We start from the raw sequence: 138159 nt of genomic DNA, 5'->3' as shown, positions 1-138159 counted from the left end.
CCACGTCCACCCCACCCTCCCACGGGCAGGCCTGGAGAAGGGGGTCTGCAGCCGGGTGAGCGGACAGGACACGGCAAAGAGCCCCCTCTCCCGGCTCACCTGGGCCACCTGGGCAGCAGTGTCCCCTTTGGCTCCCAGGAGGACCATGGCCAGGACCGAGGAGAGGCTCACGGGAGAAAAAAACACGTTGCCTGAAGGGTCGTCTTCACACAGGGCCTTTAAGAGGCGGAGGGCGAAGGTGCCATTTGCTTCACAGAGCGCATCCATGAGACCGGGCCTGGAGTCTGAGACTGGAGAGAAAAGGCCCTCAGTAACTGCGAATCCCGTCCCCCTGACACAGGACACTGTCCTTTCAGGGTGGAACGCAAAATAGTCTACGGAGCATCCGTGTTCGGCTGCTTTGCATCCCAATAGGAAGTCCAAGGTTAAGGGCACTAACTACGTGTGGTCCCGGCAGCAGGTCAAGCGGCTGAGCGCCTCGGGGAATGAACAGCAATGGCTGACGGGGCCACGCACACACACAAGCAAACGTACACACACACTGCTGGGCTCCTGGGAGCAGTGAAGTCCAGTCCTTTCCCACTGAGAAGGGGGAGGACAGGGCCAGACAGGAGGAGGGGAGAGGCCCCACGTGAGAGCCTTGTCGGCGCTCTGCCAGGTCCCCACAAGGCCTCGTGTATTCTTGCACATACTCCTGAGGAATCCCTGGGAGATGTTCAGTTACGAACCAGCCCAGGCCTCCCCATTTTCCAGCTGATAGCTGAGAAGTGTTTGAGAAGCTGAACTGAAGCCAGAGAGGCTGGAATCCGGGAGGAACTGGGCTGTGAAGCGAGGAATTTCCACCCACAGTGGCTGCTCCGTCCGAGCCAGGCCTCAGGGTCAGCAAGTGTCCCTGAGCCCCGACCCAGCTCGGGGCGCCTGCCCTCCGCTCTCCGGCACCCAGGGACCCTCGGACACGGCGCGTCGGGCCCAGACACTGTGCTTTTATTTTGCAGTTTGTTTTCTCACCAGAACCGGGATTTGAAGGTTCCCTCCTTTCTTCCATCAACATCCTCCAGCGGAGACCGAGCCTGACACTGGAAGCCACGTTCTGAGGGACACAGGAGAGGAACGGACTAAAAACAGGGGTTCAGGAGAGGACAGTCAGGGTGACGGGGTGCAGCCTGGGCGAGCACTGAGGCCGTGGGAGAGGCAGGGGAGGTCAGAGGGCGTCTGGCAGGTGGGCGGGGTGCCCCCAGCCCACCTGAAACCAGGCATGGCACGGCCATCAGCCCCCAGCCCACCTGCTGCCATCCTTCCTTGGTAGCGAGACCCTCACTCCCACCACGGCGGGCCTCAGGCCCTGAGAGGACCCCGTGTCCTCCCGGCCCGCTCCAGCCTCCCACAGCCACCACCAAGCCTCGCCTCCTGTCTCCTTAAAGCTCTCCAGCCAGGCTGGCCCGGACCCTGCGTCTGGTCTGGCCCACATTCTCCCTGCTGCTGCTCGGAGCCTGAGAACAGGAGTGTCCCCACTCCCCACCTGTTCCCGCCACCGCAGCAGACAGAGGCAGTCCTGACCCTTCACTCGGGCCCTTGCCTGGCCCCGCCCTGGGGCTCAAACACACTTGACCAACAGGGCTCGTCCTCCTGCCAGACCGGAGAGCCCCTTCAGCCCCTCCGAGGCCCTGTGACCTCTGAAAGCTCTGCTTACCCAGCTCCCCATCCTTCAACCAGGCAGTCACCCTTCTGCCTCCAGGCGGCAGCGCAGCGGCTTCTGGGTCCCCACCTTCTAGACTCGCACTGAGCCCAAGTCCCCGCCGGCGCTCCCCTTCAGCTCTCTCTCGCGCGGGGGAGGGGCTCACCTGCCTGCCTCCTCAGCTCCAGAAGCTCACAGCTCCGACACGGAGTGGCTTTGGTCCAGAGGGCCCAGGGAACATGGCCCGAAGGGCAGGGCCGCCTCCAACCCCGCCCCCGCTACAACTTCCAGGTTCCGCCCACCGCCCTGGGAGCTCCAGTTCTGCAGAGACGCAGGCCTCCGGGATGCGGGGTTCAGTGTGGGTTGACCGAGGCCTCTGGGATGCGGGGGTCAGGGTGGGCGGGCCCAGGCCTCAGGAATAGGGAGGGGGGTCAGGGTGGGCGGACCCAGGCTTCCAGGATGCGAGACTTTTTTCAAAGTCTTTATTACAGGATCTGACTTTCAGTTCTAGTGGAGAAACAGAGTTGGCTTCTGACAAGCGCACCTCAACAACTCTGGGTAACCCGTCAGAGCACCATCTCCCACCACCACCGAGGTCTGTCCCTCTTGGCCTCCTGACTCTCAGCCCAGTGAGTCCTGTCTGAGTATTGTTAGCAAAAGACCGTGCCTGCAGCTCTGCCTGCGGGCTCTCAGATGCCTTTTCTCAGCAGCCCTCAAAGAGCAATGCTGAGCATGGCCCTGTTCTGCAAAGGTTTCAGAACTTTGAAGGCCTTTCTCCCTCTAAACTTGTTTCTTCCATGAGTGCTGCATCCTTCCATAATGAAGACTGTCAACTCAAACACCAGGGACGTCTCAGCGTCTCCCACGAGCGTGGCCCTGGGCTGGGCGCTGGGCATCTGGCTGAGACACGACCTCCGAGCTGAGGTGCCTCACAGGTGATGAGAGACCAGAAGTGCTCAGAGGTCCTTCCTAGATGTCATGAGAAAACTTCTAGATGGTGGCAGCCACACACAATTCCCCAAGAAAGTCCCCAGCATACCCTTCACTCCGGACGGCCTTTATGGAGGAGTGTCCGTGTTCTGTATGGTTCCCACTAGGTGACCAGCCTTGCTGCTGCTGCTAAGTTGCTCCAGTCGTGTCCGACTCTGCGACCCCTTAGACGGCAGCCCACCAGGCTCCGCCGGCCCTGGGATTCTCCAGGCAAGAACACTGGAGTGGATTGCCATTTCCTTCTCCACTAGGTGACTGGCCTTAGGACAGCCTCATTCTTTTCACTTGATTTTGTGTCCTTAGCATCAACTGCAGTGTCTGGACACATTTCTAAAGGGATGGTGAGGCTTCCTGGGGGATGCGATTATGCACAAATATTAATGCTCTTCAGCCAGACGCAGAGGGAAACAGCATTTTAGATGCGGCTCTTCCCGGAGATGTCAGAGGAAAGGTCCTCTGAGAATGACCGGGGTGGTTCCGGGAGGTGGTGGTGAGGGGCATGGGGATGTGTCCTGGAGGGGATTGAGGAGCAGACAGTGGAAGGAAGGAGCCTTGAAATCCAAGCCAGGCCAGATCGGGAAGGGCCTGCACCCAGCACACGGAACGCAGAGCAGGCACCCGGGGTTTCCGTGGTTCCGCACGTAAAGTGCTGGGCAGTCGGCTCCCCTGCTCCATGCACCTCCTGAGCGTGACTTCACTTCCCCGGATTTGTCCCAGCTCGGAACCTCTCACATGTAAGTGGCTTTTCCACCTGGAAAACTGCTCAGATCCTAAATCCAGAAGACTTCCTCTGACCCGCACACCTGTCTTATCACCCCCGGCCCCAGCTCCTCACCCCCACACCTCAGAGCATGTGCGTGGTGGGCTCTGCTTCAGGATGATCCACAGACTGTTTTCTTTGCATAAACACTGCAGGACCTGTCCCAGAGTCTCGGGTGTTCCTGCCCTGTGAGCTCAAGGGTAAGACAGAGAACACCCAGAGCGAGCAGAGGTTTGTGAAGAACGATGTGCCCTGAACTCATTCACTGTGTTTTTTCAGTATGCTCCTAGCCAGGTGCTGGGTTCAGGGCATTTATTTGTTCGTGTCATGCCCGGTTCTCCGAGTCAGAACCTGTTGTGTCAGAGGAGAGGCAGAGGTCACGGCTCAGCACTCTGAAGTGCAAGAGAAGGGTGTCGGGTCCCCGCAACCGCCTGAATGGGGTGCTTCTTCCCAGAGAGGCTCGCAGCTCTGGCCATCCTTGGGCCCACACACCAGCTGTCCTCCTGCCCAGGAGTTAGCGTCCAGCCCTCTGGGAGCCAGGCCTCGTTCGACGTGTCCGCAAGGAAGGACAGGAGGCAGAGGCTTCGTCCTGCCATTGGCCTCTCTCTCCACGGGGAGTCCAGGTGAGCCCTGATCCAGGGGCAGCCGCCTGAACGCAGCGCCGGCCCCAGCCTCCCCTGATGTGCGCAGCCGTCAGGGCAGACGCCCGGGGAATGCCTCTGACCCTGGAGGAGAGGCAGGCGGCCCACAGGCCCGCCGCGCGACGCCCTGCCCTCTGCCTGCTCTCAGAGACGCTGCTTCAGGGCCCAGGCATTGCAGGCCTCACTGAGGGCGCTTCCTCCGGGAGCCAGCAGGACGCTCTCCCTGCTGTGCACGGAACCAGGGCCCTTGCCCGCTCGTCCTCAGCTCTGGGCCTTCGCGCTCCTGAGAAGAGGGCTTCTCCTCTACCGCAGACGCGGGCAGCCTCTGTGTGCCGAGGCCTGAGGGGCTCCCCTCCCTCTGGCTTGTATCCCCGTAGTTGAAGATGGGTTTAACCAAGGATGAAAAAAGTGAGCTCGAAATGAGAAAAAGTGCTTTTCATTTTTTCTCCCTCTTCTCCCAACAGTAGATACATGGACTATATCCCGCCAGGCTCCTCGGTCCATGGGATTCTCCAGGCAAGGATACTGGAGTGAGTGGTCTTTCCCTTCTCCAGGGGATCTTCCCAACCCAGGGATTGAACATGGGTCTCCAGGACTGCAGGCAGATAATATACCCTCTGGGCCACCAGAGAAGTCCGAAAAAGTTACATAGGGGACATGAAGTCCTTTTAACAATCAATTAAAAATCAAGAGATTTTTATATGTTATCTTTTCCATCTTAATTTTCCCTATGTGATTATTTTTAAGAAAGTAGCATTGTATCTGAAAAATAATTCCGTATCTGGTTGAATCTGAAGGATCCTGCCCAAAACAGGAAAACAAGACCCCTAGAAGGAAGCATTTTGGACATTTTCAAATTCTGTCCAGAAAGGAGGTTTCTGTGTTTTCCAAAGTCTTTATTTCATGATCTGACTTTCAGCTCTAGAGAGGAAACAGAGTTGGTTTCTGGCAAGTGCACCCCAACAGGTCTGGGGAACCTGTCCGAACACCATCTCCCACCACCACCAAGGTCTGTCCCTCTTGGCCTCCTAACTCTCAGCCCAGTGAGTCCTGTACGGGTATTGTTAGCAAAAGACCGTGCCTGCAGCTCTGCCTGCGGGCTCTCAGATGCCTTTTCTCAACAGCCCTCAAAGAGCAATGCTGAGCATGGCCCTGTTGTGCAAAGGTTTCAGAACTTTGAAGACCTTTGCCCCTCTAAACTATTTTCTTCCATAACTCTGAAGACCTTTCTCCCTCTAAACTTGTTTTCTCCATGAGTGCTGCATCCTTGCATAATGAAGACTGTCAAATCAAACAGCAGGGACGTCTCGGCCTCTCCCACAAGGGTAGCACAGGGCTGGGCGCTGGGCGTCTGGCTGAGGACACAACCTCCGAGCTGAGGTGCCTCACAGGTGATGAGAGACCAGAAGTGCTCAGAGGTACTTCCTAGATGTTATGAGAAAACATCTAGATGGTGGCAGCCACACACACATTCCCCAAGAAAGCCCCCAGCAGACATTTCACTCCACATGGCCTTTATGTAGGAGCTTCTGTATTCTGTATGTTTCCCACTAGGTGACCGGCCTTAGGACAGCCTCATTCTCCTTGACTTGATTTTGTGTCTGTACCATCAACCGCAGTGTCTGGACCGATTTCTAAAGGGATGGTGAGGCTTCCTGGGGGATGTGATTATGCACAAATATTTTTCTAATTAATTAATTTATTTTAATTGGAGGCTAATTACTTTACAATATTGTTGTGGGTTTTGCCGTACATTGACATGAATCAGCCATGGGTGTACATGTGTCCCTCATCCTGAAGCCCCCTCCTACCTCCCTCCCCATCCCATCCCTCAAGGTCTTCCCAGTGCACCAGCCCTGCGCACCCTGTCTCACGCATCGAACCTGGACTGGCAATCTGCTTCACATATGGTAATATACATGTTTCGATGCTGTTCTCTCAGATCATCCCACCCTCGCCTTCTCCCACAGTGTCCCAAAGTCTGTTCTTTACATCTGTGTCTCTTTTGCTGTCTTGCATATAGGGTCATCGTTAACCATCTTTCTAAATTCCAAATATATGCATTAATATACTGTATTGGTGTTTTTCTTTCTGACTTACTTCACTCTGTATAATAGTCTCCAGTTTCATCCACCTCGTTAGAACTGATTTAAATGCATTCTTTTTAATAGGTAATATTCCATTGTGTAAATGTACCACAGCTTTCTTATCCATTCATCTGCAGATGGACATCTAGGTTGCTTCCATGTCCAGGCTATTGTAAACAGTGCTGTGATGAACACTGGGGGTACATGCATCTATTTCAGTTCTGGTTTCCTAGGTGTGTATGCCCAACAATGGGATTGCTGGGTCGTATGGCCACTCTATTTCCAGTTTTTTAAGGAGTCTGCACAGTGTTCTCCATAGCGGCTGTACTAACTTGCATTACCACCAACAGTGTAAGAGGGTTCCCTTTTCTCCACACCCTCTCCAGCATTTATTGTTTGTAGACTTTTGGATAGCAGCCATTCTGACCGGTGTGAGATGGTACCTCATTGTGGTTTTGATTTGCATTTTTCAGATAATGAGTGATGTTGAGTATCTTTTCATGTGTTTGTCAGCCATCTGTATGTCTTCTTAGGAGAAATGTCTGTTTACTTCTTTGGCTCCTTTTTTGATTGGGTTGTTTATTTTTCTCGTACTGAGCTGTAGGAGTTGCTTGTATATTCTTGAGATTAATTCTTTGTCAGTTGCTTCGCTTGCTATTATTTTCTCCCATTCTGAGGGCTGTCTTTCACCTTGCTTATAGTTTCCTTTGTTGTGCAAAACCTTTTCAGTTTAATTAGGTCCCAATTGTTTATTTTTGCTTTTATTTCCATTACTCTGGGAGGTGGGTCATAGAGGATCCTGCTGTGATTCATGTCAGAGAGTTTTACCTATGTTTTCCTCTAGGAGTTTTATAGTTTCTGGTCTTACATTTACATCTTTAATCCATTTTGAATTTATTTTTGTGTATGGTGTTAGAAAGTGTTCTTGTTTCATTCTTTTACACATGCTTGGCCAGATTTCCAAGCACCATGTGTTAAAGAGGTTGTCTTTTCTCCATTGTATATTCTTGCCTCCTTAGTCACAAATGTTAAGCTCTTCCTTCAGCCAGATGCAGAGGGAAACAGCATTTTAGATGGGGGTCTTCTAGGTGATGTCAGAGAACAGGTCCTCTAAGAATGACCTCACAGGTCCCGGGAGGTGGCATGGTTTCTGGGGGGATGTTTCGGAGGGGATTGAGGAGCAGACAGTGGCAGGAAGGAGCCTTGAAAGCCACGCCAGGCCAGATCGGGAAGGGTCTGCACCCAGTACACGGAACCCAGAGAAGGCGCCCGGGGGTTCCGGGGTTCCGCACGTAAAGAGCTCGGCAGTCGGCTCCCCTGCTCCGTGCACCCCTGTCCTCAAGTGTTTCAGCTTCTGGAGAGAAACAGAAGGGGGATGGGAGGAGGGGCCCCGAGCCCAGGAAGGTGTCCCAGTGCTCAGAAACGCTGAAAGACACATCAGGCTGATGGTTACAAATGAAGGTTGATGAACCAGGAGGTTCCTGCATCACCAGGCTGACCCAGCACCACCCCCAGTGAGGGCAAGGCCCCGGAATGGCACCAGGAGCGGAGATGAAGGATGTGTGAGTCCCAGAGGAGCGCTTGGCTCTGCAGCCCCGTCAGAGGGCCGGGACCCTCCTCCGGCTCACTAATCTCTCACCACCAGCCTGCGTATCACATGGCGGAAAAGTGGGACTTCAAGTGTGGCCGTAGGGAGGGTTTTTTCCAGACCAAGGAATTTTATGACACTACACAGATTGAAAGCTTCTGTTTCACAAAGAGGTTTCTCTCTAAAAACCCAGTTTGGTCCTAATGTGGATTTATGACGCAGAGGAAAGGACCAGGTGGCCCTAAAGAGACACTGAAGAAGCAAGTCAGATGATAGGGGTCAGATTCCCTGAGACTCAGAACAAAGCAATAGCAGTGTGACTCAGAAAGGGGTAAGAGGTCCTGGGTGGGGCGGTGAGGGTGGCGGTGACCTGCCCAGGAACGAGGTCTGGGAAGGGAGGACCCAGGGTGGTCCTCCCACAGCCCAGCGGGAACTGGGAGTCAGGGGGACGCACAGGCTGGGGTGCACGGGGCGGACGTGTTGGGAGTGACGCCAGGGAGGGGGCCGCAGAAACAAGAGGGAGGCAGACATAATTCAGAAGCAATGTAAAATTCAAACTCATGTTTCAGACTTGTGTCTCTAAGCCCGCGGTGAAGATGTGTGCTACCGTTGCTTGTATTTCCTTCTCAGGACTGTCTGAACCTGACTCTCTGACAGCAGTTACACCTATTTGCTCCACAGAGTTGGTGGGCAGTTTCCAGAAGACACTGCGTGTCAGGTTTGTTAATGTCAGTGAGACGTGATGAGAAGCTTGGTGAACATCTGTCTCCACCACTGTTGATGGGAAATACCACCCCTGACTTTGCACGTCACCCACTAGGCCCTCAAAGAGAAACCTCCAGACTCATCACTGTGCTGGAGATGTGGTGGGTTCTGACGTGAAAGGGGGCTGATTACGTGTCCAGCCAGCATTTCTCAAAGGCAGCACCGCTGACAAGTGGGGTCAGATGGCCATTCCTGGTGTGGCTGCCTGGGCACCTCCCACTAGAGGCCAGCTGCGCCTCCCTCAGTGATGACAAGAAAAATACCTCCAGGGCTGCTACTTGTCTTCAGGGGGGCAGTGCCCACCAGCTGAGGATGGGTGTCACAGACTCATGCAGTCCAGGAGGGCATAAACCATGATAAGCGGAGGAAGAGAGAAAAACTCTCTCTGGGGCTGAATCTAACCTGGCCTGGGGAATACAGGGAAGAGCATGTATAGAAATGGAAGTGAAAATCGTTCACCAGCAATGTCATAGAATTTTCCAGACCCAGCGGAGACTTTGTCGCCATGAGCGTTTAGATGATTCCTGTATCCCCCACCACCCCCAACCCCCACCCCAGCCAGAGATTACCTGCTCCATGAGCAGAACCAGGACCCTGGGGAACCGTTGGGTTCCCTGGCCGCATCTCAGGCGAACGTGCACACAGCCTGACACTAATTGCTGTTGTTAATTATATTACATATGAATTACATACAGGATATCGATCGTATGTTAATGTCGTGCATACGGCGAGGTTCCAGGACACAGTCACCCTGAGTTTGTGGTGATCGGGCATCGGAAACCAAGATACCTGTTTCCTCATAAGCAGCGTGTCCTCGCTCCCAGGCTCATGACTGGTGACTCTGGCCCCCAGGCCCCGGTGGGCGAGAGCCCCTTTCCCTCTGCTCTAGCTGCCAACAGTTGTCTGAGCCGGAGCCACCCACCCTCAGCTCTCAGAGCCTCAGAGCCATGCCAGGGGCAGGGCAGGTGTGACCCAGCTCTGAGCTGGGGAGGCATGGCTGAGGAATCAGGGGAGTCTGAGCCAAAATCCCAGAGAGCCCTGGACTGCTGCTGGCTGTCCTTCAGTTGCTGCCTGAACCACCATCCAGAACAGAGTTCCGCAGGTAAAGATTGCAGTTGTCTGCAAAGAAAAGCCACATTTAAATCCCCAAATCCTCAGGTGGTTTGCTAGAAGTTTCACCTTCATTTTCCATTCGAAGGATTCCTTAACAAAACAAAGCCCTTGTTCTGTTCAGCTCAGCTGCTCAGTCATGGCCAACTCTTTGTGATTCCGTGGACTGCAGCACGGCAGGGCTCCCTGTCCATCAGCAACTCCCAGATGCACAAACTCACATCCATCAAGTTGGTGGTGCCATGCAACCATCTCATCCTCTGTCATCCCCTTCTCCTCCTGCCCTCAATCTTTCCCAGCATCAGGGTCTTCTCCAATGAGTCACTTTTTTGCATCAGGTGACCAAAGTATTGGAGCTTCAGCTTCAACATCAGTCCTTCCAATATTCAGGACTGATTTCCTTTAGGATTGACTGGTTTCATCTCATTGCAGTTGAAGGGACTTTCAGGAGTCTTCTCCAACACTACAGTTCAAAAGCATCAATTCTTTGACGCTCAGTCTTTTTTAGGATCCAACTCCCCTTTCCATATATGACTACTGGAAAAACCATAGCTTTCACTAGATGAAACTTTATCAGTAAAGAAATGTCTCTGATTTTTAATGGGCTGTCTAGGTTAGACATAAGTTTTCATCCAGGGAACAAGCGTCTTTTAATTTCACAGCTGCAGTCACCATCTGCAGTGACTTTGGAGCCCAAGAGAATGAAGTCTCTCACTCCTTCCTCTGTTTTCCCATCTATTTGCCATGAAGTGATGGGACTAGATGCCATGATCTTCGCTTTTTGAACGTTGAGTTTTCAGCCAACTTTCTCCTTCTCCTCTTTCACTTTCATCAAAGGCTCTTCAGTTCCTCCTGGCTTTCTGCCATAAGGGTGGTGTCATCTGCATATCTGAGGTTATTAATATGTCTCCCGGCAATCTTGATTCCAGCTTGTTACACAGAAATAAACAGGTTTAATTCTCAATACATTCCTTAATTTCAGCGTGCAGCTATGAAAAGAGAAGACCTGGAAACAACAGAGAGAAGTACCAGCACACACATCACCCAGTTGGGTTCCCAGCCGACATCCAGACTCTAGCATCCCTGGGAAATCCCGAATGAGGTCCGTCTGGACCCCCAGCGAGGAAAGGATCCCGGGCTGTGCGTCCACCCCAAGGGTGAGACTTCACACTAGGGATATGGGAGCTCCCATTTATAATCCCAGGCTGCACACTGATATCATCATCGGCTCTGTGAAAAAAACGCAGCTCTGGTTTATTTCTTGAACTGATACAATGCTCTTTGTTTCACCTTGTGAGCTAGAAGCTTCTTTAGACTGGGGCCTAACATCAAAAGCTAAGAAATTCCAAGACCAACTCGCTTTCATGTCTCAAGTGCCCCTTGACTTGCTGGTAATGATAATCATCCCTGCAGGCAGGTATGAGGTACAGGCAGGGTCCAGGGCCTGAAGTCGGTGAGAGGCATGCTGCCCTGTTTCTGAAGCCTGAACCAGGCTACCTCCACTTTAATTTCCCAAACGTGTCAAACTCGGGAGATTGTGGAAGACAGGGAGTCCAGATGTGGGGAAGAATGTGAGAGGGATCACACAGGACTTGTCCTTTTGTGACTGGTGTATTTCACTTGGCGTCATATCCCCAAGGGTCACCCGTGTTAGAGCCTGTGTCACGCTTACCTTCCTCTTTTAAAGGCTGGATGCATCTCCTTTGTGTGTAGAGACCACACTCTGTTACCATTATCTCGGCACGGACATTGGGAGGCTTGCACTCTTGGCTGTTGTGAATAATGCTGCTCAAACACGGGGCTGCAAGTGTCTGAGACCCTGCTCTTAATTCTTCTGGGGACACAGCCAGAAGTGGAACTGTGCCTCATGCGGTACTTTTGTGTCGAGTATTTGAGGAACTGCCATATAGTTCCAGACCCATTTTCCTAAACACATGGATCGTCATGGGATCGTTCCTCCAGTTTCCCAGTGGATGGCAGAGCGCTTGGCTCTGCGGTTTGGAGACCACTCCCTGAAGCTGGGGAAGGGCAGTCTGTGCCTCTGGGGGCACCTCGGGACAGAAGCAGGGCTGGATGGGGAAGATGGGGACGGGGCCGCGACTGTGTCAGCCAGCACCTCTGCTGCTTGAGGCTTTATTTTACGTGCTTTGCTCAGTCATTAATTTGTGTCCAACTCTGCAGTCCCATGGACTGTAGCCCACCAGGCTCCTCTGTCCACGGGGTTTCCCAGGCAAGAATACTGGGGGGGTAGCCATTTCCTCCTCCAGGGGATCTTCCCGACCCTGGGTCAAACCGTCGTCTGCTGCATTGGCAGGCGGACTCTTCACCTGGGAAGCCGACACGGACACTGAGGGTGAGCCCAAGGCCAGAGGGACACTGACACGGGGACGCCAGCTCGGAAGAGGAAGATGACTCTTCTTCCCAGGAGCGGGGACAGGCCACCTGCACCTGTGACCTCAGATGGCCAAGGATTGTTGCACATAGAGGCAGAGCGAGCTGCTAGGAGCCGTCAGCATCCTCCTTCCGGGAGGCTGTGAGTGAGGAGTGGAGTTACAGGGCTGGGCAGTGCAGGCACCATTTTCAGGGGAATTTCTGAGATTTGAACACAGTGAGAGGATGGGACGGGGGAGACTGTGCCCTGCTGTAGGAGGTGAGGGAAGGGAGGATTTCTGTGCAGCCTGAGTCCACAGGCCTCCGAGGGCAAAGCACCTCTTTCTTAGGGGACCTCAGTCATTTTCAACTGACTAGATCGGGCCCACCCACATGCTGGGGGCCAGATAACTTACTCAAAGTTGACCCTTTTAATCCTCGTCTCCTGGAAAAACTACCTTCACGGTAACAACTCGATTGGTGTTAGCCCAATTAACTGGACCTCTGGCCGAGTCAAGGTGACACAAAATTACCTGTCAAGTTGGGCTACCTCATTTTCCCAGTGGTCACGTATGGATGTGAGAGTTGAACCATAAAGAAAGCTGAGCACCAAAGAACTGATGCTTTTGAAGTGTGGTGCTGGAGAAGCCTCTCGAGAGTCCCTTGGACAGCAAGGAGTTCCAACCAGTCCATCCTAAAGGAAATCAGTCCTGGGTGTTCATTGGAAGGACTGATGCTGAAGCTGAAACTCCAATACTTTGGCCACGTGATGTGAAGACCTGACTCACTGGAAAAGACCCTGATGCTGGGAGGGATTGGGGGCAGGAGGAGAAGGTGCGGCAGAGGATGCGATGCTTGGATGGCATCACCGACTCAATGGACATGAGTTTAAGTAAGCTTCATGTTTTGGTGATGGACAGGGAGGCCTGGCGTGCTACAGTCCATGGGGTTGCAAAGTGTCGGACATGACGAAGCGACTGAACTGAACTGATCTGGGCTACATGTTTCTCTCATGGAAACACATGCTGTGTGGAGTTCAAAAGCCAACTGTGCAAATATCCCAACAAAAATGTGTATATATTTTAATGTGAAAAGACTGGATTGAGAAGATCTTTCATTTCTCAGGATTTGCTTTGAGCTTACCTGGTACTCAGCACCTGAAAAAAAGACTATTTTTCTCAATAAAGAATACCGTAGTCCACGGCAGGACTGGCTCCGTAACTTGCAGGGTCTGGTGCAAAGTGAAAATGCAGGACCCTCTGCTCAAAAGCTATTAAGAATCTGAAGACAATGAAGGCAGAGCCCTGAGCCGGAGGTCCTTCTGGGGGGCCCAGGGAGGCCCACCGGCCGCACACCCTTGAGGCCAGAGCTGGTCACAGAGACGATCAACAGGGAGGATGTGAGTGACGGTGAGAGCGACTCGGGCACGTCCGACTCCCTGCCACCCTGATGGTCCGTGGGACTCTCCAGGCCAGAATCCTGGAGGGGGAGCCAGGATCTCCAGGGGACCTTCCCAACCCAGGGATCGAAGCCAGGTCTCCGGCATTGCCGGTGATTTCTCCCGGTCTGAGCCACCAGGGAAGGACTATGCTGAGGACAGGAATTCCGAGTTTATTTATAACAAACACAAGGGAGATTATACGGCAGTTCTCTTTAAAAATTTTAATAAGATCATTTTGAAAAATACAGTTGTGAGGAAAATGCCAAAGATGTTTAACGCAGCAGGTCCAGCTAAGAAAGAGATGGACAGAGGCCGAGCTGTGTGACAGGGTCTGTAACACACGGGAACCCTGCCTCCGTCATCACAGCTTCCTGCTGACGGCCTGATGGAGCCGAAGGACAGACACCTCGGACCCTGGACGGACAGACGGCTCACTTCAGGTGACAGTGGGCACAGGCTTGGGGGCGGGGGGTGCGCTGACGCCGCTGGGCCACCCGCCCGCCCGCTCACAAGGGCAGCGTCTCCACAGCCTGCCTCTCCTCAAGGCTCAGGCGCTGACGTGGGCACAGCAGAGACAGCGGACCAGAGACAGGCTGAGAAAGTGGGTCACACCATTAGGTTGGAGGGAGCCCAGCTCCTGATGCCGCCGCAGGGAGGCCAGTGGATGCCTCACCGCTCGCCACCTGAACCTCAGCATCGGCCGGGCTCGGGCCCCACGTCTCAGCAGGGAGCACGGGCGGCTACAGAAACCTTTGTGCAGCTCAGTCGCTCAGTCGTGTCCGACTATTGCAACCCCACGGACTGCAGCACGCCAGGCCTCCCTGTCCATCACCAACTCCCGGAGTTACTCAGACTCATGTCCATTGAGTCAGTGATGGCATCCAGCCATCTCATCCTCTGTCGGCCCCTTCTCCTCCTGTCTTCAATCTGTCCCAGCATCGAGGTCTTTCCAAAGGAATCAACACTTCGCATCAGGGGGCCAAAGTACAGGAGCTTCAGCCTCAGCATCGTCCTTCCAATGAACACTCAGGACTGATTTCCTTTGGGATGCACTGGTTGAAACCATAGCCGCCTCTTTTTCTCCAGTACCAGCGGCAGGATGGAAGGTCACCCGGCATGCATCCATGACGTGGTCTGAAGGCCTCCTTCTCCTGAACAGGAACTGTCTGCTCATCGCTGACCCTGGGGGCAACTGAACATGCTCAGGGAGTGTGGATGTCAAGCACTAGAACAGCCTCTGACCACAGACCCTCCAACGCAGACACAGTGACTCGGGGATTGGACTTCTCCCGGTCTGGGTCACGGGCCTCCCCTCTTCTGCTGGTTTCTTGAGGGCTCAGGTTCGGGGGTCTCTGAGGCCTGCCCCCCCTCCCTGCGGCTGCTGTAGCCCCTGCTTCGCTCTGTTCTCAGGGGGAGACCACTGTGCAGAGGAGACAGGGAAGGCCCGCTCATCCTTCCAGGCCCGGAGCAGACAGTGCTCTCCCCGAGGGCCTGGACGGGGCGGGTGGAGGGCGGGCCCAGAGAGCAGGCAGCCAGTGCTGCCTGCCGGCATGACCACCGAGCGCCCGCCTCCGATGGTGGCTGCAGCTCCGAGAAGGCGCGGGACACGAGACCACACGGGCACACAAACACACACACACAGGCGGTCTTCATCAGCCCTTTATTTGTGGACCTTCGCCAAGGTCACTGGGGTTGCAGCTCTTCCAGACATCGGGAGAGCGGTGAGGAGCACCGGGGCGCCTCCAGCACCCCGTCATGGCGAGCAAAAGCGGCCGCAGAACAGGATGGCCCCGGTCTTGCCGTGCTGGATGAAGAAGAGGAAGGGCCGGTCTGCACAGAACCGGGGCACGATCCGCAGGCAGAGCATCACGACCACGGCCCCCGTGGCGGCCGCGGCCTCCGTGCCCTCCTCGGTGACCTCCACAAAGGACTTGTGTACGACCTTGGACAGGTGCAGGCCTTGCCCGGACGACATCCCACTGAAGTCGGCGCAGGCCGCATCGAACGCGTCGGTCATGCCCAGGTCTCGGAGGACGCCCTCCATGTCATAACTCTCCTCCAGTGTGAACCGAGGCAGAAACACCTCCACCTCCTCCTCACCCAGCACGTCCGGCTTCGTCCATGCGACAAATTTCTCGTAGGTCAGGGCTTTCTCCACCTGGAAGAGAAGGTAGAAGATCTCAGGGTCTGCAGCAGCGCTGCCCCGGGCACGCCCCTGTGACCAACACTCTTCACCCTGTGGGCCCGAGGCGGCCTGCCGGCTGCACACGTTTCTCGGAGCCCAATGACCGGCAGGGATCCGGATGAGACCCCGGGCTCCGGGGCCAAGGATGCCCGGTTACCATGTTCAAGTCGGTGCTTTCACTGGGCAGCAGGATGACCATGTTCAGCTCTTGGCCGATGTAGGGAAGCACCAGAATCTGGGTGCTTATCTCTTCAATGTAGGTCATTTTAAAGGTGGACTTCTTGAACATCATTTGCACAGGTTTCTCCACGGTCTATAAAGGAAAGGGATAAACCTTAAGTGGAAATGAGACCCGTGGACACTCTGGTCGAGTCATCAGAGACGGTCTCCTGGGCACACACACTCTGTCTTGTCTTCCAGACCCAGCCCAGCTCCGCGTCGTCAGCTATCTGCACGGCTCCAGCTCCCACCCCCGGGTTGCCAGCGCTCAGGCCTCAGGCTTCTCTTCTCCTGCTGACCCAGGAGGGCTCTGCACGGACATTCCCAGCAGGACCTCACCCCGGCTCCTGCCTACCTGACATCTGCATCTGGACGCCAAGGAGCCTCCGTGTCGGCACACACACTGGCGGCTCGGTTCCCCCCACACCTGCTCCATCTATACTTTCCCATCTCTGCTCACGGCGACACCACTCCTCCCCAGTCAACCCTGCAGTGTCCTGGGCCCCTGTCCCTCCCACCCCACAGCTGACCCATGAACAAATCATGTTGGCTCTATTTTAAAGACATCAGGGCTTCCCTGGTGGCTTGGGGTAAATAATCCGCCTTCCAATGCAGGAGACACAGGCTCCACCCCTGGTCTGGGAAGACCCCACAGCCCTGGGGCTCTAAGCCCTCAGGCCACAGCTCCTGAGCCTGGGCTGAGAGCCCGGGACCGCAGCTCCTGAGGTCACAGGCCTGGATCCCGAGCTCAGCACCAAGAGAAGCGCCAGTGAAAGGAGCCCCAGCACGGAGCCCAGAGGGACTCCACCACGGCAGCTGCAGGAGAGGCTGCGGCCAGGAGAGCCTGCACGGCCGAGAATAAACACATGCAATTAATGAACATACAATACAGTCTGACTTGTGCTTCCTACCCCACCACGCTCAGCCCAGCCTGGGTCATCAGGAAAACTTCCAAGTAACCTCCCTGGTCCTGCACCCGGGCCTGAGGGGCTCGGGGAGATCAGAGCCACTGGGAGAGGCCCCGGGCTCTGCGAGAGCTCAGAGGAGGGACACAGGAACCAGAACCCGGGCTGGGGAGACCGCTAGGGAGGCTTCTGGACGGCCCTGCAGAGAAAGGCGTCTGTGCTGGTAGCTACTGACGGGATGGGGACGGACGGTAGGATCCAGGCCCACGGAGCTTCATAGCCATGGTCTCGAGTTTGACCTGGATCCTGGGAGTTCTAGTAGGCCCAGAGACCTGCGAGATGACTCAGGGGATATGTGATACAAGACAGAACACCCCCGCACAGACCCGCCGATGATACAGCATAGGAGGAGCAGGGGGAAAGGAAGCCAGGGTTTACCCGGATCCACATCTGGGCCGCCACGGCCACAAGAGGCACAGGTTTCTTGAGGTCAGCGTGCTCGCACACTCTGTAAACCAAAGGGACCCCAGGGACCATTTCCAGGAACCTCTTTCCTTACGATGAAACATTCTTGTTCACCTTGCTGACTTTGAATGGCCTTTCCATGGTGTGCTCCTTGTTAAATTGTTCAGCCCAGTTTCCTTTGAAGTAGATGGCATTCACGAGAACCAGACGAGTCATGGGGTCAACTGAATTTGCAGAGAGCAAGTCTCTAATTTTACCTGCAAAGCAGAATTAAAGAGCCAGTGAGCTAGCAGGGTTCCCTGGGGGAGGTGCTGGGCAGAGTATTTCTGGCCCGTCCCCTGGAGGAGTCAGGCACTGACCAGAGGGCTCACTTTCCCCCAGACAACCATGGACAGCGAGTTGTCTGTTCATTCACTAAGCTGTGTCCGACTCTCTGTGACCCCATGGACTGCAGCCCACCAGGCTCCTGCGTCCATAGGATTCCCCGGGCAAGACCTGGACCAGGTTGCTATTTCCTTCTCCAGGGCTCTTTCTCACCCAGGGATCCAACCCGCCTCCCCTGCATTGGCAGGTGGATTCTTTACCATCAGACCCACCAGGGAAACCCGTACAGGCAGCCTGGCCCCTAAAGCAAAATCAGCGACCAAAATCATAAAATCTCTACTCACAAAGATATATTGAGTTGCATAAAACACATACAATGAAGAAGTCATAAGGGCAGGATAATTCACAGTGACAGAAAAAGGAATCTTCGGTCTACAACGTGAGGGGACTGTCCTGAAGGGGAGAGGTCGAAGCCAGCGTGGCGAGCACGAGAACGAAGAACTGCAGGTGGACTGGGGCTTGACCGAGTGTCCTGCAGTGATGCTCAGCGACCCGCAGAGCATGAGCTCCGCTGCACAGGCAGGGGGGTGGAGCCCGCATCCAGAGTTTCCCTTCCGCCCCTTGTGAAAAAGCAGACTATATGAACATTAACCGCACCAGCAAAAAGTCAAAGTGTGTTTGCTCTGGAAGAGGTGCAGCAAATACTGATGAGGAGGGGGGAAAGCTAGAGAAATTGATTCCTGATTATATTTCAGGAGTGCATTTTGAAAGTTTACAGTTCTTTACAGAAAAAAGCCATTCCTGTTTACATTTGCTGGTCTTGGGAAGGAACTGATGGGTAATGAGACTGATTCAAATACTGTGCAAACAGAAGTACTGACATGCCCTCACCGTCTGTCTTTTCGGCTACCCAGGTGTTTATGTGCTTCACGGACTCCTCCGTAGCACTGACAAAGTCCAGCTCTTCCATCTCTGCTTGGTAGAACTTGCAGCAGGCATCTCTGAAAGACTAGGAGAGACGGAGTGACAGAATCACATGGCTACAGAAACAGACCACGCCAACAGCTCACTTCTTCATGGCGCCAAACCTCAACACTGATCATTTGAAGGTTACTTGTGGAATGTACAAATGAGTGTGAGGAATTAACCTTCAATCCGGTTTCTCAGTTTTCAGCTACACTGAATAAATGACAGTAAAATCACAGGCTTCCCAGGTGGCACAGTGGTAAAGAATCTGCCTGCCAATGTTGGAGACAAGGCTTTGATCTCTCCGTGGGGATGATCCCCTGGAGAAGGAAATGACAACCTGCTCCAGTATTCTTGCCTGGACAATCCCTTGGGCAGAGGAGCCTGGTGGGCTAAGTCCATGGGGTCGCAAAGAGTCAGACACAACTTAACGACTTAACAACAACACAACCACTGAGGAGAGGCCATGTGGCAACAGTGCTGGCAGCACAAGTTCCGGGCTTCACTCCCGTGTGACCCTGGCAAGGTTGCTATGTCTCTCTGGCTTCCTTGCCCCCTGGAAGCAAGCACGCAGCAGTAGCTACGTCTCAGAGGTGCTCTGAGGACCAGGAGAACCTGGCTCTGTCTGATGTCACGTGGCTGAGCTCTCCGCACACCGTGGACCCTCTATCTCGTGGTCCAGGTGCCTCATTTCATAGAACGCTCACATCATTCAGGCTCTGCCAGCCTACTGCTCCACTTCTTAATCGGGGCTTTGGAGAAAGATGTCAGTCTCTCAGTCTAAGGAAATAGTCAGGAAACAAAGTGGTCACCTACAAATCGATACCTCATCAGACCCTTGGTGATTTCAACAGCTTTAAAGCACATCTGAAAAGAAGTGCCTGCTTCTTAAATTACTGTTTAGTAAGTAATGACCAGTCAAAAAGCAAACTAAAGGAATATCTAATTATACATTGTGATTGGTATTGGATTGTTGGAATCCTCGATCACTATGAAATAACTGAGAAATATTTATAATCTTTTGATTTTACATACCATATCATAATAACATTTTAAATATCAATGCTTTTCTTCAAATATCCACTAGAAAAGGAAGGAAGTTAAGGAAAATTAGCCAATTTTTTGTGTTTATCGGTAATTTTGCTTTTCTGTATATCTAACTCTCATACAAAATGACAATAACAGGAGAAGGAAATGGTAACCCACTCCAGTATTCTCGCCTGGAAAAGTTCATGGACAGAGGAGCCTGGCGGGCTGTGTCCACGGGGTTACACGCCTGAGCATGAGTGCTTGAGGGTGGAGGGAGACGGGTTGGTAGCAATAAACTGGTAGAACTAAAAAAAAAAAAAGATTGACACCAAACTAGCATGTAGCTATGACTGATAAAAACAAGTAAACCCAGTTGTAAAATAAACGCACACTGTGCTGCAAAGCCTTACGGATGTTTGACCTCATGCTGACGACATGCACTTTACACCACCTGTTTTAAAACAGTTAATTTAGATCTGAAAGAAATGTGAAAATTAATGAAAAAAAATCACATAACAGAACAAGATCACTATCCTAAATGTACAAAAAACTAATTTAAGAAAAAAAAAAGACATAAAGCCCAGAAGTAAAACTACACAAAGGACATATAAACAGGCAATTTTCAGAAAAGATACAAAGGCTTGATCGACGTGAAAAGCTGCTCAGTCTCATGAACAATCAGAATGTTAAAGGCTCAGCACCCGCAGCGCTGAGCCGAGGGTGGACGCGCGCACCTGCTACCCTTCCTGAGGACGACGGGGAGGGCTGCAGCCGTCGGGGCGGGAATGAGGCGGAATCCACTGAGATCTGAGAGCCTCCCTCTGTCCCTTCCTTCCAAAGTCCGTCTGGAGTAGCAGGCACGCACAGGACAGAACCACACACACGGCGCCTGCTGGCTCGGCCCGGGCTGGCCCCACCCCCCGCCCACCCGGGGGGCTGGCGGCTGCATCTCAGCACAGCCACCCTGAGGACGCTGCCCCCACCGCGGGAAAGGGTGAGGCCCCCACGCTGTTGGTGAGGCTGACGCCCCCACGCTGTGGCCGCCTGATGCCAAGAGCCGACTCACTGGAGAAGCCCCTGATGCTGGGAAAGATGAGGGCAAAGGGGAAGGGCACGGCAGGGTGAGATGGTTGGGTGGCATCACCGACTCAACGGACATGAGTCTGAGCAAACTCCGGGACACAGCAGAGGACAGAGGAGCCTGGCCTGCTGCGGTCCACGGGGTCAGAAAGAGTCGGACACGGCCCAGCGACTGAACAGAAACAGACACACATGTTTGACATGCAAAGACTTTCTCTATGCACAGGGGACAAGCCCTTATACTGGGCGTGGGAGGCCAGGGCGTGGAAGAGAGTATGGCAGGATTCTGGCTTTGTCTGCATTTTTATACAATAAGGACACTCACAGATTACTTGAGCTGTTCATTAAAAACTTTAAAAATCATGAAAGCACTGTAATTAAATAGAACCAGAGTAAAAAAGGAAAAAGTTTAAAAAAAAATTCTGCATAGGAAAAGATAATCAAAATATTTACATGTATAAAAATGTTGAACAAGTCTCACAATGCACAAAAATCTTCTAACATGTGAAAAACAACATCAGAAAAATTCTTTTTGATCACTTCTTTGTTTGGGCCAACTCATCTGCAACTGTGGTATGATCCGTGTTAGTTCTCTGACAATCATCTCATCGAAGCTTCACGAACATGTGAACAATGCTGTCACATGTGAACAATCCCTCCTCTTACAGGCAATGACCGATCGCTTCCAGGAAGCGTGAGGTTGTGGCTTGGGTCCCACACCCCGCCCACCGTGTGGGTCTCAGGCCAAGAGGGCTGAGCTGCACCACAAGGCCCAGCTCCCGCCTCCTCACGACCTCGGTCTCTATCTGCTTCAGGAAAACAGGAGTATGACTTACCGAGAGGAAATCGTAAGTCTTCTCTCCAAAGAGCCTGTTGGCGGTTCTGAGCAAGTACTGTGTGCCGGGCCTGTTAACTTCGCTGAGAAGGTTCTGAAAACCCTGGTGGACATCGTCACCTCTGCCACTGCTCGTGCTTAGAGAGAGCGTCTGAAATCAAAAACAGATAAAAACCCACAACTGCAGTACGCCCTGACTACAGGAAATGAACACCAAACTGAAGACAGCCTAGGAACCGCACTGATCCTCCCCGCAGCTTAAAGCAAGACTCACCCAAAGAAAGGCACAAGGCCTCTGGGAGCCCCCCAGCCTGCCTCCCGCGGGGTCAAATGGCGACGGCAGGCACAGGAAGGCCCCTTGGCAAGCCCAGTGCCCTGCGCTCATGGTCTGCCTGCAGACAGGGCCGGCAGACAGGCCTCCCGTCTCTGCACAAACAGGCCACGGCTTCAGGTCTGGAATGGCCTCGGGACGGGCTCCGACCGGCGGACACAGGAGAAGTGGCTCTCCTGGGCCTGGGCCTTCGTAAAGGCCTGGCAACTCTACGTTCGCTGTCTTGCCCCCTGTTGCCAGGGTGCAGAAACGCGCAGCCATCCTGCTGGGGGCTCGTGACAAAGCGGTAGAGCGGTCACGCAGAGGAGAGCTCCTCCCGAGATCGGGGCCGCTCCTGGATCACGAGGAGCCCACTGGGCACTGTGTGGCCAGGACGCAGAGTCTGAGGGCCGGTCCCGGTCATCAGCGGCTTGATGGGAGCCACAGAGAGAAGGTCCAGACAGCTGAGCCCGGAGGGCCGGGGGGCACCCCTGCTGGAGGAGAGGAGCTTGGGCGGGAGCCTGGAGAGGCGCCCGTCCAGGGTGGGGAAGGCCAGCCCTCCCCCCAGAATCGGAACCTGCACAGGAGGTGCCCAGAGAGAGGGCAGCCCCTTCAGAGCCTGGGAAGCGGGAGGGGAGTCAGTGACGAGCACCAGAGGGGACTGCTCCCTTTTCAGGCAGAACTTAAAGGGAACACGTGCGTCTCCCGGTGGCGCAGTGGTAAAGGATCCACCTGCTGGTGCAGGAGACTCAAGACTCGCGGGTTCGATCCCTGGGCCGGGAAGATCCCCTGGAGGAGGACATGGCAACCCACGCCCCTGTTCTCTCTGGAGAATCCCATGGACAGAGGAGCCTGGAGGGCTAGAGTCCACGGGTCACAAAGCATCAGACACGACTGCGCGGGAGCTCCCCCGTATTTGCGTCCTAACACTTACTGGGTGGAGAGTGCAAATGCTTCTCACTCCCAGCCTCTCCAGCTGGCAGACGACCCTGAAAGTGATGGCCTTAGGGCAGAGGTCAAACTCAAGGTCCAGGCTCAAGGAGGGGAATCAGGACTCTGGTATACCTGGAGACCCTCTGGACCCCAGGCCCTGGGAGGGGTAAGGGCACCCCCATGAGGGAGGGCTGTGACCCCCACGGGGACAGAGGTCAGCGCCCCATCGCCACTGTGGCCCAGGAGCTGACGTCCACACCCCGTGCAGCCTGCCCGGGGCTGGCTCTGGGCGTCTCGGCAGGACAGGCCTCGGCCAGCAGGGCCTTAGGCAGCGGGTCCGAGCAGAGGCTCGATGAATGCTTGCTCATTCAAGCCTGTCCTGCTGGAATCCGGTGCTGTGCAGTCAGGAGCCCCAGGCCATCAGCCAGAGAGACACTGGACGGCAGGCCCAGGGATGGGGCAGATGGGGAACGAGGCCTGTCTGTCGAGCAAGGCCTCTGGGATTCGGATCGCAGACACCAGCTCACCAGCCAAAGAAACAGCGTCTGTCGCCACCCAGAACCGGCTTCCCGAACGTACCTGGGACATCTGGGCTGCGGTGTTGCCCCTGGCCCCCATGAGGACCATGGCCAGGGCAGAGGAGATGCTTAGGGGCGAGATAAACACATTTTTCGAGTTGTCTTTACCCAGCTTTTTCAGAAGGGTCAAGGCAAAGGTGCCGTTTGCTTCTGACAGCGCATCCATGGTGGCGAGTCTGAAAGGATGGATTTAAAACCAGTGTCACGTAAATTCAGGCCACAGGTCGACCGTGTCTCATCTGCTCTGACTGTTGTGAGCACTGACGCTCTGCTTCGATGAGCAAACAGGTACACGCACAGAACTCGGTGTCCTCGGGGTTTCCCCTGCTGACCCTGCCCAGGCCCTGTCACCCAATCGGGACAAGGGCCTTGGGAGGTGCCCACGTAAACCTGCAGGGCCCGGCCTCGGAGGTCACAGCCCCGTCACGGAGGGCGTCTGGTCCAGAAAAGGACACTGTGGCGTTGGGGGGGGGGGGGTGGATGAGCGTTCAGGGCCTTTCTGTGTGTGGTGGGAAGGGATGAGAGCTGAGAGACCCCAGCTCTTCACCAGAAAGTAGTGTCCGTGATAGACACCGTCCTGGGAAAAGAGAGCAGGTGAGCCCGAGGAAAGGGCCCCAAGCCGCAGGGCGTGCAGGCTGGCAGCCCCCTTCCAGGCCCTCCCTGCATGAGGACGGGGAGGCACCAGGTAATCTGTGCTCCTGATGAGGTGCAGGGCAGCTCACCCCACAACACACCACTGTAGCACAGTGACTGCTCTGAATTAAGGAGACTTGAGAAACAGCTGTTGCAAAACCATCTCTGCCCTTCTTCTGTTCCCCCTGAAAGCTGAAAATAAATCTCCATGTGCAAATACCCTCCCTGGACCAGGAGGTAGAGAGACATCTTTACGTCCAAAAAGGGGAACAGAAGGCTGAAAAGGCTGAACAGAAACCAGCAAACCCTGTCACTTCACGAACTTGCTACCCAAGCAAAACCCCCTTGATTTGTCAAATCTTCACACACACAAAGCCGCCTACCTTGTCCCTTCTTGAGTCTTGTATCTTTGAGGTTCCTATATGCATAAAATTCAGTGGGGTTGGTTTTCTGCCATTGATTTGTCTTAGGTCAGTTGAATTACTAGACCAGCCAGGAAGATCGTAGAGGAGAGGAAACACTCCCCCCACACACATTGTCTTCCATCTTTAAATCCAATTTGTTGGTTAATAGCTAAGTCGTGTCCAACTCTATTGTGACTCCATGAACTACAGCCTACCTGTCCCCTCAGTCCATGGATTGCAGGCGGGTTCTTTACCACTAGCGCCACTAGGGAAGCCCCCATGGTGGCTTAAAGGTGCCTTAATTCCCCATAAATCTGGTTTCCTGGAGACGTGGCTCCTCTGTTGTCCTCGCTTGGTCTGTGTGTGTGTGTGTGTGTGTGTGTATCTGTGTGTGTGTGTATGTGTGTTTGTGTATGGGTGTGTGTGTGTATGTGCGTGTACATGTGTATGTGTGTGTATGGTTGTGTGCATATGTGTGTGTGCGTATGTGTGTGTATGTGTGTCTATGTGTGTGTATCTGTGTATGTGTGTGTTTGTGTATGTGTATGGGTGTGTATGGGTGTGTGTATGGGTGTGTGTGTATGTGCGTATATGTGTGTGTGTGTTGTGTGTATGTATGTGTATATGTTTATGGGTGTGTGTGTGTGTTTATGTGTGTGTATGGGTGTGTGTGTGTGCGCGTACGTGTGTGTATGTATGTGTGTATGTGTGTGTGTATGCTTATGGGTGTGTGTGTGTGTGTGTATGTTTATGGGTGTGTGTATGTTTATGGGTGTGTGTGTGTGTGTGTGTGTGTGTGTGTGTGTGAGATCTAATGTGTCATCAGGATGGTTCCTTCTCCTCTATAGATTTACTGAGGGGATTACATCGACTGACGCCTGGCCCACAGTCGGTGTTCAATAAATGGTGAATAGCACTGCACACGGTTCTCCTTCTTCTGATGTCCAGGTCTCGTCTCAGGTCCAGAAAGCTTGGCGGTATAAGGTGTGTGGCCTTCCCGGGGGTCTGACGACAAGCCCTTTGTGTGGTGTAGCCTGCTCTTCGTGCAAACAGAAAAGAACAGTGGTTCCATTTACTGTCATTTCCTTGCTACTGGCTGGAGTTATCAGGCCAGAAGCGGAGTTGTAATACAACACTCTGGACTGGAATTGGCCTCATGTGGTTCTAAACAGTTAGTTTACATGGCCAAGTAGGACTAAAACCGTGACCTTTCTCTGGGGTGGTGTAATGCGGAGGGTGCAGTTAGTTACCAGTTGTGGGGAGTCCTAGACCTGCCACGCCCCAGAACACTGATAACCACAGCCCTTCCTGTTCACAGGGACCTCAATCCAAGGGTTACTTTGCACATGCCCTGTCCGCCGCGGTCCTACAAGCACACCAGCGGGCAAGCACACAGCGTGGCAGGTACCTTTGGTCCAGAAGCCAAGGTGCCAGCAGGACCCGGCCTCCCCCAGCAGCTCATTAGTCCTGGCAGCACGTGAAGGTTCATTTCCCATACTCTTTTTTTCTCTCCCTCAAACTAGAGCTTTATGGGGGGGGGGGGGGGTGAGGAGAGAAGGGAAGAAAGTAACTCAAGTGCCAACTTATCTAGTACCCAGGTGCGACGAAAGTTTCTCCCAGGCCCTCCGGCCCTGATGATGCCTACTCTCGGACTCTTTCGCCCGCAGCTCCTCCAATGAAAATAAAAACAGCCGTAACAAGCTCTGAAACGGTCCTCACGATTATCCCCTTAGGCCTGAGGGACCCTGAGCGCAGGCCGCGCCCTGGGCGGGAGACCGCTGGGCGCCGGCTCCGCCTGGGCACTCAGGCCGGCTCCTGTCCGGCTTCCGGCCTCCACCCGGGTCCCCCGGGTCCCCAACGCCTGGCGCTCGCCCGGGGTCACCTGGCGAGCGGGGCCCGGGGAGGCTGGGCGCCGCCCCCATGCGGGTCCTCCGGTACCCCTGTCCCGGCCGGCGGAGCCGACACATTCAGCGCATCTTCACCCCCGCGGCGGCCGCCCGATCCGAAGGGAAACCCAGCCCGACGCGCGGCCCTGCCCGCCGTCCGCCGCCCGCCTCGCGCGCAGGCCGGTCTCGCGGCCCCAACCTCCCCACACGTACCAAGGGCTCCCCGGGGGGGCTGGGCTGGGACAGCGGCGCCGGGCCCAAATCCCGCGGCGGGAGGGACGGGCGGGCCGGACCGGGCCGAACCGGAGGGCGGGCCGAGCGGGAGGGCCGGGAGCCGAGCGGGAGGGGCGGGAGCCGAGCGGGAGGGGTGAGGCGGAGCGAGAGGGGCGGGCCGAGCGGGAGGGCCGGGAGCCGAGCGGGAGGGGCGGGAGCCGAGCGGGAGGGGCGGGCCGAGCGGGAGGGGTGAGGCGGAGCGAGAGGGGCGGGCCGAGCGGGAGGGGCGGTGGCCAAGCCGGAAGGGTCGGTGTCACGCGGGAGGGGTGAGGCGGAGCGAGAGGGGCGGGGCGGGCCGGACCGGAGGGAGGGACGGAGTGGGAGGGCCGGACCGAGTAGGGAGGGGAGGGAAGGGCGGGGCCCAGCCGGAGGGGCGCCCGGGCCGGACCGAACCGGACCGGAGGGCGGGCCTAGAGGGAGGGCCGGACCGAAGGGCGGTGCCGCACGGGTGGGGCGGGGCCGAGAGGGAGGGGCGCCCGGGCCGGACCGAACCGGACCGGAGGGCGGGCCTAGAGGGAGGGCCGGACCGAAGGGCGGTGCCGCACGGGTGGGGCGGGGCCCAGCCGGAGGGGCGAGCCGGGCGCCAGGTGCGCCGCGGGTCCGGTCTGGCCCCAGTACGGGGAACGCTACCCGGGGCCGCAGGCGCGGGTGGAGCGAAGGCCCGGCCCTCCGGAGCCCTTCAGCGGTCTTCAGCTCCGGAGCCCGCGGTCTTCGCGGGGCGCACGGGCTGAGACTTGGTTCCGAGGTGCGCCGCCCGGGCACCTGGGCTTGAGTCTCTGCGCGGAGCCAGGCGCGCTCCGCCGGGTGCACAGAGGCCCGTGTGAACCAAGCACCGAGGGACCCTGGCCTGCGCCCGGCGCAGCCTTGGAGGGCGGACAGGGCGCGGGTGACCGCAGTGGGGAAAATGCCAGCCTCGTCTGAAACATGACAGGTTCCGTTTGGAAACCTCGGAGAGCTGGGGGCGTTCCTAAGGGCTCAGACTGTGAAGAATCCGCCCGCACCGTGGAAGACCCAGGTCCGATCCCTGGGTGGGGAAGAAGACCCGCTGGAGAAGGAAGAGGCAGCCCACTCCAGTATCCTTGCCTGAGAATCCCATGGACAGAGAGCCTGGGGGGCTACAGGCCATGGGGTCGCAAAGAGTCCGCGGGGACTGAGCGACTTTCACCTTTAGATAGCTTAGTGCCTTCTCTGCCCTAAAACCTAAGCCAGGGGCTGTCAGCAGCGACCCTGTGCTCACCTCTGGCCGGATAACTCATTGCTGTGGGAGGGCTGTCCTTGCCCCGCTACCCACGAGAAGCCAGCAGCCAAGCCCTGGTGTGAGTGCCTTGGTTTTATTTTTGGAGTAGTAAACATTGAGGGGGGCTCAAGTATCTCATTTCTACCCTTAATTTCTCCAGCCCTTTTCACCCCAGGTTTATTCACTTGGCTGTGTCCTTCCAGCTTATCTTTGTGCAGAAATAAGCAACGTATTGTAAAATGAGAAATAAAATGGAGTCACTGTGACAAGGGGTTTTAAACAGAGCTGAAAGTCCATCAAGGAGATGGACGTAGGCCTCAGCCTCACCAGGTGGAATCAGGAATGTTTGAACTGGGCCAAACCGCAGACACTCCAAGGACTCTGCAAGAACACCTGCAATTAGTCACAGGAAGGGACTTTCCCCTTTTGCCGGGGTCCAGCCTCGGCAGGATCCAGGGGGTACCCTCAGGATGAACGGCGTCAGCGAGAGATAGAAGACACGTGAGACTAGCCTTGATAGGGCCAAGTCTGTCTTTATTTTTTGACAACAGGTTTTATACCCTCACTCAGAGTGTATCCAGGATACAAGATGCTCCCTCATGTCTATACAGGGTTAGTTTACATCAGTTTGTCCTTAAGGAAGAACAAGATGCTTTCTGCATTTCGTTTCTATAATAAATCTTTACACATTATCTTTTGGCCTTAGGGCTTATTAACATTTTATGTTAAGTCAGTTGAATGTAAGCCTGTTTTCTGTTTCTGTGGTGACCTTAACAGAAGAGTTACAGTCTCATAGGGCAACAGGACAGCATGTCACAACATAATAAAAATATGACCCTGTTAATACGAACATCAATTCTTCTGCAAAAGTTGTCAGTTAAATTTATCTAAAAGTTTTACCCCATACAGACTCTGTGGCTCTAATAAGGCGGCCTCTGCCTAGCACTCCTGGCTAATAATTAACAACTATTTCATTGTTACAATACTAGGGCTAAGCTCTTATTTTTCTAGATCTATAACTATATTAGCAATGGTTTCCATAGCACAGCCTTAGCACACTAAAAGCAAAAACACTGCAAGCAAACGTTAACCCAATAACCACTTTTATAATAATTTTTCTTATATTTTTTAATAAAACTCCTTCATCCCTCAAAAATGCTCTATGTCTATTAGGGCTTTTATATAATCAGGTTCTTTATGCTATTTTATGATTAAAATATCATAAGCAATCATGCATATTAGTACCAAGGGCATAAATGCATTTGACTAACAAACTAACAGCAAAGGAGCTCAAATTAAAACACTTCTTTCACCCTAAATAATCTCATAAAATACCACCACCCAAAAAACTTATAGATTAAAGTTCTAAATTAATTCTTATTTGGAAAGAAATCTGGGAAGGTCTTCTGCCTATATTACAGAAATTAGGGAGTAGTTTTTTAAAGCAAGCATCAGAAGAACAGATACCATCTTTAAGGTGAGCGCCGGGGGCAGCTTTGGGACAGCTTTTCGGAATCCCTGAAAACCTGATCCGCCTTGCCCGTCAGGCTTTCTCCCCATGACCTTGTCATGGGTGGGATCTCGTGAGCTAGCCTTTCTGGAAACCTTGAAAACCTGATCCGCCTTGCCTGTCAGGTTTTCTCCCTCATGACATTGTCATGGGTAGGATCTCGTGTGCTGGCTTCCGGCACCCTTCCTTGCTTGATGGCCTTAGCCATCCCCTGGCCAGCCCCCGGCTTCTAAAGAATTGCATTGCAAAAGTTAAACCAGAGCTGTATTTTTGTGTGCAAACTGATGATATCACTTTGTGGCTTTCGATTATAAGCAGAAACCCTGAAAACTGCAACTTGAAGTCTCACCCATGGGGTGGATGCATAGCCAGGGACCTTTTCCCAGCTGGGACCCCAGAGAGCTGTCATTCGGGACTTCCCAGCGCTGTTCAGGGCTTCCCAGGAGGCACTAGTGCTAACGTGCCCACCTGCCAATGCAGGAGATGTAAGAGATGCAGGTTCAATCCCTGGGTTGGGAAGATCCCCTGAAGGGCATGGAAACCCACTCCAGTGTTCTTGCTTGAAGAATCCCATGGACAGAGGAGCCTGACACGATTGCAAAGACTCGGACAGCAGAGAAATGACTTACTACGCATACACAGGACTGTTCGAGTCTGGATGTAGGCTGTCAGCCCAGTTTGGTGATGGATACACTATTAATTCTCTCTGTTGTTTCTATTTCTCTTCTTTTAATAACTGCACATTGAAATCAAACCAGATGATCCTCTATTAAATATTGAAATTATCGTGTATAGCAAGTGGTTTCTTTTCTTAATGAGTCCTTCAAACCTGAAACGAAAGTAAAACTTGCAGCGAAACGATTGGTGTCTCCTGTTTAGAGAATTCGCTTCAAATGTAGAAATGATGTCAACAAAGTTTGTCTTTGTGACCCCACCCAGTTGGTCCCTGCTGCTAACCCTGACAGAACGTCTGATCCTCACTCAGAAACAAAAGGACATTTTCTTTGCCCGCTTGTCCCCAGACAGGGGGCTGGTTTGTTCTCTTTCCATTTCAAGGGACTCAGCACTCCGTGGAAAGTACAAGTAAACAGAGCCTGTTAGGCATGGACCAAGCATTCTGAATTTCCAGCCAGTGATTTGGAACCATCAACAAGGAGCCTGATCCTGGGTTCCAAACGCAGCTTACGTCATTTGTGAACTTGGGATTGTTACAAGTCAGTGTTTTCATACGCTGTGCTTTATTTTTGAAAATAATCCTTCTTTCAAATGTTGGAAATAATATATTGGCAAAAATACATTTAGGAAGCACGTCGCAACCCATGTCCGGGTCACTTAACAGAAGTCAGTTTTGACAGACACAGCAGCTCACCCGGGGCCAGACCGCAGAGCAGCCACTAAACGTCCCACTGGGGACGCCCCTCCGGCTCGGCCTCGCCCCTCCGGATTGGCACCTCCCCTTCAGGCGGCCCCGCCCTTCAGTCCAGCCCGGCCCGCCCCGCCCCTCCCGCTAGGCCCCGCCCTCCGGCCCGGCCCCGTCTGGCCCGATCCGGCCCGGCCCCTCCCGCTCCGCTCCTGTCGCCGCGGTGTTTGGGCCCGGCGCCTCCGTCTCCGCCCAGCCCGCTCCGACCGCGCTCGGTACGTGTGGGGAGGCTGGGGCCGCGAGACCGGCCAGCTCGCTAGGCGGGAGGCGGGCGGCGGGCGGCGGGCGGCGGGAGGCGGGCGGCGGGCGGCGGGCGGCGGGCGGCGGGCCGCGGGCCACGGGCGACGGGCGGGGACGCGCGCCGGGCTGGGTTTCCTTTCGGATCAGACGCCCGCGGCGTAAGTGAAGACGCGGTGAGTGTGGCGGCTCCGCCGGCCGGGACGGGGGACCAGAGGACCCGCATGGGGGCGGCGCCCAGCCTCCCCGGGCCCTGCGCGCCCAGGTGACCCTCGGCGACCGCCGGGCGTTGGGGACCCGGGGGACCGGGGTGGAGGCCGGACAGGAGCCGGCCTGCGCGCCCAGGCGACTCGAGAGAGAGCGCCGGGCGTTGGGGTCCCAGGGGGCCGGGGGTGAGGGGGGAGGAGGCCGGACAGGAGCCGGCCTGAGTGCCCAGGCGGAGCCGGCGCCCAGCGGTCTCCCGCCCAGGGCGCGGCCTGCGCTCAGGGTCCCTCAGGCCTAAGGGGATAATCGTGAGGACCGTTTCAGAGCTTGTTACGGCTGTTTTTATTTTCATTGGAGGAGCTGCGGGCGAAAGAGTCCGAGAGTAGGCATCATCAGGGCCGGAGGGCCTGGGAGAAACTTTCGTCGCACCTGGGTACTAGATAAGTTGGCACTTGAGTTACTTTCTTCCCTTCTCTCCTCACCCCCCCCCCCCCATAAAGCTCTAGTTTGAGGGAGAGAAAAAAAGAGTATGGGAAATGAACCTTCACGTGCTGCCAGGACTAATGAGCTGCTGGGGGAGGCCGGGTCCTGCTGGCACCTTGGCTTCTGGACCAAAGGTACCTGCCACGCTGTGTGCTTGCCCGCTGGTGTGCTTGTAGGACCGCGGCGGACAGGGCGTGTGCAAAGTAACCCTTGGATTGACGTCCCTGTGAACAGGAAGGGCTGTGGTTATCAGTGTTCTGGGGCGTGCGTGTCCAGGACTCCCCACAACTGATGACTAACTGAACCCTCCGCGTTATACCACCCCAGAGAAAGGTCACGGTGTTAGTCCTACTTGGCCATGTAAACTAAGTATTTAGAACCACATGAGGCCAATTCCAGTCCAGAGTGTTGTATTACAACTCCGCTTCTGGCCTGATAACTCCAGCCAGTAGCAAGAAGGAAATGACAGTAAATGGAACCACTGTTCTTTTCTGTTTGCACGAAGAGCAGGCTACACCACACAAAGGGCTTGTCGTCAGACCCCCGGGAAGGCCACACACCTTATACCGCCAAGCTTTCTGGACCTGAGACGAGATCTGGACATCAGAAGGAGAACCGTGTGCAGTGCTATTCACCATTTATTGAACACCGACTGTGGGCCAGGCGTCAGTCGATGTAATCCCCTCAGTAAATCTATAGAGTAGAAGGAACCATCCCGATGACACATTAGATCTCACACACACACACACACACACACACACACACCCATAAACATACACACACACATACACACACACACCCGCCCATAAACATACACACACACACACATACATGCACACATGTACGTGCACACACACACACCCATACACACACACACCCATAAACACACACACACACATACATACACACCCATAAACATACACGCACACACATACACACATACATACACACATGTACGTGCACACACATACACACACACATACACACACACCCATAAACATACACACACACATACACACAAACATATAACACTACACACACATACGCATATACACACATACACACCCATAAACATACACACACAAACATACACATACACACAAACATATACACACACACACATACACACACGCATACACACATACACATATACACATACACACATGCATATACACACATACACATATACACAAACATACACACACAGACACACACACACACACACCAAGCGGGGACAACACAGGAGCCACGGCTCCAGGAAACCAGATTTATGGGGAGTTAAGGCACCTTTAATCCACCACAGGGGCTTTCCTATTGGCGCTAGTGGTAAAGAACCCACCTGCCATGCAGCAGACATAAAAGACATGGGTTTGAACCCTGGGTCAGGCCCCTAGGAGGACATGGCAACCCACTGCAATATTTTCCCTGGAGAATCCCATGGACAGAGGAGCCTGGCAGGCTATAGCCCACGGGGTCATAAAAGAATGGGACATGACTTGGTGACTAACCAACAATTCTTAATTACACTGGAAATACCGGGGTACCGCTTCGCAGCATCATTTGCACAGTGTGAGAAGAAATTCCTATCTTACTTTGTCAGTATGGGAAATGAATGGCTCTCGAACTTTTAAAGGTTCTGTTTTAAAAAGGATGTCTTCAGTTTGCTCTCCACCCATCTCTCTGTGTGTGTCTTTTTTGGGGAGAGGGGGCGCTGCCATATGATGAAGGGTGGACTGCAGAGTCATGACCTGGTGATCAGCTCTCACTCTGCTGCGGGGAGCCTAGCACAGCTAAGCTGCTTTTTAAATCAGCTCTTCTGGAGCCCATTTCACTCCATTCTTTTCGCAGTTTTAAGACTGCTTCCTTGTTTGTGGCTGCTCTGCAGCTCACCATCTGATAGTTTGTTAATCATGCTCACTTTGTGTTGTTTCTGATAACTTTCCTTTGCATTGTTCCTGAGTTGAGTCTGCAAGTCCTGAACTATCAGAGCAATTCACACCAGCCCTGGGTGCCGGGACCCTCCCGAGGTCCTGCCTCTAGTGTTCTGTCTCAGTGCCCCGGGGAGTGCGCGAAGCATCTCTTCCTGTTTGATTTCGGGGCCTGTATCAGCGTGGGTTGTTATCTCACGATTGATGTATTTTCTGCCGTCAGAGTATCCTGAATAAACCTCTGGGCCTCACTGCTTCTTTCCTTCCTGTTCAGTTTAACGATTATACAGGGAGTGGGCATGCTCTCACCTTTAATGACCATCGGGAACTGTTGTCAGTGGAGAAAAAGAACTATTACCGGCCTCGCGTGGCCTTTGAAGACGAGTAAACGTCTGCTTTACCTGTATTAGTGTTAAGGTGTTGGATGTTAAGGCCTGCCCTGGCGGCTCAGTGGAAATAATCCTTCTGCAATGCAGGGGCCTCGGGTTCAATCCCTGGGTTGGAAAGACTACCTGGAGAAAGAATGGCAACCCACTCCAGTATTCTTGCCTGGAAAATCCATAGACAGAGGGGCCAGAAGGCTGTAGTTCATGGAATCACAAAAGAGTTGGACACGATTTAGCTACTAACCAACAAATTGGATTTAAACATGGAAGAAAATGTGTGTGGGGGGAGAGTTTCCTCTCCTCTACTTTATTCCTGGCTGGTCCAGTAATTAAATTGACCTAAGACAAATCAATAGCAAAAAACCAACCCCACTGAATTTTCTCAAAGATACAAGATTCAAGCGGTGACAAGGCTGGTGGCTTTGTGTGTGAAGATTTGACAAAACAAGGGGGTTGTGCTTGGGTAGCAAGTTCGTGAAGTGACAGGGTTTGCTGGTTTCTGTTCAGCCTTTTCAGCCTTGCTTTCCCCTCTTTGGCCGTAAAGATGTCTCTCTACCTCCTGGTACAGGGAGGGTATTTGCACATGGAGATTTATTTTCAGCTTTCAGGGGGAGCAGAAGAAGGGCAGAGATGCTTTTTGCAACAGCTGTTTCTCAAGTCTCCTTAATTCAGAGCAGTCACTGTGCTACAGTGGAGTGTTGTGGGGTGAGCTGCCCTGCACCCCATCAGGAGCACAGATTACCTGGTGCCTCCCCATTCTCATACAGGGAGGGTCTGGAGGGGGGCTGCCAGCCTGCACGCCCTGCGGCTTCGGGCCCTTTGCTCGGGCTCACCTGCTCTCTTTTTCCCAGGATGGTGTCTATCACGGACGCGACTTTCTGGTGAAGAGCTGGGGTCTCTCAGCTCTCATCCCTTCCCACCACACACAGAAAGGCCCTGAACGCTCACGCACCCCGCCCATCCCCACAGTGTCCTGTTCTGGACCAGACGCCCTCCGTGGCGGGGCTGTGACCTCCGAGGCCGGGCCCTGCAGGTTTACGTGGGCACCTCCCAAGGCCCTTGTCCCAATTGGGTGACAGGGCCTGGGCAGGGTCAGCAGGGGAAACCCCGAGGACACCGAGTTCTGTGCGTGTACCTGTTTGCTCATCGAAGCAGAGCGTCAGTGCTCACAACAGTCAGAGCAGATGAGACGCGGTCGACCTGTGGCCTGAATTTACGTGACACTGGTTTTAAATCCATCCTTTCAGACTCGCCACCATGGATGCGCTGTCAGAAGCAAACGACACCTTTGCCTTGACCCTTCTGAAAAAGCTGGGTAAAGACAACTCGAAAAATGTGTTTATCTCGCCCCTAAGCATCTCCTCTGCCCTGGCCATGGTCCTCATGGGGGCCAGGGGCAACACCGCAGCCCAGATGTCCCAGGTACGTTCGGGAAGCCGGTTCTGGGTGGCGACAGACGCTGTTTCTTTGGCTGGTGAGCCGGTGTCCACAATCCGAATCCCAGAGGCCTTGCTCGACAGACAGGCCTCGTTCCCCATCTGCCCCATCCCTGGGTCTGCCGTCCAGTGTCTCTCTGGCTGATGGCCTGGGGCTCCTGACTGCACAGCACCGGATTCCAGCAGGACAGGCTTGAATGAGCAAGCATTCATCGAGCCTCTGCTCGGACCCGCTGCCTAAGGCCCTGCTGGCCAAGGCCCATCCTGCCGAGACACCCAGAGCCAGCCCCAGCGGGCTGCATGGGGTGTGGACGTCAGCTCCTGGGCCACAGTGGCGGTGGGGCGCTGACCTCTGTCCCCGTGGGGGTCACAGCCCTCCCTCATGGGGGTGCCCTTACCCCTCCCAGGACCTGGGGTCCAGAGGGTCTCCAGGTATACCAGAGTCCTGATCCCTCCCCTTGAGCCTGGACCTTGAGTTTGACCTCTGCCCTAAGGCCATCACTTTCAGGGTCGTCTGCCAGCTGGAGAGGCTGGGAGTGAGAAGCATTTGCACTCTCCACCCAGCAAGTGTTAGGACGCAAATACGGGGGTGCTCACGCTAAGTCGTGTCTGATGCTTTGTGACCCGTGGACTCTAGCCCTCCAGGCGCTTCTGTCCATGGGATTCTCCAGAGAGAACAGGGACGTGGGTTGCCATGTCCTCCTCCAGGGGATCTACCCGGCCCAGGGATCGAACCCGCGAGTCTTAAGTCTCCTGCACCAGCAGGTGGATCCTTTATCACTGCACCACCTGGGAGACGCACGTGTTCCCTTTAAGTTCTGCCTGAAAAGGGAGCAGTCCCCTCTGGTGCTCGTCACTGACTCCCCTCCCGCTTCCCAGGCTCTGAAGGGGCTGCCCTCTCTCTGGGCACCTCCTGTGCAGGTTCCGATTCTGGGGCGAGGGCCGGCCTTCCCGCCCTGGACGGGCGCCTCTCCAGGGCTCCTGCCCAAGCTCCTCTCCTCAAGCAGTGGCGCCCCCCGGACCTATGACCTTGGCCGGGAGCTGGGTGCAAAGCACGCGCCAGGCTTAGTTTCGAGTTACGGCGGAATCGGGCGGATTGGTTGTCTGGACCTTCTCTGTGGCTCCCGTCAAACCGCCGACGACCGGGAATGACCTGGACCGGGCCTGAGACTCTGCGTCCTGGCCACACAGTTCCCGCTGGGCTCCTGTAATCCAGGAGCGGCCCCAATCCCGCGAGGAGCTCTCCTCTGTGTGACCGCTCTCCCACATTGTCACGAGGACCCAGCAAGATGGCTGGGCATCTCTGCACCCTGGCAAAGGGGCAAGACAGGGAACGTGGAGTTCCCAGGCCTTTATGAAGGCCCGGGCCTGGAAGGGCCACTTCTCCTGTGTCCCGCTGGTCAGAGCCTGTCCCGACCCAGTCCAGAGCCGAAGCCGTGGCCTGTTTGTGCAGAGACGGCAGGCCTGTCCGCCGGCCCTGTCTGCAGGCAGACCGCGAGCTCAGGGCACTGGGCTCGCCGAGGGGCACTTCTGCGCCCGCCGTCACTGTCTGACCCCCGCGGGAGGCAGGCTGGGGGGCTCCCAGAGGCCTTGTGCCTTTATTTGGGTGAGTCTTGCTTTAAGCTGCGGGGAGGATCAGTGCAGATCCTAGGCTGTTTTCAGTTTGGTGTTCATTTCCTGTAGTCAGGGCGTACTGCAGTTGTGAGTTTTTATGTGTTTTTGATCAGACCCTTTCTCTAAGCACGAGCAGTGGCGGAGGTGACGATGTCCACCAGGGTTTTCAGAACCTTCTCAGCGAAGTTAACAGGCCCGGCACACAGTACTTGCTCAGAACCGCCAACAGGCTCTTTGGAGAGAAGACTTACGATTTCCTCTCGGTAAGTCATACTCCTGTTTTCCCGAAGCAGATAGAGACCGAGGTCGTGAGGAGGCGGGAGCTGGGCCTTGTGGTGCAGCTCAGCCCTCTTGGCCTGAGACCCACACGGTGGGCGGGGTGTGGGACCCAAGCCACAACCTCACGCTTCCTGGAAGCGATCGGTCATTGCCTGTAAGAGGAGGGATTGTTCACATGTGACAGCATTGTTCACATGTTCGTGAAGCTTCGATGAGATGATTGTCAGAGAACTAACACGGATCATACCACAGTTGCAGATGAGTTGGCCCAAACAAAGAAGTGATCAAAAAGAATTTTTCTGATGTTGTTTTTCACATGTTAGAAGATTTTTGTGCATTGTGAGACTTGTTCAACATTTTTATACATGTAAATATTTTGATTATCTTTTCCTATGCAGAATTTTTTTTTAAACTTTTTTCTTTTTTACTCTGGTTCTATTTAATTACAGTGCTTTCATGATTTTTAAAGTTTTTTAATGAACAGCTCAAGTAATCTGTGAGTGTCCTTATTATATAAAAATGCAGACAAAGCCAGAATCCTGCCACACTCTCTTCCACGCCCTGGCCTCCCACGCCCAGTATAAGGGCTTGTCCCCTGTGCATAGAGAAAGTCTTTGCATCTCACGACATGTGTGTCTGTTTCTGTTCAGTCGCTGGGCTGTGTCCGACTCTTTCTGACCCCGTGGACCGCAGCAGGCCAGGCTCCTCTGTCCTCTGCTGTGTCCCGGAGTTTGCTCAGACTCATGTCCGTTGAGTCGGTGATGCCACCCAACCATCACCCTCTGCCGTGCCCTTCCCCTTTGCCCTCATCTTTCCCAGCATCAGGGGCTTCTCCAGTGAGTCGGCTCTTGGCATCAGGCGGCCACAGTGTGGGAGCTTCAGCCTCACCAACAGCGTGGGGGCCTCACCCTTTCCCGCGGTGGGGGCAGCGTCCTCAGGGTGGCTGTGCTGAGATGCAGCCGCCAGCCCCCCGGGTGGGCGGGGGGTGGGGCCAGCCCGGGCCGAGCCAGCAGGCACCGTGTGTGTGGTTCTGTCCTGTGCGTGCCTGCTACTCCAGACGGACTTTGGAAGGAAGGGACAGAGGGAGGCTCTCAGATCTCAGTGGATTCCGCCTCATTCCCGCCCCGACGGCTGCAGCCCTTCCCGTCGTCCTCAGGAAGGGTAGCAGGTGCGCGCGTCCACCCTCTGCTCAGCGCTGCGGGTGCTGAGCCTTTAACATTCTGATTGTTCATGAGACTGAGCAGCTTTTCACATCGATCAAGCGTTTGTATCTTTTCTGAAAATTGCCTGTTTATATGTCCTTTGTGTAGTTTTACTTCTGGGCTTTATGTCTTTTTTTTTACTGAGTTTTTTGTATGTTTAGGATAGAGATCTTGTTCTGTTATGTGATTTTTTTTCATTGTTTTTCACACTTGTTTCAGATCTAAATTAACTGTTTTAAAACAGGTGGTATAAAGTGCATGTCGTCAGCATGAGGTCAAACATCCGTAAGGCTTTGCAGCACGGTGTGCGTTTATTTTACAGCCAGGTTTACTTGTTTTTATCAGTCTTAGCTACATGCTAGTTTGGTGTCACTTTTTTTTTTTTTTTAAGTTCTACCACTTTATTGTTACCAACCCATCTCCCTCCACCCTCATGCACTCATGCTCAGGCGTGTAACCCCGTGGACGCAGCCTGCCAGGCTCCTCTGTCCATGGACTTTTCCAGTTGAGAATACTGGAGTGGGTTACCATTTCCTTCTCCTGTTACTGTCATCTTTGTATGAGAGTTAGATATATAGAAAGCAAAATTTCCAATAAACACAAAAAATTGGCTAATTTTCCTTAACTTCCTTCCTTTTCTGATGGATATTTGAAGAAAAGCATTGATATTTAAAACATTATTATGACATGGAATGTAAAATCAAAAGATGAGAAATATTTGTCAGTTATTTCACAGTGATCGAGGATTCCAACAATCCAATACCAATCACAATGTATAATTAGATATTCCTTTAGTTTGCTTTTTCACTGGTCACTACTTACTAAACAGTAATTTAAGAAGTAGTCACTCGTTTTCAGCTGTGTTTAAAAGCTGTTGAAATCACCAAGGGTCTGATGAGGTATCGACTTGGTGGGGACCACTTTTTCCTGACTATTTCCTTAGGCTGAGAGACTGCCATCTTTTTCCAAAGCCCCGATGAAGAAGTGGAACAGTAGGCTGGCAGAGCCTGAATGATGTGAGCGTTCTATGAAATGAGGCACCTGGACCACGAGACAGAGGGTCCACGGTGTGCGGAGAGCTCAGCCACGTGACATCGGACAAAGCCAGCTTCTCCTGGTCCTCAGAGCACCTCTGAGACGTAGCTACTGCTGCGTGCTTGCTTCCAGGGGGCAAGGAAGCCAGAGAGACGTAGCAACCTTGCCAGGGTCACACGGGAGTGAAGCCCGGAACTTGTGCTGCCGTTGCCACATGGCCTATCCTCAGTAGTTGTGTTGTTGTTTAGTGGCTAAGTTGTGTCTGACTCTTTGCAACCCCATGGGCTGTAGCCCACCAGGCTCCTCTGTCCATGGGATTCTCCAGGCAAGAATCCTGGAGTGGGTTGCCATTTCCTTCTCCAGGGGTTCTTCCTCACACATTGATCAAACCCACATCTCCAACATTGGCAGGCAGATTCTTTACCACTGTGCCACCTGGGAAGCCTGTGATTTTACTGTCATTTATTCAAGTTAGCTGAAAACTGAGAAACCGGATTGAAGGTTAATTCCTCACACTCATTTGTACATTCCACAAGTAACCTTCAAATGATCAGTGTTGAGGTTTGGCGCCATGAAGAAGTGAGCTGTTGGCGTGGTCTGTTTCTGTAGCCATGTGATTCTGTCACTCCGTCTCTCCTAGTCTTTCAAAGATGCCTGCTGCAAGTTCTACCAAGCAGAGATGGAAGAGCTGGACTTTGTCAGCGCTACAGAGGAGTCCAGGAAGCACATAAACACCTGGGTAGCCGAAAAGACAGAAGGTGAGAACATGTTAGTACTTCTGTTTGCACAGTATTTGAATCAGTCTTGTTATCCATCAGTTCCTTCCCAAGACCAGCAAATGTAAACAGGAATGGCTTTTTTCTATGAATAACTGTAACTTTCAAAATGCACTCCTGAAATGTAATCAGGAATAAATTTCTCTAGCTTTCCCCATTCTTCATCAGTATTTGCTGCACCTCTTCTAGAGCAAACACACTTTGATTTTTTGCTGGTGCAGTAATGTTCATATAGTCTGCCTTTTCACAAAGGGCTGAAGGGAAACTCTGGATGTGGGCTCCACCCCCCTGCCTCTCCAGCGGAGCTCATGCTCTGCGGGTCGCTGAGCATCACTGCAGGACACTCGGTCAAGCCCCAGTCCACCTGCGGTTCTTCGTTCTCGTGCTCGCCACGCTGGCTTCGACCTCTCCCCTTCAGGACAGTCCCCTCACGTTGTAGACCGAAGATTCCTTTTTCTGTCACTGTGAATTATCCTGCCCTTATGACTTCTTCATTGTATGTGTTTTATGCAACTCAATGTCTCTTTGTGAGTAGAGATTTTAAGGTTTTGGTCGCTGATTTTGCTTTAGGGGCCAGGCTGCCTGTACGGGTTTCCCTGGTGGGTCTGATGGTAAAGAATCCACCTGCCAATGCAAGAGAGGCGGGTTGGATCCCTGGGTGAGAAACATGCTCTGGAGGAGGAAATAGCAACCTGGTACAGTATACTTACTTCCCCAGGAAATCCGATGGCTGTCCATGGTTGTCTGGGGGATAGTGAGCCCTCTGGTCAGTGCCTGACTCCTCCAGGGGACGGGCCAGTAAATACTCTGCCCAGCACCTCCCCTAGGGAACCCTGCTAGCTCACTGGCTCTTTAATTCTGCTTTGCAGGTAAAATTAGAGACTTGCTCTCTGCAAATTCAGTTGACCCCATGACTCGTCTGGTTCTCGTGAATGCCATCTACTTCAAAGGAAACTGGGCTGAACAATTTGACAAGGAGCACACCATGGAAAGGCCATTCAAAGTCAGCAAGGTGAATAAGAATGTTTCATCGTAAGGAAGGAGGTTCCTGGAAATGGTCCCTGGGGTCCCCTTGGTTTACAGAGCGTGTGAGCAGGCTGACCTCAAGAAACCTGTGCCTCTTGTGGCCGTGGCGGCCCAGATGTGGATCCGGGCAAACCCTGGCTTCCTCTCCCCCTGCTCCTCCTCTGCTGTATCATCAGGGGCGGTCCATACCTCGGGTGTTCCGTCTTGTATCACACATCCCACGGGGCAGCTCACAGGTCTCTGGGCCTCCTAGAACTCCCAAGATCCAGGTCAAACTCGAGACCGTGGCTATGAAGCTCCGTGGGCCTGGATCCTAACGTCTGACCCCATCCCGTCAGTAGCTACCAGCACAGACGCCTTTCTCTGCAGGGCCGTCCAGAAGCCTCCCTAGCGGTCTCCCCAGCCCGGGTTCTGGTTCCTGTGTCCCTCCTCTGAGCTCTCGCAGAGCCCGGGGCCTCTCCCAGTGGCTCTGATCTCCCAGAGCCCCTCGGGCCCGGGTACAGGACCAGGGAGGTTACTTGGAAGTTTTCCTGATGACCCAGGCTGGGCTGAGCGTGGTGGGGTAGGAAGCACAAGTCAGACTGTATTGTATGTTCATTAATTGCATGTGTTTATTCTCGGCCGTGCAGGCTCTCCTGGCCGCAGCCTCTCCTGCAGCTGCCGTGGTGGAGTCCCTCTGGGCTCCGTGCTGGGGCTCCTTTCACTGGCGCTTCTCTTGGTGCCGAGCTCGGGATCCAGGCCTGTGACCTCAGGAGCTGCGGTCCCGGGCTCTCAGCCCAGGCTCAGGAGCTGTGGCCTGAGGGCTTAGAAGCCCCAGGGCTGCGGGGTCTTCCCAGACCAGGGGTGGAGCCTGTGTCTCCTGCATTGGAAGGCGGATTATTTACCCCGAGCCACCAGGGAAGACCTGTTGTCTTTAAAATAGAGCCAACTTGGTTTGTTCATGAGTCAGCTGTGGGGTGGGAGGGACAGGGCCCCAGGACACTGCAGGGTTGACTGGGGAGGAGTGGTGTCGCCGTGAGCAGAGATGGGAAAGTATAGATGGAGCAGGTGTGGGGGGAACCGAGCCGCCAGTGTGTGTGCCGACACGGAGGCTCCTTGGCGTCCAGATGCAGATGTCAGGTAGGCAGGAGCCGGGGTGAGGTCCTGCTGGGAATGTCCGTGCGGAGCCCTCCTGGGTCAGCAGGAGAAGAGAAGCCTGAGGCCTGAGCGCTGGCAACCCGGGGTGGGAGCTGGAGCCGAGCAGATAGCTGACGACGCGGAGCTGGGCTGGGTCTGGAAGACAAGACAGAGTGTGTGTGCCCAGGTGGCCGGCTCTGATGAGTCGTCCAGCGTGTCCACGTATCTCATTTCCACATATGGTTTTCATTTCCTTTATAGAACGTGGAGAAACCTGTACAAATGATGTTCACGAAGTCCACCTTTAAAATGACCTACATTGAAGAGATAAGCACCCAGATCCTGGTGCTTCCCTACGTCGGCCAAGAGATGAACATGGTCATCCTGCTGCCCAGTGAAAGCACCGACTTGAACACGGTAACCGGGCATCCTTGGCCCCAGGGCCCGGGGTCTCGTCCGGATCGCTGCCGGTCACTGGGCTCCGGGAACTCGTGTCCAGCCGGCAGGCCGCCCCAGGCCCGCAGGGCGCAGAGTGTGGGTCACAGGGGACGGTCCGTGGGGCAACGCTGTTGCAGACCCTGAGATCTTCTACCTTCTTCTTCAGGTGGAGGAGGCCCTGACCTACGAGAAATTCGTCGCATGGACGAAGCCAGATGTGATGGACGAGGAGGAGGTGGAGGTGTTTCTGCCTCGGTTCACACTGGAGGAGAGTTATGACATGGAGGGCGTCCTCCGAGACCTGGGCATGACCGACGCATTCGATGCGGCCTGCGCCGACTTCACCGGGATGTCGTCCGGGCGAGGCCTGCACCTGTCCAAGGTCGTGCACAAGTCCTTCGTGGAGGTCACTGAGGAGGGCACGGAGGCCGCGGCCGCTACGGGGGCCGTGGTCATGATGCGCTGCCTGCGGATCGTGCCCCGGTTCTGTGCAGACCGGCCCTTCCTCTTCTTCATCCAGCACGGCAAGACCGGGGCCATCCTGTTCTGCGGCCGCTTTTGCTCACCATGACGGAGTGCTGGAGGCGCCCCGGTGCTCCTCACCGCTCTCCCCGATGTCTGGAAGAGCTGCAACCCCAGTGACGTTGGCGAAGGTCCACAAATAAAGGGCTGATGGAGACCGCCTGTGTGTGTGTGTTTGTGTGCCCGTGTGGTCTCGTGTCCCGCGCCTTCTCGGAGCTGCAGCCGCCATCGGAGGCGGGCTCTCAGTGGTCACGCCAGCGGGGAGCACTGGCAGCCTGCTCTCTGGGCCCGCCCTCCACCCGCCCCGTCCAGGCCCTCGGGGAGAGCGCTGTCTGCTCCGGGCCTGGAAGGATGAGCGGGCCTTCCCTGTCTCCTCTGCACAGTGGCCTCCCCCTGAGAACAGAGCGAAGCAGGGGCTACAGCAGCCGCAGGGAGGGGGGGCAGGCCTCAGAGACCCCCGAACCTGAGCCCTCCAGAAACCAGCAGAAGAGGGGAGGCCTGTGACCCAGACCGGGAGAAGTCCAATCCCCGAGTCACTGTGTCTGCGTTGGAGGGTCTGTGGTCAGAGGCTGTTCTAGTGCTTGACATCCACACTCCCTGAGCATGTTCAGTTGCCCCCAGGGTCAGCGATGAGCAGACAGTTCCTGTTCAGGAGAAGGAGGCTTTCAGACCACGTCATGGATGCATGCCGGGTGACCTTCCATCCTGCTGCTGGTACTGGAGAAAAAGAGGCGGCTAAGGTTTCAACCAGTGCATCCCAAAGGAAATCAGTCCTGAGTGTTCATTGGAAGGACGATGCTGAGGCTGAAGCTCCAATACTTTGGCCCCCTGATGCGAAGTGTTGATTCCTTTGGAAAGACCTCGATGCTGGGACAGATTGAAGACAGGAGGAGAAGGGGCCGACAGAGGATGAGATGGCTGGATGCCATCACTGACTCAATGGACATGAGTCTGAGTAACTCTGGGAGTTGGTGATGGACAGGGAGGCCTGGCGTGCTGCAGTCCGTGGGGTTGCAATAGTCAGACACGACTGAGCGACTGAGCTGCACAAAGGTTTCTGCAGCCGCCCGTGCTCCCTGCTGAGACGTGGGGCCCGAGCCCGGCCGATACTGAGGTTCAGGTGGCGAGCGGTGAGGCATCCACTGGCCTCCCTGCGGCGGCATCCGGAGCTGGGCTCCCTCCAACCTAATGGTGTGACCCACTTTCTCAGCCTGTCTCTGGTCCGCTGTCTCTGCTGTGCCCACGTCAGCGCCTGAGCCTTGAGGAGAGGCAGGCTGTGGAGACGCTGCCCTTGTGAGCGGGCGGGCGGGTGGCCCAGCGGCGTCAGCGCACCCCCCGCCCCCAAGCCTGTGCCCACTGTCACCTGAAGTGAGCCGTCTGTCCGTCCAGGGTCCGAGGTGTCTGTCCTTCGGCTCCATCAGGCCGTCAGCAGGAAGCTGTGATGATGGAGGCAGGGTTCCTGTGTGTTACAGACCCTGTCACACAGCTCGGCCTCTGCCCATCTCTTTCTTAACTGGACCTGCTGCGTTAAACATCTTTGGCATTTTCCTCACAACTGTATTTTTCAAAATGATCTTATTAAAATTTTTAAAGAGAATTGCCGTATAATCTCCCGTGTGTTTGTTATAAATAAACTTGGAACTCCTGTCCTTGGCATAGTCCTTCCCTGGTGGCTCAGACCGGGAGAAATCACCTGCAGTGCCGGAGACCTGGCTTCGATCCCTGGGTTGGGAAGGTCCCCTGGAGATCCTGGCTCCCCCTCCAGGATTCTGGCCTGGAGAGTCCCACGGACCATCAGGGTGGCAGGGAGTCGGACGTGCCCGAGTCGCTCTCACCGTCACTCACTGTCCTCCCTGTTGATCGTCTCTGTGACCAGCTCTGGCCTCAAGGGTGTGCGGCCGGTGGGCCTCCCTGGGCCCCCCAGAAGGACCTCCGGCTCAGGGCTCTGCCTTCATTGTCTTCAGATTCTTAATAGCTTTTGAGCAGAGGGTCCTGCATTTTCACTTTGCACCAGACCCTGCAAGTTACGGAGCCAGTCCTGCCGTGGACTACGGTATTCTTTATTGAGAAAAATAGTCTTTTTTTCAGGTGCTGAGTACCAGGTAAGCTCAAAACAAATCCTGAGAAATGAAAGATCTTCTCAATCCAGTCTTTTCACATTAAAATATATACACATTTTTGTTGGGATATTTGCACAGTTGGCTTTTGAACTCCACACAACATGTGTTTCCATGAGAAATACAGGTAGTTAAGTTCAGTTCAGTCTTTCAGTCATGTCCGACACTTTGCAACCCCATGAATCGCAGCAAGCCAGGCCTCCCTGTCCGTCACCAACTCCTTGAGTTACTCAAACTCATCTTCGTTGAGTTGGTGATGCCATCCAAGCATTTCACCTCTGCCGTCCCTTCTCCTCCTAGCATCAGGGTCTTTTCCAGTGAGTCAGCTCTTTGCATCAGTTGGCCAAGTATTGGAGTTTCAGCTTCAACCTCAGTCCTTCCAATGAACATTCAGGGCTGATTTCCTTTAGGATGGACTGGTTGGATCACGTTGCTGTCGAAGGGACTCTCAAGAGTCTTCTCCAACACCACGAGTCAAAAGCATCAATTCTTTGGCTCTAAGCTTTCTTTATGGTCCAACTCTCACATCCACACATGACTACTGGGAAAACGAGATTTTTTTTCTGTCTTCCTCTGCTCATCATGATTTATGCCCTCCTGGACTGCATGAGTCTGTGACACCCATCCTCAGCTGGTAGGCACTGCCCCCCCTGAAGACAAGTATCAGCCCTGGAGGTATTTTTCTTGTCATCACTGAGGGAGGCGCAGCTGGCCTCTAGTGGGAGGTGCCCAGGCAGCCACACCAGGAATGGTCATCTGACCCCACTTGTCAGCGGTGCTGCCTTTGAGAAATGCTGGCTGGACACGTAATCAGCCCCCTTTCATGTCAGAACCCACCACATCTCCAGCACAGCGATAAGTCTGGAGGTTTCTCTTTGGGGGCCTAGTGGGTGAGGTGCAAAGTCAGGGGTGGTATTTCCTGTCAACAGTGGTGGAGACAGATGTTCACCAAGTTTCCCATCATGTCTCACTGACATTAACAAACCTGACACGCAGTGTCTTCTGGAAACTGCCCACCAACTCTGTGGAGCAAATAGGTGTAACTGCTGTCAGGAAGTCAGGTTCAGACAGTCCTGAGAAGGAAATACAAGCAATGGTAGCACACGTCTTCACCGTGGGCTTAGAGACACACGTCTGAAACATGTGTTTGAATTTTAACACTGCTTCTGAATTATGTCTGCCTCCCTCTTGTTTCTGGAGCACCCCCCTCCCTGGCATCACTCCCGACACGTCCGCCCCGTGCACCCCAGCCTGTGCGTTCCCCCAACTCCCTGTTCCCGCTGGGCTGTGGGAGGACCACCCTGGGTCCTCCCTTCCCAGACCTCGTTCCTGGGCAGGTCACCGCCACCCTCACCGCCCCACCCAGGACCTCTTACCCCTTTCTGAGTCACACTGCTATTGCTTTGTTCTGAGTCTCAGGAAATCTGACCCCTATCATCTGACTTGCTTCTTCAGTGTCTCTTTAGGGCCACCTGGTCCTTTCCTCTGCGTCATAAATCTACATTAGGACCAAACAGGGATTTTAGAGAGAAACCTTGTTAAACAGAAGCTTTCAATCTGTGTAGTGTCATAAAATTCCTTGGTTTGGAAAAAACCCTCCCTACGGCCACACTTGAAGTCCCACTTTTCTGCCATGTGACACGCAGGCTGGTGGTGAGAGATTAGTGAGCCAGAGGAGGGTCCCGGCCCTCTGACGGGGCTGCAGAGCCAAGCGCTCCTCTGGGACTCACACATCCTTCATCTCCGCTCCTGGTGCCATTCCGGGGCCTTGCCCTCACTGGGGGTGGTGCTGGGTCAGCCTGGTGATGCAGGAACCTCCTGGTTCGTCAACGTTCATTTGTAACCATCAGCCTGATGTGTCTTTCAGCGTTTCTGAGCACTGGGACACCTTCCTGGGCTCGGGGCCCCTCCACCCGGCTCCCTCCTGTTTCTCTCCAGAAGCTGAAACACTTGAGGACAGCAGTGCATGGAGCAGGGGCGCCGACTGCCCAGCTCTTTATGTGCGGAAACCCAGAACCCCCGGGCACCTTCCCTGGGTTCCGTGTGCTGGGTGCAGGCCCTTCCCGATCTGGCCTGGCGTGGATTTCAAGGCTCCTTCCTGCCACTGTCTGCTCCTCAATCCCCTGCGGGACATATCCCCTGACCCCCACTGCCACCTCCCGGGATCTCCCAGGTCATTCTCAGAGGAACTGTTCTCTGACATCACCAAGAATACCCAGATCTAAAATGCCCTTTCCCCCTGCCTCTGGCTGAAGAGCGTTAACATTTGTGCATAATCGCATCCACCAGAAAACCTCACCGTCCCTTTAGAAATCTGTCCAGACACTGTGGTTGATGGTACCCACACAAAATCAAGTCAAGGACAATGAGGCTGCTCTAAGGCCGGTCACCTAGTGGGAACCATGCAGAACACGGATGCTCCACCATAAAGTACGTCCGGAGTGAAGTGTCTGCCGTGACTTTCTTGGGGAATTTGTGTGTGGCTGCCACCATCTACATATTTTCTCATAACATCTAGGAAGGACCTCTGAGCACTTCTGGTCTCCTCATCACCTGTGAGGACCTCAGCTCGGAGGTCGTGTCTCAGCCAGATGCCCAGGGCCCAGCCCAATGCCACAATCGTGGGAGACGCCGAGACGTCCCTGTTGTTTGAGTTGATAGTCTTCATTATGCAAGGATGCAGCACTCATGGAGGAAACACGTTTAGAGGGAGAAAGGTCTTCAAAATTCAGGAAGAAAACAGTTTAGAAGGAGTAAGGTCTTCAAAGTTATAGAAGAAACAAGTTGAGAGGGAGGGAGAAAGTCCTTCAAAGTTCTGGAAACCTTTGCAGAACAGGGCCATGCTCAGCATTGCTCTTTGTAGGCTGCTGAGAAGTGGCATCTGAGAGCCCTCAGGCCGAGCTGCAGGCACGGTCTTTTGCTAACAATACCCGTACAGGACTCACTGGGCTGAGAGTCAGGAGGCCAAGAGGGACAGACCTTGGTGGTGGTGGGAGATGGTGCTCTGACAGGTTACCCAGACCTGTTGGGGTGCACTTGCCAGAAACCAACTCTGTTTCCTCTCTAGAGCTGAAAGTCAGATCATGAAATAAAGACTTTGGAAAACACAGAAACCTCCTTTCTGGACAGAATTTGAAAATGTCCAAAATGCTTCCTTCTAGGGGTCTTGTTTTCCTGTTTTGGGCAGGATCCTTCAGATTCAACCAGATACGGAATTATTTTTCAGATACAATGCTACTTTCTTAAAATAAGCAGATAAGAAAAATTCAGATGGAAAAGATAGCATTTCAAAATCTCTTGATTCGTAATTGATTGTTAAAAGGACTTCATGTCCCCTATGTAACTTTTGGGACTTCTCTGGTGGCCCAGAGGGTAAATTATCTGCCTGCAGTCCTGGAGACCCATGTTCAATCCCTGGGTTGGGAAGATCCCCTGGAGAAGGGAAAGACCACTCACTCCAGTATCCTTGCCTGGAGAATCCCATGGACCGAGGAGCCTGGCGGGATATAGTCCATGTATCTACTGTTGGGAGAAGAGGGAGAAAAAATGAAAAGCACTTTTTCTCATTTCGAGCTCACTTTTTTCATCCTTGGTTAAACCCATCTTCAACTACGGGGATACAAGCCAGAGGGAGGGGAGCCCCTCAGGCCTCGGCACACAGAGGCTGCCCGCGTCTGCGGTAGAGGAGAAGCCCTCTTCTCAGGAGCGCGAAGGCCCAGAGCTGAGGACGAGCGGGCAAGGGCCCTGGTTCCGTGCACAGCAGGGAGAGCGTCCTGCTGGCTCCCGGAGGAAGCGCCCTCAGTGAGGCCTGCAATGCCTGGGCCCTGAAGCAGCGTCTCTGAGAGCAGGCAGAGGGCAGGGCGTCGCGCGGCGGGCCTGTGGGCCGCCTGCCTCTCCTCCAGGGTCAGAGGCATTCCCCGGGCGTCTGCCCTGACGGCTGCGCACATCAGGGGAGGCTGGGGCCGGCGCTGCGTTCAGGCGGCTGCCCCTGGATCAGGGCTCACCTGGACTCCCCGTGGAGAGAGAGGCCAATGGCAGGACGAAGCCTCTGCCTCCTGTCCTTCCTTGCGGACACGTCGAACGAGGCCTGGCTCCCAGAGGGCTGGACGCTAACTCCTGGGCAGGAGGACAGCTGGTGTGTGGGCCCAAGGATGGCCAGAGCTGCGAGCCTCTCTGGGAAGAAGCACCCCATTCAGGCGGTTGCGGGGACCCGACACCCTTCTCTTGCACTTCAGAGTGCTGAACCGTGACCTCTGCCTCTCCTCTGACACAACAGGTTCTGACTCGGAGAACCGGGCATGACACGAACAAATAAATGCCCTGAACCCAGCACCTGGCTAGGAGCATACTGAAAAAACACAGTGAATGAGTTCAGGGCACATCGTTCTTCACAAACCTCTGCTCGCTCTGGGTGTTCTCTGTCTTACCCTTGAGCTCACAGGGCAGGAACACCCGAGACTCTGGGACGGGTCCTGCAGTGTTTATGCAAAGAAAACAGTCTGTGGATCGTCCTGAAGCAGAGCCCACCACGCACATGCTCTGAGGTGTGGGGGTGAGGAGCTGGGGCCGGGGGTGATAAGACAGGTGTGCGGGTCAGAGGAAGTCTTCTGGATTTAGGATCTGAGCAGTTTTCCAGGTGGAAAAGCCACTTACATGTGGGAGGTTTGAGCAGGACAAATCCGGGGAACTGAAGTCACGCTCAGGAGGTGCACAGACCCAGGCAGCCGACTGCCCAGCACCTTATGTGCGGGACCCCAGAACCCCCGGGCGCCCTGCTCTGCGTTCCGTGTGCTGGGTGCAGGCCCTTCCCGATCTGGCCTGGCGTGGATTTCAAGGCTCCTTCCTGACACTGTCTTCTCTTCAATCCCTTCTGGGACACTTCCCCCGGCCCCCACCAGCACCTCTCAGGACCTCTAGTTCATTCTCAGAGGACCTGTACTCTGACATCTGCGGGACGACCCGCATCTAAAATGCTTTCTCCCCCTGTGTCTGGCTGAAGAGCGTTAACATTTGTGCATAATCGCATCCCCCAGGAAACCTCACCAGCCCTTTAGAAATGTGTCCAGACACTGCAGTTGATGCTACGGACACAAAATCAAGTCAAGGAGAATGAGGCTGTCCTAACCTAGTGGGGAGCACAGAAGCTCCTCCATAAAGGCCATCCGGAGTGAAGCGTCTGCCTGGGACGTTCTTGGGGAATGTGTGTGTGGCTGCCACCATCTAGATGTTTTCTCATAACATCTAGGAAGGACCTCTGAGCACTTCTGGTCTCTCATCACCTGTGAGGCACCTCAACTCGAAGGTCGTGTCCTCAGCCAGGCGCCCAGCGCCCAGCCCAGGGCCACGCTCGTGGGAGACGCCGAGACGTCCCTGCTGTTTGAGTTGACAGTCTTCATTATGCAAGGATGCAACCCTCATGGAGTAAACACGTTTAAAGGGAGAATGGTCTTCAGAGTGAACGGAGAAGCAAGTTTAGAGAGATAAAGGTCTTCAAAGTGAAGGAAGAAAAACGTTTAGAGGGAGAAAGGTCTTCAAATTTATGGAAGAAAGAGGTTGAGAGGGACAAAGATCTTCAAAGTTAAGGAAAAAGCAAGTTCAGAGGGATAACGTTCTTCAAAGTTACCGAAGAAACAAGTTTAGAGGGAGAAAGGTCTTCAAAGTTAAGGAAGAAACAAGTTTAGAGAGATAAAGGTCTTCAAACTTCAGGAAGAAAAACGTTCAGAGGGAGAAGGGTTTTCAAAATTAAGGAAGAAACAAGTTGAGAGGGATAAAGGCCTTCAAATTTCAGGAAGAAAACAGCTTAGAAGGAGTAAAGTTTCATGTTACAGAAGAAGGAAGTTGAGAGAGAGAAAGGTCTTCAAAGTTCTGAAACCTTTGCAGAACAGGGCCATGCTCAGCATTGCTCTTTGTAGGCTGCTGAGAAAAGGCATCTGAGAGCCTGCAGGCAGAGCTGCAGGCACGGTCTTTTGCTAACAATACCCAGACAGGACTCACTGGGCTGAGAGTCAGGAGGCCAAGAGGGACAGACCTCGGTGGGGGTGGGAGACGGTGCTCTGAGGGGTTACCCAGACCTGTTGGGGTGCACTTGCCAGAAACCAACTCTGTTTCTTCTCTAGAGCTGAAACTCAGATCATGAAATAAAGACTTTGAAAATCACGGAAACCTCCTCCCTTCTGGACAGTGTCAGAAAACTTCTACATAGCTTCCCGAAAACCTCTTATAAGATAAGTGTTGATTGCATTGACACTAGGTTATCCACATTGCATTTCTGGGTTAGGAAGATCAATGCCTTGTTTTTCTTTTTTTGGCAGGATCCTTCAGATTTACCAGATAGGAAAAGATTTGTCAGATACAATGCTACTTTCCTAAAAGGAATCACATATGGAAAATTTAGTTGGAAAAGATAACATTTCAAAATCTTTTGAGTTTTAATTATTGTCAGAAGGATTTCAGGTCCCCTATGTGTCTTTCTGGGACTTCTCTGGTGTCCCAGATGGTAAAGAATTGGCCTGTGATGGCAGATACCCAGGTTCCATCCCTAGGTCAGGAAGATCCCCTGGAGAAGGGAAAGGCTACCCACTCCAGCATTCTGGCCTGCAGGATTCTATACATGAACCATACAGTCCATGGGGCCGCAGAGCCGGACACGACTGAGTGACTTTCACTCTCACCCCGCCGTGGCCCCAGCTTCTGTCCTCAGCTATGACTCTTTGACACACAGACGCGGCTGGGCCGCTGAATCCCGCATGCGGCTCCCAGCACCTACGCCCCACACCCTGCTCTCTTCCTGCTTGTCTCCTGGACACCTTCACCTAATGCTCCTCAGACAACATGAGTCCTCTTGGACAGGAGATGCATGCTTGATCCCCGGGTCGGGAAGTTCCGCTGGTGCAGGAACTGAAAAGCCTATGAGTGGATTTTCAGTCCACGGTGGGCACAGTCCATGGCGTCTCAAGGAGGCCGACACGACTGACTAAGCACAGCGATTCTGCACTAGACCCGACGCTCCCCTTCCCCGCAGGCTCCTCTCAGTTAACACGCCACAACGAGCACAGGGACCTGAGGCAGACGAGTAAGTGGCACCTGCATCTCCAGTCCTTCCCTGGCCCCTTGCCCCCAGTCCACCTGGTCCTCACATCCTGTGATGCCCGCCGTCTCATCAGCTCTGGGCAGCACCCCGTCACTGTGGCACGGCCCAGGCTCAGGCCCGCCTGGCTGTGCCCTGGTCCCCAGAGCCGCATCCTCAGGGCCCTGAGGGCCTGTCCCGCGGCACCCAGTCCCTCCACAGGGCCGGGGCTGGGGTCACAACGGACACGGGAGGGAGGGAGGGGAGGAAACGGATGAAAGCAGGAATCATGTCACTCGTCCAGTCTGAAGCTCACAATGGTTCCCCATGCTGTGGTTCAGCCCCCTAGTCCTATCGGACTCTTTGCGACCCCGTGGACTGCAGCGCACCAGGCTTCCCTGTCCATCATCATCTCCCAGAGCTTGCTCGAACTCATGTCCACGGAGTCAGTGACGCCATCCAACCATCACATCCTCCGTCCTCGCCTTCTCCTCCTGCCTCCAATCTCTCCCAGCATCGGGGTCTTTTCCAATGAGTCAGCTCTTCACATCAGGTGACTAAGGTATTAGAGTGTCAGCTTCAGCATCAGTCCTTCCAGTGAATATTCAGGATTTGTTGCATTTAGGACTGTCTGGTTTGATTGCCTTGCACTTCAAGGGACTCTCAAGAGCCTTTTCCAACCACAGCCCCGTGACGGACAGACTAACGGCCTCCAGCTTCTCTCCCGTCCAGCCCTGCCCAATCCTTCCAGCACTGGCTGCCGCACCTTGGCCGCTCCGGCCCACACCCTGTGCGGGGTCCTGAGTGTACCTCGCGGAGCGGGAGCCCTTTCCCACCAGTGAGTCCGCCTGGTTGGTTCCTCCTCCAGCCTCCCCCTGGACCTCACCCCTCCCTCGGCCCGGCTCCTCGGTCACCCGGGAGCCAGCCCAAGCCCCACAGCATCACCAGCTCCGTCCTTCTGGCCCCATCGCGCCGGTCATGCGCCCATCAGAGCCGCCACCCGCTGCACGGACACAACCCCTTCCCGTCCCTCTGAACAGACAGAAGAGGAGGCGCGTGTCTGATAAGTTTTATCTCTCGCCTCCTTTGTGACCTGACAGAGTCCTGGGTACAATAAGCGTCCAACACATGGAGCGTGGGGTTTTCCAGCTCTGCTACCCAGCGGGCATCTGGGGGAGGAAGATGCTGAGATGCTGTTGCTCCGTGTGCGGTCCTAACTGCGGCCCCGCCCTCGGGCATGGCCCGGCCCGGCCCGCCCCTCCCTCTCGGCCGCGCCCTGCGGCCTGGCCGCCCCGCCCCTCTGGCCGGGGTATTTGGGCCCTGCTAGCCGGGTCCCTGCGCAGCCCTCTCCTGCCTCCCTAGGTACGTGAGGGGCGGTGGGGCTGAGGCACCGGCCTGCGCCAGGCGGTAGGCGGGCGGGCCGGGCGGGGGCTGGCGCTGCGCTGGGCTTCCTTTCGGATCCGGTGGCCGCGGCGGACATCACGACGCTGGGAGTGTGGATCCTGGACCCCGCGCCCGCTCGAGGTCCTCTGAAACTGTATGCTTCTTACTGGCATGTGCATTGAATGGAGAAGAGCTGTCGCTTAATGTAAAAGTCTGACTAGATTGTTGATGGCTTTCTTTGATATCTGCAATGTCATGATAAACTGCTTAAATTTGCTCCCCCCTTTTTTTCCTTTTTTAGGATTAAGACTTGTTTAATCTTTTTATGATTGACTGGTAAGGACTTTTATGTTATTCCAAAGTCATCATGAAATTCAGCTTATGATTATGTGACGGGTTATTTTCAAATACTCACCTCAGGATAAATCAGAAGGATCTTAGTAAATGCTACCCAGTGTTTGGACATTTATTTCCCAGTTGACGGAGGAACCAGGTAATAAGTGAAGAAGTGGTTTTCAATGTGGAAGTGTTGTCTCACTCTGCTACAGAAATAGTCTGTAGGCTGGTGAGCATGTGTTCAGCTTCTGTCTCTGGTGTTGTTGTTCAGTCGCTGAGTCCTGTCCGGCTCTTTGCGACCCCATGGACTGCAGCCCGCCAGGCCTCCCTGTCCATCATCAACTCCCAGAGTTTATCCAAATTCATGTCCATTGAGTCAGTGATGCCATCCAACCAACTCATCCTCTGGCGTCCCCTTCTCACCCTGCCTTCACACATTTCCAGCATCAGGGTCTTTTCAAATGAGTCAGTTCTTCCCATCCAGTAGCCAAAGAATTGAGTTCAACTTCCAATGAATATTCAGGACTGATTTCCCTTAGGAAGGACTGCTTGGACCTCCTTACTGTCCAAGAACTCTCAAGTGTCTTCTCCAGCACCATAGCTCAAAAGCATCATTTCTTCGGCACTCAGCTTTCTTTATAGTCCAACTTTCACATCCATACATGACTACTGGGAAAACGATAGCTTTGACAAGACAGATCTTTTTGGGAAAGTAATGTCTCTGCTTTTTAATATGCTGTCTAGGTTGTTCATGGCTTTTCTTCCAAGGAGCAACCGTCTTTTAACTTCATGGCTGCCGTCATCATCCACAGTGATTTTGGAGCCCCAAAAATAAAGTCAGCCACTGTTTCTACTGTTTCCCCATCTATGTGCCATGAAGTGATGGGACTAGATGCCATGATCTTAGTATTCTGAATGTTGAGCTTTAAGCCAACTTTTTCACTCTCCTCTTTCACTTTCATCAAGAGGCTTTTTCGTTCTTCACTTTAAGCCATAAGGGTGGTGTCATCTGCATATCTGAGGTTCTTTATATTTTTCCCAGCAGTCTTAATTCCAACTTGTGCTTAATCCAACCCTATATTTCTCATGATGTACTCTGCAAGTAAGTTGAATAAGCAGGGTTACAATATACAGCCTTGACGTTCTCCTTTCCCTATTTGGAACCAGTGTGTTGTTCCATATCCAGTTCTTTCACAGCATCTTCTTTTAGGATTTGAAATAGCTCAACTGGAATTCCATCACCACCTGCTTTCTAGCTTTGTTGGTAGTGATGCTTCCTAAGGCCCACTTGACTGCACATTCCAGGAAGCCTGACTCTAGGTGAGTGATCATACCATCGTGATTATCTCGGTCATGAAGATCTCTTTTGTATAGTTCTGTATATTCTTGCCACCTCTTCTTAATGTCTCCTGCTTCTGTTAGGTCCATAGCATTTCTGATCTTTATTGTGCCCATCCTCACTTGAAATGTTCCTTTGAAAGAAGTGAAAGTGAAGTCGCTCAGTCGTGTCCTCCTCTTTCCGACCCTTTGGACTGTAGCCTACCAGGCTCCTCTGTCCATGGGAGTTTCCAGGCATGAATACTGGAGTGGGTTGCCATTTCCTTTCCCAGCGGATCTTCCTGACCTAGGGATTGAACCTGGGTCTCCCGCATTGCAGGCAGATGCTTTACTGACTGAGCTACCAGGGAAGCCACTTGGTATCTCTCACTTTCTTGAAGAGATCTCTAATCTTTCCCATTCTATTGTTTTCATGTATTTCTTTGCACTGGTGACTAAGGAAGGCTTTCTTGTCTCTCCTTGCTATTCCTTAGAACTCAAAATTCAACTGGCTGTATCTTTCCTTTTCTCCTTTGTTTTTCACTTCTCTTCTATTCACAGCTATTTGTAAGGCTTTCTCAGGCAGCCTCTTTGCTTTTTTGCATTTCTTTTTCTTGGGGATGGCTTTGATCCCCGTCTCCTGTACAATATCATGAACCTCCATCCATAGTTCTTCGGGTACTTTGTCTATCAGATCTAATACCTTGAATCTATTTATCACTTCCACTGTATAATCGTAAATGATTTGATGTAGGTCATAACTGAAGGGTTTAGTGATTTCCCTACTTTCTGCAATTTAAGTCTGAATTTGGCAATAAGGAGTTCATGACCTGAGACAAAGTCATCTCCCGGTCTTGTTTCTGCTGACTGTATAGAGCTTCTCCATTATTGGCTGCCAACAATATAATCAATCTGATTTTGGCATTGACCATCAGGTGATGTCCATGTGTAGAGTCCTCTCTTGTATTGTTGGAAGAGGGTGTTTGCCATGAGCAGTGTGTTCTCTTGGCAAAACTCTATTAGCCTTTGCCCTGCTTCATACTGAAAGGAGGGGATCACAGATCCCGTGGGACCACCCACACTCTACCCTGCCTGCCGCCAGACCAGGAGGCTCCTCCATCTGCTGGTTCTTTAGCAAAAAAAACAAAAAACAAAAAAACTGCTCTCCCCTGGATCACTCACATCCTGCCATGTAAACAATTTCCAACCTTGTTTTGTGTTTTCTCCTTAATATAACGAACATCCCAGAATTGTCAGGCATTTGTGGAAAGCCTGTGTATGAAAGAGATCCAAATATTATAAACACCAACCACAGCAACAAAAACCCCAGGAGAAGAGAGATGTTTCAAGGAGCAGAAGACAACCCAGCAGACTGTGTTGACATTCTCCAGGGAACTGGAGCAGACAGCAGGAAAGAGCGGGAGAGGACAGGGAGTCTCTAGCAATTAGGGATAAAATGGCTAAGGTTGGAGAAGAGCAGCAGAAAAATTGGAAGAGAAAGTCAACTGTGTCTTCCAGAAAATGAAGAAAATACCATGGAGATGGAAAATGCAGGAGAGGAGGGCAGATGACTGCAGAGCTCTCTGCCCGCAGCAGGCAGCCACACCTTCCCAAGTGCCCCTCAGATAACAGCTACTGCGCGTGCCGGGAGGAGGTGCGGAAAACAAGAGCCCGTCCACAGGGGTGACAAGGGCATTAAAAGTGCCCAGAGGGGAAGGGAAGTTCCTTGAGTTGTTGGAATCAGAGAATCTCAGTCGATTCTGACTCCTTAGGACCCCATGGACTGTACCTTGCCAGGCTCCTCTCTCATGGACAGAGAATTCTCCAGGCAAGAATACTTGAGGGGGTTGTCATGTCCTTCTCCAAGGCAACCAACTCCAGTATTCTTGCATGGAAAATCCATGGAGAGAGGGGCCAGAAGGGCCAGAAGGCTGTCGTTCATGGAATCACAAAAGAGTCGGACACGACTTAGCTACTAACCTGGTTGGATATTAAAGATGGAAGAGAATGTGTGGGGGGAGTGTTTCCTCTCCTCTATGTTCTTCCTGGCTGGTCTAGTAATTAAATTGACCTAAGACAAATCAATGGCAGAAAACCAACCCCACTGAATTTTATGCATATGGTAACCTCAAATATACAAGACTCAAGAAGGGACAAGGCTGGCTGTGTGTGTGTGAAGATTTGACAAAACAAGGGGGTTGTGCTTGGGTAGCAAGTTCTTGAAGTGACAGGGTTTGCTGGTTTCTTGTTCAGCCTTTTCAGCCTTGCGTTCCCCTCTTTGGCCGTAAAGATGTCTCTCTACCTCCTGGTACAGGGAGGGTATTTGCACATGGAGATTTATTTTCAGCTTTCAGGGGGAACAGAAGAAGGGCAGAGATGGTTTTGCAACAGCTGTTTCTCAAGTCTCCTTAATTCAGAGCAGTCACTGTGCTACAGTGGGGTGTTGTGGGGTGAGCTGCCCTGCACCCCATCAGGAGCACAGATTACCTGGTGCCTCCCCGTCCTCATGCAGGGAGGGCCTGGAAGGGGGCTGCCAGCCTGCACGCCCTGCGGCTTCGGGCCCTTTCCTCGGGCTCTCCTGCTCTCTTTTCCCAGGTCGGTGTCTATCACGGACACTACTTTCTGGTGAAGAGCTGGGGTCTCTCAGCTCTCATCCCTTCCCACCACACACAGAAAGGCCCTGAATGCTTGCCCACCCCGGCCCCTCCCCACAGTGTCCTGTTCTGGACCAGACGCCCTCCGTGACGGGGCTGTGACCTCCGAGGCCGGGCCCTGCAGGTTTACGTGGGCACCTACCAAGGCCCTTGTCCCGATCGGGTGACAGGGCCTGGGCAGGGTCAGCAGGGGAAACCCCGAGGACACCGAGTTCTGTGCGTGTACCTGTCTGCTCGTTGAAGCAGAGCGTCAGTGCTCACAACAGTTAAGATCAGATGAGACGCAGTCAACCTGTGGCCTGAATTTACGTGACACTGGTTATAAATCCATCCTTTCAGACTCGCCACCATGGATGCGCTGTCAGAAGCCAACGGCACCTTTGCCTTGACCCTTCTGAAAAAGCTGGGTGAAGACAACTCGAAAAATGTGTTTATCTCACCCCTAAGCATCTCCTCTGCCCTGGCCATGGTCCTCATGGGGGCCAGGGGCAACACCGCAGCCCAGATGTCCCAGGTACGTTCGGGAAGCCAGTTCTGGCTGGCAGCCTACGGTGTTTCTTTTCCCGTGAGACGGTGTCCACAATCCGAATCCCAGAGGCCTTGCTCGACAGACAGGCCTCACTCCCGCGTCCGCCCCTTCCTGGGCCTCCCTCTCTTCTCTGGCTGGTGGCCTGGGGCTCCTGACTGCGCAGCACCTGATTCAAGCAGGACAGGCTTGAATGAGCAAGCGTTCATGGAGCCTCTGCTCAGACCCGCTGCCCAAGGCCCTGCTGGCAAAGACTCCCAGAGCCAGCCCCAGCGGGCTGCACAGGGTGTGGACGTCAGCTTCTGGGCCACAGTGGCGGTGGGGCGCTGACCTCTGTCCCCGTGGGGGTCACAGCCCTCCTGTAGATGGGGTGCCCTTACCCCTCCCAGGGCCTGGGGTCCAGAGGGTCTCCAGGTATACCAGAGTCCTGATCCCCCTCCTTGAGCCTGGGCCTTGAGTTTGACCTCTGCCCTAAGGCTATCACTTTCAGGGTCCTCTGCCAGCTGGAGGGGCTGGGAGTGAGAAGCATTTGCACTCTCCACCCAGCAAGTGTTAGGACGCAAATACGGGGGAGCTCCCGAGCAGTCGTGTCCGGCGCTTTGTGACCCGTGGACTCCAGCCCTCCAGGCGCCTCTGTCCATGGGATTCTCCAGAGAGAACACTGGTGTGGGTTGCCATGTCCTCCTCCAGGGGATCTTCCTGACCCAGGGATCGAACCCGCGAGTCTTGAGTCTCCTGCACCGGCAGGTGGATCCTTTATCACTGCGCCACCGGGAGACACATATGTTCCCTCTAAGTTCTGCCTGAAAAGGGAGCAGTCCCCTCTGGTGCTCGTCACTGACTCCCCTCCCGCTTCCCAGGCTCTGAAGGGGCCGTCCTCTCTCTGAGCACCTCCTGTGCAGGTTCCGATTCTGGGCAGAGGGCCGGCCTTTCCGCCCTGGACGGGTGTCTCTCCAGGGCTCCCGCCCGAGCTCCTCTCCTCCAGCAGTGGCCCCCCCCAGACCTCCGGCCTCAGCTGTCTGGACCTTCTCTCTGTGGCTGCCGTCAAACTGCCGACGACCGGGAATGACCGGGACTGGGCCTCAGACTGCGTCCTGGCCGCACAGTGCCTGCTGGGCTCCATGTGATCCAGGAGCGGCCCCGATCCCGCAAGGAGCTGTCCTCTGTGTGACCGCTCTCCCGCATTGTCATGAGGACCCAGCAGAATGGCTGGGCATTTCTGCACCCTGGCAACAGGGGGCAAGACAATGAACATGGAGTTGCCAGGCCTTTACAAAGGCCCAGGCCCAGAAGAGCCACCTCTGTGTCCCACTGGTCAGAGCCTGTCCCGACACCAATCCAGACCTGAAGCCGTGGCCTGTTTGTGCAGAGACGGGAGGCCTGTCCGCCGGCCCTGTCTGCAGGCAGACCGCGAGCGCAAGGCACTGGGCTCGCCGAGGGGCACTTCTGTGCCCGCCGTCACTGGGGGGCTCTCAGAGGCCTTGTGCCTTGATTTGGGTGAGTCTTGCTTTAAGCTGCAGTGAGGATTAGTGCGGTTCCTAGGCTGTCTCAGTGTTCTATCCATTACTTGTAGTCAGGGCGTACTGCAGTTGTGAGCTTTTATCTGTTTTTGATTTCAGACGCTCTCTCTAAGCACGAGCAGTGGCGGAGGTGACGATGTCCACCAGGGTTTTCAGAACCTTCTCAGCGAAGTTAACAGGCCCGGCACACAGTACTTGCTCAGAACCGCCAACAGGCTCTTTGGAGAGAAGACTTACGATTTCCTCTCGGTAAGTCATACTCGCGTTTTCCCGAAGCAGATAGAGACCGAGGTCGTGAGGAGGTGGGAGCTGGGCCTTGTGATGCAGCTGAGGCCCTATGGGCTGAGACCCGCACGGTGGGCGGGGTGTGGGACTCCAGTCATGACCTCACACTTCCTGGAACCGATCGGTCATTGCCTGTAAGAGGAGGGATTGTTCACATGTGACAGCATTGTTCACATGTTCGTGAAGCTTCGATGAGATGATTGTCAGAGAACTAACACGGATCATACCACAGTTGCAGATGAGTTGGCCCAAACAAAGAAGTGATCAAATAGAATATTTCTGATGTTGTTTTTAGAAGTTTTCTGTGCATTGTGAGGATTGTTCAATATTTTTATACATGTAAATATTTTAATTATCTTTTCCTATGCAGAATTTTTTTTTAAGTTTTTGTCTTTTTTACTCTGGTTCTATTTAATTACAGTGCTTTCATGATTTTAAAAAATTTTTAATACACAGCTCACTAATCTGTGAGTGTGTTCTTAATCATATAAAAATGCAGTCAAAGCCAGAGTCCTCCCACACTCTCTTCCACGCCCTGGTCCCCATGCCCAGTATAAGGGCTTGTCCCCTGTGCATAGAGAAAGTCTCTGCATCTCCAGACATGTGTGTCTGTTGTTGTTCAGTCGCTGGGTCGTGTCCAACTCTTTGTGACCCCCTGGACTGTAGCCCACCAGGCTCCTCTGTCCATGGGATTGTCCAGGCAAGAATACTGGAGCGGGTTGTCATTTCCTTCTCCAGCGGATCTTCCCCACGCAGAGATCAAACCCTCGTCTCCAACACTGGCAGGCGGATATTTTACTACTGTGCCACCTGGGAAGCCTGTGATTTTACTGTCATTTATTCATTGTAGCTAAAAATTGAGAAACCGGATTGAAGGTTAATTTCTCACATTTGTTTGTATGTTCCACAAGTAACCGTCCAATGATCAGTGTTGAGGTTTGGCAGAGTGAAGAAGTGAGCTGTTGGCGTGGTCTGTTTCTGTAGCCATGTGATTCTGTCACTCCGTCTCTCCTAGTCTTTCAAAGATGCCTGCCGCATATTCTACCAAGCAGAGATGGAAGACCTGGACTTTGTCAGCGCTACGGAGGAGTCCAGGAAGCACATAAACACCTGGGTAGCCGAAAAGACAGAAGGTGAGAACATGTTAGTACTTCTGTTTGCACAGTATTTGAATCAGTCTTGTTATCCATCAGTTCCTTCCCAAGACCAGCAAATGTAAACAGGAATGGCTTTTTCTATGAATAACTATAACTTTCAAAATGCACTCCTGAAATGTAATCAGGAATAAATTTCTCTAGCTTTCCCCATTCTTCATCAGTATTTGCTGCACTTCTTCCAGAGCAAACACACTTTGATTTTTTGCTGGTGCAGTAATGTTCATATAGTCTGCCTTTTCACAAAGGGCGGAAGGAAACTCTGGATGCGGGCTCCACCCCCCTGCCTGTGCAGCGGAGCTCATGCTCTGCGGGTCGCTGAGCATCACTGCAGGACACTCGGTCAAGCCCCGGTCCACCTGCGGTTCTTCGTTCTCGTGCTCGCCACGCTGGCTTCGACCTCTCCCCTTCAGGACAGTCCCCTCACGTTGTAGACTGAACAATCCTTTTTCTGTCACTGTGAATTATCCTGCCCTTATGATTTCTTCATTGTATGTGTTTTATGCAACTCAATGTCTCTTTGTGAGTAGAAATTTTAAGGTTTTGGTCGCTGATTTTGCTTTAGGGGCCAGGCTGCCTGTACGGGTTTCCCTGGTGGGTCCGATGGTAAAGAATCCACCTGCCAATGCAGGGGAGGCGGGTTGGATCCCTGGGTGAGAAAGAGCCCTGGAGAAGGAAATGGCAACCTGCTCCAGTATACTTACTTCCCCGGGGAATCCGATGGACGCAGGAGCCTGGTGGGCTGCAGTCCATGGGGTCACAGAGAGTCAGACACAGCTTAGCGAGTGAACAGACAACTCACTGTCCATGGTTGTCTGGGGGAAAGTGAGCCCTCTGGTCAGTGCCTGACTCCTCCAGGGGGCGGGCCAGTAAATACTGTGCCCAGCACCTCCCCCAGGGAACCCTGCTTGCTCACTGCTTCTTTAATTCTGCTTTGCAGGTAAAATTAAAGACTTGCTCGCTGCAAATTCAGTTGATCCCATGACTCGTCTGGTTCTCGTGAATGCCATCTACTTCAAAGGAAACTGGGCTAAACAGTTTAACAAACAGCACACCGTGGAAAGGCCATTCCACGTCAGCGAGGTGAACAAGAATGTTTCATAAAGCGAAGGAGGTTCTTGGAAATGGTCCCTGGGGTCCCCTTGCTTTACGGAGCGTGTGAGCAGGCTGACCTCAAGGAACCTGTGCCTCTTGTGGCCGTGGCGGCCCAGATGTGGATCCGGGTAAACCCTGGCTTCCTTTCCCCCTGCTCCTCCTATGCTGTATCATCGGGGGGTCTGTGCGGAGGTGTTCTGTCTTGTATCACACATCCCCCGGGGCAGCTCGCAGGTCTCTGGGCCTACTAGAACTCCCAGGATCCAGGTCAATCTTGAGACCGTGGCTATGAAGCTCCGTGGGCCTGGATCCTAACGTCTGACCCCATCCCGTCAGTAGCTACCAGCACAGACGCCTTTCTCTGCAGGGCCGTCCAGAAGCCTCCCTAGCGGTCTCCCCAGCCCGGGTTCTGGTTCCTGTGTCCCTCCTCTGAGCTCTCGCAGAGCCCGGGGCCTCTCCCAGTGGCTCTGATCTCCCAGAGCCCCTCGGGCCCGGGTACAGGACCAGGGAGGTTACTTGGAAGTTTTCCTGATGACCCAGGCTGGGCTGAGCGTGGTGGGGTAGGAAGCACAAGTCAGACTGTATTGTATGTTCATTAATTGCATGTGTTTATTCTCGGCCGTGCCGGCTCTCCTGGCCACAGCCTCTCCTGCAGCTGCCGTGGTGGAGTCCCTCTGGGCTCCGTGCTGGGGCTCCTTTCACTGGCGCTTCTCTTGGTGCTGAGCTCGGGATCCAGGCCTGTGACCTCAGGAGCTGCGGTCCCGGGCTCTCAGCCCAGGCTCAGGAGCTGTGGCCTGAGGGCTTAGAGCCCCAGGGCTGTGGGGTCTTCCCAGACCAGGGGTGGAGCCTGTGTCTCCTGCATTGGAAGGCGGATTATTTACCCCGAGCCACCAGGGAAGCCCTGATGTCTTTAAAATAGAGCCAACATGATTTGTTCATGGGTCAGCTGTGGGGTGGGAGGGACAGGGGCCCAGGACACTGCAGGGTTGACTGGGGAGGAGTGGTGTCGCCGTGAGCAGAGATGGGAAAGTATAGATGGAGCAGGTGTGGGGGGAACCGAGCCGCCAGTGTGTGTGCCGACACGGAGGCTCCTTGGCGTCCAGATGCAGATGTCAGGTAGGCAGGAGCCAGGGTGAGGTCCTGCTGGGAATGTCCGTGCAGAGACCTCCTGGGTCAGCAGGAGAAGAGAAGCCTGAGGCCTGAGCGCTGGCAACCCGGGGTGGGAGCTGGAGCCGAGCAGATAGCTGACGACGCGGAGCTGGGCTGGGTCTGGAAGACAAGACAGAGTGTGTGTGCCCAGGTGGCCGGCTCTGATGACTCGTCCAGAGTGTCCACGGGTCTCCTTTCCAGTTAAGGTTTATCCCTTTCCTTTATAGACCGTGGAGAAACCTGTACAAATGATGTTCACGAAGTCCACCTTTAAAATGACCTACATTGAAGAGATAAGCACCCAGATTCTGGTGCTTCCCTACGTCGGCCAAGAAATCAACATGGTCATCCTGCTGCCCAGTAAAACCACTGACTTGAACACGGTAACCGGGCATCCTTGGCCCCGGAGCCCGGGGTCTCGTCGGGATCCCTGCCGGTCACTGGGCTCCGGGAAATCGTGTGCAGCTGGCAGGCCGCCCCGGGCCCGCAGGGCGCAGAGTGTGGGTCACAGGGGACGGTCCCCGGGGCGGAGCTGCTGCAGACCCTGAGATCTTCTACCTTCTCCTCCAGGTGGAGAAGGCCCTGACCTACGAGAAATTCGTCGCATGGACGAAGCCGGACGTGCTGGCCGAGGATGAGGTGGTGGTGTTCCTGCCCCGATTCACGCTGGAGGAGAGTTATGACATGGAGGGTGTCCTCCGAGACCTGGGCATGACCGATGCCTTCGACGCGGCCCTGGCTGACTTCACAGGGATGTCGTACGGGCTAGACCTGCACCTGTCCAAGGTCGTGCACAAGTCCTTCGTGGAGGTCACCGAAGAGGGCACGGAGGCTGCGGCCGCCACGAGGGCCGGGCCCGTGATGCGCTGCCTGCGGATCGTGCCCCGGTTCTGTGCAGACCGGCCCTTCCTCTTCTTCATCCAGCACGGCAAGACAGGGGCCATCCTGTTCTGCGGCCGCTTCTGCTCACCATGACGGGGTGCTGGAGGCACCCCGGTGCTCCTCACCGCTCTCCCGATGTCTGGAAGAGCTGCAACCCCAGTGACCTTGGCGAAGGTCCACAAATAAAGGGCTGATGGAGACCGCCTGTGTGTGTGTGTTTGTGTGCCCGTGTGGTCTCGTGTCCCGCGCCTTCTCAGAGCTGCAGTCGCCATCGGAGGAGGGCGCTCGGTGGTCACGCCAGCGGGGAGCACTGGCTGCCTGCTCTCTGGGCCCACCCTCCACCCGCCCCGTCCAGGCCCTTGGGGGGAGCGCTGTCTGCTCCGGGCCTGGAAGGATGAGCGGGCCTTCCCTGTCTCCTCTGCACAGTGGCCTCCCCCTGAGAACAGAGCGAAGCAGAGGCTACAGCAGCCGCAGGGAGGGGGGGCAGGCCTCAGAGACCCCCGAACCTGAGCCCTCCAGAAACCAGCAGAAGAGGGGAGGCCTGTGACCCAGACCGGGAGAAGTCCAATCCCCGAGTCACTGTGTCTGCACTGGAGGGTCTGTGGTCAGAGGCTGTTCTAGTGCTTGACATCCACACTCCCTGAGCATGTTCAGTTGCCCCCAGGGTCAGCGATGAGCAGACAGTTCCTGCTCAGGAGAAGGAGGCCTTCAGACCACGTCATGGATCCATGCCGGGTGACCTTCCATCCTGCTGCTGGTACTGGAGAAAAAGAGGCGGCTATGGTTTCAACCAGTGCATCCCAAAGGAAATCAGTCCTGAGTGTTCATTGGAAGGACGATGCTGAGGCTGAAGCTCCAATACTTTGGCCCCCTGATGCGAAGTGTTGATTCCTTTGAAAGACCTTGATGCTGGGACAGATTGAAGACAGGAGGAGAAGGGGCCGACAGAGGATGAGATGGCTGGATGCCATCACTGACTCAATGGACATGAGTCTGAGTCACTCCAGGAGTTGGTGATGGACAGGGAGGCCTGGCGTGCTGCAGTCCATGGGGTCACAAAGAGTCAGACACAACTGAACGACTGAACTGCACGAAGGTTTCTGCAGCCGCCCGTGCTCCCTGCTGAGACGTGGGGTCCGCGCGCGGCCGATGCTGAGGTTCAGGTGGCGAGCGGTGAGGCATCCACTGGCCTCCCTGCGGCATCATCCGGAGCTGGGCTCCCTCCAACCTAATGGTGTGACCCACTTTCTCAGCCTGTCTCTGGTCCGCTGTCTCTGCTGTGCCCACGTCAGCGCCTGAGCCTTGAGGAGAGGCAGGCTGTGGAGACGCTGCCCTTGTGAGCGGGTGGGCGGGTGCGGGTGGGCGGGTGCGTCAGCGCACCACCCAGCGGCGTCAGCGCACCCCCCGCCCCCAAGCCTGTGCCCACTGTCACCTGAAGTGAGCCGTCTGTCCGTCCACAGTCCGAGGCATGACAAGCATGACAATCATTGCCAGCAAGTCAAGGGGCACTTTAGATATGAAAGCGAGTGGGTCTTGGAATTTCTTAGCTTCTGGGTGATAGGACCCAGTCTAAGGGATCTTCTGATTCTCAAGATTAAACAAACAGCATTGCAGCTATTAGGGAAAAACCTCGAGCTGCGATGATTTCACAGAGCCGTTGATGATATCATTGTGCAGTCTGGGATTATAAATGGGAGCCCCCATATCCCTAGTGTGAAGTCTCACCCTTGGGGTGGACGCACAGCCCGGGATCCTTTCCTCGCTGGGGGTCCAGACGGACCTCATTCGGGATTTCCCAGGGATGCTAGAGTCTGGATGTCGGCTGGGAACCCAACTGGGTGATGTGTGTGCTAGTACTTCTCTCTGTTGTTTCCAGGTCTTCTCTTTTCATAGCTGCACGCTGAAATTAAGGAATGTATTGAGAATTAAACCTGTTTATTTCTGTGTAACAAACTGGAATCAAGATTGCCGGGAGACATATCAATAACCTCAGATATGCAGATGACACCACCCTTATGGCAGAAAGCCAGGAGGAACTGAAGAGCCTTTGATGAAAAAGAAAGAGAAGAAGGAGATAGTTGGGTGAAAACTCAACGTTCAAAACGTGAATATCATGGTATCTGGTCCCATCACTTCATGGCAAATAGATGGGAAAACAGAGGAAGGAGTGAGAGACTTCATTTTCTTGGGCTCCAAAATCACTGCAGATGGTGACTGCAGCTGTGAAATTAAAAGACACTTGCTCCCTGGATGAAAACTTATGTCTAACCTAGACAGCATATTAAAAAGAAGAGATATTTTTTTACTAACAAAGGTTCATCTAGTGAAAGCTATGGTTTTTCCAGTAGTCATAATATGGATAGGAGAGTTGGATCATAAAGAAGACTGAGCTTCAAAAATTTAATGCTTTTGCACTGTGGTGTTGGAGAAGACTCTTGAGACTCCCTTCGACTGCACGGAGATCAAACCAGTCAATCCTAAAGGAAATCAGTCCTGAATATTGGAAGGACTGATGTTGAAGCTGAAGCTGCCATTCTTTGGCCACCTGATGCAAAAAAGTGACTCCTTGGAGAAGACCCTGATGCTGGCAAAGATTGAGGGCAGGAGGAGAAGGGGATGACACTGGAAGAGATAGATGGTTGCATGGCATCACTGACTCCATAAGTTTGAGCAAGCTCTGGGAGTAGCTGACGGACAGGGAGGCCTGGTGTGCTGCAGTCCATGGGATCACAAAGAGTTGGCCATGACCCAGTGGCTAAGCTGAACAGAACAGGGGGTTTCTTTTGTTAAGGAATCCTTCAAGCAGAAAATGAAGGTGAAACTTCTGGCAAACCACCTCAGGACTTGGGGATTTGAATGTGGCTTTCCTTTGCAGAGAACTGCACTGTTTACCTGTGGAACTCTGTTCTGGATGGTGGTTCAGGCAGCAACCTGAAGGCCAGCCAGCAGCAGTCCAGGGCTCTCTGTGGCTCCTTGGCTCAGACTCCCCTGATTCCTCAGCCATGCCTCCCTAGCTCAGAGCTGGGTCACACCTGCCCTGCCCCCGGCATGGCTCTGAGGCTCTGAGAGCTGAGGGTGGGTGGCTCCGGCTCAGAGAACTGTTGGCGGCTAGAGCAGAGGGAGAGGGGCTCTCGCCCACAGGGGCCTGGGGGCCAGAGTCACCGGTCATGAGCCCGGGCAGCGAGGACACGCTGCTTGTGAGGAAACAGGTGTCTTGGTTTCCGATGCCCGATCACCACAAACTCAGGGTGAATGTGTCCTGGAACCTCGCCATATGCACGACATTAACATACGATCGGGATCATGTATGTAATTCACATGTAATATAATTAACAACAGCAATTAGTGTCAGGCTGTGTGCACGTTCGCCTGACATGCGGCCAGGGAACCCAACGGGGTTTCCCAGGGCCCTGGTTCTGCTCATGGAGCAGGTAATCTCTGGCTGGGGTGGGGGTTGGGGGTGGTGGGGGATACAGGAATCACCTAAACTCTCATGGCGACAAAGTCTCCGCTGGGTCTGGAAAATTCTCTGACATAGCTGGTGAACCATTTTCACTTCCATTTCTATACATGCTCTTCCCTGTATTCCCCAGGCCAGGTTAGATTCAGCCCCAGAGAGAGTTTTTCTCTCTTCCTCAGCTTATCATGGTTTATGCGCTCCTGGGCTGCATGAGTCTGTGACACCCGTCCTCAGCTGGTGGGCACTGCCCCCCTGAAGACAAGTAGCAGCCCTGGAGGTATTTTTCTTGTCATCACTGAGGGAGGCGCAGCTGGCCTCTAGTGGGAGGTGCCCAGGCAGCCACACCAGGAATGGCCATCTGACCCCACTTGTCAGCGGTGCTGCCTTTGAGAAATGCTGGCTGGACACGTAATCAGCCCCCTTTCATGTCAGAACCCACCACATCTCCAGCACAGTGATGACTCTGGAGGTTTCTCTTTGGCGGCCTAGTGGGTGACGTGCAAAGTCAGGGGTGGTATTTCCCGTCAACAGTGGTGGAGACAGATGTTCACCAAGCTTCCCATCATGTCTCACTGACATTAACAAACCTGACACGCAGTGTCTTCTGGAATCTGTCCACCAACTCTGTGGAGCAAATAGGTGTAACTGCTGTCAGAGAGTCAGGTTCAGACAGTCCTGAGAAGGAAATACAAGCAACGGTAGCACATGTCTTCACCGTGGGCTTAGAGACACACATCTGAAACATGAGTTTGAATTTTAACATTGCTTCTGAATTATGTCTGCCTCCCTCTTGTTTCTGCGGCCCCCTCCCTGGCGTCACTCCCAACACGTCCGCCCCGTGCACCCCAGCCTGTGCGTTCCCCCGACTCCCTGTTCCCGCTGGGCTGTGGGAGGACCACCCTGGGTCCTCCCTTCCCAGACCTCGTTCCTGGGCAGGTCACCGCCACCCTCACCGCCCCACCTAGGACCTCTTACCCCTTTCTGAGTCACACTGGTATTGCTTTGTTCTGAGTCTCAGGGAATCTGACCCCTATCATCTGACTTGCTTCTTCAGTGTCTCTTTAGGGCCACCTGGTCCTTTCCTCTGCGTCATTAACCCACATTAGGACCGAACCGGGTTTTTAGAGAGAAACCTCTTTGTGAAACAGAAGCTTTCAATCTCTGTAGCTTTCATAAAATTCCTTGGTCTGGAAAAAACCCTCCCTACGGCCACACTTGAGGCCCCACTTCTCCGCCATGTGACACGCAGGCTGGTGGTGGTGAGAGATTAGTGAGCCGGAGGAGGGTCCCGGCCCTCTGACGGGGCTGCAGAGCCAAGCACTCCTCTGGGACTCACACATCCTTCATCTCCGCTCCTGGGGCCGTTTCAGGGGCCTTGCCCTCACTGGGGGTGGTGCTGGGTCAGCCTGGTGATGCAGGAACCTCCTGGTTCATCAACCTTCATTTGTAACCGTCAGCCTGATGTGTCTTTCAGCGTTGCCGACACTGGGACACCTTCCTGGGCTCGGGGCCCCTCCACCCGGCTCCCTCCTGTTTCTCTCCAGAAGCTGAAACACTTGAGGACAGGGGTGCAGGGAGCAGGGGAGCCAACTGCCCAGCTCTTTATGTGCGGAACCCCGGAACCCCCGGGCACCTTCCCTGGGTTCCGTGTGCTGGGTGCAGGCCCTTCCCGAACTGGGCAGGCTTGGATTTCAAGGCTCCTTCCTGTCACTGTCTTCTCCTCAATTCCTGCTGGGACATATCCCCTGACCCCCACCGCAACCTCCCGGGACCTCCCAGGTCATTCTAAGAGGGCCCGTTCTCTGACATCACTGGCAAGACCCGCATCTAAAATGCTATTTCCTTCTGCGTCTGGCTGAACTGCTTTAACATTTGTGCATAATCACATCCCCCAGGAAACCTCACCAGCCCTTAGAAATCTGTCCAGACACTGCAGTTGATGGTACCCACACAAAATCAAGTCAGGGAGAATGAGGCTGTCCTGAGGGCGGTCACCTAGTGGGAACCATACTGAACACAGAATCTCATCCATAAAGTCAGTCCAGAGTGAAGTGTCTGCCGGGGACTGTCTTGGGGAATGTGTGTGTGGCTGCCACCATCTAGATGTTTTCTCATAACATCTAGGAAGGACCTCTGAGCACTTCTGGTCTCTCATCACCTGTGAGGCACCTCAGCTCGGAGGTCATGTCCTCATCCAGGCGCTCAGCGCCCAGCCCAGTGCCATGCTTGTGGGAGACGCCGTGACGTCCCTGCTGTTTGAGTTGACAGTCTTCATTATGCAAGGATGCAGCACTCATGGAGAAAACAAGTTTAGAGGGAGAAAGGTCTTCAAAGGTAAGAAAAATCAAATTTAGAGAGATAAAGGTCTTCAAAGTTATGGGAGAAAGTAGTTTAGAGGGAGAAAGTTCTTCAAAATTCAAGAAGAAAACAGTTTAGAAGGACTAAGGTCTTCAAAGTTTCAGAAGAAACAAGTTGACAGGGAGACAGGTCTTCAAAGTGAAGGAAGAAAAAAGTTGAGAGGGATAAAGGCCTTCAAAGTTAAGGAAAAAACAAGTTGAGAGCAATAAAGGCCTTCAAAGTTCAGGAAGAAAGCAGCTTAGAAGGAGTAAAGTCTTCAAAGTTACAGAAGAAAGAAGTTGAGAGGGAGAAAGGTCTTCAAAGTCTGAAACCTTTGCAGAACAGGGCCATGCTCAGCATTGGTCTTTGAGGGCTGCTGAGAAAAGGCATCTGAGAGCCCGCAGGCAGAGCTGCAGGCACGGTCTGTCGCTAACAATACCCAGACAGGACTCACTGGGCTGAGAGTCAGGAGGCCAAGAGGGACAGACCTCGGTGGTGGTGGGAGATGGTGCTCTGAGGGGTTACCCAGACCTGTTGGGGTGCACTTGCCAGAAACCAACTCTGTTTCTTCTCTAGAGCTGAAAGTCAGATCATGAAATAAAGACTTTGAAAATCACGGAAACCTCCTCCCTTCTGGACAGTGTCAGAAAACTTCTACATAGCTTCCAGAAAACTTCTTATAAGATAAGTGTTGATTGCATTGACACTATGGTTATCCACATTGCATTCCTGGGTCGGGAAGGTCAATGCCTTGTTTACCTGAGTTAGATTAGTAAGTGGCACCTGCATCTCCAGTCCTTCCCTGGCCCCTTGCCCCCAGTCCACCTGGTCCTCACATCCTGTGATGCCCGCCGTCTCATCAGCTCTGGGCAGCACCCCGTCACTGTGGCACGGCCCAGGCTCAGGCCCGCCTGGCTGTGCCCTGGTCCCCAGAGCCGCATCCTCAGGGCCCCTGGGGCCTGTCCCGCGGCACCCAGTCCCTCCACAGGGCCGGGGCTGGGGTCAGAACGGACATGGGAGGGGGGTGGCAGGAAACGGATGAAAGCAGGAATCATGTCACTCGTCCAGTCTGAAGCTCACAATGGTTCCCCATGCTGTGGTTCAGCACTCAGTCGTGTCCGACTCTTTGCGACCCCATGGACTGCAGCGCACCAGGCTTCCCTGTCCATCATCAACTCCCAGATTTGCTCGAACTCATGTCCACGGAGTCAGTGACGCCATCCAACCATCACATCCTCCGTCCTCGCCTTCTCCTCCTGCCTCCAATCTCTCCCAGCATCGGGGTCTTTTCCAATGAGTCAGCTCCTCACATCAGGGGACTAAGGTATTAGAGCTTCAGCTTCAGCATCAGTCCTCCCAGTGAATATTCAGGATTTGTTGCATTTAGGACTGTCTGGTTTGATTGCCTTGCACTTCAAGGGACTCTCAAGAGCCTTTTCCAACCACAGCCCCGTGACGGACAGACTAACGGCCTCCAGCTTCTCTCCCGTCCAGCCCTGCCCAATCCTTCCAGCACTGCCTGCCGCACCTTGGCCGCTCCGGCCCACACCCTGTGCGGGGTCCTGAGTGTACCTCGCGGAGCGGGAGCCCTTTCCCACCAGTGACTCCGCCTGGTTGGTTCCTCCTCCAGCCTCCCCCTGGACCTCACCCCTCCCTCGGCCCGGCTCCTCGGTCACCCGGGAGCCAGCCCAAGCCCCACAGCATCACCAGCTCCGTCCTTCTGGCCCCATCGGGCCAGTTATGTGCCCATCAGAGCCGCCACTCGCTGCACCAAGACACAACCTCTTTCCCATCCCTCTGAACAGACAGAAGAGGAAGAGCATGTTTGATCACTTTTATCTCTTGCCTCTTTTGTGACCTGATAGAGTCCTGGGTACAATAAGCATCCAACACATGGAGCGTGGGGTTTTCCAGCTCTGCTACCCAGCGGGCATCTGGGGGAGAAAGATGCTGAGATGCTGTTGCTCCGTGTGCGGTCCTAACTGTGGCCCCGCCCTCCGGCATGGCCCGGTCCGGCCCGCCCTGCGGTCCGGCCGCCCCGCCCCTCTGGCCGCGGGTTTTGGGCCCCAGGTTGAGGTCCCTGCCCATCCCGCTCCTGCCTGGCTCCAGACACATGCTGCGGTGGAGGCCACAGCACCGGCCTGCACAAGGCAGAAGGCGGGCGGGGCTTCCTTTCGGACCCAGTGGCCGCGGCGGACGTCACGAAGCTGTGAGTATGGATTCTGGACACCGCGCCCGCTCGGAGTCCTGTGAAATCTGTATGTTTCTTACTGGCATGTCATTGAATGAAGAAGAGCTGTCCCTTAATGTAAAAGTCCCACTAGATTGTTGATCGTTCTCTTTAATATCTGCAATGTCTTTATGATAAACTGCTTAAATTTGGTCCCATGTTTTTTCTTTCTTAGGATTCAGATTTCTTTAATCTTTATATGATGGACTGGTAAGGATTTTTATGTTATTAAAAAGTGATCATGAAAGTCAGCTCATGATTATGTGGCATGTTATTTTCAAATTCACAGCTCAGGACAAATCAGAAGGATCTTAGTAAATGAGACTCAGTGTTTGGACATTTATATCCCAGTTGACGGAGGAACTAGGTAATAAGCGAAGAAGTGGTTTTCAACGTGGAAGTATTGTCTCGCTCTGCTACAGAAATAGTCTGTAGGCTGGTGAGCATGTGTTCAGCTTCTGTCTCTGGTGTTGTTGTTCAGTCGCTGAGTCGTGTCCAACTCTTTACGACCCGGTGGACTGTATCCCACCAGGCCTCCCCATCCATCACCTACTCCCGAGTTTACCCAAATTCATGTCCATTGAGTCGGTGATGCCATCCAACCATCTTATCTTCTGTCGTCCCCTTCTCCTCCTGCCTTCAATCTTCCCCAGCATCAGGGTCTTTTCAAATGAGTCAGTTCTTCCCATCAGGTGGGCAAAGTATTGGAGTTTCAGCTTCAGCATCAGTCCTTCCAGTGAATATTCAGGACTGACTTCCTTTAGGATGGACTGGTTGGATCTCCTTGTAATCCAAGGCACTCTCAAGAGTCTTCTCCAACACCACAGTCCAAAACATCAATTCTTTGGTGCTCAGCTTTCTTTATAGTCCGACTATCACATCCATACATGACTACTGGGAAAACCATAGCTTTGACTAAATAGACCTTTGTTGGCAAAGTAATGTCTCTGTTTTTTAATATGCTGTCTAAGTTGGTCATAACTTTTCTTCCAAGGAGTAAGAGTCTTTTCATTTCATGGTTGCCGTCACCATCCACAGTGATTTTGGAGCCCAGAAAAATAAAGTCAGACACTGTTTCCACTGTTTCCCCATCTATTTGCCATGAAGTGATGGGACAAGATGCCATGATATAGTTTTCTGAATGTTGAGCTTTAAGGCAACTTTTTCACTCTCCTCTTTCATCAAGAGGCTTTTTCGATCTTCTTCAATTTCTGCCATGGGGGTGGTGTCATCTGTATTTCTGAGGTTATTGATGTTTCTCCCAACAATCTTGATTCCAGCTTGTACTTCATCCAGCCTAGCATTTCTCATGATGTACTCTCTGCATATAAGTTAAATAAGCAGGGTGACAGTATACAGCCTTGACAATCTCCTTTCCCTATTTGGAACCAGTGTGTTGTTCCATGTCCGGTTCTAACTGTTGCTTCCTGATCTGCATATGGATTTCTCAAGAGGCAGGTCAGGTGGTCTGGTATTCCCATCTCTTTCAGAATTTTCCAGTTTACTGTGATCAACACAGTCAACGGCTTTGGCATAGTCAATAAAACAGAAATAGGTGTTTTCCTGAAACCCTCTTGCTTTTTCAATGATTCAACAAATTTGGCAATTTGGACATTGGTTCCTCTGCCTTTGCCATGGCCTGTGTTTGCTTTGACCAGTGCGATCTCTTTACAAAACTCTATTAGCCTTTGCCCTGCTTCATACTGAAAGGAGGGGATCACAGATCCCGTGGGACCACCCACACTCCACCCTGCCTGCCGCCAGACCAGGAGGCTCCTCCATTTGCTGGTTCTTTAGCAAAAAAAAACAAAAAACAAAAAAACTGCTCTCCCCTGGATCACTCACATTCTGCAATGTAAACAATTTCCAACCTTGTTTTGTGTTTTCTCCTTAATATAACAAACATCCCAGAATTGTCAGGCATTTGTGGAAAGCCTGTGTATGAAAGAGATCCAAATATTATAAACACCGACCACAGCAACAAAAACCCCAGGAGAAGAGAGAAGTTTCAAGGAGCAGAAGACAACCCGGCAGACTGTGTTGACATTCTCCAGGGAACTGGAGCAGACAGCAGGAAAGAGCGGGAGAGGACACCAAGTCTTTAGCAATTAGGGATAAAATGGCTAAGGTTGGAGAAGAGCAGCAGAAAAATTGGAAGAGAAAGTCAACTGTGTCTTCCAGAAAATGAAGAAAATACCATGGAGATGGAAAATGCAGGAGAGGAGGGCAGATGACTGCAGAGCTCTCTGCCCGCAGCAGGCAGCCACACCTTCCCAAGTGCCCCTCAGATAACAGCTACTGCGCGTGCCGGGAGGAGGTGCGGAAAACAAGAGCCCGTCCACAGGGGTGACAAGGGCATTAAAAGTGCCCAGAGGGGAAGGGAAGGTTCTTGAGTTGTCAGGCTGAAGAAGGCAGGGGTTAGTCCCTCAGTCGATTCTGACTCCTTGAGACCCCATGGACTGTACCTTGCCAGGCTCCTCTCTCATGGACAGAGAATTCTCCAGGCAAGAATACTTGAGGGGGTTGTCATGTCCTTCTCCAAGAGATCTTCCTGACCCAGGGATTGAACCCAGGTCTCCCGCGTTGCAGGCAGATTCTTTACCATCGGAGCCATGAGGGAAGCCAGGTTGAAAGGGCCCACAAATGCGCAGCCAAATGAACAAAGCCGGCCCATCTGGGGACAGACACAGCGATGTGACATTGAGACTATCAGGGATAGAGGTCAGAGGTCACACGCTTCTGCCTACTGGGGAGGGGGTGTGGGTAGGGACTGGGGTGCTGTGTCCCCAGACTTCAGGCTGGGAAGCCACAAGGCAGGGCCTCTGAGGTCCAGTCCAGAGGCACAGTGACCTGCGGACCACTCCGTCACAAGGGAGGCTGGAATAAAGATGTGCCCAGTGATGCTGGAAGTCAGGATGTCTGCGTTCTGTCAGAACATCCTCGGACCCTTCGCTTCACCAAAGAAGGGCAGAAACCCAGAAGAGGGGAGCACAGTGGGCCAGCGAGGAAAGGGCGGGGGTCCAGAGTGGACCGTGCGCAGTGGGCGGCGATGAGCGCGGGAGCCGCACGGCCCAGGACAGGTGGGGCAGCCCCGGGGCCTCCGAGTGCTCCTGCCTGTGAGGAAGGTGGGGGCCGGGGGTGAGCGCTTCGCCTGGCGACCCGTCTCCAGGCCGCGTGTGAGCAGCCTAGGGGTAACGCGTTGAGATTACTTTATCACCAGAGAGGCTTTAAGACAAGCCTTACTGTCACCTTAGTGAAAGTTAAAGTCACTCAGTCGTGTCTGACTCTGAGACCCCATGGACTATGCAGTCCATGGAGCTCTCCAGGGCAGAATGCTGCAGTGGGCATCCGTTCCCTTCTCCAGCAGATCTTCCCAACCCAGGGGTCGAGCCCAGGTCTCCCACACCGCACGCGGGTTCTTTACCAGCTGAGCCACAAGGGAAGCCCAAGAATCCTGGAGTGGGTTGCCTATCCCTTCTCCAGCGGATCTTCCCGGCCCAGGAATCGAAGCGGGGTCTCCTACATTGCTGGCAAGTTCTCGACCTACTGAGCCACTAGGGAAGTCCATGGGTCTATTTTATCTTTGTTATATCTTCTTATACCTTTCCTAAAGGTGATAATACGCTTTCCTGATAGCTCAGTTGGTCAAGAATCTGCCTGCAATACAGGAGACCCTGGTTCGATTCTTAGGTCGGGAAGATCCCTTGCAGAAGGGATAGACTACCCACTGCAGGCTTCTTGGGTTTCCTTGTGGCTCTGCTGGTAAAGAATCCGCCTGCATTGCGGGAGATCTGGGTTTGTTCCCTGGGTTGGGAAGATACCCTGGAGAAGGGAAAGGCTACCCACTCCAGTGTTCTGGCCTGGAGAATCCCATGGACTGTATGTCCGTGGGGGTGAAAGAGTCGGACACGACTGAGCGACATTCACTTTCACTTTCATGAATACCTTTGTTCTTGACTTAAGTACAGATGCTGAAAAACATTTCATAGCCATTGTAGTGGTTTGTGCACTTTGAAATGTCTTTGAGGCTTCCCAGGTGGCTCAGTGGGAAAAATCCACCTGCCAATGCAGGAAACTCAGGTTGATCTCTGGGTCCAGAAGATCCCTGGAGGAGTCCATGGCAATCCACTCTAGTATTCCTGCCTGAAGGATCCCATGGACAGAGGAGCCTGGCGGCTCTAGTCCACGGGGTCATAAAAGAATGGGACATGACTTGGTGACTAACCAACAATTCTTAATTACACTGGAAATACCGGGGTACCGCTTCGCAGCATCATTTGCACAGTGTGAGAAGAAATTCCTATCTTACTTTGTCAGTATGGGAAATGAATGGCTCTCGAACTTTTGAAGGTTCTGTTTTAAAAAGGATGTCTTCAGTTTGCTCTCCACCCATCTCTCTGTGTGTGTCTTTTTTGGGGAGAGGGGGCGCTGCCATATGATGAAGGGTGGACTGCAGAGTCATGACCTGGTGATCAGCTCTCACTCTGCTGCGGGGAGCCCAGCACAGCTAAGCTGCTTTTTAAATCAGCTCTTCTGGAGCCCATTTCACCCATTCTTTTCCCAGTTTTAAGACTGCTTCCTAGATTCTGGCTGCTCTGCAGCTCACCATCTGGTAGTTTGTTAATCATGCTCACTTTGTGTTGTTTCTGATAACTTTCCTTTGCATTGTTCCTGAGTTGAGTCTGCAAGTCCTGAACTATCAGAGCAATTCACACCAGCCCTGGGTGCCGGGACCCTCCCGAGGTCCTGCCTCTGGTGTTCTGTCTCAGTGCCCCGGGGAGTGCGCGAAGCATCGCTTCCTGTTTGATTTCCGGGCCTGTATCAGCGTGGGTTGTTAACTTATCTCACGATTGATGTATTTTCTGCCATCAGAGTATCCTGAATAAAACTCTGGGCCTCACTGCTTCTTTCCTTCCTGTTCAGTTTAGCGATTTTAGAGGGAGTGGGCATGCTCTCACCTTTAATGACCATCAGGAACTGTTGTCAGTGGAGAAAAAGAACTATTACCAGCCTCGCTGTGGCCTTTGAAGACAAGTGAACTTCTGCTTTTTTCTGTATTAGTGTTAAGGTGTTGGATATTAACGCCTGCCCTGGTGGCTCAGTGGAAAAAAACCTTCTGCAATGCAGGGGCCTCGGGTTCAATCCCTGGCTCAGAAAGATCCCCTGGAGAAGGAAATGGCAACCCACTCCAGTATTCTTGCCTGGAAAATCCATGGACAGAGGGGCAAGGTAGGCTGTAGTCCATGGAATTCACAAAAGAGTCAGACACGACTTAGCTACTAACCAAAGTGGATATAAATGATGGAAGAGAATGTGTGGGGGAAGTGTTTCCTCTCCTCTACAATCTTGCTGCCTGCTCTAGTAATTAAATTGACCTAAGACAAATCAATAGCAGAAAACCAACCCCATTGAATTTTGTGCATAAGGTAACCTTGAAGATACAAGACTCAAGAAGGGACAAGGCTGGTGGCTTTGTGTGTGAAGATTTGACAAAACAAAGGCTTTTTGCTTGGGTAGCAAGTTTGTGAAATAACAGGGTTTGCTGGTTTCTTTACAGCCTTTTCAGCCTTGCTTTCCCTTCTTTGGCGGTAAAGATGTCTCTCTGCCTCCTGGTACAGGAGGGTATTTGCACATGGAGATTTATTTTCAGCTTTCAGGGGGAACAGAAGAAGGGTAGAGTATGCTTTTTGCAACAGCTGTTTCTCAAGTCTCCTTAATTCATTGCAGTCACTGTGCTACAGTGGAGTATTGTGGGGTGAGCTGCCCTGCACCCCATCAGGAGCACAGATTACCTGGTGTGTCCCCGTCCTCATGCAGGGAGCTGACACAGGGCCCGGAGCGGGGCTGCCAGCCTGCACGCCCTGCAGCTTCGGGCCCTTCCCTCGGGCTCACCTGCTCTCTTTTCCCAGGTCGGTGACTATCACGGACACTATTTTCCAGTGAAGAGCTGGGGTCTCTCAGCTCTCATCCCTTCCCACCACACACAGAAAGGCCCTGAATGCTCGCGCACCCCCGCCCCTCCCCACAGTGTCCTGTTCTGGACCAGACGCCCTCTGTGGCGGGGCTGTGACCTCCGAGGCCGGGCCCTGCAGGTGGATGTGGGCACGTCCCAAGGCCCTTGTCCAGAGCCGGGTGACAGGGCCTGGGCCTGGGTCAGCAGGGGCCTGGGCATGGGGCCCTGGATTTGGGCTTCAGCACAGGCGGAGGTCCCAGAGGAGGAGACCTGGTGTCAGGGGGTTTGTGTCTGAGGCTTTCATGCGTCTTTGTACGGGCTTTACTTGTCTTTTCTCTCAAGGCTTCAGGTTATGCTAAGTGGGGTCTTTCTCTCTCTTTACAAAATATTCAACTTGTGTAACTGTTTGGATTGATCATTTTGAGTGATTCTTGTTATAACCTCATACCTATAGGCCTCAAAAACAATCTAGAAATGGGAGCAAAAGTCAACAGCTCCTTCCCGACCCTCCCAGGCCCAGCACCCTCTCTGTATCACCACCGATCTCAGCCGTGTTTACGTGTTAGAACCCGACAGGGGGGTCTGAGGCCCCCGAGGAAAACGAGTTTTGTGCGTGTACCTGTTTGCTCATCGAAGCAGAGCGTCAGTGCTCACAACAGTTAAGAGCAGATGAGACACGGTCGACCTGTGGCCTGAATTTACGTGACACTGGTTTTAAAAATCCATCCTTTTAGACTCAACACCATGGATGTGCTGTCAGAAGTAAACGGCACCTTTGCCTTGGCCCTTCTGAAAAAGCTGGGTGAGGACAACTCGAAAAATGTGCTTATCGCACCCCTAAGCATCTCCTCTGCCCTGGCCATGGTCCTCGTGGGGGCCAGGGGCAACACCGCAGCCCAGATGTCCCAGGTACGTCCAGGAAGCCGGTTCTGGGTGGTGGCAGTCGCTGTTTCTTTGGCCAGTGTGCCGGAGTCCACGATCCGAATCCCAGAGGCCTTGCTCGACAGACAGGCCTCGCTCCCCCGTCTGCCCCTTCCTGGGCCTCCCTCTCTTCTCTGGCTGGTGGCCTGGGGCTCCTGACTGTGCAGCACCCGATTCCAGCAGGACAGGCTTGAATGAGCAAGCATTCATCGAGCCTCTGCTCGGACCCGCTGCCTAAGGCCCTGCTGGCTGAGGCCCTTCCTGCCGAGACGCCCAGAGCCAGCCCCGAGTGGGCTGCACAGGGTGTGGACGTCAGCTCCTAGGCCACAGTGGCGGCGGGGCGCTGACCTCTGTCCCCGTGGGGGTCACAGCCCTCCCTCATGGGGGTGCCCTTACCCCTCCCAGGGCCTGGGGTCCAGAGGGTCAACAGGTTTAACAGAGTCCCGATCCCTCTCCTTGAGCCTGGGCCTTGAGTTTGACCTCTGCCCTAAGGCCATCACTTTCAGGGTCCTCTGCCAGCTGGCGAGGCTGGGAGTGAGAAGCATTTGCACTCTCCACCCAGCAAGTGTTAGGACGCAAATACGTGGGTGCTCCCGCGCAGTCGTGTCTGATTCCTTGCGACCCGTGGACTCTAGCCCTCCAGGCTCCTCTGGAGAATCATGGGATTCTCCAGAGAGAACACTGGTGTGGGTTGCCATGTCCTCCCCCAGGGGATCTTCCCTGCCCAGGGATCGAACCCGCGAGTCTTGAGTCTCCTGCACCGGCAGGTGGATCCTTTATCACTGTGCCACCGGGAGACATACATGTTCCCTTTAAGTTCTGCCTGAAAAGGGAGCAGTCCCCTCTGGTGCTCGTCACTGACTCCCCTCCCGCTTCCCAGGCTCTGAAGGGGCCGCCCTCTCTGGGCACCTCCTGTGCAGGTTCTGATTCCGGGGGGAGGGCCGGCCTTTCCGCCCTGGATGGGTGTCTCTCCAGGGCTCCCGCCCGAGCTCCGCTCCTCTCCTCCAGCAGTGGTGCCCCGGGGCCTCAGGCGTTGGTTGTCTGGACCTTCTCTCTGTGGCTCCCGTCAAACTGCTCTCAACCAGGAATGACCGGGACCAGGCCTCAGACTCTGCGTCCTGGCCGCATGGTGCCCGCTGGGCTCCTGTGATCCAGGAGCTCCTCCGTGAGGAGCTCTCCTCTGTGTGACCGCTCTCCCGCATTGTCACGAGGCCCCAGCAGGATGGCTGGGCATTTCTGCACCCTGGCAAAGGGGCAAGACAGCGAACATGGAGTTGCCAGGCCTTTACGAAGGCCTGGGCCCGGAAGAGCCACTTCTCCTGTGTCCCGCTGGTCGGAGCCCGTCCCGAGGTCAGTCCAGACCCGAAGCCGTGGCCTGTTTGTGCAGAGAGGGGAGGCCTGTCCGCCGGCCCTGTCTGCAGGCAGACCGCGAGCGCAGGGCACTGGGCTCGCCGAGGGGCACTTCTGCACCCGCGGTCACTGTCTGACCCCCGTGGGAGGCAGGCTGGGGGGCTCCCAGAGGCCTTGTGCCTTTATTTGGGTGAGTCTTGCTTTAAGCTGTGGGGAGGGTCAGTGCGGTTCCTAGGCTGACTTCAGGGTGGTGTCCATTTCCTGTAGTCAATGCGTACTGCACTTGTGTGTTTTTATCTGTTTTTGATTTCAGACCCTTTCTCTAAGAACCAGAGGCTGCGGAGGTGTAGATGTCCACAAGAGTTTCCAGAAACTTCTCTGTGAAGTTAATAGGACCTGCACACAGTACTTGCTCAGAACCGCCACCAGGCTTTTTGGAGGGAACACTTATGATTTCCTCTCTGTAAGTCATACTCTCGTTTTCCCAAAGCAGATAGAGACCGAGGTCGTGTGGAAGCAGGAGCTGGGCCTTGTGGTGCAGCTGAGTCCCTATGGGCTGAGACCCACATGGTGGGTGGGGTATGGGACCCCATTCACGACCTCTCGCTTCCTGGAACTGTTCAGTCATTGCCCTTAAGAGAAGGCATTGTTCACATGTGATAGAATTGTTCACATGTTCGCGAAGCTTCGATGAGATGATTGTCAGAGAACTAACATGGATCATAGCACAGTTGCAGATGAGTTTGCCGAAACAAAGAAGTGATCAAATAGAATATTTCTGATGTTGTTTTTCACATGATGGAAGTTTTTCTGCATTGTGAGACTTGTTCAATTTTTTTCACACATGTAAATAATTTGATTATCTTTTCCTGTGCGGAATTTTTTTTTAAGTTTTTGTCTTTTTTACTCTGATTCAATCTAATTGCAGTGCTTTCATGATTTTTAAATTTTTTTCATACACAGCTCAAGTAATCTGTGAGTGTGTCCTTATTATATAAAAATGCAGACAAAGCCAGAGTCCTCCCAAACTCTCTTCACACCCTGGCCCCCATGCCCAGTATAAGGGCTTGTCCCCTGTACATAGAGAAAGTCTTTGCATCTCATGACATGTGTGTCTGTTGCCATTCAATCACTGAGCCGTGTCTGACTCTTTCTGACCCCGTGGACTGCAGCAGGCCAGGCTCCTCTGTCCATGGGATTGTCCAGGCAAGAATCCTGGAGTGGGTTGCCATTTCCTTCTCCAGGGCATCTTCCCCACTCAGAGATCAAACCCTCGTCTCCAGCATTGGCAGGCAGATTCTTTACCACTGTGCCACCTGGGAAGCCTGTGATTTTACTGTCATTTATTCGATGTAGCTGAAAACTGAGAAACCGGATTGAAGGTTAATTCCTCACATCCTTTGTACATTCCACAAGAAACCGTCAAATGATCAGTGTTGAGGTTTGGTGCCGTGAAGAAGTAAGCTGTTGGCGTGGTCTGTTTCTGTAGCCATGTGATTCTGTCACTCCGTCTCTCCTAGTATTTCAAAGATGCCTGCCGCATATTCTACCAAGCAGAGATGGAAGAGCTGGACTTTGTCAGAGCTACGAAGGAGTCCGTGAAGCACATAAACACCTGGGTAGCCGAAAAGACAGACGGTGAGGGCATGTCAGTACTTCTTTTTGCACAGTATTTGAATCAGTCTCATTACCCATCAGTTCCTTCCCAAGACCAGCAAATGCAAACAGGAATGGCTTTTTTCTGTAAAGAACTGTAAACTTTCAAAATTCACTCCTGAAATATAATCAGTAATCAATTTCTCTAGCTTTCCCCCCCTCCTCATCAGTATTTCGGAGAAGGCACTGGCACCCACTCCAGCACTCTTGCCTGGAAAATCCCATGGACGGAGGAGCCTGGTAGGCTGCAGTCTATGGGGTCAATAAAAGTCGGACACGACTGAACGACCACTTTCACTTTTCACTTGCATGCATTGGAGAAGGAAATGGCAACCAACTCCAGTGTTCTTGCCTGGAGAATCCCAGGGACAGGGGAGCCTGGTGGGCTGCCGTCTATGGGGTCTCACAGAGTTGGACACGACTGAAGCGACTTAGCTGCAGCAGCAGTATTTGCTGCACTTCTTCCAGAGCAAACACACTTTGACTTTTTGCTGGTGCAGTTAATATTCATATAGTCTGCCTTTTCACAAAGGGCGGAAGGAAACTCTGGATGCGGGCTCCACCCCCCTGCCTGTGCAGCGGAGCTCATGCTCTGCGGGTCGCTGAGCATCACTGCAGGACACTCGGTCAAGCCCCGGTCCACCTGCGGTTCTTCATTCTCGTGCTCGCCACGCTGGCTTCGACCTCTCCCCTTCAGGACAGTCCCCTCACGTTGTAGACTGAACATTCCTTTTTCTGTCACTGTGAATTATCCTGCCCTTATTTTTTGTTCATTTTATGTGTTTTATGCAACTCTTGGGTTCTTTCTGAGCAGAGATTTTAAGGTTTTGGTTGATGATTTTGCTTTAGGGGCCAGGCTGCCTGTACGGGTTTCCCTGGTGGGTCCGATGGTAAAGAATCCACCTGCCAATGCAGGGGAGGCGGGTTGGATCCCTGGGTGAGAAAGAGCCCTGGAGAAGGAAATGGCAACCTGCTCCAGTATACTTACTTCTCCGGGGAATCCGATGGACGCAGGAGCCTGGTGGGTTGCAGTCCATGGGGTCACAGAGAGTCGGACACAGCTTAGCGAGTGAACAGACAGCTCACTGTCCATGGTTGTCTGGGGGACAGTGAGCCCTCTGGTCAGTGCCTGACTCCTCCAGGGGGCGGGCCAGTAAATACTGTGCCCAGCACCTCCTCCAGGAAACCCTGCTAGCTCACTGCTTCTTTAATTCTGCTTTGCAGGTAAAATTAGAGACTTGCTTGCTGCAAATTCAGTTGACTCCCTGACACGTCTTGTTCTCGTGAATGCCATCTACTTCAAAGGAAACTGGGCTAAACCGTTTAACAAAGCGCACACCGAGGAAAGGCCATTCCACATCACCAAGGTGAACAAGAATGTTTCAGAGAACGAAGGAGGTTCTTGGAAATGGTCCCTGGGGTCCCCTTGCTTTATGGAGCGTGGGAGCAGGCTGACCTCAAGGAACCTGTGCCTCTTGTGGCCTTGACGGCCCAGATGTGGATCCAGGCAAACCCTGGCTTCCTCTCCCCCTGCTCCTCCTCTGCTGTATCATCAGGGGGGTCTGTGCAGGGGTGTTCTGTCTTGTATCACACATCCCCTGGGTCAGCTCGCAGGTCTCTGGGCCTACTAGAACTCCCAGGATCCAGGTCAAACTCGAGACCGTGGCTATGAAGCTCCGTGGGCCTGGATCCTACCATCTGACCCCATCCCGTCAGTAGCTACCGGCACAGACGCCTTTCTCTGCAGGGCCGTCCAGAAGCCTCCCTAGCGGTCTCCCCAGCCCGGGTTCCTGGTTCCTGTGTCCCTCCTCTGAGCTCTCGCAGAGCCCGGGGCCTCTCCCAGTGGCTCTGATCTCCCAGAGCCCCTCAGGCCCAGGTGCAGGACCAGGGAGGTTACTTGGAAGTTTTCCTGATGACCCAGGCTGGGCTGAGCGTGGCGGGGTAGGAAGCACAAGTCAGACTGTATTGTAAGTTTCATTAATTGCATGTGTTTATTCTCGGCCGTGCCGGCTCTCCTGGCCGCAGCCTCTCCTGCAGCTGCCGTGGTGGAGTCCCTCTGGGCTCGGTGCTGGGGCTCCTCCCACTGGCGCTTCTCTTGGTGCCGAGCTCGGGATCCAGGCCCGTGACCTCAGGAGCTGCGGTCCCGGGCTCTCAGCCCAGGCTCAGGAGCTGTGGCCTGAGGGCTTAGAGCCCCAGGGCTGTGGGGTCTTCCCAGACCAGGGGTGGAGCCTGTGTCTCCTACATTGGAGGTGGATTATTTACCCCAAGCCACCAGGGAAGCCCTGATGTCTTTAAAGAAGAGCCAACATGGTTTGTTCATGGGTCAGCTGTGGGGTGGGAGGGACAGGGGCCCAGGACACTGCAGGGTTGACTGGGGAGGAGTGGTGTCACCATGAGCAGAGATGGGAAAGTATAGATGGAGCAGGTGTGGGGGGAACCGAGCCGCCAGTGTGGAAGCCGACACGGAGGCTCCTTTGCGTCCAGATGCAGATGTCAGGTAGGCAGGTGCCAGGGTGAGGTCCTGCTGGGAATGTCCGTGCAGAGCCCTCCTGGGTCAGCAGGAGAACAGAAGCCTGAGGCCTGAGAGCTGGGAACCCGGGGGTGGGAGCTGGAGCCGTGCAGATAGCTGACGACGCGGAGCTGGGCTGGGTCTGGAAGACAAGACAGAGTGTGTGTGCCCAGGTGGCCGGCTCTGATGAGTCGTCTAGCGTGTCCACGGTTCTCGTTTCCACTTAAAGTTTATCCATTTCCTTTATAGAACTTGCAGAAACATGTGCCAATGATGTTCATGAAGTCCAACTTTAAAATGACGTACATTGCAGAAATCTGCAGCCGGATCCTGGTGCTTCCCTACGTCGGCCAAGAGCTGAACATGGTCATCCTGCTGCCCAGTGAAAGCACCGACTTGAACACGGTAACCGGGCATCCTTGGCCCCAGGGCCCGGGGTCTCGTCGGGATCCCTGCTGGTCACTGGGCTCGGGAAATCGTGTGCAGCTGGCAGGCCGCCCCGGGCCCACAGGGCGCAGAGTGTGGGTCACAGCGGACAGTCCCCGGGGCAGCGCTGCTGCAGACCCTGAGATCTTCTACCTTCTCCTCCAGGTGGAGAAAGCCCTGACCTACGAGAAATTCATCGCGTGGACGAAGCCGGATGTGCTGGCAGTGCAGGAGGTGGAGGTGTTCCTGCCCCGGTTCACGCTGGAGGAGAGTTACGACATGGAGGGCGTCCTCCGGAAACTGGGCATGACCGACGCGTTCGACGAGGCCTGCGCCAACTTCAGTGGGATGTCATCCGGGCGAGGCCTGCACCTGTCCAAGGTCGTGCACAAGTCCTCTGTGGAGGTCACCGAGGAGGGCACGGAGGCCGCGGCCGCCACGGGGGCCAGGATCATGCTGAAATGCCTGAGGGTCGTTTACCGGTTCCATGCCGACCGGCCCTTCCTCTTCTTCATCCAGCACGGCAAGACCGGGGCCATCCTGTTCTGCGGCCGCTTCTGCTCGCCATGACGGGGTGCTGGAGGCGCCGCGGTGCTCCTCACCGCTCTCCCCGATGTCTGGAAGAGCTGCAACCCCAGTGACGTTGGCGAAGGTCCACAAATAAAGGGCTGATGGAGACCGCCTGTGTGTGTGTGTTTGTGTGCCTGTGTGGTCTCGTGTCCCGCGCCTTCTCGGAGCTGCAGCCGCCATCGGAGACGGGTGCTCAGTGGTCATGCCGGCAGGGAGCACAGCTGCCTGCTCTCTGGGTCCACCCTCCGCCCGCCCCGTCCAGGCCCTCGGGGAGAGTGCTGTCTGCTCCGGGCCTGGAAGGATGAGCGGGCCTTCCCTGTCTCCTCTGCACAGTGGTCTTGCTCCTGAGAAGAGAGCGAAGCAGGGGCTACAGCAGCCACAGGGAGGGGGGGCAGGCCTCAGAGACCCCCGAACCTGAGCCCTCCAGAAACCAGCAGAAGAGGGGAGGCCCGTGACCCAGACCAGGAGATGTCCATCCCCGAACCACTGTGTCTGCATTGGAGGGTCTGTGGTCAGAGGCTGTTCTAGTGCTTGACATCCACCCTCCCTGAGCATGTTCAGTTGCCCCCAGGGTCAGCGATGAGCAGACAGTTCCTGTTCAGGAGAAGGAGGCCTTCAGACCACGTCATGGATGCATGCCGGGTGACCTTCCATCCTGCCGCTGGTACTGGAGAAAAAGAGGCGGCTAAGGTTTCAACCAGTGCATCCCAAAGGAAATCAGTCCTGAGTGTTCATTGGAAGGACTGATGGTGAAGCTGAAACTCTAATACCTTAGTCACCTCATGTGAAGAGCTGACTCATTGGAAAAGACCCCGATGCTGGGAAAGATTGGAGGCAGGAGGAGAAGGCGAGGACGGAGGATGTGATGGTTGGATGGCGTCACTGACTCCGTGGACATGAGTTCGAGCAAGCTCTGGGAGATGATGATGGACAGGGAAGCCTGGCGGGCTGCAGTCCACGGGGTCGCAAAGAGTCCGATAGGACTAGGGGGCTGAACCACAGCATGGGGAACCATTGTGAGCTTCAGACTGGACGAGTGACATGATTCCTGCTTTCATCCGTTTCCTCCCCTCCCTCCCTCCCGTGTCCGTTGTGACCCCAGCCCCGGCCCTGTGGAGGGACTGGGTGCCGCGGGACAGGCCCTCAGGGCCCTGAGGATGCGGCTCTGGGGACCAGGGCACAGCCAGGCGGGCCTGAGCCTGGGCCGTGCCACAGTGACGGGGTGCTGCCCAGAGCTGATGAGACGGCGGGCATCACAGGATGTGAGGACCAGGTGGACTGGGGGCAAGGGGCCAGGGAAGGACTGGAGATGCAGGTGCCACTTACTCGTCTGCCTCAGGTCCCTGTGCTCGTTGTGGCGTGTTAACTGAGAGGAGCCTGCGGGGAAGGGGAGCGTCGGGTCTAGTGCAGAATCGCTGTGCTTAGTCAGTCGTGTCGGCCTCCTTGAGACGCCATGGACTGTGCCCACCGTGGACTGAAAATCCACTCATAGGCTTTTCAGTTCCTGCACCAGCGGAACTTCCCGACCCGGGGATCAAGCATGCATCTCCTGTCCAAGAGGACTCATGTTGTCTGAGGAGCATTAGGTGAAGGTGTCCAGGAGACAAGCAGGAAGAGAGCAGGGTGTGGGGCGTAGGTGCTGGGAGCCGCATGCGGGATTCAGCGGCCCAGCCGCGTCTGTGTGTCAAAGAGTCATAGCTGAGGACAGAAGCTGGGGCCACGGCGGGGTGAGAGTGAAAGTCACTCAGTCGTGTCCGGCTCTGCGGCCCCATGGACTGTATGGTTCATGTATAGAATCCTGCAGGCCAGAATGCTGGAGTGGGTAGCCTTTCCCTTCCCCAGGGGAATCTTGCCAACCCAGGGATTGAAGCCAGGTCTCCCACATTGCAGTCGGATTCTTTATCAGCTGAGCCGATCAGCACTTAAAAAACAAAAAGCGCACCTAGCCAGGAAGAGTGAGGAGGAGAAAGGCTGGTGGAAGACGGACCATAATGTCCACAAGGGGCCGGCGCTCTCCACTGCTGATTGAGGAGGAAGCGGAGAGGTAGGAGGGTGAGGGGCTGCTCCTCACCACAGACCAATACTGCCCTGACAAGCCCCAGAGTCAGTGGGAGGGGAGAGGGAGGAGGGAGAGGGAGCATGCTGGCCGGAGCCACAGGAACTGGAAGGAAGATTGTGTCCTAAGGACAGAATGGAGATGAGCGTGTCACTTGCTTTCTGAATGGTGACAATCAGAAGCAACTGTAAAATATTAGGAATATCTAAACCGGAAAATGATTATTTTCTCAAGAGTAAAAGAGCGAGGGTTCCCTGGTAGCTTAGCTGGTAAAGAATCTGCCTGCAATGCAGCAGACCCCAATTTGATTCCTGGGTTGGGAAGACCCCCTGGAGAAGGGAATGGTTACCCATTCCAGTATTCTGGCCTGGAGAATTCCATGGACAGAGGAGCCTGGCTGGCTACAATGCATGGAGTCACAAAGAGTTAGACACGACCAAGTAACTTCCACTTTCACAAAAGCGAAGCAAAGTAACGCTGCTTTTTCTAGCTTGGTAAGTATTTGTTATTATTTTACGTCTTTAATCTAGTGGCTCAGATGAAATTTGTACTTTGCAGCTGTACATGTCAACCCAGCACCTGAAAGACAGGCCCCTACAGGTGAGGTCTGTAAGGCACAGAGGGCCTTCATCTAAGATTGAATCACCTGAAACCTGGAAGATGTTCTTCAGAATCTGGGTCTCAGTCATTTTACTGGATCCAGTTATCTCAGTTCAGTTCAGTTCAGTCGCTCAGTTGTGCCCAACTCTTTGCAACCCCATGAACTGCAGCACGCCAGGCCTCCCTGTCCATCACCAACTCCCGGAGTCCACCCAAACCCATGTCCATCGAGTTGATGATGCCATCCAACAATCTCATCCTCTGTCGTCCCCTTCTCCTCCTGCCCTCAATCTTTCCCAGCATCAGGGTCTTTTCCAATGAGTCAGCTCTTTGCATGAGGTGGCCAAAGTATTGGAGTTTCAGCTTCAACATCAGCCCTTCTGATGAACACCCAGGACTGATCTCCTTTAGGATGGACTGGTTGGATCTCCTTGCAGTCCTAGGGACTCTCAAGCATCTTCTCCAACACCACAATTCAAAAGCACCAATTCTTCCGCGCTCAGCTTTCTTCACAGTCCAACTCTCACATCCATACATGACCACTGTAAAAACCATAGCCTTGACAAGGTGGACCTTTGTTGGCAAAGTAATGTCTCTGCTTTTTAATATGCTGTCTAGGTTGGTCATAACTTTCCTTCCAAGGAGTAAGCGTCTTTTAATTTCATGGCTGCAATCACCATCTGTTGTTATTTATTTTGCAGTTATGCTCTCACTTAAAATCTGAGTTAAATTAAGGGAATCTTGTTACTCAAGATTTTTTAACATTGCTGATCATAAAATTTTAAGAAATAGTGAAATAACTGAATAGAAGTTCCCCCACCCTTCCTTTTTTCTCTTTCCTTTTCTCATCTAGAGACATTCACTTTCTCTGGGATCACCTGGGTGACTCACGTCACAAGAAACGAAGAGCAAGATGAGCCAGGGCCTGCTGTCCGGGACGGCCCGCCACCGCACAGCGTCACGGAAGGGAGCTGGGTCAGTCTTCGTGAGAAGCTCCAGGAACTGCCTCCTCAAATGCCAAGAGAGACCGAGTGGCTTGATCAGAACAGTCCTCACTGGACCCTGTGGCAACGAAGCTGTCAAAACGGAACAAACAAAAACTGTGGCAAGCAGGGCTCAGCTGCTTCGAGGCCGATTTGCACTGGTCTGTCCTGCCTGGGTCGCGCCGGGACCGCGCAGCTGCTGCCGTCCTGGCGGGTGGTGCCCTGGGGGATGGGGCCTGAACCAGGACCTGCTCTGCAGGGCATGGCCTTGGAGGTTTAGGAGGGTGCCTTCGCGGCCAGCCCCAGTGTTCCGGGAGCGGGATGGCCTTGAAGACGTGCTGGTTTCCCACGAAGGGCCGGAGGTTACATTCCAAAATGCAAGCCTGAAGGAAACAGGCCGCGGGTGTTTCTGCAGCAAAGTTGGGTTTATTCAATTCGGGGTCAGCAGGGAATTGCAGTTCAGGCTCTCTGCCGTGGCGGCCACAGGCAAGTCCCCACCCGGCAAGGGAAGGATCAGCGCTCAGAGAGGGGACCCGGCCGGGGCGGGCTGCGTAGCAGAGCCCGGGCCGAGTCCTGGCGGGAGGGAAGGGGACTCTCCCGTCTGTGGGGCTGCGCTGGGGCTGCAGGGCGAGCGCGCCCCTGCTGGTCCCCTGGCGGTTTACCTAGGGTTTCCCTCCATTAATGCTTCTCCGGCCTCCGGATGGAAGCCAAAAGGGACAAGAGTTACGCACTTTTCCTTACTCCTGCTTGGGGAGGGTGCTCAGAACATTTTCCTTCTTTCTAAAGAAAGCAAGCAGTTTCAGCACATTCTAGGTGTCCATCCGCCCTAGGTCGCCCACCCGCCAGCCCCTCATCAGGAGGGGACAGAGCGCTCAGCCTTCCGCCTCTGGGCCGCCCGCCGCCCGCCCCAAGTCCCTGCAGCGCACACATTGCGCGCCCTTCCAGAGCCCCCTGACGCCAACGGCAACGTGAGGCCTGCCCGAGGACCTGGGACCGCTCCGCCTGTGAGCCGTCGCCTGGGGCTCCTCTGCAGAGCATTCGCAGATGACGTGATGATTGCGCATCAGCTTTAACGACTTTTTACCTGAACACCCAGAATTCATGAAATGGCCACGGTGACATCACCAGCCGGTGAGATGATTATTTCATTCATTCCACAGACTTTTTTTTTTTTTTTTTAATGTGTAACTTACAGAACTTCTCTTGTATTCTTTTTCATTTAATTTATTTATTTACTCAGCCGCATGGAGTCTTCGTTGCTGTGTGCAGGGTTGCCCCTGAGGTGTGTGGGATCTTAGTTCCTCAGCCAGGGATTGAACCTGCGTTCTCTGCAGTGGAAGGCAGATTCTTCACCACTGGACCCCCAGGGAAGGCCCTCTTCCACAGCCCGCTATCAAGCACCTGCTGCAGGCCACGAGCTGCACTGGGGTCTGGGGACGTCATGGTAGGAGACACAGTCCCGGCCTCGGGATACCAGATAGATATTGTGAGATAGTAGGAAAAAATGTGACTCGTGTCTGCCACCAGCCCCTGGCACAAAGTCCCTGAAACCCTGGTAATCTAAGTGATAAGAAACTGGGAGTGTCTTTTGTTCTAGAATTTGGTCTCTGACCCCATATGCTGACACGGAGCTCCTGAAACCCGTGTAATTTCCTGGGTGATGGGAGTGTCTTCGGTTCTCATGAGATGACTCTGGGTGGAGCGCCTGTATGAGGGCTGCTCCCCAGAAAGACCAAGCCATGATGAGAAGCTTGGAAACTTCAGCCTCACCCCTCCATTCTCTTGAGAAGGGAGAAGGTCTGAAAATGGAGTTAGTAATTGATCAAGCCTCTGTACGTAAAATCCGAATAGTGTGGGGCCTGGAGAGCTTCCAGGTGGGCGGACACATCCTCTCGGGGAGGGGTCGCACCCTGAGCCCACAGGGACAGAGACTCTCAGGACCCCCTGGGTGGGTCTTTGTGAGTGTCCTTTATCACGTCCTTTAGTCAGTAGGTAAAGATGAGTCAGCCCTTCACTGAGCTCTAGGAGCCATTCTAGCAAGTTAATCAAACCTGAGGAGGGGGTCGTGGGAACCTCTGATGTGTCGTCATATCAGACAGAAGTTCTGGGTCATCTGCGACAGGCTGGCACTTGTGGGACAAGGGAGCGGCCTTGTGGGACTGAGCCCTTAGCCTCTGGGATCTGACCCTGTCTCCAGGTACGAAGCATCGCAATCGACTTAAAGGAGGATGCCCAGCTGGTGTCGTGAGAACTGACTGGAATGGGAAAGCCTCCCACACGTTTCGTCACCAGAAGAGTCAGCAGGGAGGTGCTTTGTGTGAGGAATAAGGAAGAGAGACCCGGGAGGGAGGAACTGGGCTCTTCTCCATTTGGGGCAAGACTGAACTGAGGTTTTTCCTCTCACAGACATGCAAATAAATGGCATTTGACGCGGTGTGACTTAGCAACTAAACCACAGTGCTGTGATGACGCTGTGTTTGGGGGGCAGTGTGAGTAGACACAGCAAGAAGCCTAGCTGGAGACTCAGCGAGGGGGTCCCAAACCCACGGCCCTCAGCGGAGGTGTGAAGCGCGGGAGGAGCCCAGAAGACCACTGGAGGAGGGACTTCCAGACCAGCGCACGTGACCGGGGAGACACACAAGTTACTCCTGCCGGGCCACAGACACGAGGCCGTCCGGGCCGGACGTCCACGAAGGGCCTCGTCTGTCGGGCCTACACATGTGCATCTTATCTGACGGGCTGCAGGAGTCCCCGCACAGCGGGGTGGGGTGTCAGGAAGACGACTGCAGCAGCGCAGGGGGTGGGGGCGGAGGTTTCCTCCCCGGGAACATCGGGGCGACCGGGGCGTCCGCGCAGCGATGCTTCAGAGGAGAGGCAGCAGCTGGTGCGCAGGGCCGGGCCTCGGGCACGGGGCCTGGAAGGAGAAGCTGATGACCTGGTCAAGTCTCGGGGGTCGCTGGGAGGAGGCAGAGGAAGGAGGCTCCAGCGGGACTTTCAGACTGCTGACACACCATCAGATGAATGTCGGAGACACTGCACTGAACGTGTTTCACTTCTCCCTGGGAACAAAAGGCATTAGCAGAGCCTCATCCTTATCTTCTGTTCCTAAGGTCACTAAGGAAAAACACAGGCAAAGTACATTTGCACTGAGGCAGAACATGTAACATCAGCATAAGAGTCTCCACTTAAAGCCTCTTTATTTAAAAAGCCCAACATGAATTAAAAATGCACACATATTTTATTTTGAGCAGTCTTGAGACTGCTCAAGATCATGGCTTATAATTGGTAGGGCTTTGCTCTTAAACACTTCCTTATTTCAGGTTTAACCAGAAAGTAGTTACGGAAGTGAGAATGAATGAACCAGTCTCCCTGGGACACAGTTCCCATAAGGGCAGGAGAAGCAGCTAATTTAGAGCTTAGGTGAGAAAGAGTCAAAAGGAAGGTTGAATAGAATGCTAAAATTTTTTGAAATGATTAATAGTTCTACAATTATTTACACTTTTAAAATTATTAATTTAAATTAATAAGTTATCAGTTTAAAATTCATGAAGTTTTAAAAATTATTAATAATTCTACAAGTGACAGGAAGACATTTGCACTTTTTGAGTATTGTGTGACAAGGAAAAGCAATGATTCAGAAAACATAATTGCCATAATATTTGGAATGATCAGAATATGGGAAAGTCTATCACAGGAAATAACTGTAACAGAAACTGTTACATCATTCTGAGGTAGTATGGGCCTGAATTAAATTATACATAATTCTTAACTCCTCAAGTTCCCCCACTGACTCTCCACAAACCAAATATCTCACTTTAATGTTAAGTTTTTTTAAAAAGGAAAACCTCCCAACAAATTCCAGGACCAGGTAGCCCATTGGTGAATTCTCACACTAACCCTTCTCAAATTTTTACAAGAAATTAGAGGAGGGAGGACTTGTGAACTCATAGGCCAATACCAAAGCAAGACATAGACATCATGGGAAAATAAAATTATAGGACAATATTCCTTATGAATATTGGTGCAAAAGCCTCAGCAAGATACTAGCAAATTGCATCCAACAAGATATTAAAAGGATTACACATCATGACCAAGAGGGACTTAGTTCAAGAATACAATGATGACTCAATGTAAGAAAGTATCACAGTCACACATCAAATCAATAGTATGAGGAAGAAAAAAAAACACAAGAGCATTTTGTGAAAACAAATGAAACCTCATCTAAAACATCTATGGTCAACTGATTTCATTCAGTGGGGGATGAATGTTCTCCTCCGCAGGTGATTCTGGACAACTGGATTTCCACACTCAAGGATGAAGTTCTCCCCTTACAAAAATAACTCAAAATTGTTCAAAAACCTAAATATAAGAACTAAACTATAAAACTTTTAGAAGAAAACATAGGAGTAAACGTCCAGGACCTTTGGACTTGGCAATGGGCTCTTATATGTGACACCAAAAGTTCAAGACAAAAACAAAAAAATAGATAAATTGGATTTCACCAAAACTGAAACACTGTATGTGTCTAAGGACATTATCAAGAGAGTAAGAGACACCGGGAACCAAGCTTGAATTAAGGGCGGACCCGATGCACGCAGGCACGGGAGTGCTGCACACGCGCTACTCTGAGTCACGTTCACGTGGGTCACAGGCTGCTCCAGCCCCAGGCGGTGGCGGAATTCCTGTGGTTCTCGCCGCTGTTCGCTGCTGTCTGCGGCGCTGAGCAGGTAGAGAACTGCACGTCTCAGCACACCTTTGGTGCTCAGCTCTTTTAGAAACAGACTCTACTGTTACAGGGAACATGGTTTTGGCTTACGTTCTTTTTTTTAACCTTATGAGAAATGAACAACATGCTACGTCCCTGCACCCCCTTTCAGCCCTATCACTGGGGACACTTATCTTTAATTCATTATCAGAGTGTAAGGTGGGCTCTGGAGCCAGGCTGCTCTGCATCTTTACTAGACTCTTTGGGCCTCAGTTTCCTCAACTGTGAAATGGAACTAACAATAGAAAACTGCATTATGGTGCTGCTGCTGGGACTAAGTCAGCTAATCCACATAAAGACCACAGCGCATCGCCAGCACTAGGTAAGCGCCGTGTTAGTGCTAACGGCACGACCCCACACTGTTCTTGTTTCTGGTCATTACCCAGAAATATCAAGTGCCCTTCTAGCTTGTCCTTGAATAGCAGAGACTTACTCAACTCACATCCTCTCATCCAACATTCATCGCTAAGTCATGAAGTAGGAAGACAAGTCATGGAACAGAATTCTGCTTAAATATATTTGCAATTCCAGGGGTACAGTCTTGAAAGTACCCTTTACTTCTAATTTTTAATCAAACTTTCTCCCACCATAGATCACTGTGTACCGTGAGAACCTAATATCTCTATTCCCACAGATGTAAAAACACTCTGATTGGTTTGGGGTATAAACAGGGAGTTTAAGATTTCCTTGAGTCCAAGTACATGCAAAAGTAATTTCAAAAAGCATGTTGAATTTGTCAGTATTTGGTTGTCAACTAACTGCTGAATTGTTCAGTTGCTCAGTCATGCCCCACTCTTTGCGATCCCATGGACTGCAGCACGCCAGGCTTCCCTATCCTTTACTATCTCCTGGAGTTTGCTCAAACTCATGTCCATTGAGTCGATGATTTAAAATAAGTTAAAATATGAAATGCCTGCATTCTCGTTTTTTAATGAGTCAATTATTCGTGGCATGACTGGCCACTTAACATCAAAAACCTATTTAGTCACAGAGTTTTTTACTTGAATCTGGTCTCTAGATTACCATTTTGTTGGGACATTATCCACTTACAATTTATTAATGAAAAAGCCAGTTCATGACATGTTGCCATTAGAATTCCAGCCACAGCTTTTAAGGAATCAAGATCCATGACTTGACAAGCAGCAGGTCTTCCCAAAATACCACAGGAAGTGAAAGTTCTCAGAAACCAGGGGTTTTGCAAGGAAATCATCATAATAGCTAATTTCCTAACAAAACTGACCGGGGCCAATGTCTTCTGGCTACATTTGAGAAAAGCCACTAGATTGCTTCTTGAGATTTCAGGGTTTGGATGATCTTCAAAGGGAGACAAGGGACACCTGAAAACACAAGACATCTGCTCACCCTGAAATGTCCAAAGAGACCTGAAAAGACTCAGCCGGCCAGCCTGTTCCCTGAGCAAAGACAATGCCTCCAAACCATCTTCCAAGTCTTTTCCTTGGGAACTCAGCAGCAAGCTAGAAGTAACTACAGGAGGGAACTAAGAAAAACTCTGGTTAATTGCTTTTAGAGGAATAGGACCCTCCCCCCCAAAAGTGAAAGGCAACCTACAGAATAGGAGAAAATACTTGCAAATTATATATCTGATAACATCCAGAATATATCAAGAATTCCTAGTATTCAACAACAAATAGACAAACAACCCAATTAAATAATGGACAAGGAATTTGTATAGCTATTTCATCAAAGGTAAGCAAATGGCCAGTGAGCCCAAAAAAAGATTCTGAACATCATTAGTCACCAGGGAAATGCAGTAATGCAGAACAAAACCAAAATGAGACATCAGGAAAAACATTAGGACAGCTAAAACAATAACTAAAACAAGCAACATAACAAATGCTGACGAGAATGCAGGGCAATCAATCGGGATGTAAAACAGTGGACGTGGCGTGTTATTCTCTCAGGCTCGTGTCTCACTCCTTGGCTTCATGGACTGTAGCCAGTCCACGGAATTCTCCAGGCAAGAATACTGGAGTGGATTGCCGTTTCCTTCTCCAAAACAGTGCAACCACTGTGAAAACCAGTTTGGCAGTTCCTTAAAAAGCAAAACAGTTACTATATGACGCAGCGATTTCACTCCTTGGTATACACCCAAAAGATTTTTTAAAAGGGACTCAGACACTTGTGCACCAACAATTACTTCAACATTATTCACAACAGCCAAATGACCCAAGTGTCCATCCACCTGTGAAAGATTAAAACAACATATGAAAGGATAAAGTGTGGTATAAGCATAAAATGGAATATTATTCAGCAGTAAAAAGGAATGAAGTTCTGATACATGTTATGATATGGATGAACCTTGAAAACATTATGCTAAGCGAAGAAACCCAGACACAAAAGGCCCCCTGTTGTATGATTCCACTTGTATGAAATATCTAGAATAGGCAAATTCATAGAAAGAAGAAAGATTATCAGTACAGAACCTGGGTGGAGTGGGGAGTTTGGAGTTACTGCTTAAGGATTAGTGAGTTTCTGTTTGGGGTGATGAAAAATTTTCAGAAATTAAAATAGTGACATTGCATAGCACTATGAATGTAATTAATGCCACTGAATATAATTAATGCCATTTACAATGGTTGAAATGACAGATCTTTTGTTACACAGATTTTACCACCATTAAAAAAAAAAAAAGATTAAATAGGCGGACTTCCCTGGTGATCAGGGGATAGGATTCCACATTCCCAATGCAGGGGGCCAGGGTTTGGTCCCTGGTGGGAGACTTAGATCCCACATGCCCAGCCAAGACCCAATGCAGCCAGACCGAGAGGTGGATAAATATATTTATAAACACAACCTCAGTTCTCAGGAAGTTTGTTTCCCAAAAGAAGGTGGATGCTGTTCGTAGAGGAAAGAAAAGCCATTAAATAAAACCAAAATGAACTACTTCTCTAGGAAAACGTTCAAGCTACTTCGATAGTTTTAAGGTAACCCTCGATATTAATTTTCATCTGAAACACAAAACAAGGGGCAGCTGGGGGAAAGAAGCATGCAGCTGGCTTAACTGCCTTCCCCCCCTGGAAAGCCTAAGCCTATTTCTCCACTGCAAGGGGTGAAATGAACACTCCACTCATGACCCTTAGAGGTCATGCTTGCTGTTGATGCTATATCTACATATCTCGTTTTAACAGCACCGCCTCCTCCTTAGGCTCACAGTAGGAATCTCTTGTTTGCAGTAAATGCGAGATTAGCAGGGAATCATATTTCTCTTCGCCAGACGGGCCTCTGTCCAATCCACCGCTGGCGCTTTCACCATCCTGAAGACCCAGGCGAGGGCCGGCTAGCTGACTTTGCCCGAAGGGCGACGTCCCCGCCTGACCTGCGATTCCCGCGCGCGGCCGCCAGATGGTGCTGCCGCGTCGCGGACTAGGATCAAAGCGGGGCTGGACCCAGAATCTCCCCGCACCTGAGTTTTCAGAGACGGGGTCGCACCTTGGTCTCCCTTCCAGCCCAGCACTTCCACCCCCACACCAGGGACTAGACGGCTCCCGGGCTGGTTGCCTGCGGCTCCACGGTCACCAGGTCTTCCCACCACCGGGAGGTCTGGCTGTCTTCTTCATTGGTCCTCACAGCATCCTGGTGGCTCAGTGGTAAAGAATCTGCCTGTCAAGTGGGAGATGCAGGTTCCATCCCTGGGTTGGGAAGATCCCCTGGAGGAGGAAATGGCAAACCAATCCAGTATTCTTGCCTGGGAAATCCCAGAGGAGGCTGGCAGGCTACACAGTTCATGAGGTTGCAAGAGTGAAACAGGACAGCATAAACAACCACAACCTCCGGGCACCAAAGACGTGAACAACCCCCTTCCCAAGGGACAACAGCATCAGTCACCCTCCTTGGAAGGTTACCCCAGAGTCCCTGCATCCGCCTTTCTTAGTTGCAATCACTTCACGTGACTCAAAGATGATTTGCGGACATCATCTCAGTCTGACAAGAAAGAGGGAAGAAAACTAAACCAGATCTCACCTTTGAGGACGTCCTGGTACATTTGGAAATGCCTGTACAACTTTTCCCTCAGCTAAAGGTCATTCGAAAATGAAAACGGCCCCCAGCACCTCCCAGGCTCACAAGACAAGGTGGCCTGTCCGCTGCTGGCACAAGGGCATGGCACGCATAGAGAGGCCGTGTCCTCACCATGAACCCAAGAAAGACAGCAGCCTCGGACCGACCGCCCAGACGCTGATGTGGGAACCGCAGCTGCAGCTGTTTGCATCAGGAAAGTTATGCTCGAAGGGGAACCAGCCTTCGCTCTCTAGGCCCATCCTGAAGGTGAAAGAGTTAGTCGCTCAGTGGTGTCCAACTCTTTGCAACCCCATGGACCTTCTGTCCATGGAATTCTCCAGGTAAGCATACTGGAGTGGGTTGCCATGAATATCTCCAGAGTATCTTCCCGACCCAGGGATCAAACCTGGGTCTCCTGCATTTCAAGCAGATTCTTTACCATCTGAGCCACCAGGAGAGACCCAAGGGCCATCCCGGGACACCAGAAATCAAGGCAGAGTTTGGGAGGGTCCTCAAGTGAGTCCCAATGGCAGGGGGTCTACAAATGAGGTGGTGCAGGCCACAAAGTGCTGGGAAGAGGGGAAAGAGACAATTGGCCCAAAGTGCCCACCAACAGCCCTCCCCCACACGTCTGCAGGCTTCAGTTCGGTGCCTCTCTGCCCTCCGGGGATCTCCTTGGCCTTGAAGCTGCCTGTGTGCCCTTCACTCCCAGCCTGCCCAATAAGAACGTCGGGCCAGACCACAGAACAACGCCACCGCCGGAACGATCACACACCGCACATTCCCATCAGCACAAGGTCCCTCTTAGAATCACACCCGCCCACCAGAAACCCGGCAACCACTAACCTGTTCTCCGCTTCTAGAATCTCATCTCAAGAATGTTACATAAACGTGATCGTTCGGGGGAACCCTCGAGGATTGGCGATTTTCATGCAGCGTGATTCTCTGCAGATTTGCCCCGGCTGCTGGGACCCCGATCGTTCATCCTTTTTACGCTGAGTGTTCTGACCCTGGGTGGGCCTAGGGGCGGAGGCGGCGGGAGGGGCGGACGCGGCGGCCCCCCTTCCCAGAACTGCCATTCCTTCAGCCGCCGCGGCGCGGAGCCACCGGGCCGGCTCCGAGGGACCGGGACAGGGCAGGGGCGGGGCGAAGGGCGTGTGGGCGGGGCTAATGCCGGGGTGGGACGCCGAGCGTGAGGAGAGGTCCAGACAGATCGGGGGCGGGGCTGCCCTCTGGAGAGATGCGGGGTGGGCGTGGCCTCGGCGCTCTTGGGCGGGCCGTGGGCGGGGCGGGGCCCCCCGGCGGAGTCCCAGCGTCCAGCCCTGCGGAGCGCGTCCGCATTGTCCGCTCGCGACGCCTGCGAGTGCGTAGTCCGCGCGGCGGAACGTGCCGTGGACGCCGGACGTTCAGTCTCGTCCTGCAGCTCGTCTCGGGCGTTTTGGCCGAGGTGAGTGTCCGCGCTTGCTGAGGGCCGGTTCTCAGGGCCAGGGTCTCCGCGGGCTCCCACCCCCGCGTGCCCGAGCTTCCCCCCTGCACGTGCAAGGCCTGGGGCGCAGGTGTGCGCAGGCCGCTGCCCTCCGCCCTGGACTCGGCCCGCGCTGACCCCACGCGCGGACGGGAAGCGGGCCGCCTGGGGTCAGCGAGCGGGCGGCGCGGAGACCCGCCCTGGGCCCGCGGGGTTCCGGCTCGGCCTTTGCCCCGGGTGCCAGGACCTGAAACTCAGCTTCTCCAACCTTAGTCCCTGAGAATCTCAGCCAGAAAATCCAAGAAGAGGGACGGGTATTCCGTGTGTGCTTCCTGCGCTTCTGTTTATGTTCTTGGGGGGATGGAGGGAAGACAAGGAGAGGAGCAGTCGAGGAGGATGGAACGAGATAGAGTGCATAAAAGGTGTCAGCCGGTTTGGTGTGGTATGATATATATAGTTTAACACCGCACGCTTCTGTTCCTGTCGGCCTGGTAAGGGTGCCCTCTCCACGGAAGGAGACGGCTCTCCCTGCTGTGGAGCAAGGTCAGTAGGGAAGTGCTGGACAAGTGGCCTGCTTCTTGGGCCTCCGTTTCTCATTCCGTACAACTAGGAGAATTGGACCCCACGAGGAGTCAGAACTCCAAGGCCTGCAGCGGCCTGGCAGGTGATGTAACTAGGTGCCCTGGACCAGGCAGAGCGGTAAGGGGATGCCTCCCCTGCTGTCATCACTGAAATGAAAGCTTTTCTTCCCAAACCAGAGTGTCTTTGGGCCCTGACCCCGGAGATCTCAGGACCAGATGCTCCCTGAGTCTGCAGCCCATCACTCTCCAGACATGTTCCGGGGGCTTCTGTTAGGCTCAGGATAAAGTCTTCACCCCTGCACTACTGACCCACCCACCCCTTGGACCAAATTCCCAACCACCCAGTTCTGTTGTATCTGTATGTCCACTGTGTAGGCTCTCTAAGCACCCCAGACCAGTCCCAAAGCTGCCTCACACTTGCCGCTCCCCCTGCCTCAACCTGCCCACTGCCGCATGTTGAACTGCCCACCAAGTCTCCCTACCTCCCTCAGCATTTGTTTCCTCTTCTAGGTTTGGCATCACTGAGAGTGACCGTGCCTGAGAGCTCAGGGCCCCCTGCACCCAGGACTAACAGCACACCCTCCTCCCAGCAGGACTCAGAAAGAAAAATACCCATCTTCCTGGGACATGGCAGGTGACTATTAGCTATGGGGGAGTAAAACTTTGTTAAATGAAAATTTATTAGAAACTGAATACTTTGTTATAAAAACTCCAGACAACACTCGTGTATAAAACTTGTTTGTAATGTGGACTGCAACCTGGAATTATCTTGTTTTGTATTTTCTTACTTGTGTTATTGTTCATTTCAGCCCCACCAAAATAGAATGCTTATCTTGTCTTTGCTTTGCCTCCAGCCTATGGGATGACCCCCTGGGACATAATAGCTGCTCGATCAATAGATACTGAGTGAGCCCCGAGAGTGACCATGGTTAGAAATACCGCATGACACATGCATCCCACTGTGACATCTTTTTGTTCAACACTATAGCATGAAAATCCTTGCATTTCATAACATAAAAATTCATGTTATTTTATGCATATGTTGACCATTAGGGTTTCTCAGCTGCAGCACTGCTGACATTTGGGGCCAGAGAGCGCTCTGTCGGGGGGCCTCTCCTGCGCGGTGTCCTGCAGCAGCCTGGCTCTCTGTCTCCCACATCCCAGCAGCGCTTCCTCCAGATGCCACAACTGAGAAATGTCTCCAGATGTTGTGAAACACTCCCTGGGAGGTAACAGTCTCCCTGGTTTAGAACCATCAGTGTGGCTATTTCATTTGTATCCTGTTTCCTGTTAAGCCCCCAAGTTCCTTTATAACAAATGACCCTGAGAAGTTAAAACTGTTAATCATTAATTTCACTCGTGCAGTTCAACCTTTACACCCTGCTGAGTGCCTCAAAGCTGTTTGCTTCAAACTAACATTTATATTTTCTCAAGGGCCTAAACAGAATAATATAGATCAAGAGTTTAAATATTTTGGTCTTAAGAGGTTCCCACGGAAAATTTAAACACATTCCCACAGCTGCCTTCTGGAAGGAACTGGTACATGACCTCGGAGAATGTCCTGGAGGACAGTGTGGCTTCAGAGACTGTTGGTATGAATGGCACTGGGTGGGGCCTCTTGTCAGGCTCTCCACCGAAGCCGGGCTTCATGCAGACCCTGCCTCCCCCAGGGACTCATATCTGATTTTTTTTTTTAATATATCTTATGTGTCAGTTTTCAGTGGAGAGGAAGGAAGCAGAGCTGTGTGTCAGTGACTGACCTGCCAACAAGGGGTTAGCACGAAAGATTAGTCACAGCAGTTTCTAATTCTGATCTTAGGCAACACGGCTGAAACGTCTCATAGTAGATAACCAGAACAGATTGGGCTTTAAAAGAATGCAGTCGTGTTATTCTTGGGGATCGTAACTCGACTCCTGTGTCTGTAAACCCAAGTAGTGGTGAACTGATAGAGCTAGGTTCTTAGAATGCGCATTGTTTTGCAGCTGTCTCCCGTAAAAAGTGTTGGTCTTTTTCACTTAGCCTCAGCCCTTGTGTGCCTCCTGTTGTCAGCTTGGTCCTTGTTCAGCTTTGACAGAGGGGAGTTATTCTTCAAGAGAAATGGTTTCTTGTCTGGATTTAGGTAAGAAAGTGCTCATCGTCTACGCACACCAAGAGCCCAGGTCTTTCAACGGGGCCCTGAAGGATGTGGCCGTGGCTGAACTGAGCCAGCAAGGCTGCAGCGTCACTGTTTCTGACCTCTATGCCCTGAACTTTGAGCCCAGGGCCACGAGGAAGGACATCACTGGTGAGTCATAGATGCTCTGTGGTTTTTTGTGTTTTTTTTTAACTTTCTTCTTCTTGTGTGTCTTTTCTCTGAGGTACAGTTGACATCACTTTGTATTGTTTCAGATGTGTAATGTAAGGATATGAGGTTTGTATCCATTGCACAATGATCACAGTAAGTCCAGTTGACGCTCGTCACCGTCACCGCACACAGTTCCGCTCCTTTTCCCTCTTGATGAGGACTTTCCCGATCCCGTCGTTGGGACATGTCGTGGTCTTAACTGCAGTCAGCGCACTGTGCGTGACAGCCTGGGGCCCACACTTTGCTCTTCTGACCCTCTTCGTCCATGTTGCCCAGCCCCCACCTCAGCAGCCACCTGTCTGCTTTCTGTGTTCCCGAGCTCACTTACTTTTCATTTAGTTTGGTGGCGGAAGTGGCCATTTGCTTATTAAGATTGCACCACTCTCCCATGTGTGAGATCATACAGTATTTTTCTTTTTCTGCGTATTTCATTTAGCAACGCCCTCCACGTCTGTCCATGTTGTGGCACATGGCAGGGTTTCCTTCTTTATGACTGAACGATAATCCCACTGTGCGTGTGTCACATTCCTTATCCACTGACGGGCACGCTGTGCGTATCACATTCCTTATCCACTGACGGGCACACTGTGTGTGTCACATTCCTTATCCACTGACAGGCACGCTGTGCGTATCACATTCCTTATCCACCGACTGGCATTTAGGTTGTTTTCATCTCTTGGCTATTGTGAGTAATGCTGCAGTGAACACAGGGGTGCAGGTTCCTTTTTGAACGACTGTGTCCCTTGACTTCGGGTAAATACCCAAAAGTGGGACTGCTGGATGGTAGCTCTGTTTCCAGCCTGGGGGGACCCTCCACACTGTTTCCCACGGGGGCTGCACTTTGCACCAGCCGCACGCGGGTCTGCTCTCGCCCATGTCCTCCCCAGTACCGGCTGCCTGGTCTCACTGGCGGCCGTCCTGAGCGGCGCGAGGTCGTGTCTCGCCGTGGCCCTGCTCTGGTCCCTGATGGTCAATGATGTTGTGCATCTGTTCACGTGCCTGTTGACCATCTGTGTTTTCTCAGAAAGACACCCGTTGGAATCCTCTGCCCATTTTAAAATCAGATTGTTAGGAGTTTTTTTGCCTTCTTGGAATTTTTTTTAATTAAAAAAGTGTTTGTAAACAAAACTCATCACTACGCGTGATGTACAGTTCTCATGTCAAAAAGGTCTGCGGTGCATGGCTTTTCCCGCACCCCCAGCCACCTGGTTTCTCTGCTCCCAAAGGAACCAGGGTCTCCCGCCGCCTCTGCATCTTTCTGGGGTGACTTTGTGCTGTCTCTGGGTGTACCTAAAGCAGTCAACAGTCTAATGACGCTTCTCTCTGCCTTTTAAACATGGGAACATGCATTCCCATGTGTTGCTTTGCGTGTTGCTTTCTCTTTTTCTGTCTCAGAAGCCCCCCCCCCCCCCCGCTGCCTCGGAACCCCCTGCTGCCTCAGAAGACCCCACTGTCTCAAAACCCCCCCTGCTGTCTCAGAACCCCCCCCGTTGTCTCAGAACCCCCCCCCCCCGCTGTCTCAGAACCCCCTCCGTTGTCTCAGAACCCCCCCACTGTCTCAGAACCCCCGCCCCGCTGTCTCAGAAGCCCCCGCTGTCTCAGAAGCCCCCGTTGTCTCAGAACCCCCCGCTGTCTCTGAACCCCCCCCACTGTCTCAGAAGGCCCCCCCCCCACTGCCTCAGAACCCCCCTGCTGTCTGGAGGTGCCGAGGTTGCAGTAGTGCCCACTCACGCAGTCATGGTTGTTGCCCACTTCTGCTGTGATCACAGGACTGCAGCAAGAACGGTGGCCTCGCTTTCCCACATGTGCGAGTTATCCAGAGTGGAGTTGCTGGGCAGAGGGAATGAGTGTTTTGAATCTTCATAGACAACATCAAACTGCTTTCCGTGAGTGCTGCACCAGGGCAGTCTCCAGCCCGCGGTGCTCGCGAGTGCGCGTGCCCTTGTTTTACCGAGCGCTTGATGATTGCCAGCCAGACAGGTGGGAAATGGCCTCTGGTGTAGGGTCTGAAATATGACTTGTAAATACGTTTTTACCTGATTCATTTTTAGTTTTGGCTTTGCTGTGGTGGCTTCTCTTCATTTACTTTTGCTCAGTGGTCTTTGGACGTGTGCATTTTGGGTCATATAAACTCTTAAGCGTATTTTTTAAAGGTGTTATAGTATTTGGCAGCTTCCACTTTTTAAAGTTAAATACTTTCTCTACTCAGAATTTATTTCAATGTGAGGTGTGGGTCCACTTTTTCCCAAATACATACCCAGCTCTCATCCCCATTTATTACATTATCTAGCTATTTGCCTTGACTTAAGAAGCCACCTTTATTGTGACCTGAATTCCCACATGCTTTATTCTCTTCTGCGCTTTGTACTCTGGTTTTGTTTTCCTGTCTATGACTCAGTACCACATGGCTTTCACTATTTTGGCAAATCGTTTAACATCTCATAGAGTTAGGTCACCTTCACTTGTCTTACTATTTTTTACAGCTACTTTGACTTTTCCATGAAGATTTTTTGAATTAGCTTTCCAGATTGTTGACTGAAACAATACAAAGCACAACACGCCAGTTCTGCTGCGCTTGGTCGCTGAGTCGTGCCCGACTCTGCGACCCCGTGGACTGCAGCCCGCCAGGCTCCTCTGTCCATGGGATTCTCCAGGCAAGAATACTGGAGTGGGTTGCCATGCCCTCCTCCAGGGGGTCCTCCCAACCCAAGGATCAAATCCAGGTCTCCCACATTGTGGGCAGATTCTTTATTGTCTGAGCCACCAGGAAAGACGGTTGTGAGTTAATTTTGTTTGGGATAAAGTGAGGACTATAGCCCGGGAGACAGCCTCTCAGCTGGCTCTGAAACTGCTCCAGAGAGGTGGAGGGAAGGTCAGCATATCTGGGGCTTAGGTGAAGAGGGTTCACGTACTCAGGCACACATTTTGGCAGGTTGCTGCTAGTCATAAGGCACAGATGTCACCATTAATGATTTTAGTGCTTTAAAGATATGAGGACTTAGAAGAATTGGGCTCATAAAATCTTCTTGTGAAAATACCTACCTGAAGGCATGTTCTTGTAGTTTTTCCCGGAGCACAGAGCGCCTCATTCCTGATCTCCACCCTGAACTCCTTTCAGGGGGTGTTGAAGATCAATGGCTACAGCAGCTTGTGACTTAATCCCTATAGAGGCAGATGGCAAGTTCCAGCCTTTAGTTGGCAAGATTCTAAAGGTAACAAATTAAGTTTACAGCGGAACTTTCAGTGCCGCTTCTTTCTGTTCCAGCAACAGGCGTGGTTCCCCACGTGTTCACATTCTTTTACAACCTTCCAGGTGTATTTACGAGTTTTCTTCATGCAGATCTTGCATAAACGTTATTTATTAGGTTTTGTTCCTCTACGTAAAGAGGACTAATCTGTGCATGTCTGTGTGCACACTTGCATGCGGCTGCTACTGACTTTCTTACTGTTTGTAGTTTTAAGCTGATTCTCTCGGTCTTTCCTGATATACAGTCAGACCATCTGCAAGTAATAATTTCACCTATGCCTTTCCAGTAATTCCCAGTAAATTAAATACCTTTAGGTTCCTCCTGTTTGCAGTTGTATTAACAAGACCCCAGATTTAGTATTTAGTACTGGTGGTAATGGTTGTATCTTTGCCTCTCCTTGTCTTTCTTCTCTTTTAATAAACCAAACAGCTCTTTTCACTGAAAAAGCAACAGAGCAGGAATTGAGAAGGTAGAGAGTATTGTGTGATGGAGCCACTGGTTTTTCAGGGAATCAGGTAAGACACAGGCTCTGTGTAAACAGCATTTTAAGTGTGGTGAACAGTGGGCAGAGGGTGAGCACTAACAGCCCCTTCACACACCCTCCTTGTCCTGCGGCCCCAGGGACAAGCAGGCAGAACTCTTTGGTGTGGCTCATCATAGACCTTACTCCAGATGTTAGCAAAGAGCACATTCCTGTAGGGCTTAGGAGCCCTGTAGATACAGGTACAGATGGGGATGTGCTCCGTTCACTGGCGCTTTCAGGAGTCTTGTTATTGATGGTGTCACTTCATGGTACATGTTATAACTCACCAGTTCCCATGGTGATGTAGCTTCGCCTCCATCTTTTGTTTCAATCTGTGAGTCAGTCTGTCTGCATGACTCTGGATTTCCTGTCTTATTAAAAAACTGCATCCACACCCACACTTATAAAAATATTCCCATTTCCCTGATATTTGCATACATTTGCTATGTACTTTTAAATGTTATCTAGACTACACACGGCCCATCCACACATACTGTCTGTTTACCACTCTCAGAAGCACGCAGAGTCCACGGTGGGCTCCACACCCGGGGGGTGGCAGCCTGCCTGAGACACAGGCTCTCCTCCGCGGGGTCTCTGGTCGGCACACAACCTCACGCACAGAAGGGTCCCAGCCGAGCTTCTGAGTGAAGGCGAGTCCCAGGGAGGTTGGGCTGCAGGATGCCCTCAGCCGTGGCACCCAAGGGCGGGGCCGGCTCTCCTCGGGCCGCCCTGCAGGCCTGTGTGCTGGGGGCCACCCTGAGCCCCCCACTCCTCTCTGGTCGCTTGGGAATTACCCAGCCCCTCATGTTGTTATGAAAGGTAGAAACAGCCTGTTATGATGAGGTCCGAGCGCAGCGAGGTACGAGAAGACCCTCAACTGCCGGTGACCGCTGTTAACACTGGGCAGTGCTTAGGGCAAGTCGTGCTGCTGGACGGGAACCCACCACAGGCCTCGTCTTTCTGTTCACCTGCGGGCGCCCTGCCTCAGGGCTCAGTCCTGCTGCTGCCTGAGTGTCCCCCTCCACCAGGCCTGCTCAGAATCGCTGAGACCACAGCTTTTTCAGAGCCGAATCGAGACCATGTGCCCCCACCGCAACCCACGTGCACGCAGAGCTGAGCCCCCGTGGCCAAGCTGCAGCCCTGCAGGTCACCCACGGCCCCCGGCCTCCCGCCCCTGGCCCTCAGCAGCTCCCCGAGGCCCTCCCTGGGCCAGCCCGGCGGTCCCCTCTGCATTGTCCGCCAGAGCGCCCCTCCCTTCCAGTCCTCTGGACCCCAGCGGAGCTCCTGCTCCATCATCGGATCTCGGGCCCCCTGCTCACCTGCTGCACATGTGGGTGCGGCCCCTCTGTCCAGGCCGTGAGGTCCGTGTGCCACGGGGCTGCCCTGAGCCCGTGCCCTGTTAATCATGTGGTCATCTGTCCCTCCTGGACTCTGGCCCCTTGACGGTGAGGACCCTCGCTGCTCCTCTGTGTCCACAGTCTGACCCCAGGGTCCGGCCCCCGGTCAGGTCTCAGTGACTTGGCCTGCTGGGGGGCGTCCAGGCCGCAGTGACTGCGAGATTGGTGGGCCGTGGACGTCCATCCTGAGCGGGAGCCTTTGTCCTGCTCCCCCAGGCAACCTCTCCAACCCTGGCTTCTTCAACTACGGCGTGGAGACCCACGAGGCCTACAAGAAGCGGTCTCTGAGCAGCGACATCATCGAGGAGCAGAAGAAGCTTCAGGAGGCCGACCTGGTGATATTCCAGGTTGGTTTTCCCTCTCATTGCGGTACTGGCTTTGTGCAGAGCCTCTCCCGAGATGCTTCTGGTCACCGTGTATGGCCCTCAGCGCGGGCTCCCTTCCCCCTCTGGGAACAGATTGTTGCCTGTGTTTGTCTCTCTTCCCTGACGCTGTCGTTGGACATGGTGTTGGGGCTTCTGTGGGGACCACAGTCTCCAGGGAGACCTCCCTGCTGCTATGTGGAGTCAGGCTCAGCTCCTCGGAACCCCCAGGCCGGACTCCGGGATGCCACATCTCACCCCAGGCGGGGAGAGGGGCAGGCTCCTTCCCACACCCTCCCCGCAGCCCCATGTTGGGGTCACGGTTCTGCTGCCCCAGAGCAGGCTCGGTCAGGGGCCCACAGTCACGTCACGGGGACCCAGATCCACCTGCGACAGCCACCAGGATGCTATCAGCCCTGCCTGCCCAGCCCGCTGCCACTGCCACTCCACACGCCTCGGAGCAGGGGGAGAAGCTGCCCACACGTGCGGCCCCGGGGGCACCCGCCCGCCCAGGCCGGGGAGGAGGCGGCACCCCCGAATCCCTAGCGGACGAACACCCCAGCGCCCCTCCTGCTCCCCCACAGTTCCCACTGTACTGGTTCAGCGTGCCGGCTGTGCTGAAAGGCTGGATGGACCGGGTGCTCTGCCAGGGCTTTGCCTTCGACTTCCCGGGCTCCTACGACGACGGCCTCCTCAAGGTAGGACCCCCAGCCCCCAGGATGAGGGACCCGGTCCATCAGGGAAGGAAGGGGCATCTCAGCAAGTCACCTCTGGTTTGCCATTGTTAACCAAACTCCCACGGAGGACCATCCGTGTGCAAGGCTTACACTGACGAGAAAGCATGGTTCCTGGGGTCACGGCCCTTTGCTCCAGCGAAGGCTGCAGGGCATCCACGTCCGGCGGCGCGCTCGCCGGGGGGCCTGGGGGCGGCCGCCCAGGGCACCAGCCCCACAGTGCGGACTCGAGCCTGGCTGCGCGCCTGTTCGCCTCTGAGCGCCCAGACCCACCTTGAAAGCAGGATAACGTCAGCGGCTGGTGGACCCAGCCGCTTTACAGGATGTGGTAGCTGTGGATTTCCCATGCAAGCAGACGATGTTCAAGGTCCAAAAGCCTCAGAGGACAAGTGTGCACAAACCAAGTGCTGGGACGTGAGACGTGTCTCAGGCCGTGCAAAAACGCCGCCCTTTGCTGCCCGGCCCTGCTGGCCGCAGGCGTCGTGCACCCTCCCAGCCGCCCCCCTGCACCTGTGCCCCCGAAGCCCACTCCCCCAGCATCGGGCCTGTCAGCACTGTCCATCCGGCCCACTCGCTCTAGCTGTCGCCCCCCTGCCCTGTTGGATATCGCTGTCACCTGCCGCTGGGCGGGACAGACATGGGAGTGTGTCTGTCCGTTAGGGGAAGGGTGGGGTAGCTGGCCTTGGTTTCCCTCCAGTCACTGTAGACGACCCCTCCTGGGGTCCACGCCCGACCCGTGCTGTCCTCCGCAGGATAAACTGGCCATCCTGTCCTTGACCACGGCCGGCACGGCCAGCATGTACTCCAAGACCGGCGTCAACGGAGACTTCCGGTACTTCCTGTGGCCTCTCCAGGTACGCCGCCCACACAGCTCTCCTAGCTCCTTCCCCGACACAGCTCTCCTAGCTCCTCCCCTCACACAGCTCTCCTAGCTCCTCCCCCGACACACAGCTCTCCTAGCTCCTCCCCTCACACAGCTCTCCTAGCTCCTCCCCCCACACAGCTCTCCTAGCTCCTCCCCCCACACAGCTCTCCTAGCTCCTCCCCTCACACAGCTCTCCTAGCTCCTCCCCACACAGCTCTCCTAGCTCCTACCCCACACACAGCTCTCCTAGCTCCTCCCCTCACACAGCTCTCCTAGCTCCTCCCCACACAGCTCTCCTAGCTCCTCCCCCCACACACAGCTCTCCTAGCTCCTCCCCCCACACAGCTCTCCTAGCTCCTCCCCACACAGCTCTCCTAGCTCCTCCCCCCTTACACACAGCTCTCCTAGCTCCTCCCCCCACACAGCTCTCCTAGCTCCTCCCCCCACACACAGCTCTCCTAGCTCCTCCCCTCACACAGCTCTCCTAGCTCCTCCCTCCACAGCTCTCCTAGCTCCTCCCCCCTTACACACAGCTCTCCTAGCTCCTCCCCCCACACACAGCTCTCCTAGCTCCTCCCCCCTCACACAGCTCTCCTAGCTCCTCCGCCCCACACAGCTCTCCTAGCTCCTCCCCACACAGCTCTCCTAGCTCCTCCCCCCACACACACAGCTCTCCTAGCTCCTCCCCCCACACACAGCTCTCCTAGCTCCTCCCCCCCCACACACAGCTCTCCTAGCTCCTCCCCCCACACAGCTCTCCTAGCTCCTCCCCCCACACACAGCTCTCCTAGCTCCTCCCCCCTCACACAGCTCTCCTAGCTCCTCCCCCCCACACAGCTCTCCTAGCTCCTCCCCACACAGCTCTCCTAGCTCCTCCCCCCACACACAGCTCTCCTAGCTCCTCCCCCCCCACACACAGCTCTCCTAGCTCCTCCCCCCACACAGCTCTCCTAGCTCCTCCCCCCACACACAGCTCTCCTAGCTCCTCCCCCCTCACACAGCTCTCCTAGCTCCTCCCCCCCACACAGCTCTCCTAGCTCCTCCCCACACAGCTCTCCTAGCTCCTCCCCCCACACACAGCTCTCCTAGCTCCTCCCCCCCCCACACACAGCTCTCCTAGCTCCTCCCCCCACACACACAGCTCTCCTAGCTCCTCCCCCCCACACAGCTCTCCTAGCTCCTCCCCACACAGCTCTCCTAGCTCCTCCCCCCACACACACAGCTCTCCTAGCTCCTCCCCCCACACAGCTCTCCTAGCTCCTCCCCCCACACACAGCTCTCCTAGCTCCTCCCCCCACAACTCTCCTAGCTCCTCCCCCCTTACACACAGCTTTCCTAGCTCCTCCCCCCACACAGCTCTCCTAGCTCCTCCCCCCACACACAGCTCTCCTAGCTCCTCCCCCCTCACACAGCTCTCCTAGCTCCTCCCCCCCACACAGCTCTCCTAGCTCCTCCCCACACAGCTCTCCTAGCTCCTCCCCCCACACACAGCTCTCCTAGCTCCTCCCCCCTCACACAGCTCTCCTAGCTCCTCCCCCCCACACAGCTCTCCTAGCTCCTCCCCACACAGCTCTCCTAGCTCCTCCCCCCACACACAGCTCTCCTAGCTCCTCCCCCCCACACACAGCTCTCCTAGCTCCTCCCCCCACAGAGCTCTCCTAGCTCCTCCCCCCACACACAGCTCTCCTAGCTCCTCCCCCCTCACACAGCTCTCCTAGCTCCTCCCCCCCACACAGCTCTCCTAGCTCCTCCCCACACAGCTCTCCTAGCTCCTCCCCCCACACACAGCTCTCCTATCTCCCCCCCCACACACAGCTCTCCTAGCTCCTCCCCTCACACAGCTCTCCTAGCTCCTCCCCCCTTACACACAGCTCTCCTAGCTCCTCCCCCCACACAGCTCTCCTAGCTCCTCCCCCCACACACAGCTCTCCTAGCTCCTCCCCCCTCACACACAGCTCTCCTAGCTCCTCCCCCCACACAGCTCTCCTAGCTCCTCCCCTCACACAGCTCTCCTAGCTCCTCCCCACACACAGCTCTCCTAGCTCCTCCCCCCCACACAGCTCTCCTAGCTCCTCCCCCCCACACAGCTCTCCTAGCTCCTCCCCACACACAGCTCTCCTAGCTCCTCCCCACACACAGCTCTCCTAGCTCCTCCCCACACAGCTCTCCTAGCTCCTCCCCACACAGCTGTCCTAGCTCCTCCCCTCACACAGCTCTCCTAGCTCCTCCCCACACAGCTCTCCTAGCTCCTCCCCACACAGCTCTCCTAGCTCCTCCCCTCACACAGCTCTCCTAGCTCCTCCCCTCACACAGCTCTCCTAGCTCCTCCGCACACACACAGCTCTCCTAGCTCCTCCCCACACACAGCTCTCCTAGCTCCTCCCCTCACACAGCTCTCCTAGCTCCTCCCCTCACACAGCTCGCCTAGCTCCTCCCCTCACACAGCTCTCCTAGCTCCTCCCCCCCACACAGCTCTCCTAGCTCCTCCCCACACAGCTCTCCTAGCTCCTCCCCCCACACAAAGCTCTCCTATCTCCCCCCCCACACACAGCTCTCCTAGCTCCTCCCCTCACACAGCTCTCCTAGCTCCTCCCCCCTTACACACAGCTCTCCTAGCTCCTCCCCCCACACAGCTCTCCTAGCTCCTCCCCCCACACACAGCTCTCCTAGCTCCTCCCCCCTCAGACACAGCTCTCCTAGCTCCTCCCCCCACACAGCGCTCCTAGCTCCTCCCCTCACACAGCTCTCCTAGCTCCTCCCCACACACAGCTCTCCTAGCTCCTCCCCCCACACACAGCTCTCCTAGCTCCTCCCCCCCACACAGCTCTCCTAGCTCCTCCCCCCCACACACAGCTCTCCTAGCTCCTCCCCCCACAGCTCTCCTAGCTCCTCCCCCCTTACACACAGCTCTCCTAGCTCCTCCCCCCACACAGCTCTCCTAGCTCCTCCCCACACACAGCTCTCCTAGCTCCTCCCCACACAGCTCTCCTAGCTCCTCCCCACACAGCTCTCCTAGCTCCTCCCCTCACACAGCTCTCCTAGCTCCTCCCCTCACACAGCTCTCCTAGCTCCTCCCCACACAGCTCTCCTAGCTCCTCCCCTCACACAGCTCTCCTAGCTCCTCCCCACACAGCTCTCCTAGCTCCTCCCCTCACACAGCTCTCCTAGCTCCTCCCCTCACACAGCTCTCCTAGCTCCTCCCCTCACACAGCTCTCCTAGCTCCTCCCCTCACACAGCTCTCCTAGCTCCTCCCCTCACACAGCTCGCCTAGCTCCTCCCCTCACACAGCTCTCCTAGCTCCTCCCCACACAGCTCTCCTAGCTCCTCCCCTCACACAGCTCTCCTAGCTCCTCCCCACACAGCTCTCCTAGCTCCTCCCCTCACACAGCTCTCCTAGCTCCTCCCCACACAGCTCTCCTAGCTCCTCCCCTCACACCGCTCTCCTAGCTCCTCCCCTCACACAGCTCTCCTAGCTCCTCCCCTCACACAGCTCTCCTAGCTCCTCCCCTCACACAGCTCGCCTAGCTCCTCCCCTCACACAGCTCTCCTAGCTCCTCCCCACACAGCTCTCCTAGCTCCTCCCCACACACAGCTCTCCTGGCTCCTCCCCACACAGCTCTCCTAGCTCCTCCCCACACACAGCTCTCCTAGCTCCTCCCCACACAGCTCTCCTAGCTCCTCCCCACACACAGCTCTCCTAGCTCCTCCCCACACACAGCTCTCCTAGCTCCTCCCCACACAGCTCTCCTAGCTCCTCCCCCCCCACACAGCTCTCCTAGCTCCTCCCCCCACACACAGCTCTCCTAGCTCCTCCCCCCCACACTCAGCTCTCCTAGCTCCTCCCCACACAGCTCTCCTAGCTCCTCCCCTCACACAGCTCTCCTAGCTCCTCCCCACACACAGCTCTCCTATCTCCCCCCCCACACACAGCTCTCCTAGCTCCTCCCCTCACACAGCTCTCCTAGCTCCTCCCCCCTTACACACAGCTCTCCTAGCTCCTCCCCCCACACAGCTCTCCTAGCTCCTCCCCCCACACACAGCTCTCCTAGCTCCTCCCCCCTCACACACAGCTCTCCTAGCTCCTCCCCCCACACAGCGCTCCTAGCTCCTCCCCTCACACAGCTCTCCTAGCTCCTCCCCACACAGCTCTCCTAGCTCCTCCCCTCACACAGCTCTCCTAGCTCCTCCCCTCACACAGCTCTCCTAGCTCCTCCCCTCACACAGCTCTCCTAGCTCCTCCCCTCACACAGCTCGCCTAGCTCCTCCCCTCACACAGCTCTCCTAGCTCCTCCCCACACAGCTCTCCTAGCTCCTCCCCTCACACAGCTCTCCTAGCTCCTCCCCACACAGCTCTCCTAGCTCCTCCCCTCACACAGCTCTCCTAGCTCCTCCCCACACAGCTCTCCTAGCTCCTCCCCTCACACCGCTCTCCTAGCTCCTCCCCTCACACAGCTCTCCTAGCTCCTCCCCTCACACAGCTCTCCTAGCTCCTCCCCTCACACAGCTCGCCTAGCTCCTCCCCTCACACAGCTCTCCTAGCTCCTCCCCACACAGCTCTCCTAGCTCCTCCCCACACACAGCTCTCCTAGCTCCTCCCCACACAGCTCTCCTAGCTCCTCCCCACACACAGCTCTCCTAGCTCCTCCCCACACAGCTCTCCTAGCTCCTCCCCACACACAGCTCTCCTAGCTCCTCCCCACACACAGCTCTCCTAGCTCCTCCCCACACAGCTCTCCTAGCTCCTCCCCCCCCACACAGCTCTCCTAGCTCCTCCCCCCACACACAGCTCTCCTAGCTCCTCCCCCCCACACTCAGCTCTCCTAGCTCCTCCCCACACAGCTCTCCTAGCTCCTCCCCTCACACAGCTCTCCTAGCTCCTCCCCACACACAGCTCTCCTAGCTCCTCCCCACACACACAGCTCTCCTAGCTCCTCCCCCCCCACACAGCTCTCCTAGCTCCTCCCCCCACACACAGCTCTCCTAGCTCCTCCCCTCACACAGCTCTCCTAGCTCCTCCCCACACAGCTCTCCTAGCTCCTCCCCACACACAGCTCTCCTAGCTCCTCCCCACACACAGCTCTCCTAGCTCCTCCCCACACACAGCTCTCCTAGCTCCTCCCCTCACACAGCTCTCCTAGCTCCTCCCCACACACAGCTCTCCTAGCTCCTCCCCTCACACAGCTCTCCTAGCTCCTCCCCTCACACAGCTCTCCTAGCTCCTCTCCTCACACAGCTCTCCTAGCTCCTCCCCCCCACACTCAGCTCTCCTAGCTCCTCCCCCCCCACACACAGCTCTCCTAGCTCCTCCCCTCACACAGCTCTCCTAGCTCCTCTCCCCACACACAGCTCTCCTAGCTCCTCCCCTCACACAGCTCTCCTAGCTCCTCCCCCCACACAGCTCTCCTAGCTCCTCCCCACACAGCTCTCCTAGCTCCTCCCCTCACACAGCTCTCCTAGCTCCTCCCCCCACACAGCTCTCCTAGCTCCTCCCCTCACACAGCTCGCCTAGCTCCTCCCCTCACACACAGGTCTCCTAGCTCCTCCCCCCCACACAGCTCTCCTAGCTCCTCCCCTCACACAGCTCTCCTAGCTCCTCCCCTCACACAGCTCTCCTAGCTCCTCCCCCCACACAGCTCTCCTAGCTCCTCCTCACACAGCTCTCCTAGCTCCTCCCCCCACACACAGCTCTCCTAGCTCCTCCCCTCACACAGCTCTCCTAGCTCCTCCCCCCACACAGCTCTCCTAGCTCCTCCCCACACAGCTCTCCTAGCTCCTCCCCTCACACAGCTCTCCTAGCTCCTCCCCCCACACAGCTCTCCTAGCTCCTCCCCTCACACAGCTCTCCTAGCTCCTCCCCCCACACACAGCTCTCCTAGCTCCTCCCCCCACACACAGCTCTCCTAGCTCCTCCCCCCACCCACAGCTCTCCTAGCTCCTCCCCTCACACAGCTCGCCTAGCTCCTCCCCTCACACACAGGTCTCCTAGCTCCTCCCCCCCACACAGCTCTCCTAGCTCCTCCCCTCACACAGCTCTCCTAGCTCCTCCCCTCACACAGCTCTCCTAGCTCCTCCCCCCACACAGCTCTCCTAGCTCCTCCTCACACAGCTCTCCTAGCTCCTCCCCCCACACACAGCTCTCCTAGCTCCTCCCCTCACACAGCTCTCCTAGCTCCTCCCCCCACACAGCTCTCCCAGCTCCTCCCCACACAGCTCTCCTAGCTCCTCCCCTCACACAGCTCTCCTAGCTCCTCCCCTCACACAGCTCTCCTAGCTCCTCCCCACACAGCTCTCCTAGCTCCTCCCCTCACACAGCTCTCCTAGCTCCTCCCCCCCACACAGCTCTCCTAGCTCCTCCCCCCCACACAGCTCTCCTAGCTCCTCCCCACACACAGCTCTCCTAGCTCCTCCCCACACACAGCTCTCCTAGCTCCTCCCCACACAGCTCTCCTAGCTCCTCCCCACACAGCTGTCCTAGCTCCTCCCCTCACACAGCTCTCCTAGCTCCTCCCCACACAGCTCTCCTAGCTCCTCCCCACACAGCTCTCCTAGCTCCTCCCCTCACACAGCTCTCCTAGCTCCTCCCCTCACACAGCTCTCCTAGCTCCTCCGCACACACACAGCTCTCCTAGCTCCTCCCCACACACAGCTCTCCTAGCTCCTCCCCTCACACAGCTCTCCTAGCTCCTCCCCTCACACAGCTCGCCTAGCTCCTCCCCTCACACAGCTCTCCTAGCTCCTCCCCTCACACAGCTCTCCTAGCTCCTCCCCTCACACAGCTCGCCTAGCTCCTCCCCTCACACAGCTCTCCTAGCTCCTCCCCACACAGCTCTCCTAGCTCCTCCCCTCACACAGCTCTCCTAGCTCCTCCCCACACAGCTCTCCTAGCTCCTCCCCTCACACAGCTCTCCTAGCTCCTCCCCACACAGCTCTCCTAGCTCCTCCCCTCACACCGCTCTCCTAGCTCCTCCCCTCACACAGCTCTCCTAGCTCCTCCCCTCACACAGCTCTCCTAGCTCCTCCCCTCACACAGCTCGCCTAGCTCCTCCCCTCACACAGCTCTCCTAGCTCCTCCCCACACAGCTCTCCTAGCTCCTCCCCACACACAGCTCTCCTAGCTCCTCCCCACACAGCTCTCCTAGCTCCTCCCCACACACAGCTCTCCTAGCTCCTCCCCACACAGCTCTCCTAGCTCCTCCCCACACACAGCTCTCCTAGCTCCTCCCCACACACAGCTCTCCTAGCTCCTCCCCACACAGCTCTCCTAGCTCCTCCCCCCCCACACAGCTCTCCTAGCTCCTCCCCCCACACACAGCTCTCCTAGCTCCTCCCCCCCACACTCAGCTCTCCTAGCTCCTCCCCACACAGCTCTCCTAGCTCCTCCCCTCACACAGCTCTCCTAGCTCCTCCCCACACACAGCTCTCCTAGCTCCTCCCCACACACACAGCTCTCCTAGCTCCTCCCCCCCCACACAGCTCTCCTAGCTCCTCCCCCCACACACAGCTCTCCTAGCTCCTCCCCTCACACAGCTCTCCTAGCTCCTCCCCACACAGCTCTCCTAGCTCCTCCCCACACACAGCTCTCCTAGCTCCTCCCCACACACAGCTCTCCTAGCTCCTCCCCACACACAGCTCTCCTAGCTCCTCCCCTCACACAGCTCTCCTAGCTCCTCCCCACACACAGCTCTCCTAGCTCCTCCCCTCACACAGCTCTCCTAGCTCCTCCCCTCACACAGCTCTCCTAGCTCCTCTCCTCACACAGCTCTCCTAGCTCCTCCCCCCACACACAGCTCTCCTAGCTCCTCCCCCCCACACTCAGCTCTCCTAGCTCCTCCCCCCCCACACACAGCTCTCCTAGCTCCTCCCCTCACACAGCTCTCCTAGCTCCTCTCCCCACACACAGCTCTCCTAGCTCCTCCCCTCACACAGCTCTCCTAGGTCCTCCCCCCACACAGCTCTCCTAGCTCCTCCCCACACAGCTCTCCTAGCTCCTCCCCTCACACAGCTCTCCTAGCTCCTCCCCCCACACAGCTCTCCTAGCTCCTCCCCTCACACAGCTCGCCTAGCTCCTCCCCTCACACACAGGTCTCCTAGCTCCTCCCCCCCACACAGCTCTCCTAGCTCCTCCCCTCACACAGCTCTCCTAGCTCCTCCCCTCACACAGCTCTCCTAGCTCCTCCCCCCACACAGCTCTCCTAGCTCCTCCTCACACAGCTCTCCTAGCTCCTCCCCCCACACACAGCTCTCCTAGCTCCTCCCCTCACACAGCTCTCCTAGCTCCTCCCCCCACACAGCTCTCCTAGCTCCTCCCCACACAGCTCTCCTAGCTCCTCCCCTCACACAGCTCTCCTAGCTCCTCCCCCCACACAGCTCTCCTAGCTCCTCCCCTCACACAGCTCTCCTAGCTCCTCCCCCCACACACAGCTCTCCTAGCTCCTCCCCCCACACACAGCTCTCCTAGCTCCTCCCCCCACCCACAGCTCTCCTAGCTCCTCCCCTCACACAGCTCGCCTAGCTCCTCCCCTCACACACAGGTCTCCTAGCTCCTCCCCCCCACACAGCTCTCCTAGCTCCTCCCCTCACACAGCTCTCCTAGCTCCTCCCCTCACACAGCTCTCCTAGCTCCTCCCCCCACACAGCTCTCCTAGCTCCTCCTCACACAGCTCTCCTAGCTCCTCCCCCCACACACAGCTCTCCTAGCTCCTCCCCTCACACAGCTCTCCTAGCTCCTCCCCCCACACAGCTCTCCTAGCTCCTCCCCACACAGCTCTCCTAGCTCCTCCCCTCACACAGCTCTCCTAGCTCCTCCCCTCACACAGCTCTCCTAGCTCCTCCCCACACAGCTCTCCTAGCTCCTCCCCTCACACAGCTCTCCCAGCTCCTCCCCCCACACAGCTCTCCTAGCTCCTCCCCTCACACAGCTCTCCTAGCTCCTCCCCCCACACACAGCTCTCCTAGCTCCTCCCCCCACACACAGCTCTCCTAGCTCCTCCCCCCACCCACAGCTCTCCTAGCTCCTCCCCTCACACAGCTCGCCTAGCTCCTCCCCTCACACACAGGTCTCCTAGCTCCTCCCCACACACAGCTCTCCTAGCTCCTCTCCTCACCCACACACTCCTAGCTCCTCCCAAGGGGGAGGGGGCCTGAAGGCCAGGCCATGCTGACTCCCCTGGAAACAGGATATCATAACCTCTTAGCCTTTTGAATGTTTTACTTGGCAGCCCTGGAAAGGCTGGCTGATGGAGAAAACGCTGTGATTATGAGAACCTATGACACCCTTTGGCCGGTGTCCCCTCTGGGTGAACAGGAGCCCTGAGGTGGCTCCGTGTGTGTCATGAGCTCCCTGCTTTTAAAAGCTCTTCACCTTTGTTTCAGTTTTGCAAAAGTACCTATGGGAACAAAGAGACTATAAAAAATAGAAACTCTGTTCTCTTGCTGCTGCTGCTGCCAAGTCACTTCAGTCGTGTCCGACTCTGTGTTCCTTAATCCCCCTTACAAACAGTCACTTTCAATGATTTAATGTATTTCCTTACAGCCCACGTATATTCTTTTTAAAAGACATGTACCCACGTATTTATTTGGCTGAGCCAGGACTCCGCCAGGGCATGCAGACTCCTCAGCCGTGGCACGCTCACCGCAGGGCTTGCACCCAGGGGCCCTGTACGGGGAGCACGGAGGGCCGGCCACTGGACCGGCGGGACCAGGGAGGGCCCCGTGTTCTTAGATGTGTACACTTTAGGACTCGGCTTATCATATTTCTTTTTTTACATGAACGGTGCTCCACAAATACTGCTTCACATTTTTTTTTTCATTTATTTTTATTAGTTGGAGGCTAATTACTTTACAATGTTGTAGTGTTTTTTGTCATACACTGACATGAATCAGCCATGGATTTACATGTGTTCCCCATCCTGAATCCCCCTCCCACCTCCCTCCCCACCCCATCCCTCTGGGTCATCCCAGTGCACCAGCCCTGAGCGCTTGTCTCATGCATCCAACTGCTTCACATTTCTTATTGTTTACACCCAATGCGTATCTTGAGCAGCCTTCCATGGTGGCACATTTAGCTGGAATAACCTCATCCAGGGTTCCGTGGTGGCTCAGTTGGGAAAGAATCCACCTGCAATGCAGGAGACCCTGGTTCGATTCCTGGGTCGAAAAGATCCCCTGGAAAAGGGAACGTCTACCCACTCCAATATTCTTGGACTTCCCTTTTGGCTCAGCTGGTGAAGAATCCGCCTGCAATGTGGGAAACCTGGATTTAATCCATGGGTTGGGAATATCCCCTGGAAAAGGAATAGGCTACCCACTCCAGTATTCTGGCCTGTATAGTCCATGGGGTCGCAGAGTCTGGCACGACTGAGTGATTTTCACTTTCATGAGTTGCCATAATTTACCTAACCAATCAAAACCATAAAACTTAGTGTGTGACTCAGCAGCAGAGATTAGAGAGCCGTGTCAGTTAGAGCCGCCCAGCATTCCCTGCCCCCCAGGAGTGGCCAGGTCCGGAGGTTCCGGGGCAGCACCCTCATTCTCGGCTCCCCAGTAGTTGGAGAGGTTCTCTGAACTCCCTGGAGGTCAGCTGCACACGTTTCCCCTCGGCGACTGAGCAGTGGGCGGCCTCTGACCGCTCTCCTCTCTCTGCGGCTGTAGCATGGCACGCTGCACTTCTGTGGATTTAAAGTCCTCGCCCCTCAGATCAGTTTTGGTCCTGAAATGGCGTCTGAAGAAGAAAGAAAGAGGATGGTGGCCGCCTGGGCGCAGAGGCTGAAGACCCTCTGGGAGGAGGAGCCCATCCACTGCTCGCCCCCGTGGTACTTTGGGCAGTGATGGGGGCCATGCCGCACTGCGGGGGCCACGCGGGGGTTGTGCACGTGTAATGCCACGCCGGTGCGTGTAATAAAGGGTGTCACGACAGCCAGGGTGTGACTGTGTCTGCGGGGTCCTGCCGGCCGGCTCCTGTCCCCCACTGGCTGTCCCAGATTCTCTCCTGAGGGGTCCTTCTCCCAGGCTTGCCTTTCGTTTCTAACACCTTTCCTTCTCCTTTATTCAGCCTTCGCAGGTAGTGGTGTAGTTTTGGCACAAAACCGGATTTGTGAGATATTTGTCTTATTCAGCAACTCGACTTGGATTCCTGTTTTCAGAGGAAAATGTAATCTGTTCACAGCTTGTGCTGTAGTGCTCTCTTTGCACTTCTGTGTCTTTTTCTTTTTATATCGTGAGTGTTAAGTGTTAACTGAGCAGCTACTCAGCATATCTTTACAATCCCTAAGGGCTGGTTACAGTGAGGTGGCGGCCTTAGTGAGAAGGCGCCCCGTCCGTGTGCATGAGTCCCGGGGACAGGGCTGACCGTGACCCGAGGTGCGGGCACATGTCGCTGGACTGTCCCCTCCCCACCCCCGGCCCCTGCTCTTCATGGTCGTCGTCACTGCCCAGGACGGGGCCCTTCTCCTCAGCAGTCCCACCATCACCCCCATCACGGTCCCAGCCGCACCTCCCGGTCACACACCCTCACCTGCCTCCTCCCTGTCCGGCCCCCCTCCGCCCCCCAGGCATCTTCAGACCCTTCTCCTCCCTCATTTTCTTCCTCCTCTTCACCCGGTCCACCACCAGATAACGTTTCATGTTCTTAGTTCCCCTTTGCATCTTCATCCCTCTCTCAGAGCTGTCATCTTCACATCAGATGGGTTTTTCAGGGTCATTTCTTTCACTTTCTCGACACCGTTTTCTTCAAGCTTTTTCGGGGCGTCCCCACGTTCTCTTTCAGTGCCACCTTTCCAGACCCTCTCTGGGGCCGTCCCCCCAGGCGCCTTCTCAGGGTCCCCTCCAGACTGTCTTCATCTCTTTTGAGCCTCGGTTCTCTCGAGATCGTTCTCTCCAGACCGTTGGAACTGGCTTCTTCAGACGCTCTTCGGGCCCTGTTCTTGGGCAACTTTTTCAGACGCATCTTCTTCAAAACCTCCTCCATCTCCTGTGTTTTGTATCTTTCACGTGTCAGTTCTTTAAATGCTGTGCCTGCTGCAGCTTCTTCAGCCTTCATCCTGGTGTGCTGGGATGTTCAGGCAGGGCCTTACATAGGAGACCCTGCGCTTTGAAGCAAAGATGGGGTTTGAACACTGACTGCCCTTGTGGCCTCAGGACACTGAAGCAACCCTCGTTCTCTTGGGGTCTCCTCAGCCCGGCCCCATCCTGGGACAGAGGTGTGAGAACGACCAAACGTCCTTCCCGTGGAGGGTTTGAATCTAGCCACCAGTCTCCTCTGTGTCCTTGGGACACAGGTCGTATCTGGACACCTGTCCGAGAGGAGCCTCCTAACTGGCCCAGAGCTTGGACACACTCCTCGGAGATTTCCTCTGCCCCCTTCAGCACCCGTGGACCATCCTCACGATCCACACGACGAAGCATCTTTGGTGACATTGGCTCGGTCACAGCTCGCTCGGGACAGTCCTGTGGCTTTTATTGAGAGGCCACTTCCTGGAGAACTTGCACCTCTCCTGAGCCTTGTTCTCCCCTTCAATATCTAGGCTCTAGCTTCTGATTTCTTCTCCATGCAGAGATATTCACGCATGATCCACAGATTCCCTCTTCAGAAAACTGCAGCGCCATCTCCTGTAAGATCATCTCCTTGGTGGTCGTGCTGCGTTAGATAGAAAGGGTAGATGGCTTCGCTGCGAAGTCTGGGGACAAGCCAGTCATCAACCCGGGGCCTTTCTCTCCGGCTCCCCTGCTTCTGAGGTTGGGGGTTTGGGGTTTTCCCTGCAGAGGTGTCTCGGCTTTGCTAGCACCATCGTGTGTGTCTGCAGAGGAACCTGACTGACGTGCCACCATGGAGAAGCCAGTTAGCCTGATGTGCGGAGCTGACATCTTCAGCAATGTCAGGGAACCAGCCTTCTTTCCGGGGGTGTCATTGGCTGCTGCCCAGAAGATTAGTTTCTCTGCCGGTATCACCCGGGCTCACAGCAGGGCACCTGGGCTCACAACCACTCAGGTTCAGAAACATGGCAGAGGTTGGGGCAGCACAAACAGGCCCTTTTTGAGAAATGACGTGCAGAGACCCCACGGCGAGTTCATCATGGGAAAGACCCCACAGTGAGTCCATCGTGGGGAAAGAAGAAATCTGAGCCGTGCCCGGCTCAGCAAGGGCCCTGTGTTTGTGGGTCACACGGGTGCTTCTGCAGAGTTTCTGGTTGAGATTGAAACCCTACTGAGACTTCCAGTTCCTGCTCTTGGCAGATGGCAGATGAGATTTCTCAAAAGGCCTCCTGCAGCACTGCCCCAGGAGGCCATTTAAGTCACAAGAGACACACTTTAAAAACACATCGTGGGAAACAGGGAAATGTCCAAGTGTATCCCCAGCTCTGTCTCCCCTACTCTCCCCCCCACACACACAGCAGCCTTACCCCATAACAACAAACACCTAACGAGCTGCTGGCAGCACAATGGACAGAAACACGGACCTTCCAGGTCACATGCTGATACCAATACCTGTGTTATGGGTACTGTCTATTAGCAGTGGTCTGTGATACCAGTCGGGCTTCCCTGGTGGCTCAGAGGTTAAAGCGTCTGCCTGCAATGCGGGAGACCTGGGTTCAATCCCTGGGTCAGGAAGATCCCCTGGAGAAGGAAATGGCAGCCCACTCCAGTATTCTTGCCTGGAGAATCCCATGGACGGAGGATCCTGGTGGCCTACAGTCCACAGGGTCGCAAAGAGTCGGACACGACTGAGTGACTTCACAATGCTGGTATTCCAACACAGAAAGAAGCGAGAGACCAGACCCTGGGTTTGTGCACTGTGGCAGCTCAGCTGAGACCTTGTGTAGAGAGGGCTGCCCGTCCGAGGAGGCCCTTCTCACAGGAAGACAGGAAGCTGAGCTGTCTCCGTCTCAGCTCTGGGTAGAAGAGTCTGTCTCCTGCACTGTGGGGTCCTGGAGTGAGACTAATTCCACCCGCATCTACAGAGCAGGGGAAATCTAAAGAAATTAAGTGGCCCCAAATGATAGCTCAGTTAGTAAAGACTCTGCCTGCAATGCAGGAGACCCTGATTCTATTCCTGGGTTGGGAAGATCCACTGGAGAAGGGAAAGGCTACCCACTCCAGTCTTCTTGGGCTTCCCGTGTGGCTCAGCTAGTAAAGAATCTGCCTGCAATGCAAGAGACCCCGGTTTGATTCCTGAATTTGGAAGATTCTCTGGAGAAGGGACAGCCTACCTACTCCAGTGTTGGGCTTCCCTTGAGCCTCAGCTGGTAAAGAATCTGCCTGCAATGCCGCAGACCCGAGTTCAATCCCTGGGTTGGGAGGATTCCCTGGAGAAGGGAAAGGCTACCCACTCCAGTATTCTGGCCTGGAGAAGTCCATGGACTATACAGTCATGGACTCACAAACAGACACAACTGAGCGACTTTCACTTCACAGTGACAGTCCTCAGTAGAGGCAGAAGTCGACAGATTTGCTCCAGAGAAAAACATCATCTTATGCCTGTGAGGATGCTCCCTGAGCAAGTCAGCCTCACAGAAACCCCCAAATGGCCAAATACAGGCAGAGACCTCACGAGACGAGAATCAGCAGAAACACCAGGTGGTAGATTTTACCACCCAGGAGCTTCATATATCGCTGCTATGAGATAGATAACACAAAGTAACAGCATATAAAGTATGTAAAGAAATAGAAATGGAATCAAACCTGAGCAGCAGACAAGAGACATTCAAAAGTGACCAAATGGATTTGAAAAAATAACTCAGTGAAGAAGTGAAACAGTAGGTTAGACACGGATACAGAGAGAATCGATGTATGCACTTCACAGTCATAATGCTGAATGTCACAGAAGATCACTTGACTAAATGTACAAACACACCAAATACAAACTCATCTGGAGATTCTACTGAGGTGGTAGGATGATAATGAAATATTCAGAATAGGAGTGTGATGGGAGGGGCACTCAGGTCTTTACTGTCCTTTGAGAATCAGTCTATGATAGCTATATATTCGAAATCATGTAAGAAAGTAACTGTAGAGTCAGTCTAGGTATTTACTGTTGTAAAGCCTTCTGAGGGAATGAGCTGAGAGAGTTGCTTTTTCGGAGCCTGCCCTGGGGGCCCCGGGGCCGGGTGGGCTCTGAACCATCTAAGACGGGACTGTCTCAGTGGACTAAGTGCAGAGGCCGTGCAGGACGTAAACCCGACGGTGTGCCCTGGGTGGCCGGGTCAGAGGCACGGTGCTGGTGGGCAGTTCAGACCTCCTCAGCCCCTCACCTCTTTGGGGTTATAAGTGAAAGCCCCAAGAAAACCACCAAGAATTTTGTGCAGTTTGGGTAGAAGTGCGGAGCCCAGCGAGTAAGGGCACTTAGGGACTCCTGGGATTAACCGGAGGAACACGAAGGCTTCGTTCCTGAAGCTGGTGCTGCAGGTGGCCCGAGCTGCTGCTGGAGCAGGATCCTGCCAGCCCGGGCCTTTCTGTCCGCCCCTCCTCTGAGGACCGTCCTCTCCTGGCCCACGACCCCTCAGGAGAGAGGGGTCGGGCTGGCAGACAAGCTAGAGCTCATAGAGGCATCCCTTTTGCAACAACCATATGGGAGCCCTAAGTAAATTCTTCAGGAAGAAGAAAACCATCTTCCCAAGAGGCAGCAGATTTAGAAACATGGGCTGTCAGAGATGAGGATGAAAGGCTTTGACAAGAACTTTGCTTGATTCTGAAACTCCTTGGAAGAATGACCTAAAACATTTTCGTGTTATGTATTATCTTCCTAAGGTCTGATGCAGAACAAGAACTGATGATGTTGCATTGCTCTGGCCCCCAGCCCAGCGTTTGGCCTTTGGTGCTGCCCCCTGGCACAGTGGGTATTTCCCATTCTACCTCTCGCGAGGACGAACTTCCTCATGGGGCGTCCGCGAGGCCGGAGCTCCTGGCTTGGGACAGTGAGGCACAGGACAAGCGAGCCTGCAGGCCTCCCCAGGCCCTGTGCCTCTGTGGTCACCCTGCCATCTGAGTGTAATGGGTCTCAGTCTCGGGGAGCTTAGGCCAGTCCTTCCTGCTGTGGGGTGAGTCCAGGACTGGAGGAGAAGAAAATAAAATTCTATTCTTACAATCAGGTCGATACTTGGGGTGTGGCTGTGGCTGAGGGCAGAATGAGTACCCCGTTAGCCTGGGTCTACAACGTGAACTTCTTTTATTTTCAGAAGAGCACAAAGCCGATCACCTAAAATAACAAAGTTAGATGAGATTTCTAATAGTTTGCTTGTTTCATCATGAGAGGACACGATTTACTCTGTCCTATTTTCCAGTTGTATGTGTTGCGAAATCGAGGGACAGTGAACCGTGCGAGTTACCGCCGAGTGTGAATGATCTGTGTTTAAAGAGTGTGCAAGCCTTCCTGCTCAGCTGGGCTGCGGTGATGCCACTGATGCTTTTCTTCTTCCTTGAATTACCACCGAGAGGAATTTTTTCCCCAGGAGGATTTCTTTCTTGTCCGGATTTAGGTAAGAAGGTGATCACTGTCTGTGTCCTTCAGTGGATCCCTGAAGTGCCCCGGAGGTGGCTGAACTGAGCCGGCAGGGCCACAGCCGCACCGTGCCATCTCTGTGTAGTGGACGTTGAGCTGAGGGCTGCAGGGAAGATGGTGAGTTTACGGTTGATATTTACACCCAGTCTCTAAAGGTTTCCCTTCTTTTTCTTCGTAAGAAATTATCCAGCTGTGACCACGTGTTGAATGGCAAAACAAGGTCCAGGAGTGGGGTTTGGGGAAAGGAGCTGGTGGTACCCCCTTATCATTTCAAAGCCATGAACATCCATTTCCAGTCCAAGTGCAGACAGATGAGCTCTTTGAGCTACCCACTAGTCAAGCTCACGGGCCTGAGATGGGCTTTCAACACTACTGGGACTACTAGACCAGTCCCGTTTGACCCGACAGCTTGTAGTGGTTCTGTTTGCTGTCCTCAAAAGGTGGAGCAGCTAGCATAGACATCTGCATGGAGTATGTGTACGCACACAACATTGTTGATTAATACAGCACTACCTGCTACCATGAGCCTGTAAGTCACAAGTGACTTGAAGCTCTCACACAGGGAGGTTTTCTCATAAATACAAGACCTCATGTTCCGTCGTTCTCCCTTCTCTCTTTCCTATCCAAATAATAGGTCCAAAAAAAAGAGCAGAGTTTTAAACTTAGGACATCAGAACACGTTCTGACTTTCTCCGCTCAAGACAAAGCATGCTCGTAAACAGGCACGTGCTCCACCACTGATGGCTCTGATCTCTGACTCTGCAGTCCTGGTCCTGCCAGATGCTGAGTCTGGGGTGTCGAGTGGGCCATCTTCCCGGCAGCTCGGGGTCAGTGTCTGTAGGATGGAGAGAACAAGCTTCAGGCTTGTGTATTTTACAGAAAAAATGTCTCCCTGCCGCAGGCGTTCCATGTCGTACACCATCTGGTACCTCACACGCGTTCCATGCTCAGTAGTTGTAACTGATGTCCGAGGCCACGGGGAGGTGGTCCTGGGGACGCAGTCAGAACCGCAAGGACCACAGAGTTGATGTTCTGAGTCTCCAGGCCAAACACAGCTGGGGCTTCTCAGTCAGCTGCATCCCTTCCACCCAGCTGTGGCCAGCTTGGACCCGGCCTTGCCACCACTATCGCGGTCCCTGGGTTCCCAGGCCCCCTGCCCGACAAGGCTGGCGGGTTGGAGGAGAGTCCCCCTTGTCTCTGTTCGCCCTGATGCCTGTCCCCTGCTCGTGTTCTTCATATGTGGACACTGGCCTGAGAGAGTCAGCACCTGCCCATGTATCGATTCTCATCTGAGGTGCAGCCCACCCCAAACCGTGGAGCCCCCCGCTGTGGGCCCCCTACCACACATCCTGGCCTCAGGCCTGTGGAAGAGCAGTCGGGCCCCAGGGCGTCTGGGTCTCCAGTGACTCAGAGCAAGGGAACCCCCGAGCCTGGCCCTCTGACCTGCTCCCCAGCACCGAGGGGGACTGGCTGGGCTGGGTGTTTGCTTCCCTCTGGTGGTGGGTGCTGGAGGGAGCAGGGACCAGGTGGGCTCCCTGGAGGGGCTCCATGACTCTCCCCCACACCCCGGGTTCCCCCCACCCCAGTCTATTATGAACACCCCATTCTGGGTGTCACCGCAGCTCTTCACCCAACTCTTCCCTTTCCCCTCCTTCATTCCCAGGGGTGCAGCACAACAGAGACACCCCGGCCCAAGCGGGTCCCACTGAGCTCACCTCCTCCCAGCCCCGCTCCCCAAGACAGGGGTGTGAGCCGGGCCGTCCCCCAGAGAGCACATCCAGGCTCTGACCTGCCTTCCTCCGTCAGCCGTGACAGTCAGTCAGCCTGGACGATCCGTCATCAGCTTGAAGAGCTGAATCTGAACATAGAGACCAAACTCCGCTGGGACGTGATCACCTACTTTGCCCTCGTGGCCCCCTCTCTGGCGCTGTTTGGAGCTTTGTGCTAAAGCAGGGGTCCCCAGTCGCTGGGGTCCAATGCCTGATGATTGGAGCTGGAGCTGATGTAGCAATAATGAAGTGCACAATAAATATAATACACGTAAATCATCCGGAAACCATCCCCTGCCCGCACCATCCATGGGAAAGTTGTCTTCCCCGAAACCAGTCCCTGGTGCCAGCAAGGTTGGGGACTGTTGTGCTAATAAAGAACAGCGCCTTCCAGCGACACCCGCTGAACGCTGACCCCATGAATCCTTGGGACGGAGCCCAGGGCAGCCCTTCTGGCCACGTTCTCCAACATGCGGTGCACCAGGCACCCCCAGGCTGAGGCTGCAGCGGGTGACGCGCGCCAGCATCGTGTCCTGGGGCGTCTGGAACCAACTGCAGCCATCTCGTGCTGCTTCGTGCAGGACGCAGGGTGTCTACATGGAGCAAAGGCCGAAGGGAAGACCGTCTCCAGGAGGAAGCCTGTCTGCTCAGAAAGGGGCAGCCTAACGGAATTCTGAAGTGTGACGGCCGCCACGGGAACCGCCTTCTCACTCCGTGGGACCTGGACCAGCTGGTCTCGGCCGCAGGCAGAAGGCAGAAAAGCCGCAGGTGTCACTCCAGGACATCCTGTGCACTGGGCCTGACCCTGCTCGGGGTCTGCTTGGCGAGGCTGCATAAGGGTGTCTGTTTTGAGCTTAAAGGCATTTAGTCTGTCTTGAAAGGGCCTTGGGATGCTCGTTTCTCCGAGTGAACGTGGCGGTGGGGGCGGGGGCGGGGCCCAGCTGATGGTCCTCTGTGTGATGTCTGTGCTGTGGGTTGCACATTTGTGCAATCTGAGGTCCTTGCCGTCAGATGAGTTTTGCTCCCAAGGCCGCCACAGAGAAAGGAAAATGACAGGCACTCTGGGCCCAGGGGCTGGCAGTGCTCTGAGGATGATAACCAATAACCTGGGCAGTAACTGGCCAGGCGCTCAGCCCACAGAGGGGGCCACTGGCTCTGGGGCAGTCTCCGGGGAGGCCGGGGGTCCACGGCGTGGTGTCAGTACCCCCACTGGATCCTACCCAGCAGGGGGCCGAACACACCTCTGCAGGGGAACCAGACCCCCGGCCACACCCAGCCATCTGCGGCTGGGAGGGAGGGTCTCTGCAGCCCCTGTGCTTGGAGGCCTGGCCCCTGCTCACCTGGGGTTTTGGGTGCTGCTCCCCAGGGTGGCCTCTTGCTTGCCCAGCAGCTCCAGACCCACTCCAGCCTGAGGTGTACCTTCTCCACCGGGTCTGAACCCCTCACCAGCTGTGTCCCTCGGCCCGGGGGCACCTGGAGAGTTGACTGAGGTCTTCCATTCACTCTTTTATTGCTCCTTTAATATATTCCTTATGTTAAACTCCTATTTAACCTGCTATGTGCCTTCTGCCTCCTCAGTTCATTTCAGTTCAGTCGCTCAGTCGTGTCTGACTCTTTGTGACTCTATGAACGGCAGCATGCCAGACCCCCAACCCCCCATCCTCCACCATCTCCCGGAGTTTACTCAAATTCATGTCCATCGAGTCAGTGGTGCCATCCAATCATCTCATCCTCTTTCACCTCCTTTTCCTGCCTTCAGTCTTTCCCAGCATCAGGGTCTTTTCTAGTGAGTCAGTTCTTCACATCAGGTGGCCACCGTATTGGAGTTTCAGCTTCACCATCAGTCCTTCCAACGAATATTCAGGACTGATTTCCTTTAGGATGGACTGGTTGGATCTCCTTGCAGTCCAAGGGACTCTTAAGAGTCTTCTCCAACACCACAGTTGAAAAGCATCAATTCTTTGGCGCTCAGCCTTCTTTACGGTCCAGCTGTCCTGGCAGCACCAGGACGGCTCCATTTCATGTTGCACGTAAAGGCTTCGTGATCAATAACCCACAGGGTCAGGGACTTGCATGAATTAGGGTGACTGATAGTTTCCAGTCAAGTCAAGCCTTTCCACATCTTCAGAGGCAGTTCTGGAGACGCCTGGATTCACACCCCATGATGCTGTCTTGTGCTTTCACAGAGTTCATTCTCCACCACGGTGATTTTTCGTCACAGATACATGCATGGAGCCGTGTTTTCTTCTACCCTTGCTGTTTCTCCTTTCTGGAAGTAATGAGAATTTATGAAGAAAATATTACATTTAATATTTTAACTTCATTCTTGAGGACTTAGCTGAAGAAAATTGTTTAAAAATCACCAAGTTACAGATTTTTTTTAATGAAAAAAATTCTAAGTATTATTTGATGAAGCAAATTTCATTGTATCACGCTGACATAACGGTATAAACTGAGAGGAAAAATACATGGTGTTACTCATGACCTAGAAACCTGCTCACTGAGTTGGAATCAGGCGAAGCAGGATTATGCAATCATCAAGAATGGGCTTCATGTTGATGTAGGAACCAACACAATATTGTAAAGCAATTATCCTTCAATGAAAAAGGAATACATTTTTTAAAAAAAGATGAAGAAGAATGGGCTTCCCTGGTGGCTCAGACAGTAAAGCATCCGCCTACAATGCAGGAGACCCAGGTTCAATCCCTGGGTCAGGAAGATCCCCTGGAGCAAAGGATGGCACCCCACTCCAGCATTCTTGCCTGGAAAACTCCATGAACAGAGAATCCTGACGGGCTACAGTCCATGGGATTGCAGAGAGTCAGACACAACTGAGTGACTAACACTTTTCACTTTTTTTTTTCTTTTTTTCACAAGAAGGGACCTCACTACTCACGGGCTGACAAGCCAACCTGTCACATCCTATTTTGGGGGCCTGGCAGAAGTCACGAGACTCTGAGCAAAAGACAGGACGCTGTGACCCACAGTGAGAGCGATGCTAGAGCTTATCCCCTTCTTTTGTGGCGCTCCACCTCCCCGCACAGCCCCGAGGGGCCCCGCGGGTGCCTTCATCGCAGAGGGCAGCTCTACAGGAGCGGAACCCTAGCTCTAGAAGTCACTGCGTTTAGAGGAAGCCAAGGCGAGCCTGCCGTTTCCGGGGCAAGGATGCTAGCACCTCCCTGGCGGCCCTGGGAGGCCCCTGGGTGAAGACAAGGGACTTGAGCGCTCCCCGCACGCTCGGCGGGCTCAGTGCCTTGGGGCCTCGCCCTTTCCAACAGCAGAGTGAAAACTAGGCATAAAGCACGGAGACAGGAGGAAAAGGCATGAAAAACTAGTTCTGTTGACGTGGTACTGCCTCCTTTGGCATTGTTCTTTGTGCTTGCTACCTACATGTATGTGTACACGTGTGTGTAAGCGTATTTATGTACGAGGACCTGGCAACAAACACTGTCCGACGTCTGTTTTCAGAAAACCAAGGAAGAGAGTCCTTCCTGCCGCCGCCACCTCTGCCTCTCCCCTCCGCCAGCGGTGCGCGCGGGTTGTCGCTGCCGACCACGGGGAGGACCCGTCATCTCCCCTCGCCCCACGCGGTGCCCGGCTCCGCACCTCCCGGGGGCGGGGCGCCCCGTGAGCGCAGCTCTGGGCTGCCCCTGCCCCGAGGCATCGTCCATCCTTGCGCAGGACGGTCTTGTTTCTTCTTTCCCAACTCTTGTCCGCTTTTGCCTTCTTGCATTTTTAGGGAAACTTCCTATACCATAGCTGGACATCCTTATCTCGTTACTAATCTTAATGTGAATGCTTTGAAGGATTCACCATTAGTATGAGGAATCATTGATGAATTTCTCCATTATTTGTATGCATGTATTAAGGTTAGCATGTTTTAAACTTCAATCTGTTGGCTCAGTAAATTTTAGTGATTGCTTTCCTGATTGTAAACTAACCATGCTTTCTTGGGAAACCTACTTGGGCCATTGTGTATTATCTTTTTTATATCTCCATGAATTACGTTTGCTAATAGTGGATTTTGCATTTATGTTGATGAGTTAAGATTAGCCTGTAATTTTCTCTCCTCTTTCCTTGTCAGATTTTAATATGAAACTTAACCTCAAAAAAATGAGTTGGGAGTGCAGCCTCTCTCTGTATTCTGGACTAACTTAAGAGTGAAATTGTTTGTTCCTTGAATGTTTGGTAGGACTGTCCTGTAAAACCATCTGGATGGGAAGTTCTGACTTGATTTTTTGGTTCTGAATTCGGTAAGAAAGGCATAGTCTTCCACCCAGTCTCTCCTGCTGAGTGCAGCTGTAAAGCCTGGAGATGCTCAAAGAAGCTATTACAGGAGGGTAGCAAGTGAAGCTGCAGACGGACTGGGGATGGCCAGAACTCGAAATCCTACCAGCCTGGCAATGGGTTTACCACTGTTTCCCTCCAGAATTCTCTGAACTCAGCGCAGCCCCAGACCCTGAGGTAGGTGTAGGTTGAAGACAGAACATCTCCAGGAGAAGCCTCTGGTTCTGGCTTGAATGGCAAGAATGAGAATTGCTCCTTTTCAGGGAAAGTGTGAAATCTTCCATTCTTTTTTTTTTTTTTTTTTTTTGGCAATCCAGCTTGCAAGTAATCCTGCCATGGCAATTAATGAAGCCTGTGATATCCCAAAGCCGTCCTCTCCAGTCAGTGACACCACGGTCCCAAGACGCTGCGCTCATATCCTGTGACTCTCTTCCCGTCTGTCTCCTCCCATCTCTCGACTCTAGACAGGTGCACTTAGTGGGGCTTGTGTCAGTCTGTGAAAATTAAACGGCCAGCTTTCTGTCTGCACACGGGAAATAAGGCCCCGTAGTACCACTGGGGAGACCATGGCGAGGCAGAGAGAGGAGCACAGGAAATTCATGCCCTCAGGTTGCCTGTGAACTGCTGGGCTCACCTGCAAGCTGCCAACGTGTAGCTCTGACTCCCATCCGCTGACCCAGGACTGAGCCAAGAACGGCTCAGGTTCCAGACCGGACACTAGGTGGCGCACACGCGCTGGGTCGGAACAGTCCATCCAAGGCTTTAAGGCCCGCTCTGCCTGGAACCACAGCCCACTGATGGTGTCTGGGACTACCCGGCTGAACCTAACGAGGTTTAAAGGGGAAGTGAAAGTCGCTCAGTCGTGTCCGACTCTTTGCGACCCCATGGACTACACAGTCCACGGACTTCTCCAGGCCAGAATACTGGAGTGGGTAGCCTTTCTCTCCCCCAGGGGATCTTCCCGACCCAGGGATCGAACCCAGGACTCCCTCATGGCAGGTTGGTTACCTGCTTAAAAAACAAAAAAAACCCACAGCATTCTCCATGGGATTTCAGTAAGGCCCAAGGTTTCGTGACATATGAAACGTAGCTAGAACACAGTTCAGAACTAACTGCTTGGCATTCAAAGAACCAGGAAGATCTCAAATTGCATGGGAAAGAAAATCAAGAGATGCTAACACCAAGAGGACGCAGGTGTGAGGATGAGCTGACACAGAGACTGCACCGGGGGAAGATCCCACATGCTGCAGGGCAACTAAACCGATGAGCCACAACTGCTGAGCCTCTGCTCTGGAGCCGGGAGCCACAGCTGCTGAAGCCCCCGCCCGCGAGCCTGTGCCCTGCAGCGAGAGAAGCCACCACAGTGAGAGGCCTGTGGACTGCAGTGAAGAGCAGGCCCCGCTCGGCACAACCAGAGACCCAGGACAGCCAAAAATAAACAAACACACTAATAATTCACGGGTCAAAGGGGAAGTCTTGAGAGAAATTAGAAAGTATTTTGAACTAAGTGAAAATGAAGATACAACATGAAAATTCGTGAGATGTGGCTAGAGGAGTGCCTAGAGAAATTTATAAAATTCAGTGCTTATATTAGAAAAGAAGGTCTTGAATCAATCTAAGCATCCACCTTAAGAAGCAATAATAAAAAGAGCTACATACAGCCAACATAAACAAAAGGGAGGAAATAATAAAAATGGGAGTAGAAGTGACATAAAAAAACCAAAAACAATGGAGAAAATCAATTAAATTCAAAGCTGGTTCTCTAAAACAATAGTGAGATTGATAAACCTCTAGAAAGACTGAGAAAGCAACAAAGGAAAAGACACAGATTATTGATATAATTATTGAAGACAGGATATCACTACAAACCTGCAGACAATAAAAAAACTAAGATGCCAATAATACTATAAACATCTTTACACACATAAACTGTATTTTTTTTTTATTTTTTATTTTTTTATTAGTTGGAGGCTAATTACTTCACAACATTTCAGTGGGTTTTGTCATACATTGATATGAATCAGCCATGGATTTACACGTATTCCCCATCCCGATCCCCGCTCCCACCTCCCTCTCCACCCAATTCCTCTGGGTCTTCCCAGTGCACCAGGCCCCAGCACTTGTCTCATGCATCCCACCTGGGCTGGTGACCTGTTTCACCATAGATAATATACATGCTGTTTTTTTGAAATATCCCACCCTCACATTCTCCCACAGAGTTCAAAAGTCTGTTCTGTATTTCTGTGTCTCTTTTTCTGTTTTGCATATAGGGTTATCGTTACCATCTTTCTAAATTCCATATATATGTGTTAGTATGCTGTAATGTTCTTTATCTTTCTGGCTTACTTCACTCTGTATAAGGGGCTCCAGCTTCATCCATCTCATTAGGACTGGTTCAAATGAATTCTTTTTAACGGCTGAGTAATATTCCATGGTGTATATGTACCACAACTTCCTTATCCATTCATCTGCTGATGGGCATCTAGGTTGCTTCCATGTCCTGGCTATTATAAACAGTACTGCGATGAACATTGGGGTGCACGTGTCTCTTTCAGATCTGGTTTCCTCAGTTACACACATAAACTTTAGATGAAATGGACCAATTCCTTGAAAACTACAAACCACTAAAATGTGCCCAAGTTGCAATAGACAGAATTAATAGTCCTATGATTACTGAAGAAACTGAATTTATAACCTTTCAAAAAAGAAGTCTCTAAGTCCATATAGTTTTACTGGTGAGTTCTACCAACTATTTAAATGAGGAAAAAAATCAATTCTACACAATCTGGTCCAGAAAATAAAAGAGAGAATATTTCCCAACTCCTTTTATGAAGCTAACATTACCATAACAGCAATTAAGTACATAAATAATTCTATCTCACTATACCTGTGGCATATCACTATACCACTGTGTGTTTTTAACATAAAAGGAAAAATTCTCAGCAAAATGTTTGCAAATCAGACCCAGTGACGTATCAGTTCAGTTGCTCAGTCGTGTCCGACTCTTTGTGACCTCATGGACTGTATGTAGCACACCAGGCTTCCCTGTCTATCACCAACTCCTGGAGCTTATTCAAACTCATGTCCATCGAGTTGGTGATGCCATCCAACCATCTCATCCTTTGTCATACCCTTCTTCTGCCTTCAATCTTTCCCAGCATCAGGGTCTTTTCAAATGAGTCAGTTCTTCGCATCAGGAGGCCAAAGTACTGGAGTTTCAGCTTCACCATCAGTCCTTCCAATGAATATTCAGGACGGATTTCCTTTAGGATGGACTGGTTGGATCTCCTTGCAGTCCAAGGGACTCTCAAGAGTCTTCTCCAACACCACAGTTCAAAAGCATCAATTCTTAGGCATTCAGCTTTTTTATAGTCCAATTCTCACATCCATATATGACTACTGGAAAAATCATAGCTTTGACTAGACCGACCTTTGTTAGCAAAGTAATGTCTCTGCTTTTTAATATGCTGCCTACGTTGGTCATAACTTTTCTTCCAAGGAGTAAGCGTCTTTTAATTTCATGGCTGCAGTCACCACCTGCAGTGATTTTGGAGCCCCAAAAAATGAAATCTGTCCCTGTCTCCATTGTTTCCCCATCTATTAGCCATAAAGTGATGGGACCGGATGTCATGATCTTAGTTTTCTGAATGTTTAATTGTAAGCCAACTTTTTCACTCTCCTCTTTCACTTTCATCAAGAGACTTAGTTCTTTGCTTTCTGCCATAAGGGTGCTGTCATCTGCATATCTGCATGCATGCTTAGTCGCTTCAGTAGTGTTTGACTCTCTGAGACCCTAAGGACCATGGCCTGCCAGGCTCCTCTGTCCATGGGATTCTCCAAGCAAGAATACTGGAGTGGCCATTTGCTTCTCCTGGCATATCTGAGGTTATTGCGGTTTCTCCCAGCAATCCTGATTCCAGCTTGTGTTTCATCCAGCCCAGTGTTTCTCATGATGTACTCTGCATGTAAATTAAATAAGCAGGGTGACAATATATAACCTTGACGTATTCCTTTCCCGATTTGGAACCAGTCTGTTTGTTCCATGTCCAATTCTAACTGTTGCTTCTTGACCTGCATACAGATTTCTCAAGAGGCAGGTCAGGTGGTCTGGCATTCCCATCTCTTGAAGAATTTTCCAGTTTGTTGTGATCCACACAGTCAAAGGCTTTGGCATAGTCAATAAAGCAGAAGTACATGTTTTTCTGGAACTCTTGCTTTTTCAATGACCCAATGGGTGTTAGCAATTTGATCTCTGGTTCCTCTGCCTTTTCTAAATCCAGCTTGAACATCTGGAAGTTCATAGTTCATGTATTGCTGAAGCCTGGGTTGGAGAATTTTAAGCATTACTTTGCTAGCATGTGAGATGAGTGCAGTTGTGTGATAGTCTGAACATTCTTTAGCATTGCCTTTCTTTGGGATTGGAATGAAAACTGACCTTTTCCAGTCCTGTGGCCACTGCTGAGTTTTCCAGAGTTGCTGGCATTGGGTGCAGCACTTTCACAGCATCATCCTTTAGGATTTGAAATAGCTCAACTGGAATTCCATCACCTCCACTAGCTTTGTTGGTAGTGATGCTTCCTAAGGCTGACTTGACTTTGCATTTCAGGATGTCTGGCTCTAGGTGAGTGATCACATCACCGTGATTACCTGGGTCATGAAGATCTTTTTTGTATAGTTCTTCTGTGTGTTCTTGTCGCTTCTTAATATCTTCTGCTTCTGTTAGGTCCATGCCATTTCTGTCCTTTATTGTGCTCATCTTCGCATGAAATGTTCCCTTGGTATCTCTAATTTTCTTGAGGAGATCTCTAGTCTTTCCCATTCTATTGTTTTCCTCTAGTTCTTTGCAATGATCACTGAGGAAGGCTTTCTTATCTCTCCTTGCTATTCTTTGGAACTCTACATTCAAATGGGTTTATCTTTCCTTTTCTCCTTTGCCTTTCACATCTCTTCTTTTCTCAGCTATTTGTAAGGCCTCTTTGGACAACCATTTTGGCTTTTTGCATTTCTTTTTCTTGGCGATGGTCTTGATCCCTGCCTCCTGTACAATGTCACGAACCTCCATCCATAGTTCTTCAGGCACTCTATCAGATCTAATCCTGTGAATCCATTTGTTACTTCCATTGTATAATCATAAGGGATTTGATTTAGGTCATACCTGAATAGTCTAGTGGTTTTCCCTACTTTCTTCAGTTAAGTCTGAATTTGGCAATAAGGAGTTCATGATCTGAGCCACAGTCAGAGTCCAGTTTTGTTTTTGCTAACTGTATAGAACTTCTCCATCTTTGGCTGCAAAGAATATAATCAGTCTGATTTTGATATTGACCATCTGGTGATATCCATGTGTAGTCTTCTCTTGTGTTGGAAGAGGGTGTTTGCTATGACCAGTGCATTCTCTTTGCAAAACTCTGTTACCCTTGTACCTGCTTCATTTTGTACTCCAAGGCCAAATTTATAAATAGCATGACAATGTAG

The 138159-nt window shown here is 53.7% G+C and overlaps 6 protein-coding genes across 15 annotated transcripts in view; 4 read left to right on the top strand and 2 right to left on the bottom strand.

Moving 5' to 3' along the window:
* The window catches only part of SERPINB9 (serpin family B member 9), a 9902-nt gene extending 7954 nt beyond the window's left edge, over positions 1-1948 (bottom strand). Inside the window, exons 1-3 of one of the 2 annotated variants that reach the window (XM_061147744.1) lie at positions 1842-1948; positions 1009-1090; positions 100-290 (exon numbers count right to left, since the gene is read on the bottom strand). In XM_061147744.1, the coding sequence (XP_061003727.1) occupies positions 100-290; positions 1009-1051 (234 nt within the window). In that variant the 5' untranslated portion in view covers positions 1052-1090; positions 1842-1948. Of the gene's footprint in view, positions 1-99; positions 291-1008; positions 1091-1690 lie in introns of both variants that reach the window. The other variant, XM_061147743.1, reaches the window with a different exon arrangement.
* A 13124-nt stretch (positions 1949-15072) lies between these two features.
* On the bottom strand, positions 15073-26516 carry LOC133059954 (serpin B6-like). Of its 3 annotated transcripts, XM_061147742.1 has the most exons (8): positions 25160-25339; positions 24273-24307; positions 23258-23432; positions 21437-21586; positions 18417-18534; positions 17316-17458; positions 15770-15925; positions 15073-15585 (listed from the first exon to the last, which is right to left on the bottom strand). In XM_061147742.1, the coding sequence occupies exons 3-8, from the start codon at positions 23420-23422 to the stop codon at positions 15181-15183; spliced, it is 1137 nt and encodes a 378-aa protein (XP_061003725.1). In that variant the 5' UTR covers positions 23423-23432; positions 24273-24307; positions 25160-25339; the 3' UTR covers positions 15073-15180. The 3 variants fall into 3 exon arrangements, with proteins under 3 accessions (XP_061003725.1, XP_061003724.1, XP_061003723.1); XM_061147741.1 differs by lacking the exons at positions 24273-24307; positions 25160-25339 and adding an exon at positions 26393-26516; XM_061147740.1 differs by lacking the exons at positions 24273-24307; positions 25160-25339 and adding an exon at positions 21710-22236 and having other exon boundaries at positions 23258-23396.
* Positions 26517-30698: 4182 nt separating this feature from the next.
* On the top strand, positions 30699-43458 carry LOC133059953 (serpin B6). Of its 3 annotated transcripts, none has more exons than XM_061147736.1 (7): positions 30699-30834; positions 35105-35279; positions 37021-37170; positions 40064-40181; positions 41069-41211; positions 42603-42758; positions 42946-43458. In XM_061147736.1, the coding sequence occupies exons 2-7, from the start codon at positions 35115-35117 to the stop codon at positions 43348-43350; spliced, it is 1137 nt and encodes a 378-aa protein (XP_061003719.1). In that variant the 5' UTR covers positions 30699-30834; positions 35105-35114; the 3' UTR covers positions 43351-43458. The 3 variants fall into 3 exon arrangements, with proteins under 3 accessions (XP_061003719.1, XP_061003721.1, XP_061003722.1); XM_061147738.1 differs by lacking the exon at positions 30699-30834 and adding an exon at positions 30934-31032; XM_061147739.1 differs by lacking the exon at positions 30699-30834 and adding an exon at positions 34543-34562.
* A 10304-nt stretch (positions 43459-53762) lies between these two features.
* On the top strand, positions 53763-64970 carry LOC133059219 (serpin B6-like). Of its 4 annotated transcripts, none has more exons than XM_061146230.1 (7): positions 53763-53846; positions 58514-58688; positions 60320-60469; positions 61521-61638; positions 62600-62742; positions 64131-64286; positions 64474-64970. In XM_061146230.1, the coding sequence occupies exons 2-7, from the start codon at positions 58524-58526 to the stop codon at positions 64876-64878; spliced, it is 1137 nt and encodes a 378-aa protein (XP_061002213.1). In that variant the 5' UTR covers positions 53763-53846; positions 58514-58523; the 3' UTR covers positions 64879-64970. The 4 variants fall into 4 exon arrangements, with proteins under 4 accessions (XP_061002213.1, XP_061002215.1, XP_061002212.1 ...); XM_061146232.1 differs by lacking the exon at positions 53763-53846 and adding an exon at positions 53987-54008; XM_061146229.1 differs by lacking the exon at positions 53763-53846 and adding an exon at positions 54182-54203.
* Positions 64971-77327: 12357 nt separating this feature from the next.
* On the top strand, positions 77328-86306 carry LOC133059220 (serpin B6-like). 2 transcript variants are annotated; one of them, XM_061146234.1, is made up of 7 exons: positions 77328-77344; positions 79509-79674; positions 81350-81499; positions 82557-82674; positions 83917-84059; positions 85451-85606; positions 85793-86306. In XM_061146234.1, exons 2-7 carry the CDS (start codon positions 79510-79512, stop codon positions 86195-86197), a joined length of 1137 nt encoding a protein of 378 aa, XP_061002217.1. In that variant the 5' UTR covers positions 77328-77344; position 79509; the 3' UTR covers positions 86198-86306. The 2 variants fall into 2 exon arrangements, with proteins under 2 accessions (XP_061002217.1, XP_061002216.1); XM_061146233.1 differs by lacking the exon at positions 77328-77344 and adding an exon at positions 81208-81226 and having other exon boundaries at positions 79510-79674; positions 81381-81499.
* Positions 86307-99907: 13601 nt separating this feature from the next.
* NQO2 (N-ribosyldihydronicotinamide:quinone dehydrogenase 2) lies at positions 99908-121053 on the top strand. Its single transcript, XM_061147735.1, has 7 exons — positions 99908-100065; positions 101175-101298; positions 102785-102949; positions 108394-108524; positions 109124-109237; positions 110026-110127; positions 120790-121053. The coding sequence occupies exons 2-7, from the start codon at positions 101292-101294 to the stop codon at positions 120964-120966; spliced, it is 696 nt and encodes a 231-aa protein (XP_061003718.1). The 5' UTR covers positions 99908-100065; positions 101175-101291; the 3' UTR covers positions 120967-121053.
* The last annotated feature ends 17106 nt before the right edge of the window (positions 121054-138159 follow it).

This window comes from Dama dama, chromosome 7 (genome assembly GCF_033118175.1).
Source record: "Dama dama isolate Ldn47 chromosome 7, ASM3311817v1, whole genome shotgun sequence".
In the NCBI taxonomy this organism is placed as follows: Eukaryota; Metazoa; Chordata; class Mammalia; order Artiodactyla; family Cervidae; genus Dama; species Dama dama.
This window is presented reverse-complemented; position numbering and strand designations above follow the sequence as displayed.

What these genes read in the sequence shown, in the direction of transcription:
- LOC133059953 (XM_061147736.1), top strand. Translation starts at nt 35,115, where the DNA reads ATGGATGCGCTGTCAGAAGCAAACGACACCTTTGCCTTGACCCTTCTG. An exon ending in GGCCATTCAAAGTCAGCAAG is followed by an intron (nt 41,212 to 42,602) that starts GTGAATAAGAAT and finishes TTTCCTTTATAG; the next exon opens with AACGTGGAGAAACCTGTACA. An exon ending in AAAGCACCGACTTGAACACG is followed by an intron (nt 42,759 to 42,945) that starts GTAACCGGGCAT and finishes CTTCTTCTTCAG; the next exon opens with GTGGAGGAGGCCCTGACCTA.
- LOC133059954 (XM_061147740.1), bottom strand. Translation starts at nt 22,027, where the DNA reads ATGGCTGCGCGTTTCTGCACCCTGGCAACAGGGGGCAAGACAGCGAAC. An exon ending in AGACTTACGATTTCCTCTCG is followed by an intron (nt 18,535 to 21,436) that starts GTAAGTCATACT and finishes CGTCTCTCCTAG; the next exon opens with TCTTTCAGAGATGCCTGCTG. An exon ending in GGCCATTCAAAGTCAGCAAG is followed by an intron (nt 15,926 to 17,315) that starts GTGAACAAGAAT and finishes TTTCCTTTATAG; the next exon opens with ACCGTGGAGAAACCTGTGCA.
- NQO2 (XM_061147735.1), top strand. An exon ending in CACGAGGAAGGACATCACTG is followed by an intron (nt 102,950 to 108,393) that starts GTGAGTCATAGA and finishes CTGCTCCCCCAG; the next exon opens with GCAACCTCTCCAACCCTGGC. An exon ending in ACGACGACGGCCTCCTCAAG is followed by an intron (nt 109,238 to 110,025) that starts GTAGGACCCCCA and finishes TGTCCTCCGCAG; the next exon opens with GATAAACTGGCCATCCTGTC.
- LOC133059220 (XM_061146234.1), top strand. Translation starts at nt 79,510, where the DNA reads ATGGATGTGCTGTCAGAAGTAAACGGCACCTTTGCCTTGGCCCTTCTG. An exon ending in ACACTTATGATTTCCTCTCT is followed by an intron (nt 81,500 to 82,556) that starts GTAAGTCATACT and finishes CGTCTCTCCTAG; the next exon opens with TATTTCAAAGATGCCTGCCG. An exon ending in AAAGCACCGACTTGAACACG is followed by an intron (nt 85,607 to 85,792) that starts GTAACCGGGCAT and finishes CTTCTCCTCCAG; the next exon opens with GTGGAGAAAGCCCTGACCTA.
- LOC133059219 (XM_061146230.1), top strand. Translation starts at nt 58,524, where the DNA reads ATGGATGCGCTGTCAGAAGCCAACGGCACCTTTGCCTTGACCCTTCTG. An exon ending in AGACTTACGATTTCCTCTCG is followed by an intron (nt 60,470 to 61,520) that starts GTAAGTCATACT and finishes CGTCTCTCCTAG; the next exon opens with TCTTTCAAAGATGCCTGCCG. An exon ending in GGCCATTCCACGTCAGCGAG is followed by an intron (nt 62,743 to 64,130) that starts GTGAACAAGAAT and finishes TTTCCTTTATAG; the next exon opens with ACCGTGGAGAAACCTGTACA.